The sequence below is a fragment of the Perna viridis genome, chromosome 4 (assembly GCF_037379345.1).
Source record: "Perna viridis isolate PV_CMFRI_1.1 ecotype Kerala chromosome 4, ASM3737934v1, whole genome shotgun sequence".
Classification (NCBI taxonomy): domain Eukaryota; kingdom Metazoa; phylum Mollusca; class Bivalvia; order Mytilida; family Mytilidae; genus Perna; species Perna viridis.
This window is the reverse complement of record NC_142448.1, coordinates 10,334,759-10,478,937: the sequence shown is the minus strand read 5'-3', so window position 1 is coordinate 10,478,937 and position 144,179 is coordinate 10,334,759. Positions and strand designations below refer to the sequence as shown.

The following is a 144,179-nucleotide window of genomic DNA, read 5'->3' as shown; positions in this document are numbered from 1 at the left end:
TAACAAGAAAAACAGAACTTTGAAGAAATTTAATTACAGGGCCTATCTACTTTTTCAAAATTTTATGAAAAACTACTATGTTTCTGCAGTTTTGATGAATATTTCTATGGCATTCGACTGTTCCCCCCACCCCCGCTGTAAAAAATTGCTTAATAACTTATCAGCATATGGAGTTTCCAAGCTTCCAGTATCCCTCCTTCATTCCTACTTAACTAACCGAAAGCAGTAAATCAAAATTAATAGTATTCTTAGTATTTGGGCTGACATCCGTTAGGGCGTGCCGCAAGGATCTATCCTTGACCCTCTACTTTTCAATGCATTTATCAATGATATGTTTTACTTCATCAAACATGGCACACTATATAACTATGCAGATGATAACACCTCATTTATTTGTTCACCTTATTATAATGTAATAATTTCCACATTAGGAATTGAGTCATTGAAGTTGATTGTGTGGTTTTAAATGAATAAATGCAGGCTAATCCTTACATATTTCAGGTCTTAGCAGTTGGTAAACAGACTTTTGAAAATCAACAATGTATGAATATTAATTCTGCAAATTTATTTTGTGAAAATACTGTGAAACTATTGGGTATTGAAATTGATTATAAACTTTATTTTGATATTCATATTGGTAATTTGTGTAGGAAGGCATCTCAGCAGCAAATATACTATAACGTTTGGGTAAATTTTTAATAGACTCACAAGTCCATTTTCCATACTTTCATTCTTAGCAGTTTTAATTTTAGCCCTTTGGCATGGCATTTCTTTTATGGAAAACATTTTAAAAGACTGAAAAACGTGCAAGAAAGAGCAATTCATTTGTGTATGATGACATGTATAGCTCATACGAAAAACTTTCGAACCGTGCCAGGATGCCTTCTCTGCATATAAGAACAATGGCTGCTGAAATCTTAAAAATCCTGAATGACTTATCACCTGTATGTCTACGTGACCTTGTCACTGTGAAGTATAAATATACTTTCATTTACAAAAATATATTACATACGCCACAGGACAAAACCAGTATTTTTTTCGTTCTGCTGCACTTCCGAACCATTTCTGAACAGAATCTTTCTTTTCATTTTAAGAGCTTAGTTCGGTCCTGGAATGGCATGAAGTATCGTTGTTCTGCATGCAAATAGCTTCTATCGCTTTATCTGTTTTATTTTTTTTGGTGCTCACTAGTGCTACATATATTTGTGCATGATTTTTTATATATTTTACTCAGTCTAATTGTGTTTTATTTTGTCCTTGCCTTGTAAAATGCGCTAGTTACTGAGGTTTTTGTATTATTGCCAATCTATGTTTTATGTTTTGTGTAGCTCATGTTTGTATATTTTTGTAATTTGTTGTTCTTTTCCTTTTAAGCGATTCATGCCTATTTGTATTTGCAGTCTCTAATATGCTTGGCATGTCTTATGTGTCTGATATATATATGTTCATTCGGTTAAAAGCTCACCAGAGATTTTGTCTGATATATATGTTCATTCGGTTGAAAGCTCACCAGAGCTTATGTTGTATGTTATCATTTGTACCGAATCTAAATAAAAATTTCGTATTCGTATAACAAATGATGTTTTCTTTCAAATTCAAATTCCTTGGCTAAACCGGAACAACAAAAATTACAATACATTTTCATCTAGCTTTAGTAAAATTGCAATATATTAATTACTAACCCATACCAAATTAAGACATTGCTAATGGTAGAAGTGGTTCATGGCGCAGAAAAGAAACATTGCTTAGAAAAGCTAAGTATTGGTATGTGGTCTGGTCTTTACTGTTTCTATATAAGAAATAAAAGTAGACTTTGGTAGGTTTTTGATATGCAAAAATCGCCTCGTGTCTTATTTTTCTTTTTAAGAGACTTTTTTTTTCAAGATGCAAAAATAACTGCCATTAATTATCATTCTACGACAGAGTGGTACTGAAATAAAGGGAAAAGAGAACTGCTGTGAGGGAATAGTCAAATACACCACTCAGTAAAATTAACACTTACCAACGTAGCAATTTTCTTCGATGAAACTTAGACATTATTTAAATGAACCATTTTAAAGTTTGTCTGAAATATTTCATTTATTTGTAAGGTATTTTGTAAGCAGAATTGGATATTTCAATTTGACAAGTATTAAGTTATAAAATATATTAAAGATACTTTAGCAGTCATTTTCGTAAATGTTTGTTTCTGATGAAATATATCTGACCTTTGCATTATTTCTACTAAATTGTACTTTTCCTGTATAATTTCGTCTGATATCCACAAATAAAAGGAAATAGGTGTCTTGCAAGACAAAAAGTCGACCTAGATAAATTTCGTATGCGTAAATTTCTGGTGAAAGTATTTTTAACCCAGGTGAATGTCCTGTCGGCAATCGTCGGAAGTAATGGCGAAAAATAATTAGATTGAGCTATCGATACCTTTGATTAAAATAATGTTGTTTTTTCACAATATACTGTAAATATTATTGATATTTATTGCTTAAATTGCATTTCTACAAACTTATCTCATTGAATCAGCAAAATTCGGTAGAATCAAAACTGAACAAATTTGACAGCTGTCTTTGAAAGGACACAGGTAGACTTATTTGAACACATAAATATTCCGGTTCAGTTACACTTTGTCATGTAGTTTCAATATAAGTAATGCACGTGATAACTTAGTATCATATCTGGAAATTGGATAATGCATTGTTCTTCTTTTTATAACATATAAGTAATGACTAAAGCGATTTATCAAGTTTGCTCAAACAATAATAATTGTTAATCAATTACCACAGCTTATTGATGTATAAATACAATTACAGTGATATGCTTTCAACTAATTGTAGAATTATACAAGAACGAATTTAAAACAATATACAAAATCCCTTCTCTGTCGGTGCGGACAAGATATAATGAATACGAACGGAGAATTTACTGAAACATACTCTGAACTTTTTTTCCAACCTTTAAGACTAACCACATAATGTAACGAAAGTTCCTTGTAATTTGAACTTATGACATAAAAAGTAAATACGTTGCTTGCCTCTTCATACTGTATATACATATCAGTTACTGATGTCATTATTTGTTATCTCATTTCAAATGTTTGCATATTTCTTTACAAAAAGAGCCGTTCAACATCGTAACTGACTTTGACGTAATATTGAAGACTTCCCTCAATTTTTTTTGTAATTATGACGCAGTAGTATAGTACCAGTAGAAATGGGAAATCAATGCTAGGAAACATCAAATCTGCATGGAAATTCAAAATATTGCAATTAACAAAAAGGTCAAATGGCCTAATGTTAGCCGGTCACGATCGTAATCTCAGGAACTACACTTTCTATCATTTCAGTTATAATTTCATTGATTTTCTGTTCGACATTCATTGTAGAAATTAAACGATTCCGTTGTGTCAGTAAACATCAGACTTACTGAAAAAGACATAGAAATATGACTAAATGTGATAATGGTATCAACATTTAGCTTTAAGTGTATTGGATAACTGTATTGGGTCAAAAGATTGTTGGTAATATCGTCACAATGATTTACCATCCAAAGCAAGCGGGACTTCAAAATGAAGATTATTCTTAGGTTCTATTTCTTATGATATGAAAAAAGCGATATATAATATATGCTAATTTTCTGCAGTAGGTACTGGACAAAATTATCGTTCTTGATTTGGATGGTTTCTGTTGGAGGTGATGGTATGGTTTTTGTGACAATATGCGGATCTGTATACAGATTAGACTATATAATCACTAAAATAGTTTGTCCAGGGGATTTTCTACTGTATAAATCACCTCTACCATTGGCAGTGTCATGATTTTGTATAGATTGCCACTTAAAAAAGCTTATTGGACACATGTTGCTTTTGTATTATTTTTTAACATTTCCCGTCATGAAGTCTCAAATTTCATGACATTATCGTTTCAGATATATAAAAGGGTAACATAAAAAACGGATGAGTGGTGTGAACAGTCTATAACTGATTGACTACTCAGATATAAAAGAGTAATCAAGGAAACCAAGGTTATAGCGGTAATCAAAAGAATGTAATCCACGGACAAAGATTAAACATGGAAAACACACACACACAACAAAGAACATAAAGTAACTAAAATCATACATACAAAGTAACAAAAACTCGGACTCCACTAAAAACTGGAAGCATAGACCAGGTGCACTGGTAGGGTAAGCGTCCTCTGTTTTTCTAGAAATACCCGCCGAGTTGCTCATAAAAAGTCAAGTCCGGGGTAGACAAACGAGGAAAGGAAAACTATGACCTGTTGAATAAATCAGTTTTCATGGTGCAGATGGATACACCGTAACAATCCAAGAGTTCATGATGACCATAAAACTTCTGTAGTGATGACTTCAATATTGTAGCAACATAACCCTGTTCTAGAAGTCTATTTGTTAGAGTTCTAGCGCGATACAAAAAGTCTGCGTAGTTCCGGCAAGCTCTGGCATAACGTATGAGTTGTGATATGAACACCATTTATTGATGAAGATTCCTGGTTTGGTTCTGTCCATTTCTCGGTGTAGGTTCCTGGTTTGTTTATGTCCATATCTCGGTTTATGTTCCTGGTTTGGTTCTGTCCATATCTCGGTGTTTAATTAACCTGTCCATTTATTGAAGGTTCCTGGTTTGATTCTGCTGCAATAAAATTTTTAAAAAAGTTTAAATAATGTATTGCTGTGGCGATTGTCCTCTTTCAGTATTATGACCAGGGATAATTCCCAAAATTTCTATTTGTTCCTAAGGTCACTTTACATGAAAATCTTTGATCATCAGAATCTGGAATACTACCATGTCTTCCAGTTTCGCTAACATACAAATTAATGTTACTTATATAAATGTTTGTCTGTGTGTCATGACATTTGTGTCTTAACATTGCTTTAATAATTATATTTGATGCTTTCTTTTTCTTTGAACATTTTATGCGGAGTATCATTATCATTTCTTATGCATAAATCTTGTTAAGTGATAAAGTCAATGCTAGCACCAAACTAATGCTCGCCCACTTTCTATCTTCGTCCTAAACATACTTTTTCAGTACTTGTGGTAGATTTTTTGTTCAAACATTTGGTTTATTTAATTATCTTTATATAGCGTGTTTCAGTGATTTACCATGTACAACAAACAAATTCCCTTGTGGAAGCTCTTGTAACAAATGATCATGCATCAGTAATTGTCTGTGCTTTTCACAGAGTTTGTAATTCCTACTAGACCTGATTTTTTGGACGATATATCAATGACAGGCTCTTGTATTTTAAATGAAGCTTTTCACCATTCGCTGTAGTGAAGTTTGAAAATGGGAAATAATTGTAAAAAGTTAGTAAGCATGTAACAGTTCCCCTGAGATGTGAAGCACAAAATGTAAATTAGCCTTTCAACAACACATGCAATAAATATCTCTTGATAATTGAAAAGAAGATAAGAATCTGAGAATGTTGGGAGATAATAACTTCAGAATAAGGGGATAAAATGATGAAAGTAACTGGTCGTTTGAAAATCCCATTCTATACATGGGAAAAGAAGATAAATCGTTTGTACCATGTGACATTTTCAATCACTACTGAACAAGAAACCGTAAACTTTCCTGATAATATAGCAATTAATAACCTGTTTCATATTGCTCCCTAGAATGACTGTAATAAAAAAAGGTTATGTTTTGAATATAAATTGCGCTTATAATAAGGATTTTAGTTTCGTAACTATTGATTTATATGAATATTTTTCCATTAGGTTTAATCTGCTAAAATGACTTTAAGCCGTACAATAATAATAAAATACAAAGTGTTTGTGAAGTGCGTTTAAATGTATACAAAAATTGTGTCTTAAACAAGTAACATTTTCGAAATATTTCATTCAGTAATGTTATAATATGACAACTGTCAGGACATGGCAATACCTCAATCGATCAACAACAAAATTTAAAAAAAACAAACAAACAAACAAACAAACAAATAAAATAATGTAAAATAGTTATGAGTGTATATTAATCTAAATATCTTTAAAACTCTAATCAACATTAAACATATATCACGCTATATCTGTTTTTTTTTTTTTTTCATTTGATTGGATTGATCTTAATAAGTTTTTCTGTTCATTAAAGACAGATCGACAATCGACAGGATATAGAAAAAATCTTGATGCTTAAGTACCATTCTGTATAAAAATCGGGTAATTGGTGGCACTTTTTTTCTCAGATTGGTCACTTTTGCCTCAAATATAAAAGAAAATTACCAATAAGCTATTTAAATTTATCACGTATGATTTGTGAAATAGTTATCTTTTGACTGCTTATACAGGTGGAAAGAGCGAGAAAGTTGTCCGCCTTTTTTTAAAGTGCATTTCAACTAAATTTGGGCAATCGATTTAAAAAAATGCTAAGTTTACAAATAATTTGATGGCTATTTCTTGAGTTCTGATACATAAATACTAGGACAATGCAATAAATCTCTGCGTTTGTTCTCTTTATGTGCCACACCTTATACACATTTTGCCTGATTATGTCAGAGAAGTAGTTAAAGGCAAATATCCGGTAGCAAAGATAAACAATAATTTCACTTATGCTTGATATGCATCTAATGTTTCCTGTTACGTAATACTTGTTTTATTTCAGAGAAAACAGAAAACTAGCATCTTCTAAGATTGCGGAAAGCTGTCCAAGCAGATACCTATCTTACGAGTCATGTCTTTTTTTTAATTCTTGCTTTAAAATGTGAATATAAAGTTTAAAGACATGTTAATGTCATAAAGAATTTTCTCCCATTTCCATTTTAAAGTGGTTTGTACAACAGTCTCAGTATCAAATGATTCAAAATCAGATATCTTCCAATTAAGTTCAGTTAATATTCTATGTAGGTGTTGCTGATATCGTGTTGGTTTTTTATAATGTACTCAAAAAAGTAATCAGTGGAACCAATACCCTAGCGGGAAATCAAACGAATATTATTCAGGGACGAAGACTAGACAGGGAAAACAGACACACACACAACAAAGAACAGAAAATAACCAAAATAATACATAAAAAGCAACAAAAGTAAACAAGCAAACTCGGACTCCACTAAAAGCTAGAAGCATGGACCAGTGTACCGGTAAGGTAAGCGTCATCTTTTCTCCTGAAACACCCGCCGAGTTGCTCATATAGATACATGATATGGTAGTTTAGAGAGAACCGGGTCTTTCGCAAATAACTTTAATTAATTTACATAGTTTCCTCAATTTTGAATTTTCTAATGTTACAAAAGAGAAATTCTAGTTAGCGTACCATTTTTAAGAATCAGGCAATAAGTGGCAAACCATTTTTCTCCGATTGGCCCTATTTGTCTCAAATATACTCAATACATCTACAAAACAGACAAAAAGTAATTCAAATTTATCAAAAAGCATCTTTGACGTAAATATTTTGGCATATTTTATAGGGGAAAGGTGCGGAAAAATTTCCCGCCTTTTTCACAAACTGCATTTCAAATAAAATTTGAACTTCCACAACAAAAAACTGAATGATATCAGGTACTCTGGAAGGCTAAGCACGTCTTACCTCTCCAGCTCTATCCGTCATGTTGCAAGTGAGTAATATACCATAAAATTCTAACAACAATAATGCAGCTCCCCGACACGAGTCACAAAAAGGTCAAAAATAATTCATGCTTAGGTGACGTCATTCAATTCAACAAAGTGTCATGATGTAAATGAAGTAAATAACGCGGAAAGGGTGGAAAGTTATCCAAAATAGACAAATTTAATGAAGAAAACTGAAAAATAATCAACACGGGACAATACCAACTATAAATGTATAAAGGCCAGAATATTTTTGAATTTGATTTAACAAGCAATAAATCATACGAAAAACTGACAAAGTCTTCAAAAGAAATGAAAACTATTTCAACACTCACACATTATGGCAGTGTGATTTAAATTTTTATTTTAGAAAATACTGTACTACTGTACGATTTTTCGTTGTATTGAACACTCGTGATTGGATAAAACCATTCGTCCATATAACCAAGCATTCACTTGAAGAAAAATCCATCCGCCATTGATGAAAATATTTGAATGAACAATATGCAAATTACCATAAAAGAAAATCCATCCACCAATGATAACAATAGTTACAGAATGACGTTGAGACTAATACAGGTCTATCAATGAAACGATGCACTTTGACCTAGACAGTTCAATCACGCCACCCGGCCAGTTTGTACGCTTGACCTAGACGCCAAGTAAAAAATAGATTCCACCTGGTAACCATGAATTATTTCCAAAAGCAAAAAAAACTTCGAAGAAATATAGTTCGACACAAAGATTAAATTCTTTCCCCATAATATAGATAAGCAAAATCGTACAAAATTGTTATAAGCTCCCGTAACCGTCTATGATTATTTACACAGGCAGTAGATCTATTAGAGGATTGTAACTTATATTATCTAGCTCTTTGACGTTCTCCGATTCACTTATGGAAAAGGAGTCACACCACTGCATCTAATAAGTCTCAAGTTCGGTAGGTTGTTAATCCAGTAAGGCATGGAATCTAACTGAAAATGTCTCATCTGTGAGATAAAAACTTCGGTCAATCAAGTTGTGATGACGACTGTAAAACTTCTGAAATGATGATATTAACAAATGCTGAGCGTACCCCAAATAAAGAATACAGATTAAAGACTCGACAGTAACGAATCAACTGCGAAATGTATATTTGTGGGTATATTTCATTTAGACAGGGGAAGTCAAATTATCACGCGTGTTATAAAGTTTCGATTCCAAACGTCCTGTATCATCTATGTGTAAGGTCTAGGTATGAGGCAGAAGAAAGTGTATCTTTTGTCTCTATTAATTCAAGTTTATTTGGATAGATAAGATGTAGGTAATAATTATAAATTGTGCGTACCGTTTTGAATAATATATCATGTTGTTCTCATTTCCATCACAAGTATCATGTCCTGCGTCTACCAAGCGTTGAATTAGCGTTTCTTCTCATCTTAGTTCTACATAAAATTTTGCACGATATAAAAGTATAAGTACGTAAATTCTTCTACAACATGGTTCAGACATTTTTGTGTAGGTCGAAGAAAAACATCTAATTTATCTCACATCTCCGACTGGCGTTGATATAATGGAATTATTTAAAAGAACTTTAAGATTTAAGCAAAATCGATTTCAATTATTTCTAGAAACTTGAAAAATGTCTACAAACTGTATCGCTAAGGTTTCATGAAATCATTAGACCTATCTAATAGGCATGAGTGTTTATGTTTGGCTAATACGGAAAAAAAACACACAACCGCACTTTTCTTAGATTCTAAAAACAAACGTCAAGAAATCAAATTTTCTGCAAACATGTTTCAGAACAGCGGATTGACATCTTGTGATCATTTGATTAAGAAGGGTAAGCTAATCCACAACAAGTTTTAAAGCGAAAATTTTGTTACGGAAAAACACAGTACTTCACATGGTTAATACCAATGTTACCGCTTTTAGTTATTACATTGGCACTTTAAATATTTGAAGATCTGATGTAACGACATGTTTTGTTAGTACTTCTGATTATTATATATAACAAATAAAACATTTGGTGTCAGTATCATGATTAATATATTGACGTTTTGTTAAGTTAAAAGTTTCAAAAATACAAAAACTTAGTTAAACAATATGTATAAGCACAAAAGAATACTGATTGAGGTATGCCATTACAGATAAAATAAAATTTGCAAAGAATATCAGGTAGAAAACTCGCTATTTTAAAAAAAAAACCAGGATAAAATTAAGCAGCAATACGTTGACGTGGAGAAGATTGATTGAACATACGATTTCTTAATTAAAGAATGGCGGACATACACAACACACCTGCTTTCTTTAAGGTAATGTGTTGAATGAGGGGTGATAAGAAAATTAAAATCTAGGCAGTAGTCAAAAGGAATACTCATAAAGAAAAGTACAAATAACAAATGGAAATATCAGGGCAGAAACCGAAAAGTTGGAAAACCACCGCAGTGATCATGAATTGGTAAAGGCATTTCAAGATTAAAGGTGAGTTAAATCAGGTCTTACAGAGCGCTAAACATCCCGCTTCCATTACGGTTCATTATTTCCGGTATATTTCAACACAAATGGGCGGCATCAAATTGCCACCACTAAAAATTGTTGAAACCAATATTCAAAACTTTACAGAAGATATGAACAATAAATAAGTAAAAAAAATACAATACACATTATGTAAATCCTATCCACAACTGAGGTGAGTCGAATTCAAGATGGAATGATAATAATATACAAGTAAAAACACTGAAAATTAATTTCTATATATTATGAAAATTCCTCGTCTATTATTTGTAGATATTTTATATTATAATTGTTTTCAAAAATCGTTAAAACAACTTACTTACTTTCAGTCCCTAGTACAACATAAACATTAGGTTTTATTTGCAGATATAAACTATATTTAATAAAAAAAATATTTGTTTTTTCTCGTCCTTAAAAATAAATGTAATACAGTCCTGAAGTATTTGAAAAAATACCTCTTAGGAATTATTAGGAAAGGCATTTTCGATTGTAACCTTAGTGTAACAACACTTAGACTTTTTGTTTGACTAAATTTCTACATTTACAGCTGAAATACAAACTAAATGAATATTCACGTCGCTTGTGCTTCCAGATAGTACAAACAAAAAGTTGCTCGCTGAAACTAATTATTTCTTGAGAATGGACTACAAGAAAAGATGCAATACTGAGGTACACATTGAGTTGTATTGGAAAGTGTTTTCTAGGTGCATCTTACAAAATATTTCCTGTTTAGGAACATTTTAAGCCAAGGACTTGATGATTTACATCATAATCATGTTTATATTCTAAAAATGTTAGTTTAAGCTTCATTTGTGGACGAGCAATAATTTTTTTTTTTTTAAATCCAAAACACTGTGGGCAAAGTACCCCTTTTTCCACTTCGAGTAGTTGTTGTCTCTTTGTTCGACGAATAACAGTTGGTCATTCGATTTGCTGGCGAATGATAAAGTTGTGTTTTTTGCATAAGAAAGGGCTTCTGATGTAAATGTAAAATATGAAATGCTCAAAGGCATACAATAAAAATAATGTATGAAATTGTGATTGAATTCCATACTGTGATTTTGAACGATTGAAACTGTAGATGAACGGGTAGTCAAATCATTACATACCTTCCGCTTATCGTAAAACCATACTCATAGTTGTCATATTTTCATGTTATTTCCCTTCTGAAACAAGACAACTATTGCACCATTTAATTTTTTGTCTAAAAAAATTGTCTAAAACAACTTCAACATTAAATTTCTGATTTGACTGATTTTTTAAAAAAAGATACAAACTTTACTCAAACCTTTCGAATTAAAAAACCAAAAAGTTATATTGCAAATTCTGATTTTTTTTTATTATATAGTAGTTATCGATGAACTGGTCAATATCGTGATATTTAGACTGCCCACAGGACAGTGGTATTGATTAAGACCGTGATAATGACCGAGCTGTAGGCGAGGTCATTATCGCTGTCGCAGTCAATACTACCGTCCTATGGGCAGACTAAATATCACGATATTGACCAGTTTATCAACAACTATTATGTTTATTTCATTGAAGAACCATATCCTCGATTTTTTCCAGCAAGCTATGCAATTCGTGTTTCTACAGATTTACATTGACAATTGTTTGGAAACGAATGCGTTTTAATTGGGGGATGTAACTCTAAATTCGTAACCGGTCATTATCACATTATGATATTGACTGGTGAAACTTTATACTGCAGGTTAATTAATACCACGTGTAAAGGTTATATCCAATTGAAATTACAGATTTTTTACGGATATGAAATCATATTGATATCAATCATATTGCAGACCGTGTTTACATTTATACAAATATTTCGGCTCTTTATGGATTTCAATTCAAGGAATTCACAGAATAATACAATGCCGCCTTGTATATGTTGATGGTATTGAAATATTTAAAGACACATTAATGACACAGCAATACATTTAATATTTTAACATCTTTTTAATGTCCGATGAATTAAGCTTTAATCGAGCAATTTTCGTTGAGTGGTTAAACAGTTTCTCAATGTTTTCTTTTCCTCATTACATATAAGGTCGTTCTCTCGGGTGTATATTTGATAATAAATATTTAATGTACCATTATTCCTACTTTCTATTCCCTTAGAAATGAATGAAATAGTGATACTTCTAAAGTAGTTTTTTTCTGCACAGAATCAATTTTTACATTTGTTAAAAAATCCTCATGAGGATACTAGATCTGAAAGATATGTTTAATGATGCAATGTACGGGGTAGAAAATTAATGATAACAATATGGCATATAGTAATGTACAATTCAATGGTAACTTAGCAGAACATAAAAGCCTCTGTTGAATAGTAAACTCTATATTAAATATTTAAATATAATCTGGTCTTGTGTGTATATATATACACACATGTATACTCTTTCATGTACATTTCAGTTTTTAAAGGAATGGTGGAATGTTTAGCGACATTTCAAAGTTGGGTTTTCTGTCCTCAAATTTTCTTTCCATTGAGAATCAGTGACAGACTTGTTAGTCATTTTACCAAAAAGTAAAGCCTTGTATATATTTTTTAATTATTACGTAACAAATAATATAAACTATATATTTCTCCAAAATGGTGAGTGTTTTAAAACGCCATTTTATTGATAGTAATGTACTGAATATAAACTATGATTAAATTGCATAAGCATGATCATTTAAGAGTGTACGATTCTAGATAAGCTTGCAATCGGTTTACCAACTCTCTGAATGAGATGTGATCCCAGGGGATATTTTTTCATTGATGCTTAAACCATCCAAGTCAGTATAATGCTATTTTTCAAAATGATTTATTGGTTTAAAGGGTAATGTTGATTCTGTAAAAACATAATACACTCCAAATTTATTGTATGCATTGATCTTCATTATTTAAGCTAATTCTAAATGTAATCTGTCAAAAGGAAAATACATGTCTTGTGCAGGATATAGCACTGCTTCTAGCTAGAACACTCATCAAATACAACACAGAACAGTAACCGGTAATAGCTGTGGCTTTCGTTTGAAGAAATTTTGTTGAATCCTACTTACTTAATGTGTGCTTACAATATCCACAATTTTAATACTTTGTCGTTTAGAACACTGTTGTCATATTCTATTACTTTGAGCAAAGTTATTTCGGAATGTTATGATAAAACATGTTTCTAATTATAACTTGAAGTATTTTATACGCCTAGTATATACTAATAAATATGTCCGTCCGCCGTCTTACTGGTTCTCGACTTAGTTTCTATCCTTAACTCTTCGGAAACCGTTGAATAGAATTCGATGAAACTTGAACACAATCTCAGTTTCCGCTACATAGTTGACGTATTATCTTTAAACAATCCTAATTTCGGGGATTTGATACATCACATCTACCCAAAAGAACTTGAGATAAAGGATACTACAGACACTGTGAAGTCAGCCTCATATCTTGACCTACACTTGGAAATCGATGGTAAAGGAAAACTATTGACCAAACTTTACGACAAACGTGATGACTTTTCATTCAGAATTGTCAACTTTCCTTTCATCTGTGGCAACATCCCTTCGGCTCCTGCGTATGGGGTGTTCATATCACAACTCATACGTTATGCCAAAGCTTGCCGAAACTACGCAGACTTTTCGTATCGCACTAGAACTCTAACAAATAGGCTTCTGGAACAGGGTCATTTTGCTACAAGATTGAAGTCATCACTACAGAAGTTTTATGGTCGTCATCATAAACTCGTGGATCGTTATGGTATATCCATCAGCACCATGAAAACTGATTTATTCAACGGGTCATAGTTTGCCTTTCCTCGTTTGTCTACCCCGGACTTGACTTTTTATGAGCAACTCGGCGGGTGTTTCTAGAAAAGCAGAGGACGCTTACCCTACCAGTGCACCTGGTTTATGCTCCAAGTTTTTAGTGGAGTCCGAGTTGCTCATTTACTTTTGTTACTTTGTATGTATGATTTTAGTTACTTTATGTTCTTTGTTGTGTGTGTCTGTTTTCCATGTCTGGTATTTTTCCCTGGATTACATTCTTTTGATTACCGCTATAGCCTTGGTTCTCTTGATTACCCTTTATCAGTTGATTCCATAGTGCATCTGCTATTTTGCATATTCATCTGAATGATATTTGGGGTGTCCTGGTCAGACATGTGGTAATCGTTAATAGTTATTGTAATCAGCTTGATTTAAACATATTTTATTCAATTAAGTAAATAAATGAAAGGGATTGGATAGCAGGCCTCAGGCCTAAAAATGTCCTCTGCCGAAAAGCTGTAATCGATGACATTTTTGTATGTAATTAGGCGTGATCTGTAATTATAAGAAATAGGATAACTTGTAATTTAATTTAATTAATTACAGGACCAAAATGGATAGTTATCACGTTACTATCCGGTTACTTTGGATTACTTTTATTTGATTACTTAACTTTTAGGGAACTTATCTAGTATTTCTCTGCCTGTTCTATCAACCAAAGGGGTACCATATGGACCTTTTCCCTTTTTTAATATGATTTAATAAAGTTCCACACAGGAGTTTATTCTAAATATGTTAAAATTCCTTTAATGCAACCTTTATTTGATAATGTATGCAGGCTGCATATAAAACTATAATAAAAAATGTCATTTCTGAATCATTACTTTTAGACACTTCATACAAAAACTGTCAATCAAATATTGAAAAAAGGAACTGAAATTAAAGCCATTTCAGTTACATGTACTAAACAAACAAATGATTGGTTGAAGTTTATATCTTAGCCTGGGGCTTCATTCTCTTGTAGCTTGATTATCATCGATTTTATAAGATGTTTTTACGGTTAATCAAATGGAAGTGGGGAGTTCTTGTCCAAACACATAAATAAACTTTATCAGTGTACACCATTCTGTCACTAGATCATGCCAAGGTCACCTCTTAGTTTCTTGGTTTTTTTTACCTGTGAAGGTCCGGATGTCCAAAGAATAGGCCTGCAGCAGCGCTAAGCTTGTCGTAAAAGGCGACTAAATAGTGCTCAGAACCGTGGCCGGGGGCTAGGGCGCTCGGCCCACAGAGCAACTACGTTGTGTGCCCCAGGTGGTGGAATGAGGTACCCCTGGCGTGTTACATGCTGAGGTTGTCAGGCTATAATACGGAAAACCTGACCGCAAACCATAGTGGTGCACCGTGTTGGGAAAGTTGCCACGTTCCTTGCACGTAAAAAAAACCCTACTGTGGTATTCTCCCGGAGTAGGAACCATGGGGCTCCGTCACAGGAGGCTAAATTGCCCGACCCTACCAACCTCTCCCTATTTCCAGTGGCAATCAAAATTTCTCTACCCCATTGTCCATGTGTCCCATCCCATTTTTCATTTCATGTTCATTTTATCATCCACTCCATGTTCATAGCCTGAATATAGCTGAAATATTGCTGCTCGGGCGTTAAACCCCGACAAACAAACAAACAAACAATAGTTTTAAACATGTTGTATTTATTATCTACCTAAAAATGCTCATATTTCTATAGCATATACCAATAAAGTTTGAATTTTTGGTATTCGTTATTATCTTTGAGAAGACGAATAAAATATTTCAAACTAATCATGATTATATTATGGTTACAGACCACCAATTCAACCAATGAGCATTTGGAACGTAGGCAAAAATAGTCCTACGCAGAAATTACCCCTGTTCCTCATAGTGCTGTGAAAAAAGTTCTCATCTTATTTAAAAAATTTAAACAGTTTCTGACAGGAAAAACATTTCTGTACATTTTATAGGTGCATTTTGCTTCTTGTGATGTGAAGCCTAATCTCCACAATGATTTTTAAATATACCCCTATCTTGTGAAAACACTGGGATTTCCCATGCTATTTATAGACCCTTCACTTCCGGTGACCAGTACTTCACTGCAAGTCTGCTAACCCCACATGCCATTCTGAGGATTGTGAGCTGACATATGTAGAATCATGCTGATATATAGTCCTCTGCAGGTTAAAGTTAAGGTAAAGTCCAGAGAAGCCATTGAATATTGTGAAATTAGCATAGAAGCCTATGGGAAGTGGAATTAGTGGTTTTTAGCCTAAAATTATGAAAGTAATTGTAATTTAATTTTATACATTTCAATGTAATGAACCACATGTCTGCTCCGGGTGCAAAATATGGACTTTTATCCGTTGATTAGTAGGGACCATCTTCTAACCCACAAGTCCTTTTGAGATGCACAAATGTAATTAAATGAAACTAACACACATTCTTCATCGGATAATGCAATTGAGCACCTGCCATTTTGCATTTACATCTGAAAGACTTTTTGGATTTCTTATTCGATGTCTTGGGAAAGAAGTGGAGCTGTCAGCTAGTGAGCTTTGCTATCAATTTTGTTAGTTTTTTTTTTTTTTTTTTTTTTTTTTTTTTTTTTTTTGTTTTTTGTTGTTTTTTGATTTATTTGTATAATTCATAAATCATTCATAGAAATACTAGCGAAATTCATGAAAAAAAGTGTTTATATCAACATATTATTTAGTAGTTTTGTATGTAACTTTTAAATTTTGGTATACATATGAAAGATTTATGCGCACAAAGTCAATATCCATAACAGTCTTAAACATATGTTACCATTTGTTTTACCAACAAATGAAATCATACGACTGCAATTTTAATATAAAATTATAAAGTACTAGTTAAAACAGAGTGCACTCGTTTTGAAATCAAACAATTCTTTCCCCTAAATCTACCTAGTAATTAGTATTATTAACATCTATGAATTCTGTATTTCAGCACAATATGTACAAACATGGATAATAGAAAATTAACGTTGAATGTAGGTAGATTGATCGGTGGGGACAATTCCATATCATTGCGACCTGTTTAAAGGAGGCGTATCCTCTGATGGTACTTTATCATATATTTTTATATATTTATAGTTTCCTACTTACATATTAATTTTCAAATATGTATTCAGTTTCAGTTATACCATTTAGATTGCAATGCACACATACAAATACACAATATGGGTCCTTAAATATTCGAATTAAGCTTGATAGAACTTACAGTTGTTTGTCTTAGTTATGTATATTATTCTCAGCGCGAAAATCGTTAATAATATAAAACTCCAACTTCCAACTTTACAAACTTCTTTCATGAAACATAGTCTTGGTGTTCTTCGACTTAATTCGATTATATTCAAACATTTATCATATGTCTGATAAAGTTTGTCAATAAAATACCCTTTCCATAATGTATTGTGGATTTTCTTATCTCGTGTAAATTTAAGTAAATGTAATCCTTTATACTTCCATTTATGTAGCCTTATTTCTCACTCCAGTGGCGGATCCAGATGGGGTGTAGGGGTTGGCACCCCACTGTTTATTGGAATATTTGTCATGTTCGTGTGTAAAATTGACAAAAAAAATAGCGAATAACGTCCCAGTACCCCCTTTTTTCTAAGGAACCAAGGCTGGTACCCCTCCTTTTGAAAGTGTCTGGATCCACTCCCGCACCCGGCATTCACATTATTTAACTTTGGGACTTGTAATTAGACTTTTGAATGCTAAAATCTAAGGGGTAATCAAGGGAACCAGTATTCGAACAGCAATAAAATAAAAAATAGTACAAGGATAAAAAAAAATAGACACACACAAAGAAAAAAAACACGACAAAGCATGCAAAGTAACACGTATATAAAACGAGAGTAACACATGCAAAATCTCTGTTAATTATGTAAACTTTGGAAACAGAATACAAAAGTTAATGTCAATAGTTCATGACTTGACTTTAGTTAAAATTGTTGAGAAAACGGAGAGTAATAAAGATACCATGCACTATTCCCTATTAAAATTCTACAAACAAAATTTTATGAATACAACGTGCTCATAATGAGGCGTAAAAAGGTCAATTACCATGCCTTTTGAAGAGAATGGTAATGGAAGGTCTTTACAGAACCTATTTTAAACCAGATTCATAACGTATGCAAAGCTTCAGAAATGTATTGTTTAGTATTAAAAATTCTTAATTAATGTGACACTGACATTGAAGAAAACGAATAAAAAATCAATGTTCAAATAGTGAATTAAATGTAGATGACAGGACTAGCAAAGAAGTATGGCATTCAATAATTTACTGGTAGGAAGAAAAATGTGTTATTCTATCCACCGTGTCTAAAAGCATCCGTCACTTGGATTCAGTGATTTCACACAAACAATTGATGGATCGCCATAGGACTAAATCAAGTTTATTAGCTTAGGAATACGATAGGTTTGAGAGGATAACATGTAAAAACCGTATTTGTTAAATCAGCGTATTTACTTAATTCTGAAACATGAAAGGTGAAGAATTGGTATTCAAAAGGAAATGAAAATAAACCTTGAACTTTGATCTCTGTATCTGCCATATAATTCAACACACTTTTAATTTATTGATTCCAAAGTAGAAACTAATTGTTTTACAGATCTGAATGCAATTGTCAGTCATACTACTTCATGTCATTCTTGGTTTAGTAATGCACATGTCTGCTTTGTCAACAACTTTGTTCTCCCTGTTCATGCGTCCCTGAATAAACTGTCAGAGAGCTCCAACAGCAAAACTTTGACTTACTAATTGAAAATCTTATTTTATTACAAGTAGAACAAGCACCATTGCATTAAATAAAAATGAAAATGATTATTGTACATCCATATAAGGTCCGTTATCGCCACCCCAGCAAATGATATTTGATATGGAAGACGCTGTGTAATTATCTTTTTTTTCATACACTTGCACGAGGGCCTTGGAATTGATATCAGAACCTTTTAGGTGGCACGCGAGACCTTGATGTTGATATCAAGTCCTGTTAGCTAATATTTCGGTAAGGGAATTATATGACATATTAGCTGAACTAACACCAAATGTGATTTGATATTTTATTTATATACCATCAATATTAATATATGTTCGGTTGTCTCGTGAAGTATATGGCAAAAGTAAAGAAAGTAATCGACGTAAATAAATCAGCTTTTATAGTGCACCATCCAACCGTGACAGACTTCTCATAGGGCACATTGAAACCTGGTGCAAACTTTTTAAAAAAATTTCAATACATCAGAAAACCCTGTGTTCCTTACAGTCAAACTCCCACAAGGTTAGAACTATGTGTTCTATTTAGAAGGTAAAACGACAATTGGGGAAAGCACGAAATTTTGGTATTTGATGATAGGGATTTTAATATTTGAAATAAAATCTCAAACAATTGATGTAAACATATCAACCGAGGGTTCTCGTATTAATTATATATCTGTCGTTTTGTCATTTAATGATAACGATAGTGGAGGCAACATACATTGGTCATAAGTCAAGAAAGAAAAACGAAAAATTACTAAACAATTAGACAAGTACCATAAAACAATCGAAACAACAAATATAGTGCAAATTAACGTTAAGTCGAAACCATGATGCCACATAAAAACAACTTTTTAACAGGTTGCTGCAAATTAATTTCATGTTTCAACCACTGACTGTCAGTTACCACATTTAATGGTAAAGCATTACAAGCCTATATTTAATCATTGTTGTGGTTCCATAACTGATGAAACAATCTGTTGTCATTAACGCAGAAACGGAAATACATCAAAAATACTTTAAACGTCATTGCAAATGTCTAGTTGAAATTAAGCTAAACACAAAACAACTTAGTACTGTTGAGAGAAAAAAACTAATTTCAAATGAATGTTGCAGAATTAATGAATATGAAAAGTTTTGATAGTAACACGATTTTCAGTATAATTGAAGAAAGTAGATCAAGCCATCATAGAAAGGTACTACGTAAAAGTTGCTAAAGTTTAAAACAAAAACGTAAAAATCTTAGACCAAGAAATAACTGGCACATATGCTTGATCAAATGTGGCTACAACACATTGAATGATTAGATGTGACCATTGATGCTGCAGAACGCGTACAGTAATACCAAGAGTACTCAACTTGGCTAGTTCCTAACATAGCAAAATCGGTGCGATAAGATATGGTGGTAGTGAGAGATAATTCAATTTTATCCAGACCAAGAAATTAACGACACTTTATGAAAGCATAAATACAAAGTTAAATTTCAACATCAACAATTCTATTGTGACTAATGGAATTTTTCGACACCAGTGCTTCGTGTCAGGGGTTTGTTATCCCTGTTTAAGAACTTTAGTGACATTTCCACTGAGAATCCACTTCTTGTTAACATCTATATTCCTTTCTTTGCATTAATTGGATTCCTATACCATTAATTTGGAGATTAGAAGTCAATCACATTTCAATAATTGGTTCTAGAATTAAAAACTCGTTAATCAACGAATGTATAATGCCACAAGAGAGCATCTCAATAAAGATCGGGACCTCTTAGAATAATGGGTTGAAGAAGTTGGTAATCACGTTTGTCGACCAAGATGTAAAGTAATGACCTTGTCGACCAGGATGTAAAGTAATGACCTTGATTTACTTTTGCATTAGCTTAAAGTAAATTGTTCTGTCAATGTCAACAGGATTGTGTAATACCCTTCGATGCCTATCACAAGTACGTAAATTAAATGTCCAAAATAGGCATTTTTTCTACATTTCATGCTTTCAGTAGGATTCCAGTAAGTAGATTGTTCTGCTGCTGTCATGAGAGATTAAAGAATGAAATGAAGGGATAACTGATTTGTTCTCAGTAGAAGATCCAATCAACAAAAAGTTTGTTGAATATTTATATAAAAATGTTCTTTTCACATATTTTAACAAAATTTAGCCAAACAAACAATCTTTACTAATTTTATAAAAATCTGCCCATATTTTCTTAGTTCATTTGAAGACCTTAAACCACTTACATTGTCTCATAAGGTAAAATTGGGAATCTACAGTACAAGTTAACACTTCCATTTGCAATCAGCTGATGACATATATAATCTGAGAGAGGCTGAAATAAGCTGTTTACCAAGATTCGTTTATTTCTCAATACGTCTGACTTCGTGTTTAAAGTAATATTTCTCAAGAACGAAGTCCATCTACTCATTTTCTTTTTACGTCAATCAGTATTTACCTTGAACTCACACGTTGGATTTAATACAAAATACAAATTGAATTACGCAAATGAAACATTATTCATCGTTCGTGTACATGTTGACAAGATTTTGACGCAAAAGTAATTCGGGTACTTCAAAAATGGCGCAAATATCACACGCCCAGGCTGTGGATAAAACAAGGTTAATATCGTCTAATTTTTTTTCCAGTTGCGTCATTATGTGTGGTGCATATCCCGGTCACTTTCGGTACCATAAAGATTTCTTTTTTTATTGAACTACTGTTTGAAATGTTGCGAATTCTTACTGCTATTTGTTTCACTTTGTAAGACTGATAAAACGAATTCATCAACAAGTTCAGGCCTTGACACAAAAAATGAGAATGTTCCTTCAACCAATCGTTTTACAACGTCTATATGAATCTCTGAGATACACCTGAAGGTGGCAGTCAATTAAGGATCAGTATGCTAAACTAAAAATATACATGTTACTAGGCCATAATATAATACTATTGCCTAAGGTTTTCCATATTGGCTAAGTTATTGGTCCGAGGCCTGAGGCGTAGCCGAAGTCCAATATTGCTAGCCGAGGACCAATAACTCAGTCTATATAGAAAACCTTCCGCAATTATACCTTTAAGGGTTTTAACCAGGCCAATATGATGTACTGGAGAAGACGGCTTGACCCGTACTGGCGCACTTTTGTATTTTGTACTGTATTCGCAATTTTGATCATATTTAAGCTAACATTTGAACGTCAGTCGACAAAAAAAATTTCTCTCTCTCTCTCTATCTATCTATCTATATATATATATATATATGTCAAATAAAGATCCAACACAACCAGAAGTTCCATATTTATAATTCACTGGTATTTTCACGTCTTCATAGACGATCTTCAGGTGAAAAACTACAATAGTATCTAAGTAACGTTTCAGTGACGTCACAGATATAGAACGAATTAGTAACGTTATAAATAGAGTTAAAACGAAACTTAAATTGTAAGCTAATACATATAATAAAAATTGAATTTAACATCCGTTTAAGATAGGTTTAAATTTTTCAATAAACTTTCGTTCTTTCAACTCCCTTAAAGTGTCTCTCGGAGATTTCATTTTATAAAATGGAAAAATAAAAAAATTTCCACCTCCACAAGTTTCAATGTGTGCACTCAGCGGTATTTGCCTATATGCGGAATCCCTGACTTGTTGACGGTGTACCCTCATTCGTTCCGTTAATGCATTTCCGGTCTGGCCGATGTATATCTCTTCGCAGTTCGGGCATTTAATACAATATATTAAATTGGCACTTTTGCAGTTCATGTTTGCATTCGTATAAATTCCCTCAGACTACAGACAAACCTGTGTGTCTAAACATTTTTTTAAGACATAGCATTCCCTATGAAAAAGATACATCAAGTTTATGTAAAATTAAATCAAAAACCGACCCAACTTTTGCAGGGTTATTTTTTCAATACTGTAGAGTGCAAAAATAAACAAACACCTGAAATTCACTTGATATGGTCCACTCATTTACAGTTTAAATTGCATATTGTGTGTACTTTCAATGTGAAGAGAGTTTACCTTATACATAGGGAACATCTAAAAACATTATCCAGACTTAGTTCATTTTCGCCCTCTCTGCAGAATTGACCAAATTAAAACAGCAAAGGCCAGTTTTTGATATAAATTTACATCAGATGCATGCAACTTTCTAATATCTAGGGGATGCTATGCCTTAAAATTCTTCTAGATACAGTTATGACTGTAAACAGGAGGAAATTAGTGGTGAAATTGAGGCCATATCAAAAGGTAATGATGAGCTTTAAGTATCTCATTATAACTGCCTTGATATAACTGCTACCTTTTTAAGTTTTATTATCAAGAAATATGTACTATTGATGAGAAAAGCAATGGAATGGAAATAATGATAACTTGATAGTTAACAGGATGGTTTAGTCAAGGAAGTTTATATAGGTCATTTTTTATATATCTAAAGATTTTCTCCTAAAATATTTGAATATTTAATGTTTCCTAGAGTAAAAAGCATTACACAATTTCTCTAAAATGTAATGACCAACTTCTCTACTATATTACAAAGTACTAATAATAATGATAGTTAATAGAGATTATTATTGATCAAAATCTTGTTTGCTAAGTTGTTGCTAAAAGGTCCTGCTAATCATTACCGTACTAAGATTCTACAAACAACAAGTTGAAAATATTTTAAACAGACATATGAAATCATTCTGCCCTTTTGATGCTGAGGTTATGGACTTGGGCAAGGTAACAATATAACAAATACAAAATTTATTATTTGAGCTGATACAACTGTCAAACTGTCATTTGTCAACTTCTGGGCTTTCTGTTCCCTTTGATGATGCCAATTGTGACCCAAACTCCATAGGATAGCATTCAAATGTCTTAAGGTTCATCAAAACACAAGAGGTTGTTTGATGGAACTTAGGCACACTGACCAGTAATACTTCTTGACCATTTGGACCTAAAAACACAAATATATATTTATAGACAAATCATCCATGGCATTTATATGAATAAAGGTGATTTATTCCCACCTAAATCTGACATGAATAACCAGATTAATAAAATCTTAGGCACCTAAGGAATAAATTGATGTGGGTGGATACGTCTACATATCATCACATTCATATTCAGGAAGTTTTTTTTTGTCAAAGATTGATTTTTTGAGATTATAAAGTTGTAGAATATGCTGCTAACTAAACCCAAAATGCAACATGATGTTCAAGAGTTCGTTATTTTGCAGTGTAATATTATTGCACTGTATTAAAAACACTAGTAAGGAATTAATTATTTAGGCTAAGTTGTGATGTCAAAAAATGATATATGGCAAGTAAAAGATACGGAAATATAAAGAGATAATCCAGCTACCTCAAGGCAGCCTGCACATTTAGCCACTAGCCCTGGCTATGAGATTAGTAATTGTTAATAAGAGCTGGTGGACATTTGATTAAAATTTGTTTAAAAAAATATATTGAAATCAATAGAAACCGATGGTTTGTACTAGTAGCTGAAATAGTGTTTTGAACAGACTGCCAAGGACCAGCAATTTCCAATAAAAATAATTTTAAAATAATGTGTTTCTTTCTTCTTGTTATAATTAGCATACAACTTTTTTTTGACAAGATTTAGTAACAATAATAATCTTTTCTCATGCAATGAAACATTTCATCATCTCATAAACCATGAAAATTAATATCTGCAAATTTGTTGTTTTGACATAATCTATGACAATAAATCACTAAAAATGATAGAATAGTAAGCTAAATTTAGATAATACAGCTTTGACCAAACCACATAAAGAATAAAGTTTGTATTCCTAAATAATAACATTCTCATGGTGCCTAAATGTCATACAATAAAATTCTGCTGTTGTTGCAATCAAAGCAAGATTGTAAATATTTTTTATTAGATAGTATTTATTTTCCAATTTGTTACCACATGCAGTTGTATTTTTGACACATCCAATCAAATATTGCATAATATATTATTACTATACAGAGATGCTAAATGAGCAGTTTTTGAACAGAAATCTGTAATTCAGATATTTTGTACAAATTTGATGTTGAAAACAATCACTCGGTCATTAAAATAAACAATGATGTAGTATATGTATTAACAAGCGTTCAATCTGAGTTCTCAGTACCTGATGTAAAGTTTCTCATTAGAGGTTCTCTTTGATATATTGAAGGACAAGACTATGCTAATGAAAGTCCTGGGTACTAAATAGAGTGTCCAGAACCTCCTACCTACATTATATTTTTTAGTTAATATTAATATTTGACTGTACATAAATAACTACTCAATAACTTCAAAAAAAGACCTAACTCTCTCAACATCAGAACTTAAGTTGCATATCTACAAAAAGGCACGACTAGACATAAGCCTGTACTAAAACTTGTCCATTACCCTGCCCAACTTGCTGCAGTGTTTAACAAGTAGATATCAACAATCAGTCCTTAACTTTTGTATGACTCATCCCAAAAGAGCAAATGACCTTAAACATTAGAATTAACGTGCTTCATATCAACTTTCAAAATTTACAGGAGACACACACAAATCTAAGTCTTTTTCTTTCAAATGTGAATCTCTACTAAAAAAAAAAAATTCCTTTGATATTATGATTAATCCTTTCATTTTAGTACCAAAACCCCCCCCCCCCAAAAAAATTAATTTTTTTTAAAAATGGTCTAATAAATTTTTACCGTTACATTTTGACAGCCTTCAAACAAATAACTATTGCAATACAATTTATATATATTTGATCAGCATACTACATCATGCACAAGTCACCTAATTCTACTTTACAAGACAGATAAATGTAAAAAATACATTAATTGGTAAAACTTCAGCCTACTGGGTCTTAAATATTGATAAATGATTGAAACTATCTCACAATAATGTCTGGTAATTCTCCTGTTGTTATGTAATAATGACAAATCAAGTTCTAAATCCAATAACTATAATACACAACAGGGAGTTCACTCTCCAAACATATCTGTAATGTCCTTATGTTAATTTCACTAATAAAAATACATTTTCATTAACCTTGTTCTATAATTTTCAATTCTAAATACATGACAATCAACAGCGGACTATCGGTATCACATGTGTCACGTGATTTTTGTCATACAATCATTTTTCAACATTTTGTTAAAGATATAAATCAATTCAAAATTTAAATAGTCTGAGGAAAAGTAGATTAATGAAGAAAGAGCACAAACCAATCAAAAACCCTGGGGTTTAACGCAGGTGCTCCAGTAGGGTGAGCAGTTCCGGCTTCATGCAAGTCACCAGCTGTGCTGTTTGCTGAAGGTCAAGTCCGGTGAAAAGATCTATGTTGTTGATGACTGTAGGAGGTTACTGACCCTAAAGGACACTACATTGGTCAGGGGTCACGGTGATGACAGTAGGAGGTTACTGACCCTAAAGGACACTACATTGGTCAGGGGTCACGGTGATGACAGTAGGAGGTTGCCGAACTTAAAGGACACTACATTGGTCAGGGGTCACGGTGATGACAGTAGGAGGTTGCCAAACCTAAAGGACACTACATTGGTCAGGGTCACGGTGATGACAGTAGGAGGTTGCCGAACCTAAAGGACACAACATTGGTCAGGGGTCACGGTGATGACAGTAGGAGGTTGCCAAACCTAAAGGACACTACATTGGTCAGGGGTCACAGTGATGACAGTAGGAGGTTGCCAAACCTAAAGGACACTACATTGGTCAGGGTCATGGTGATGACTGTAGGAGGTTGCTGACCCTCAAGGACACTACATTGGTATGGGGTCACGGTGATGAATGTAGAACTATGGAAGCTAATCTTTATCTTAGTAGTTACAGTGTCAGGCTTCTAGAAACCAACCGATTAACTAAATTTTTATGAAACTGAAGTGAACAAACCATTAAAACACTTTGAGTGTTTACTGACCTTAGGTTAGCAGGTTTGTGATAAATATTTTACGTGAGATGACATAGATAATAAAGATTCTAAATTTGTCTCAGGGATAAGGTGAGAAACTATTGGGCATTACACATTTCAAGTAACAAATATTTAGTTGTAACTTATCAGAAAAGATGTTTCTGGAACATTTATTCAAATTACAATAACAAAAAACTTAAAAAACTTATGTATTTACCTGCTGTTCCACCATGTTATATCTACCTGCTGTTCCACCATATTATATAAGTTTAATTCATGTCTTTTCTTTTATTATGAATACAATAGTACTAAATCAAACAGCACATTTTAGCAATTTAGACAGCAAAAACTTTAAATGTGAGAAAAATGGATTTAAGATACAAATGATGCAGAAGACTAAGTAATAATAATTTGAAGACCTTTCTTTAAAAAAAGTTGAAACGACATAAGATGACAGAAATCATTAAGCTTTATTTCAAACTGTAACAACATAAAACCATGTAGGATTAAAAAAAAAGAACTAGTATGTTAAAATTCACATCTCTTCAACTTATTACTTCACCTAATAAATACCTGATATCTGGAATAAAATATTTCAGCACTCCATATCATTTCCCAATCTCAAAGTTTCTTTCTATTTACTATGTTTTTTTAAGATATTTGATAAAAATGCACACAAAAAACTTTCACTTTTCCCCTTTCCAACACTTGAACCCTCACAAAGAGTCACAAGAAAAAATATGTCATAAGTATTGTTACAGTTTTTCAAATTTAAAAAAAAATGATTAGAGTGAGCTAAGAACTGATCATAGACCTATTCTTCATTTTTATAAAATAAGTGCTTGAAAAATATAGCTACTTTATTATTTCCTCCAAGAAAACACTAATGTCATGTGGGATCTTCTTATTATTCCATTGTCACATCATCGAAATTTTATTTATTAGTCTTTTAAAAAAATATGAACGATGCAAAGCTTTTTGATGAATTTCTACACTAAGTATCTTTATTAAATGTAAATTAGGAAATTGTATTTTAAGATTTCTAAGTTATCATCTGGAAACCATACGGGGAGGGACAGATGAATGGACACGCAACTTACCCGAGTGATACTTCCCAACTTTGTGAGGCAGGGTATAAAAATTTTTAAAATAAATTTGCCCATGTGTTAAAAATGTAGAATTGACATCCTAAAACTATTTTAAATACCTAATGAAATTACTCCTTACAACAAATGGTGCAATAGAATTTCTTCTTTTCAAAAATTGATTTATTTTTTTTTAATGACACCATTCTAGAAGCATTAGTGTTGACACATCCTCTGACTTATAACTTGTTTTCCTACGTCAATATATAAAACAGTATCACATCATTTTTTTTCTCATAGGTGATGGAGACATTTTTTTCTCATTGGTAATGGAGATATTTTTTCTCATTGGTAATGGAGACATTTTGCACATCGGATATCAATTATTATTAGCCACATTTTCAGTTACATTATAAGCTATTTAAAGGATTTGCATTTTAGTACAATAAAGGAAAAGTTTTAATAAAAAAACATTTCTTATTAATGTCTAACTGGTGTTACACATGTGTTGATGAAAACTTAGAGCATTCCAGAATGAGCAGAAGATTTAAAGCTTGTAAGATATTTTTTTTGTAAATTATACTTTTTGTAAAGGATGGTAAGAAATACTTTCAAAGTAAATTATCTGAAGAATAAATGAAACATATAACAAAGCTAAGTTTTATAGTTGTAATATTGAACTTTTAAACAATTATTAAATCCTCCAACATACTTGTATCAAATGATGTTATATAATCTTATTATTGAGTAGCTATACATCTAGATTTTATTCCCTGCCTGTAAAACATTTTGCTACCTTACACAGTTACTTGTCAACACAACCATGCTAACGCCTATCACTAAAGGAATTAGTATTACAATTAACAGGAGAGGGTCTATAATCATATTCCTGTAATTTTAATGTCATTATTTTTGTCCAGACTTTATATTCTTTCACAGTGAATGCTGGTACTACTTATTTATTAAAAACTAGAAATACACTGAGCTCAAAAAAAAAATAACACCCTCTTCAAATGAAATTAAAATATATAAACCCTTAGTTCAATTACCTCCCTTTAGAGTCCTCCAACAGTAACTTTATTCCTTCATGCACATCTACATATGATTCAAAACTTTTCAAAATCCCTTGAGCAGTTTAGGAGTTACGCTTACAAGAAATATGGACAGACAGATGGACAGATAGACAGCGTAATTCCTATTTACCCACACCCCAAAAAACTTAGTGGGGGTATAACTAATGCACCTTGGAAACCTCTTGAAGTATGGTCTTAATATCTTTGAAAAGTTCTGACAAGTTATCCCTCCTATAAGTTTTCTATTCATGCAGCTTCACCGTGTCTAAACCAATAACACGATATAGTATATAACCATAAGTTTTAATACAATTTAGTTAATTTTTTGTTGAATGTGTTGATTTTCAATATTACTATTTTTTTAAAATGAAAACTGAAGTACATATGCACTTATAAGTAAAACCCATCATAGATCTACATATTCATTCTTTACTTATTAAAAAGAGTCTTAAAGGGTTGATATCCAGTAAAACTATAAATATCAATAAATCATTATTTCTGCAATGTTTCGTAATAGTTAATTACTTCTGCTTGAGAAAGAAAACATACAACATCATTGATCAAGCATATACTCTTATTGTTTCCATTTTGGTCCACTTTACCATAAATACTGCTAAAACAAATCAAATTACACCAATTAAAGAGAAGGAAGAGTAGTTCATTTCCATGCATTGTACACCAATAATCTATTTATAGGCTATAAATATGACATGCAAGAATATTAAACACAAATTTACAACCTGCTGATGGCAGATTCTCTCTTAATAAATAACTACATAACACAGCTTACATCAATGGTTTCCATCCCTTGTATAGGAAGTATAAAGACATCTACCACAACTTCCGTCAATATACCAATTTTTGCGTCATTCAGATGCAAATCTTAAAATCCATTGAAACGAGGCGTTGAAATTAAAAAGAAATTAAAGATGGAAATCTGAGTTTAATTTTTTCTGTTGAAAATTTAGTACATTTACACAAGATTGCCTTTTATTTCCTACGATCAACTATCAAACGCTAGAAAATTCTTTAAAAACTTTTAAAAAAAACTTCAAGATTTAAATTCACATCATTGTTAAACAGAAATTGACATTATCACAAAATTCACTGAGGCTTCATTCCTTGAATTGCACATGGTAGAACCTCTTGGTGATGATTTGGTTTCCTATTTCAAGTTTTTGTTTTCAGTACTTCTTGTAAACAATTTTTTTTAGATCCTGATCTTTCATTGTGTTTGGTTCTAATACTGCTGATATAAGGTTACTCCTTGAAACATCTGTACAAGATGACTAAATTAGCAATATTTATAAAAAAAATTGGTATTTTTGTTTCAAGAAAACCTGAACTTTACATTCATCTGCACTACATTTCAGTAAAGAAAACCAACATTCATCTTTGTTTACCTAATAAAATTAAATACAGAAGGTTTGCTACTATTCCTGTTCTATACATCCTTCTTGGGTTGCTATGGTAATCTGCAATCAAAAGCTTTGCAGACTTGTCAAAAATGCTCAAGGGACTTACGTAGTACATCATTAACAAAGTATTCTCCTTTTAGTACTATTATAATTTATTTTACTTCAAAACAAATTCATTAAATCATTCATTAGACATTCTTTAGAAGATTTTGCTAGACAAACTATAAGTTTGTCTATTTTAATAGTATAAGAATGAATAGGTGGGCATTATTTTATACAAAGCTCTAAGAATAAAGTCTGATTCAGAATGGACTTCCGTGGAACATAAAGAGTATTATATGAATGAAAGCACTAGAGTAATTTGCTGGTATCACAAATTTCTAATTTTAACTATCACTGGTCATATATTAAATAAAATCTGTAGCTTTGAGTGGTAAAATGTGTAAAAGTTGTTAATACAACATAATTTAGGTATTTTCTGGATATAAACTTGATGAACCTAACCCCATAAGTTGCTATTCAGAAAGGAAATATAAAGTCCAACTTAAAATATGGTTTGTTGAAATATGTTCTCATTTTTAGTGAGAGATCACACTTAAATTTGATTGGTTAATTGAACAAATTTTAATAAAATTGAAGCTGTTCAAAACTACCAAGTCCATCTGCCAAGATGGAAAAATCTTTTTTTTTTTAATTGTAAATATTGTCACAAATAGAAATTAATTTTCAAAATGCTACAGATTACCTGTTTAAAAGATAGTTTAAAAGGAGATTTTTTTTTTAAATAAATGAAGAAGACAGCTGCAACAATTTCTGAATTGATTGTCAGGGTTCTACATATATTATGAAGAAATCACCTTGTTTCACTTCCTAGATCTCAATTTAAGTGATCCAGATGGTTGGAAAACCTATAATGATGCATATTGTAATGCCTCACTTATATTTAATATGCTTACAGCTTTAGAAATTTTTTTTTCACTTTAAAGTAAACATATTAAAGTAAAACAGAAAAGCTGCAGGTAGTAGACCGCTAACTTTTATCTTAATTTGATCTTTGTCAAATTATACATGTAAATACTGACTGGGGAACGGCATGATCTTAAGATATTTGATCCTCATTATTTTAATTTAGTCTCAAGTCTAGACCAATGTCTAAAGACCATACTAGCTGCAATACACCATAACAGAAATGTCACATTAGTCCTGGATTTTAAAGTTGTGCTAATAGTCAACAATTAAAGAAAGACAACTCTAAACTACATCTGGTTAACAGCTGGTAAATTAGCTAATGGGAAAAAAGCTACCCTGTTGTACCTATAAATAATGCCATTCTGATTCATTTCATACAGTTTTCTATAAATGTATACTTTTCCAAAACACAACCAGACCATTCCTGAGTTAGCAAAATAGATGTTTAATATGTCTTACCAAATGGCATATTTCAACTTTTTTCTCTTTATGGTCAACAAGAAAAATGTAAAAGTCTTATCCAGACTAAATGAAATTTTGTCAGACATTGCCTCGGTTAGACACATTTTACTATGAATGCAACACAAATTAATTTCTGTACACTTTTTGATATGTGTAACAAACAATTTCAATAATTTATTTACAAAAGATATAAGTATATAAGCCATCCAACCACCAAAACAAGGAAAAATATTTGCATGATACAATACTCAATAGCTTCCCAATTTCACACTAATTCGTGTATATAATGCACACAATCTACATGAAACAAGCACACTTTACACAAAACATGTAGCATTTTACCTATTACACAATAGAAACAAAACTCACTTAAACATTATGGCATTAAGTGATATATTAAGATAAGGAAATTAGAGGCTCTAAAGAGTTGAATCGCTCACCTGGTCTGATAAGCAACATTCTGTTTTAGTAAAAGCGACCATACTTTTTCTTGGATAAAAATTCCTAATGCTCATACCTTAGCAACAATCATATCAATTTTCATTAAAATCTGTCCAGTAGTTTCTGAGGAGAACATTTTTTAAAGAAATAACATTAAAATAGCATTAAAAAAAAATCGAAATAGGGCACTAACTCCAACATGGCTCAACAGATTAACAAGGAAATTTGACCACTGATAGATCTCATCATGTTGAATATGCTGAACAAATTAAAAAATCTCGACATCAGTTCTATGCAGAATACTCTAAGGAACATTCATACCAAGTCTGGTTCTAATTGGTCAAGTAGTTTCAGAGAAGAATGGTTATTAAACAAGAGGCTCCAGGAACCTGAATAGCTCACCTTGTTGAATTTTGCCTTTGAAAGGCAATAAATTAAACAAGTTGTCCAACAATTTTGACTCAGGAAGTCTTTGGTAGGACTACCACAAGATCTTTTCAACAATTGAAAGTTTCTTTTAATCTATCATAGTTTTCAAGATATTGACTGAAAACTATTAAAAAAAACCAAGTTTTCCCCTTTGAAGGGCAATAACTCTTACAAGGAGTCTGAAGACTTTTGTAGCCTAATACAATGTCATATGGATCATTTCAGCTATTGAAAGAATTTGGATAAACCTAACGGTTTTGGAGATATCTGTGAAAAACAACTGTCTGACCCCTATGTTCTATTTTTAGTAACGACGGCCATGTTTTTTGACGAATCAAAAATCCCCACATCAGTTCTATGCAGTATAACCCAAGGTACATTCATACCAAGTTTGGTTTCAATTGATCAAGTAGTGTCAGAAGAGAAGATTTTTGAAAGAAATAACACTAAAAATAGCAAAAATCGTTGAAAAAGGGCAATAACTCCAACATGGCTTAAAAACATTTTATGAATTTTTATGTTTTTCTTTTTTTTACATTTTATGAAAGCTTGTGGTATATCAAAATCAGAAATGGGACTACAAAGAAATTGGCATTTTTATATCATGCCCCTCTGTGATATTTTCCCTAAATTACTACAAAAATGACAATTTTAACTAACTTGTCACACCAAATTGATACCTATAGTAATTCAAGAAGTTGTAATAGTAAATATCATTTATTATTATGAAAAAAGAACAGATTTCAGCAATTTATATCATTCCTATTTTATTACTGTGTGATTCTAAGTCTGTGCTGTGTGACTATTTGAGTACTTTGAATATCCCAAGCAGTGATGTTGTGTATTTCATGGATGACGTCAAGTTGAGAGTCACAGTTACTGATAAAAATCTTGTTGCTATGTTGTTTTTTAAAATACCTTGCACAATGCACCTCTTAAAATATAGCCAGATTACCAATATCACTATACTGATTTTATGGGAAAATGGAAATAATGACCAGGAAAGGCAATTTTCCTCAAATTATGCATTTCTCTGAAATATGCCGTAATTTAATTTATGGTCTTACTAACCACTTCTAATGTTTCCATTACTTTACATGTTAAAATAGTAATTTTCAAAGTCTCACTGTGAATTCCCAGGACAAATGACATCTTAAAGTTGCATACCATTGTGAAGCTTGGAAAAAAAGGCTTCCAAAATCATTATGCTAATGGTACGATGATTGTTGAAATTCTTCAAAAAATTTACTTGAATATATAATACTGAAAATCCACATTTTTACCTGTTCTGCTAACTGACAGCATGGAGGCAAATTACTCACACATGTAAACAATATTCATACACTTTTGTAGTTAATTACATATATGATTTTAAAGTACACATTCTCAGCTTTATTTTGACTACTTTTAATCATAATACACACAAATAATGCACTTACAATGCATATGTCCAGGTTCAGTGTGTTTTTGGTACTACATAGAGGGGTGGCCATTTGACCCGGAAGTGGTGAGACCTGAACGGATTTAAACCAAAATTTGACCAGAGATAGATCTCATCATGCTGAACACTTTTACCCAGTCAAAATTCAGCTAAACCTAACGATTTAGGAGATATATGTGAAAAACTACTGTCTGACCCCTATGTTCTATTTTTAGTAACAGCAGCCATGTTTTTTGACGAATCAAAAATCCCCACATCAGTTCTATGCAGAATACCCCAAGGAACATTCATACCAAGTTTAATTCTAATTCGTCAAGTAGTTTCAGAGGAAAAGAGTCTTGTATAATTGTTAACAATGACGATGGACGACAATGACGGATGCCATGTGATGGCAATAGCTCACATGGCCTTTGGCCAGGTGAGCTGAATATTGTTAACAATGACAACAACAGATACAAAACAGACACTTGTAAAAAAATTTCAAAAAATTGTCATATACTGAGGATAGAGAATTTGCACATAACTATTGTGCATGACATTAACATAATACATTCATAATTTGCATAATAAATGTACTTAATAAGTATATGCTAAAATGGAAATATTGAGTGAAATTTATGGCGCTAGCTAGAAGCTGAAAAAGTGTTTAGGACAAACTGCACAAACATATCTTTAATACAATTCATATAAACAATTAACATCAGTCATGCACATAGAATACTGTATATATGTACCACTTCATGCAATAGTTGACATTTTTGTACAATTTACTCGAGTTGAGACCTTTTTTTAACATCTGGAAAATCATAGTTTTACTATGACTCTTTCTGGTCTCTGATTCCAGAGTTGTGTTGATGAGCAATGTTGACAGACAGGGGTTTTGTATATACTCCCAAAACAGTACAATAAAATCCTGATTAGCTAAAGCTTAAATCCAACAATCAGCCAGAAAATCAAAGAATACAATTTCATCTAAATCATTAAATTTTAATATCAAAATAAAAACAAAAATTACAATAAAAAATAAGTATTATTTGTAAGAATTTTTTAAGATACCATTTTCACTAATTTCAATTCCTTATGAAATGAAAAATTTCCATTGAAACCTGATAAGATAATCATAGAAAAACTAGCAGTGAAATTTAATGAAATGTCAAATACTAAAATCAGATACCAATCAGTGTAAAATAAAGCATTTTACAAGAATTAAGTAGCATAAAATGAAATACATGAAGCATAATAATAGTACATAAAATTAAGCAATATATTCACACATTACACATTTTGATGTTTGACTGTGCAGAAAGTGTAATTCCATTAAGACAATGATATCAGTAAAGTAAAGATGCAAAGAAATATACTACACAGGCAAATATTTTTCACGTGAAATTCATGTGAAATTCACTAAACACGAATTTCATGTGAAAATTTCGTGTGAATTTCACGTGAAGGCTCCATTCACCCGAATTTCATGTGAACTCTGTCATTTAGTTTATTTGCTCAATTCTGGTGAAAATCAAGTGAAATTCGTGTGAAAATGATGTGAAATAATTTTGCCTGTGTATAAAAGCTTGTGCCATTAGAAAAAGCTTTTTAATATTTACCTTTATATATTTTACTACTAAATGATGCCTGGTTACTGCAGAAAAATATGTGGGGACATTCTGTCACTATAAATGGATCTTCCTTGTAGAATGGATAGCAACCTACAATGGAAAGACTATTACATGTAATTGACCATCACGCCTCAAATGAGCAGCTCAGCTGAGAAGACAGGACCACTGTCCCTTCTGAAGTATCTGAGTTCACCTTCAATTTTAGTGGGCATTGTCTTGTTCATTCCAGAGCGTACTTTTTGGTTATTCATCTTTGAGGTGTTCCTGGTTTATTTGAAACACTGATATTTTGCCTTCTTCTTACTTGTTCATCTTAAAAAATAGCTAAACTTTTAGATGTTTATGTTAAGATTCAATGAACTCCTAAAACTGATGGTATCATCTTAAAAATGAGGAAGAATGTATGTATGCATACTTGTTTAGAACAATGACAGTAATAATGTACACTTGTTTAGAACAATGACAGTGTACAAACCTAATGAGTCTGGCGCTGTAGGTGCTATATGTCCCCACGTCAAACACTTTTCTAGTATTTCTGTAGAATCTTCTAACTCACTGTATCTAATAATATCACTGACAGACTGTCCTGATGTTCCTAATACTCTGCAATAAATACCAGGGGGATATTACATTAAATACATGCCATTTTAATTAAGTCTAGAACTTTCTCATTATTACATGCTCTATGATCTGAAAATGCCAAATAATAACAAATTATTTTAAAGTAGATTATCTGCTTTGTTCTTTAATAAGTGATAGCGTACTTTCAAATAAATCATCATACATTAAACTTGAAGGCTCCAATTTCATCAACTCCTTTAAAGCCCTCTATAGAAATGAATTAACTTCTAATTATGAAAACCATCTACTATGTGTACTAACCTCACTCCTTCCACACTACAATCATATGGGTTAGTTACTGTTCTGAAGGTGGGAAAACTTGAAGCTTGTTGGAACATACATTTGTGTAATGGTTGCTGTGGCATGGTGAAATTTGTAGGGTCATATTCTCCTGGCATAATGTCTACATCAACACACCCCTGAAAATTACACAGAAGTTTTTTTTATCTTCATATAACTAGCTTCTTGGTTAACATTATTATTTTACCGCTACTCAATGAGTCAGGGAACATGTAAATGTGATCCGAATGCTCATTATTCTGTACCCCAGACTTTTGATTTGAAATGATAATTACATAATCAATCTACCACCATCAGATTAACTTTCATAGTTTTCTGTATTTTTGTTTGTTATGCCATAATCTTATCATAATACTGGGTCAACATGAAATATATTTCAAGTATTTTATAATCTTTTCCTAAAAAATGCCTTACATAGACCTAAAATATACTTTGATAATTACATTATTTCTTTTATGCATCTATTGTTCTGATCTTTTTTTAATATACAGAAATTATGGCTAATATAATTTGCATTCAATTTTAATAGTCCAATTTGCATTGATAATGTTCTCAAGTATTTTGAATTTGCACCAATGTACATTTGAATTCCCTTTGCATTCACACACGTTAAAATGTTAAATTTGCATCGGATTTGTAACTTACTTATTTGAAGTATTCACTTTCACCGAAATTGTCCGTTCACCTTGCATTTGAATGCAAATTGAAAGCAAATTTTTAATTAGCATTATTGAAAACATACCCAGAAGTCAATTTCATATAATTAGGCATTATTTCAATTCACTTTGGAAACTTGTTTCATGCGTGTTATTTCAATTCGCATTAATAACTTTTTATGTGTGAACACAGAACTGGATTAGAATTACCATTGAATGCAAACTGAATGAAGTTTTTTTCTCCCACATAAACGCAGCATGAACCTACCAAATAATGATTTATACACTGCAAACAAGGAAATATTTGCACCATCTATTTCATTTTTAAACTAAATCTACTTTTGCATTCTAAAATTCACACATCATCAAATTGTATTTCTTCCTTGAAGAAAATATACATGAGTTTTATTCTTGTGATACATATCTTACAGTAAAAGCTAACAAAAACTTAACTAAGCTTACAGTATGAAAAATCAATTTGTAATATATGTTCCAAGTTATTTTCTGGTAATAATATACATGTAATAATATATAATTTGTTTCTATAATGATACTCATTTTGTGATTTTGTCATATTTAGTTTAATATTATTTTTCCTTTCCTACTTTACAAACATGCTTACAAAATATCAAACTTTGTTATCTATGGTGACTTGATTAGTGAAAACTTAACAAACTCACAGCTAACTGGAAAAAAACATCATCTAAAGTCTTAACAGCATTAACACTGGCTGCTTCTGATTTCTTTGTCAGGTATTTGGCCTTCTGTGAACTTTCTTTGTCTTGTGTGTCTTGACTGAGTGAGTTGCCAGCCACAATGACCCGTACAATACTGGATGATGACTCTTGTTGGTCCATGTCTCCAACAAGACCTATCACCATGTCAACAAATAACTGTAGAGCAAACAACTTATCCTCTTTTCCACCAATCTCAAGACCTGATATGATGGCTATGAACCTGGAAAATAAATATCGGTCATATGTAAAAAATAAACATGGTAAAAACAAGTCATTGATGTCAACAGCAGTATAACCACAGCTACTCAAAACACGTTGTTGATAGCAGTATAACCACAGCTACTCAAAACACGTTGTTGCAAGTTTTGTCTTAGTGAAACTCCAGCAATAACAGGACTTTGATGAGTAATCTTAAGTATTTTTGATAAGCAAATCTGCAATATGAGGTATCATTAATGCATTTCACATATTAATGACAAGACTGAGGATGAACTGCTATTATGGTGTGGTTTAGTGACAAGGTGTTGCCTTTTTTTACTGTGGTTTAGTTTATTTTTGTTGGTATCCATTTTTGTGGTTAGAGGAAAAAAGAGGCATTTTGTTGAATAATTAAATTTGTGGTGTGTGGGTCCAAAATGTCTTAAATCAACAAATTTGTCTGTTATTCTGGCAAAATTATTGCTAAAGCTTATTTATTTTTGCTCAAAATTTAGAATGCTAATTTTATAAACAATTTTTTCATGTGTGTATATATAACTTTGCTTTAATATAATTTTGTTTTTGAAACTGATTAGTTAAAATGTGCACTACTTTGTTGTAATATGCAACAAATTTGCAAAAATATAATAAAAATGTTACAAAATATGCACAATGTTAAAGATAAAATGGAATTAATAGTAGAAATTTTTATTTTTGTAATTAAGTATTTAGTTAGATTTTGTTCAAGTATAACTTAGCTTAGAGTTCAATTAATTTACCATTAGAATATCTTGAATATCAAACATATCAGAATTACAACTATAAACAGTTACAGATTAAGTTTACAAACATTAATAAATTTAACATAAATTGCATGTGAAAAGAAAACATAAATTATGAAAACAATTGTACATGTATTAAAATCAACCAAAATTAATGTGAATCAAGCTAAGATTGAAGTTTGCTTCTGAAAAATGGAAAAAGAAGGTTCTATTAGATTTCAAGTATCGAAAATGCGCAACTTCAAACACTTCAGTAGATTCAGAACAAGTATAGCAGAGAATTAGTGTACTTAATCAAATCAAATAATCTATCAGATAAGAAAACAATTATTTATACATGTGATGAGTAAAGTAAAAAGAAGCATATTAAATAAACATACATTGGAAAGGGTTTAGAGACATAAATAATAGAAGTTCTAATGTTGTTACATGTATATTTTAATTATGCTAAATAGTGCTTAAATAAGATTAAAATGTTTGTATTCAAGTTACATATTACTATCAATGTTGTTACATGTATTTAACACAGCAAAAGCAAAAATGGCATATGAATGTATAGAGAAACATACATGTATGACACCTATAAATTTGGAACAGACTTGGTCAGTGAACCCTTTGTCCTTTTTGTTTATATAACTGGTTGATAATCCAGGTAATTAAAAGTGGACAAACCAGGATTAAACCAATGTCAACTGCGTGATATGGCTTCTACCTCCTTGTCACTTGAGTGATACCAAATTTTAACATCTAAAATCATTATTCAATGTGAATTAACATTCATTCACTGAGATTATTGTATTCTTAATTTTGTTGTTCTACACTACTAACAAAAACACAAAAATTGGTGTCCCTCAAAAAAATTATACCACATTAGATTTTTCATCTGTGTTTTTTTGGGATTTTTTTTTTTCACTAAAGTAACATCATTATAAAAGTTATACTATTATAAAAAATCTTAATTATGAAAAAAGTTTTGTGGCAAAAACATTTAGACTCCACCTTTTCCCTGCATTGACAAACCTCATGCGAATCATAATGCATTAAAAAAGGTGTCAAAGCATCAAAATACATGTACACTTTCTACTGAAGTGGAGTGTCATTCAAACCTGCTTTACTACATAGGTGATGTAAGGTGCACAAATATGAATAGATAGAAAGTACATTGTATTACCAGACATATAATGTCTGGACAGAAAAAGTGCAGACATTAAAAGTAATACTTGTTATTTTCTGTCATTGGCCTTGGGATCTGCTCTGGTAACTCCTGGAAACAATAGTCCTCAACATGAAACTTCCCTCGACTGTCATCAGGCTCAACACCATACAATGCCACTATGACACCTTGCCAAAGATAAGGTATAAAGGTAAAAAAAAATAAGAAATACTGTAAGATCAAATAAAGAATGCATTACATCTTCATCAAAGTGCAACAAAAATTGCATTCTCAACACTTAAAGCATACATCAAGTTTAACAATAATTATGTATTTTGCTATAAATAAGTAAATCCCTATATGATACCAAATATCCATAAAAAACTTTAATCCATATTTGTTGATTTTGATTTTTACATTAACACTTTACATACAAGCTCCTCTTTTGTTGGATTTCCTACATTGTAAGCAATAATTATATCCACATTAGATGCTAAACTTTCAACATCAAGCTGCATCAGAATCCATTTTTACCTTTGTCTACCTTTGTCTACCTTTGTGGGATGTTCAGTGATGACCTTGACAACAATTATTGGAGAAAAGTAGATCCCTTACCACTTAAAGAAAGTTTCATGTAAAAAATTTCAGTAAAAAAGAATGTTTTTTTAATTCTGTTGACAATGCACTATTTCCATGCAATATTACATTCTGGGTGGTTTTTTTTTTCAACTTGAAAATTGTAGTTCCTGAAAGGAGCAATAGAGAAAGTTATTTTCAAATCTTTCTTAAAGTTAAAGCAACAGCCTTACATTATGTCTTTATGAAATGAAAACATTAATACTAAATTTCATTATCTACTTTTTACCTGTGACTGATTTCTGTACATCCAATGTCCCAACCAATAAAATTCTCTGTAACTCATCCTCAAGGATTAATTTATCATTTTCATCTGTGTATTTTGATTTGATTGGCTGTGGCATTAAATTATGCTGTAATACACACATAAACATACATGTATTGATAGAACTCCTTTTGAGAAAAAAACAAGATAAAACAAACAACTTTTCAGTCTGGAGTTCATTTAAAAAGTCTTGAGATTCCTTTATCTAATCAAGTAGAAGACTGCCTTAGTTTGAAAATCTTCAATATTTTAAAGTCTATTAAAGACTTAAATATTTTATATTTACAATCATGAAAATTCTTTTAGTTACATACATTCATATCTTTTAATTCACCTGCTGGCATGAAATTAGGCAATTGTTACACATAGTCAATTAAGCCTTAGTTTCTTTACCAATTTTTATATGTACCTCTTCACTTATTTCTTTAAGAATACTTGGTCTGAGTTCCATATGTTTAAACAATGTCCCAATGATAACACACTTTTCATCACTCTGTAATTCATGTAACTTCTTTATCTTAGTGTCCTTCCCTGTGTAATAGATTGATTGATTGACTGATTGATTGTTATCTTTTAATGCCGTTTCGGCGACTAGGGCCATATCATGGCAAGAACACTGAATGAAATCCTGTGTAATAGAAACCACTGTTTCAACTACATGTAGCTTTAACAATATAAAATCATCTATTAAATGTATGAATCTCAGTGACCTCAGTAACAAGAGTGAGTGTTATAAAAGAAACTGAACCACAACATCACATTTTCTTTTCAGTGGTCATTGTAGCTAGTCATTACTAGTAAACAAACTCAGTTAAATATCTATTAATGATAAATAAATAAATGTTGATGTTGCAAAAAATCAACTCAGTGAAGTAAGGCTGGTGTTTCACTGACTGGGGAAACAAAAAAAAATATTTTAGGCCAAAATGATCCTTACCCTGCCATGGGGACCATGAAGCATGCATTGGTTTCCAAGAACAGTATCAAGTACATGTATCATACAACAGTAATCAAGGGAACCAAGATTCTTTCAGACATTAAAAAAATGTATTCCAAGGATAAATAGTTTGTATTTTCACATGAAGTTTGTTCATTTCTATACAGTATAGAGCAAGGGTCCGGAAAGTTTGACAGCCCATGTCAGTCATTTTATCAAACTTCAGAAGACATTTGTGTCAGTCTTTTACATGCTCAGATCAAGAATAAGCTTAAATTTTGTTGTTATTTAAAGATAAATATTGGAATTTGTGTTATTTCATCATATACACTGTCTTTTACACAATATCTGAACAAGTGAACGAGTTCGGTTTCAACCACACGTTGACGTTCTAACATGTCAACAAAACATAGTACGCCTCGGACTTTTTCATCACATCAGCAAACAGCCAAAAATTTCCGAATGATGATGGAAAAAAATATTGATTATTTATTAAAAAAAAAAAAAAAAATCGTGAATACATTTTGTATATTGATTTAAATTAGTTGTTGACTTCTGTTTTAAAAAGATTCTATGGAAAAGAATAGTTACAAACTACGACTAATTCTAGTTACAGCACCATGTGCTTTCGTTACCACTGAAACCTAGTGAAAGATCAGCAGGAAAATAATGGATTTGTCAGTCTTTTTCATAATTAAATAAAGTAATAAACGTATGAAAATTCTCTGAGTCACTTCAATTAATTTGTATACACAATGATGCACACATCAGCTAATATTGACACACACCTGTCAATTAATTTCAAATAAACAATTAGGAGACAGGTAGACAGGATGTTTAAACAGTAATAAAACCATGCAGACTGTAATTTATAAGGGTTGACAATTTTTCATGTCTGATACAGTCGACTCCACTTAATCGCATATTGCTTAATTGCATATTTCGGTTATTAGCATAATTTTCTCCTGCACAAAACCATTTCCTATTATTCTATTAGGGAAAAAATCGCTTATTTGCATAGGCCTTGGAGGTGCATTTCGGTTTATTGCATAGAGAACTTTGCCTCGTCCAGGTAAAAACAGGTTTTCCCAAATTCTATTTTAAGCCTTCGGGTCATAAATATGTCAATCATATTTATTGTTGTAAAAACTAGATTATCATCAATCAGGAGGTGTTAATAATGGATTAAAAAATCATGGACATAAAAGACAATATAAATGATTTCTAATTACATTAAAATAAACAAGTACCTAGGTGAACAATGACTTCTGACGACATGCCGAACATCACCTTATGATGCGGCTTGAGGTTCGGCTTGGGGTCTTTTTTGTCCCTATTTAAATTCTTCCGACTACAAATGATTATCAATGTAAATTTAATTTTCTTTAATGAGCTGAACAGTTTTGAGTGAGCTTGGGTTACTAGGCATAAATATACGAAAATTAAAAGTCATTCATTCAGTACAATGTCTAATGAAATTCAACTACCCTAAGGTGCCCCATACTATCCACTCTTCATAGGAATATATCGAGGTCAATGACGCGTATAATACACAACTATCAGTGTACAATGAACAGAGGAATAAAAACACACAGACCATTTCAAAAGCCCAAAAACTGCTAACATTGATGATTATTACACTGAATCCTGCCTGAAATATGAAATTTGCTTTCGTAGAAAAGTCAGGAAATTACTTGACTATTTATAGATGAGAAACACGTGGTTTTACTTATAAATACACACAGCGTAAAGAAGGTCAATAAACAAGACAAACACAATATATATTATTATTTATTGATAAAAGAACAATACAATGAGAAGGTCTATAACAATTAAATACCAGATCAGAAATGTTGAACAGTGATATCCCTGGTTGATCCACAGTATCGTCGTCTTACCTGAACTCGCACTTCCGGTAAAATCGTAATTTCGGTTATAAGAATAGCCCGGTTATTTGCATAATTTTTACTGGCAAATAGGCTATGCAATTAAGCGGAATCTACTGTATTGGAAAATGGTCGTCGGTCATTTGCAAAATTTGTTGGTCAATGCCACATGCTGTTGGAAATGATCAACAACTGCATTGTCATCAATGTTTTTTAAGTTGTAGTTAATAATATGCAGTATTGTATTGAATCTTTGGTTTAGCAGTGCCTCAGTACTTTGATTTTGTTAGTAGCTTGAGCTACTGGTTACTATCTCATTAGTTAAGCTAATAATATGCAATCCTAGTTGAACTCTTTGAGCAGTATTGATTTTTATTGGGATCATTGGTCAGATGGAAATTCTAGTGCAATTTGTGAATTAGAATTCACTCTATTGGTTTTGAATTGGACACTTCCCTGATTTAGTCCTGTGATTTTCCCTGAGCTCTATATTTTTATTCTGTTTCTCTGGAGTTCTGTTATTCATTTCTAAAGTTTAGTGTGACTTTATTCCCTATACTAATATATTTAATTTAATTGTCGAACCTTAAATTTAGACTTAGACTGGAGACTGTGTGCTATTTTGCATGATTGAGACTGATTGAGCTCTGGATGATATTAAAACTATAAGCTATTTTAATAACCTACTAAAACTATTCAAAACTTAAAATTTCGTGGAGTCATTTTTATTATGCACATGACTTATCAGAACATTTTCTGGTATAGGTGTATAGTTAGGAGACACAGGATATAGACTACAAACCTTTGCACCAACCTGCCAGGTAAATAACTGAAAGTTATATTTTTATTGTTTTACTAATTACATTTGTAGTTAAGTTTGTTTCTTTTGTTATTTTTCATAATATGTTTTATTTTTCATTTTGATTTTGAGAGTTTAAAATGGGATACAGACATGATTGTTTATATATTACACTACTCACACAAGTTATGTTGAGATATGGAATATAGTTTAATCCAGATATTATTATGCTCCTGAAGGGAACGTTTATGGCTGTATTAATCAACTTGGTTCTGTATACTTATGGCATCAATATCTGGTTTGTACCTTCATTTTTCAGGAGCTGACAAACAGCATCATGGCAGCTTCATTTGCGTATACTTGTATATATGCGATTGAAAGCCAAACCAGTCTTGGAAAATATTTGATAGCTTCGAAAATTAAATTCAAATCAAATCATAGCTTTTCAAAGATAGGGTTGGCCATAATAGTCTGCAGTATGGCGCCCAGATGTTTATGAAAATTACGTAATCAATATTACCCACAACTCTCGGGTCATAAAAATTGCGAAACAAAAACAAAATGAAAATAATCGATAAAAGAAAGAATTGAAACGAGACAATTCAATAAAATGAATCAAATCGTAATAAAAACATAATTAAACGACACAAATCGAAACAGAATGAAGCGAAACTAAATTGAATAAAAGAAATCTCATAAGACTTTTCACAAATTATAAGAACCATTATGTTTACCAGCGCCAGACAATTCGACCCCAAGACATTTCGGACCATGACAACCAATAAAATAGGATTGAACAACTATTTTTGGTCGTTCATGCATGTATAAATGGATCTCAGAGCTCCAAAACTCAACGAAGGGCCACAGGCTGTTCATGTAATGTTTGGAGTGGAGAGATCCATTCATACATGCATGAACGACTGAAAATAGCAGTTCAATCCTCATAATTTTATCCAACAGTCAGTTACCCTTTGAGAGCCTGTCAGTTATATTGATACACTGTGCTTATGTTTACGCTTGAATACACAAACATTCCTTTGCACACGTATAGGAGCGCAGACGAATATTTACACATAATCGGCTGCACAATGACAGTGAGGGTGGCTAGTTGGCATTTAAAAATACAAGATGTAAACAATTCAACAGGAATATAATTATTAAGGAAATACAACAAGAAAGAAAGAAAATTACAACAAGGTGTTTTCAAGGGTTCAGTCAGACTCAGTTATAAGCTTCTTTCCCCGAGCTGAAAATTACTCTCTGTAAACAAACTTGACTGGTAAAATCAATGTGCGTAATAAACTATTTTTACAGCTATATTATGCCATTCAGTTCAATGCCACACTCTTTCGAACTACACACCCGCCATATTGGTTTCAAGTTTACTGGCGTTCATGCATGTATGAATGATCTGCCAAAGTTCACATGCATGTATGAACTTTCTGGCAATGATGTTCTCGACCAATCAAAAACAGCTATAAGCATGAATAATCTTATGCTTAGAATTACTTCCTTATGAATGCCGGACATTTCGGCCAATAAATATATCAGACCATGACAAGTAGTATAATGCTTTAGGACATGCATCATTACAAAATTTGCCATAAGGTTATAAGTATAATATATCAAATCAGAGTTGACAAAAATTATCAAAGTTGTTTTTAATTAGTGTTTCTTCAGGAGCTTTAAGAGGTTTAACCTTCATCCCTTCATCATATTAAGTTACATTTACTTGGTAAGAATCTCTATTTCGTAAGAAGTAAACCCTTTCACATTTTTCAAGTACGATGCTAATGTGAAAATGACTTGGAATTATCGCTCTTGGTATTACTTTATATTTGTTACAGGGTAGATGAAAAAGAAATAGAAAATTATGACAGGGTAAAAAAAAAATTAGTTCTCATGCAGACCTGGCAAAATCATTTTTCAACCTGTCGGACAATTGGTCCGGCAACCTAACAAAATCTGCTGGACCGAACAATTATCTGCCAGACCGAATTTAAATTTGCCTCGATTCAGACGCCACCTTTAAACCAGATGTTCTTGTTGAGGCGTGTCTAATAAAAAAAAACATACCAGACATCTGGTCCCAAAATCACATATTTTACCAGGCCGGCAGCTAGAAGTACCGGTCATGTCCGACAAATTTCGCCATGACTGCTCATGATGCAGATGGACTGATGGATATACCATTGCAATCTACCAGTTCATGACAATTACCATAAAACTTATGTAGTAAACTTCAAATTGTAGCAACTGTTACAGAAGCAGTACAGTTTAGTATAGTTCGTTCATCTACTTATTGAAGCTTTGAAATGTAGTCAAAACAACCCCTAAATGAAACATTTCAAAGACTCACATGTTATTTGATCGGTACTCTTCAGACATTATCAAAAAAACTTACTTCAGGTTGTGATTAAACAAGGCATTTTTCATCAAATAAGGAACTGTTTTAAAATTTTACAGATAAAATTACAAATATTTCAAATATCTTTTGCAGGTTTTCACTGATAAATCCTCAATCAAATTTTGCACAAATAGTACATGACATGAAATCCATTTTATTTAAAAGGGAACCTATTCAATGCTTCACTCGCAATTCAGGCAAATGCCTTCCTAGTAATAGTATTAAAGAGTAATCAAGGGAACCCAGGTTATAGCGGTAATCAAAAGAATGCAATCCAGGAACAAAGACCAGACATGGATAACAGACATAGTATATATAAACAAAGAACATAAAGTAACTAAAATCATACATACAAAGTAACAATAGCAAATGAGCAACTCAAACTCCACTAAAAACTGGAGCATGGGCTAGGTGCACCGGTAGGGTAAGTGTCCTCTGCTTTTCTAGAAACACCCGCCGAGTTGCTCACAAAACTAAATAAGTCAAGTCCAGGGTAGACAAACGAGGAAAGGAAAACTATGACCCATTGAATAAATCAGTTTTCACAGTGCAAATGGATACACTATAACGATCCACGAGTTCGTGATGATGACCATAAAACTTCTGTAGTGATGACTTCAATCTTGTAATATTAAGTTTTCCAAGTTGTAGGTCAAAAACTTAAATTGAAAAAAAAGAAATATATTGACTTTTACCCCATTTCTTCTTTGCTGCTGCGACTACTTTATTTCTCATTGTCCAGAGTCGCTCTGCATACAAATGGGCATACTGACGATGAAAGTTTCTACTTTTCACTCTGAATCGAGAAGAATGATCGTCATACGAGCAACTAAAACGCGTGTACTGCGTTGCACTCTCTTCGTTAGGTTCGCTCAACAATTTCCCAACATTTCTAGGAATCTGGTCTGTTGTCAACAACATTTTACAGCTTACAAGTTTCTTTTTTCTATTTCATTCCCGCCAGTAGAAGTTTCCGGTGAAGAAGGTAAATTGACAATATAAATTACCTAAACACCAAAAAGATCTTTTAAATCACATATCAAATTACAATTCGCAACGTACCACATCATATTTTCAAAATGGCTTTGTGAAGGATTAAAAACGTCTCCCACCCTTGATTCACCTGGTGCCAGCAATCTGGGTAATACATTATATTACAAAATAAAAGTTTAAAGCTTTTCATCTTGTTAAAGACCTTGATTACCTTTTTAAGTCACACAGAGTTGGTTTAAAGTGTTAGTAAATCAATCAAGGTTAAAGATGGAGGCCAGTCTATGGGATACCAGGTCAGAGTATGTCCTATTAGCATCCAGGCTGCAGCATTAATGCTTTTGCCTACTCCCTGACCTCTTGTGGGTCTGAGAGTGTTACTCACCTCTATGCATCTCAATCAAAGGCTTTAAATATTTGTGGAATTCACAACATCTTGGAATACTCCTATCAAATTGTAAAAATATTCAGTAATTCTATATCTACTTAGTTATGCTATTGAACATATTTGAAACAACTGAATGCTGAATACATTTTCAAATACTTAATTATTATGATTTCAATCGACTTATTTCTGTACAAAAAACACATGCAATTATGTACATGTTTATTTGTTTATCATGTTTAAATTTAGTAGTAGTAGTAGTATATGTACTTCAACTTAAAACAGCATATAACTCTATATAATTAAATCAAGGAAGTTGTAGCTGTATCATTGCTCTGTGTAGAAATAAATCAATGCATAAGTACTAATATAAAATCCTAATGCTAAAAGTATTGGATCAAGGTATTTAATTAATATAAAATTGTGTTACCTGCTGCAAAAAAAATCCAATTCCCTTCCAATGATGCAAAATCAACACGACTTAACATGAAAAGGAAGTGGTCACTTTTCTATGAATAAAAAAAAATGTTACACAACTGAAACAACAGTCAACAAACTGGAACTGGGAGAGAACACACAGAAAATAAAAAAGTACTGGAAAATGAACACCTCAAACTCCACCAAAATCCAGCATGAACAAGATAGATGTGTTAGTAGGGTTGGCATTCTTTCTTTATATAGAAACATTTGCCAAGTTACTTGGCCAGCACTCCACAGTATTGTAGAACTGCCTGATTTTGGTCTTGTAATCTGATGCTTTGTAACATTTATCACTTTAAAAAATTGTCAAGCATCTGTAAATCTATATATCTAGAAATAGCTCAAGCCAAGGCCTTCAGGATGCAGTAAAAATTTTCTGGAAAAAAATTACCCACAGCATATAGGGTTACCATAGAAACCATGCAAAAATATGCGAAAATTTGCAAAAAAGTTCATAAAATCAGGTTTAAAAATATCAAATTTCCCGCAAAATATCTGAAATTTTTATTTCAATCCCTCAAACTGTTCAAACTTTTCCCTTCAAAAACCCCTTCCTCATATGGGCATCGCCGGTTAGATTTTGAGCTAGTTCACTTTGCAATCCACTTATTAAATTTAGCATGGTAAAAAATTGACTTACTTTCACTTTCACAATGAAGTCAAATTGTCATTGAAAAAAAGCCCCTTCAACATTGAATATATATAAAACATTGCAAAATACTTTTAAAAGTCCCCTTTTTTCAGAAAATGTTTTATCAACAATAGATTCTTCATTTTTAATCACTATAGCAACTACCGGTTTCCATTCATGTCATTTTTCATCCCTAGCCAAAAGTGCGAAACTAAACTAAACTGTGGAGTGCTGGCTTAAGCAAAATGCAATATTAAATATTGTAATTTTCTAGTTATTTCTTGAAAGCTTACCTTCTTACGAGTAAAATGATACCAAATTTATCATAATTGGACAATTGATAACAATTTTAGAGGCATTCTCATACTAGGCTATCTCCTCTTCATTAGTGGAGAACTTTCCTTATACCTAAGTACAGATATGCATTTTACTGTATTTGCTATAATCATCGTTTAGATGAAAATTTCCACTTAAAACATACAAAATCACAACCCATATGTACTTATAAACCCTAAATTTGGGGTTTTGTAAGCTTTTAACACAGGTTTTATGCCAAAATAGTGCATTTGAAGCTCATCACATGAAAATCACAGAAATCTGAATGAACTGAAAACCAAATACTAAAACGCCCACTCCAGGTCTAAGGTTATTAAACCTTTGCTTATTGTGCACTTAAAAGTTGCCCGGTTAACTATTTTACATGTAACCTGCGCAAATATTTAGCTTTTAAAAATATATTTCATTCTTTGTGATGGCAAGAGCCATATTCACACATGAATTAGTTCAATGATTGTTCTGTTAACTTTGCAAAAAATCTGCATACTCGGTTGCTAGGGACTTATTAGCTAACAACAACATAGGTCCATACCATAAGTTACATTGTTTTAACCTTTGTATCAAAGCATAGCATAAAAACACTAGTTTCTAAGGTGTAAAGCAATTTTTTAAATGTGTAGGGGTATAGGCAGTTCCCTTTAAGCCAGCACTCCACAGTATTGTAGAACTGCCTGATTTCGGTCTTGTAATCTGATGCTTTGTAACATTTATCACTTTAAAAAATTGTCAAGCATCTGTAAATCTATATATCTAGAAATAGCTCAAGCCAAGGCCTTCAGGATGCAGTAAAAATTTTCTGGAAAAAAATTACCCACAGCATATAGGGTTACCATAGAAACCATGCAAAAATATGCGAAAATTTGCAAAAAAGTTCATAAAATCAGGTTTAAAAATATCAAATTTCCCGCAAAATATCTGAAATTTTTATTTCAATCCCTCAAACTGTTCAAACTTTTCCCTTCAAAAACCCCTTCCTCATATGGGCATCGCCGGTTAGATTTTGAGCTAGTTCACTTTGCAATCCACTTATTAAATTTAGCATGGTAAAAAATTGACTTACTTTCACTTTCACAATGAAGTCAAATTGTCATTGAAAAAAAGCCCCTTCAACATTGAATATATATAAAACATTGCAAAATACTTTTAAAAGTCCCCTTTTTTCAGAAAATGTTTTATCAACAATAGATTCTTCATTTTTAATCACTATAGCAACTACCGGTTTCCATTCATGTCATTTTTCATCCCTAGCCAAAAGTGCGAAACTAAACTAAACTGTGGAGTGCTGGCTTGTGTCACAGCCACAGATGAAAGAGTACTACAGATAAAGGGAAAATTAGCAATGCAGATTGTAAAATTAATATCTTGTTTAATACCAAATAGATTTGTCTACCCTACCGGTGCACCTGGTCCATGCTCCCAGTTTTTAGTGGAGTCCGAGTTGCTCATTTACTTTTTGTTACTTTCTATGTATTATTTTAGTTACTTTATGTTCTTTTTTATGTGTGTCTGTTTTCCATGTCGGGTCTTTGTCCCTGAATTACATTCTTTTGATTTCCGCTAGAATCTTGGTTCCCTTGATTACTCTTTTAACGGTTATTTAGTACAAATCAAGATTAGTACCATGAACATTTATTGAGGATGGTAAATGCAAAATGTATCATATGCACTTGAGAGAATAAAAGTACTTTTTGAAGCTGTTCATATTCATTCATTCATTAATTCATCTGAATGATATCCCCAAAACATAGCTAAAATTGTTTTACATATATTAGTGTCTTAAAGTTTCATTAAACAAATAACAAAATGCTCCACATGGCAAAGCTTAATAAGCGATATGTCATACATGAATAGTTGGGGCAAGTTTATTTATAACTACCGTTACAATTCTGGATTTCGATTGTAATTAAATATTTGACACATAACCACTTTCTGACACAAACTAGAACTATATAACTTTGAAATCAAACATATAATTATTATGACCCAAAAGCAAATATCTAAATCCAGTCATATAAAAAAACTCCAAGAAGTTAAGACTTTGGCCCTATTGAAATCAGTCAAGAAATAAGCAGTTTATAAAAAGTTACATAAAATGCCTTTTTTAATGCGTATGCAATAAGGGCTATAACACCCCCCCAAATTATCCCCAAGTTTGTTTTAATGGTATGGCACCTTGTGGTATTTTTTTTAAATACATCAAATCACATAAAACAAGTGTCTGCACGATTGCAACAGTTAGTATATAGAAAATGTTGATACCAGCACCTTATCATCACAGGATCTCAAGTTCTTGAGATTGACCCATAAAATTGTCATTAATTCTACTAAAATGTAGTTTCAACAATTTTCACATTTGACTATTCATGGTTATATACTAAAATTATCAATAATTCTACTTAGAATTATTGACAATTTTATTAATCAATCTCAAGAACTTAAGCCCCTGTGCTTGTCATTATATGAATGCAAAAATTTAAGAGTGGTATTAAATTTAATCTTTGGTCAAACTTTTTTTCAAAAATATTAGCCAGATTCCTTCTAGTGTAACATAATCCTAAGCAAAGGAAGTATTAGTACACTTTAAACTTCTCCATTACACAAAAGAGGTGTAAATTCTAAGTTTGGTGTCCTAATTTCAAAATAAACAACAACAAAATGTTGTATCTTGATTGTAGTCATTCATTCACATATAGTTAACTCATAACAGGACCAATCAAGTGTGTTTTGCTTGGAATTTTTTTATACAGAGCTAAAAAAAAAAAAAACAACTTAAGAACAAACAAACAAGGGCTTACATAAAATAAACAAATACAACATCATTATTCCATTTCTTTAATTTAGTGCTTTATCCAAGTCACAAATTTAAAATACTATTTATAGTCAAACTGGAGCAGATGAGCTGTTTATCATAAAATTCTACACAATATACAAAAGAAAGATCAAGTCCTATAATTTCACAGAAATAAAAACAGAAATAGTTTGTACTCATGTTCCAACAGATACATTCAGAATAGTTTTAACTTGTTACTCTATCATATTTCATGTACCTATATCTACAATTTATTTGTAATATATAAAATAATCAGAAAATAATAATCAGCAAGACATTCAGTAGCAAAATACAATTCCATGTCATTAAATGAAATACTGATAACATGAGCTTGGCAGTTTATCATTTCATGAAACAGGAATCAGACCTACATATTTAAATTGTGACAAGCAACAGTGAAAAAACAACACAGTGGAAGGTACTCAAATTAATTCCAGGATAATAGGCAAGACTGAAATACCTGTCTAATATTTAGCACATAACATTAGCAGACTCACAAATTTTGAAATTTTTTGGCATGAATTTGAAAAATCTGTAAATTTGGACAAACCTTCCAATTTTTTGAAATATTTTTTAACAGTGTAGATCTCCTAAAAAGATGTCAGGTTGAATTTTGATTCACCATCTAATTCTATTCAGCATTCATAATAGATCACTTATAAGAAAATGTCTTAGATAAATACATTTGTACATGCTTACTGTTACATCAAATTAAACTTTCAAATTGCTTTAATTTAAACACCCTAAAAAGAAGAAATATTTTTTTTCAAAAAACTACAAAATGTACTGCAAATCCAAACTCAAAGGTGCCAAGATTACAGGTTATGTGTTAAATTAAGGAAAAACCAACCAAAAATCAAAGTGACAGCATCATAATGTATATGACAATATTTACCAAAACCAATGCTTCACATGAAAAGAATGCAGACATTTTTTTGTGTATTGGAAAGGGGGAAAATCTAATTCATGGTATAAGGACATGAAACAATGCTTTCTAAGATTTATTTCAATTTTAACTAATTCCCATGAAAAAGCAAACAGACAATTGAAATGTGTATTCTCTTAATTAAAAAAAAAACCAACTTAACTATACTTAGATTCCACTTGTCCTGGTAGAAAGGAAATATAATTTCTAAAACATTGAAACAGCACTTTTTGTATTTCTATCCTACATCACTGACACATATTCCTTGCTTTACTACATGTATGTATAAATTGTCATATAGATTTTCCATAAGGCAGGTATAACCTGTTAAATAACAACGTTATAAGCTACAGAGGCCTTATCGATAGATATGACACCTTACCTCAGAGCTTGCTCAAGGACAATTATTGAATGTGATTTGAAAAAATGTTTCAACACTTGGACATATTTCATTCCAATATCAATTATACTCATATTGGCATGCCTTGCAAAAGGATGCATGAAGTTCGGCCTATAACACATTTGCAAAAAACTTATTACCCTACTTTTTTTAAGAGGGAGTAATCTGAATACTGTCAACCGTAGGTTTCTAATACAGTAAATAAATCAAATTCTACCTGGAAATATTATCTGGGGTCCAACATCCTTTGGAAAAAATCTGTTAAAACCTCTAATGAAAAAGGTACTAGTAAACTGTCAGTGAAATGAGTGTTTAGATATCTCAATATATAACAATAAAAGCCACACTTATCTTGAATAACAAATCAGAAAAGCCCTTATGATCCATACATTCATGTCTAAATTATTAGAATATCACAACCATATAAAACACATTTAGAAACTCCTAACAAATACTATTCATGACAAATAGATAAGTATACATGGTATAAAAAAGAAGGAAATATTGGCATTTCTTTTAGTTACAGTTAGATGATTTTAGAACATAGTTGGATATTCTATTAAGGACAGACATAATAAGTATTAAAGGACAACATCTAAGCCTATTCCAAAGTATTCAAAGAACTGTAGTATTGCAGCAATGGCAACATATATTTTCTTCATTAAAAACTTTATCAAATATAATTACAAAATGTCAGAATCTGATTAATGCAATGGGATTAATAAAAAGAAAAAAAACATGGAAATATATATAAAATTGTCTCAACACAGAGGATAGAAACTTAAATGTTCGAAAAGAGTTTAAGAACCTTTAAATACTACTGCATAGATAATGAAGGATGAAAACTGAGCACATATAAATGCAGAAAAATGTTTTAGATTTTTCAACAAAAAATAGAAGAGAAGACAGAGGGACTGAGAACCAAACAATTAAGTCCACAAAATGTGTTTCACTTATACTGGTGCTGTTGAAAATATATTTTCTCCTTAAAAAAAAGACATGCTCTAATTTTATCTATCAACTACAGACCTCTAACAGCACATCAACTTTTCTTTATGAACCAATATCTAAACATTCACAATCAATCCTGCCTTGGGAAATGAGCCTCTTAAATGAGTATTTAACATGATGTACAAATTCCGTTGAAGCCAATATATACGTATCAATGCACACAATTATACCATTTGCAGTTGCGGAGTTTGAACATGAAAAAAAAATTCATACTGTACTTTGTAAGTAACATAATTTTTATTTTAAAGGAGAATAAAACATTATAGATTTTGGAAGACAAAGCTATTTAAGGCAGAGTTAATTGCGAACACTTTCTACTTCTAAAAAATATATGTAACAAATAATCTGACCTAAGTGTATGTAACAACAACTGAGTATAACAATTTACATGAGGCAGCATAATTTTTCATATTGCATCAGTCTTATTATTAGTAACAAACATAACAAAAATAACAAAAACATACTACTTTTCTTCTAGTGATAAGCATTATAATACTTTAGAATAGAGACTGACAAAAGAAAACTTTTAAATGAAATCAAGATTTCATGGTTCTCAACAAACTATTATTTTTAAAAAAAGAAACAACAAGCATGCCTGATGAAATACTTAAATGTAACACAAAAGCAGCAGATAAAAGCGATCATTTCTGCATTGTTGAATGTTCATTAATTGTTGGTTTGTTTCTTAAAAAGGACAGCAATGTTCATGATTTGTAAAAAATTCTGATTAATATTGAAAAAAAGCCTCTAAATTAGAGTCTTTCCATCAGTTTTGAGTACTAACAGACATGTAAATTGATGTTTTATTGTCATAAAAGTTGTAAGCAGCACCATTTTAAGCTGCAACCTTGTTACCCCAAAATATGATAATCTTTAATAGTTACATAATAGATTAATGACAGTACAATGTAGTAATATGATGATGAATATAAATAACTGAAAATGGAAGAAATGGGATTGTAATGAAAAATCTGAGAATTAAGTCATTGGCAAGATACCATAAAAATGCCATAAATCAGAAAGGTCTCATTAGGCCATTACTGAAATCTATCATGAATATAAATCTGAATTTCCAAGTCAACTTAAAACAATGTTCAAGATATCACCCATTGTAGAGTACCATACACTAGTACTCGTTTAAATAAAAAAAATAAGTTGAAATTTTTCACAAAGATTTTTACTTACTCTTTTCCTTTAAAATAAATTGAAAAGTTTAAATTTAAGAAACTACAATTTCCTACTGTAAAGAATTTTTTTCCCACATATTTTGCCATATAAGTTATTTCACCCAATATTAGATGAACTTCTGATAATCCTGTACAGGTGAATGGTATTTATAAATTCTAACCCATAACCTTACACATTATAAACCAACAAAATTAAAACAAGCATCACATATAATCAATAGCATAATTACAATGACACAAATAATATCATAATAAATGTCAACAGATCATAACACAGGTATGAAAGCCATGTAGTCTAGCAACATCCTATACCAGACTGACCACTAAAACAAAAGCCATTTTGCTTGTATTCTTTACCCATAATTTATTGTTGACTGCAAGATATTTCACTTCTTAGTTTCTTTAACATAATTTCTGATGAATGGAAGGCAATTCCTATACAGCTGTACTATACACAAATTCATTACATCTTCGTGGATACACTTATGCCTTATTCATTCAATCAATGCAGAGTGATTGTATACAGCCAAAAACATTTTTGTCTCTTTGAACTACAATATAAATTTCCTTTGGTCATGATCCATGTAAAACCCAGAGTTTAATCACATAAAAGAAGTTTGAGGTCACCAATCATTACACTGGTATCTTTGCTCCTTGTTGGGGAGGCAGAGATGTTCCTCTGTTGATTCTCTTAGCCCTACTGAAATAAAAAGTACTACTGAAATTATTAAAAATTAGAACTGGTACTTCAGATAGGAATCAACAACAAAAAATGCACTTTCTAAAATTTGTAGTAATCCATTATTCCTAAGATTGCCAGATACTGCTTCCAAAAAAGCTAGTCCAAATAAAATAAAATAATGCCCTGCTTAATTCTACAACAATGGCCTTAGGTAAAACAATCGAGATATAAAATAAGTATGAATGACACAATGTATATCATCATATACATCCACAATGGCTTTTCATTTTTTTATAAAGACAAATAAGTACTATTGAGAAAAAAAAACTTTAAGAAAATTTCCTACTTGATCTAAGGATATGAAATCTAATTTGACACAATGTAATCATATTTGCTGGATATTTTTATAATAATGTACCTTCTGATCAGTGAAGGTGTCGTGTAAGGCAGTTATATGCAAATTTCATAACATGATAAAAGCAATGGAAAGTAAAGCCTATTGCATTATGTGCCAGGGTAAACATTTCTTATCACATAGCAGTTACTAAACTCTACTGACATAAGAATTACTTGAATTAATGAAATATTGACAATTCAATCAATCAGCTGCTGTGAGTCACTAGTATCTATTTTTTACGGTTTAATAGCTATAGTTTGATATTGAAATTAAATTAATCTTAATTTAAAAAAACACTGCAAAACTTGTGCAATTTGTAGATTGTGCTATGGTATAATCATGCTTTGCATAGCTATGAATTGTTCTAAGAAAGGGAGATAACCATGTAAATACCCTAACATCCAAACAGACCATGATATCAAAATCACACCAAGTATAAACAGCCTGGAAAGGAACTGTAATAAACACACTCTTGTTACTTAAACTTTTGTCTTTTTAAGCTTAACTGTGAACCTAGGATGTGTTCTGAATTTATTTTTTTCTTAGTATTTAACATTATGCAAACTGACCCTAGTCGGTCGTATTAACAGCAGTTTGTTGTCCACAAACTGATACAATAACTTTTTCTGGATATAAAAAATTAAAAACCTCTCAAGGACACATTCAGATGGAAACAACAGCTTGCTAGACTAATATGTATATATATAACTGATAAATTAAAATCAATATTGTATTTTCCTATATATATTAATCAAACGATTTGAAATCATTAAAATGCTTATACATTTTTATCTTCAACATATTTTTTGTAAACAATACTTAAACATTTATATTCTATGTGAAAACATAATGACAACAGTAAATGAAAGAAGGATAAGGTACAATAATCACCTTGAACGCCCTCCAAGAAAATCTGACCTACAGAGAACCAAAGAGTGATGAATACATTAGTAATGGGTCATGAAAATGAAGCAACAAAAAGATCAAAATTTGCAAGCAGGATGATCTAATAAACTATTACACTTGTGATAAAATGACATTCAACATTTTAAACAAGATTTAAAATGATATAGTGATACTGTAGTGTTGAGGAAGACAATGTTCCTTGTCACAGAAATCTAATACAGGTACACCAAACTAGGAACAATATCCTACGGTATATAGCAAAAATGAACAACAACCCAAGTAATTGGGTCATATTTAATCCAGTAATGGGAACTTCTGCAGGAAATAAACCTCATGCAGGACAATAAAAATTTGTTGGATTGAAGAATTTAATTTGGCGTAAAAAACATCAGTAAGCTTCATGCACAAGTAGATCATTCAAATGAAACAATATGCAGGGAATTACCAAAAATTATTTTTATGCACATTTTCTTTTTGAACTACCATGCTTGCATTAACTTCAACTTTCCTTGATAATTACTGAAACATTCACAAGTAAAAGGGTGGATACATTCACTCTACTACTGTGGCAGGATATAGATATGATTAAAGAAGATAAGATTTTCCCATTTTATTGATACATGTAATTCAGACAAGTGCCTATTTCATTGAACATTCATTGAAGTTAGTTCATGCTGTACATAAAATACAACCTTTGTCAGAACTAACTGCTGCTACAACCTTTAACACTGGAAAATTTATTCATTAAACCATCAAGTCCGTGTTAAAAGCTTTATACTAACCTAAACAATAAGTTTCCATTTTTTTCCTACACAAACCAATAAAATGCAACAGTTATCACTTCTCTAAATCAATTTTTACTAAACTCTGGCTTCAGACCAGTTGTGTAAATGTAATACATATATTTTTTCTTGATTTTAGTTGGGGGGAATGAATGGAATGGATTCAAAACAGCTCCTAACTAGAAATATAGTAAGCAAACTCAAAGGGAAAATATCCCCTACTTCAAATGAACTTAAATCATGTGATATGATTTCCCCTTGCAGGTGTCTCACTAATTATTTTTTCTTCACATACTTCTTCCCCTAAACATTGAAGTATAATTAAACATACATATAGGTTTTTTTCAAACAGTAAAATTAAATGTATAATGAAATGCTGGCCAGAGTAGCTTATAGTGATAAGGATTAGAGAAGACCTTAGAAATCTATACAAAGAATGTTAAAGGACCAATCAAATTCTGAACATTATTATAAATGGTACATTGTTAAAATTTTAATCACCAAGTCCGTAAATCAAAATGAAATACATGTATCATATAATGATGATTTCTCTAGTTTTTGAGTGCAATTTCTATATTTCACAAGCACAATTTTTTTCTTCCCATTACTCTCTGATTTCACCTAGATGTTTTCTGATTTCACTGATGATGGAAAATGTTAATGAATACTTTAATACATAACTTGTAAAAAGCAAACTTTTTAAAATAACAATATATAACTTTATATAAAAGAATATTATAAAATCCCTGAGTTCTTTGGTACTTGCAATTAAATTAGATGTATTCATTTACAATTTATCATCCTATTCATTGTTACCAGATTAAGATTTATACTTCAAACAGTACAAGACAATATTGATGGATCATCAAAACATTTAGTTATGTATACTAACTTGGGTGAGTTAGCTCCCCCTGATTTCTTCTCTCTGGGTTGGTCTTTCACAAAATTTCTACATGATGCTAATTTGGTCTCTAGAGCCTGTATAATACACATTCATACTATGTGATAAAATTGAATGTATCAAAATTCATTCATTGAATACTTTTAATCAAAGATACCTAAATTTGAATTTAAATACTTGTTTTTAATGTCTGTTTATATTTAAATATTCATAGTAACTGATGTTGAAAATAACTAAAATAAGTTGATATTTTGCAATACTTAATTTTCATAAGTTATTAAGCCTTCTTTTTTTTGGCATCCTCCATGACAAAACTTTTAGTGATTTTCTGTCAATGATGTCACAAATGTTGTTACCAGAGTACAACAAAAGAGCTTTCGTTAAAATTTAATACACAATTGCCACAATAACACAACAACCAATCACAACAGTGATGGTGATGTGATTTTTTTTATATCAAAATCGGGTCTAGGCATAAGCCCCTTGGACAAAAGCCCCCTGGCTTTTGTCCTGATCCCAACCCATCAAATTCTCCTTTGTGTGATGTCATAATAATCTAGCTGTCTAAAAAGTAGATGAAACAACCAAACCATAGAGAATTCATAGCTATATCTTAAAGAATCATTTATTTTAACTTTTTGTATCTTAAGGTTTTATGCTTGTTCGTTTTGATACTTGCTTTGTTATTTTGAGTTTCTGATGTTTTTTTGTAATTCTTTTTAAAGGACAGGTAGATCTGAACCAAGAATATGTAAGACCAATTTCTTCTTTTATTGGTTATCAAATGAATACCAATAATTAAATCATACATGCAGTAAATATAATTTCCTACCCCAACTTTGCGTAATAAATCTCCCACTATATTTAAAGCTGAGATTCTAGCAGAGGGTGTTAAAGGTGTACTACCATTATTAGTTGGAGGAAGACCTACAAAATAAAACACTTTTACATTTCAGAATCAGAAAAAAATATCATTGACCAAAAAAATAAAACAATACCATCATTTCTAAATACTATAAAAATAAAACAATACCATCATTTCTAAATACTATAAGTCATACATGCCAAGCAGTATTTTATAAGAGTGACTATGGTCAAAATAAGAAGATAGCAATGTGAAGTTAAAAAGGAGGGTATTTTGGAATGATTATCTAAAAGTTTTTTTTGTAAAACTCTTAATGTTTCAATTTAATCATCTAAATATCAAGTGCATTTATACTTGTCATTGGAAAATGTAATTCTTTCTTAAAATGAAAAAAGTTTTATCTATACCACAAAACACCTGTTCCTCCGTATTTAATCAATAAATACTAAGTCCATAGATAGACTTAAACCACCTGTTCATTATCTTTCCTTTGAACAAACAACTGTCAGATAGGGAAATTTGCTTGATAGTAAATGCATATGTACAATGAAGCCTATATGAACCAGACTCTTGTTGGATAAAAGATTTAGTACAGGTACCCGTTTACGTATGGGTAAATAGAAATCAATACAAAGATTTAGTACAGGTACCAGTACACATATGCGTAGATAAAAATCAATACAAAGATTAAGTACAGGTACCAGTACATGTATGGGTAGATAGAAATCAATACAAAGAAGGATAAGTGCATGTAGTTTTAACAGATTTCCATGATTTAATTCTGTTTAGACAGAGTTCATCATACAATTACCTTTCATTGGAGGAGTTTTAAAAGCTTGTGAGCTAATCAAACCATTGTCTGCTAATTTATTAGAATCTATAGGTTGACTAGGTGTTGATTTCTCATCACCTTCTGTGTTTTCACCTCCAAAAGCATTATTGACATGTAATTCTTGCTTTAAATCTGTAATTTAATCACATTAAAATTATATTAAGATATAATGGTCATTCTGCCAACAAAAAATAACAAAAAAAGATACGATGTAGTAACCACATTTTTACAAAGTCATTGCTGAATAGCATGAGTCATCTTCTTCTGAGAACTAAACCAAAGTTACAAAGAGTAATCCATGGACAAAACAATTGGCTTCAAAAAGAAAAAATCAAGAATGAATTGTGAAAGTTTCCATGTACTTTTTTATATAGGAAATGGTTACAAAGAGTAATCCATGGACAAAACAATTGGCTTCAAAAAGAAAAAATCAAGAATGAATTGTGAAAGTTTCCATGTACTTTTTTATATAGGAAATGGTAAATAGAAATCTTCTATTTGGCAAAAGATCAAACTGAATGTACCTATTGTAAAAAAATAAATCACTGCAGTTGTTTTGTTTCCAACTTAGAAATACATGTAAATGCTATTTGAAAGATTACTGAATTTTTCAAACAACTATATTAACATGTGTTTACGATGTTTGTAAATGAATAAAACTACACAAATGGCTTAATCTATTGTAGGATACAATACTTTCAAAGGCATAAACTATCAGACTAACCCCTAGTTTCATCTTTTAATCGCTGAACAGTTTCTGCCAGCACTTCTTTTTCGTCAACTTCACTTTGTAGAAAAGCATTCAGTTCAATTGCCTGTAAATGAAAAAAAATAATATCAGGATCATTGTTTCTGAAGGCAGAGTGTTTCCCAGTAAACATATGTAAACTTTCATTGGTAAGTGATATGACCTACAATTTAGAATCTATTTACTATCAGCAATTTTATTTAGACCAAGTATGAAACAGTAAATGAATCAACTTTTGTATTCAATGAAGTAAAACATGGAAAAAAAGCTCTGATATCACCAGTCAACTTAAATAAATTGCTGATATCTTGCACTTTATCCTTGAAAGAATAATCAAGGGAACCAAGGTTATAGCGGTAATCAAAAGAACGTAATACAGGGACAAAGACCAGACATGGAAAATGGACATACACAACAAAGAACATTAAGTTACTAAAATCATACATACAAAGTAACAAAAGCAAGAGAGCAACTCAGACTCCACTAAAAACTGGGAGCATAGCCCAGGTGCAACCATAGGGTAAGGGTCCTCTGCTTTTCTAGAATCACCACAGTTGCTTATAAAAAGTCAAGTCCGGCGTAGACAAAAGAGGAAAGGAAAACTATGACATGTTGAACAAATCAGTTTTCATGGCACAGATGGATACACCGTAGCGATCCACGAGTTCATGATGACGACCATAAAACTTCTGTAGTGATGACTTCAATCTTGTATTCTTCTTTTGCAGTAATTATAACTTTAATACCATTTTGTATTTTTCCTTTTTAAATTAACAAAAAAATTTAAGATATTCTCTCATGCTTTTGGCCAGGGTGGAGTGAATTTTCACCATAGTCAGTTTTGATTGGTTCAGTATCAGATATTAATATCTGATTGACACCTTCATTAAAATTAATTTGTGGCCAGGTGGGGTGACTGATAAAGAATCTTGTCGGCAATGTCCTAGGATTCAGACACCTACAGTATGGTCACTTGGTGATCAACTGACCATAGTGTGTTTACTGCTAATTACAAATGTACCTTGTAGGATGCCGTAAAAGACCTCGATGCACACACGTTTCCTGTCATAATTGATTTTTAATCCTCAAATTTAAGTTTACAGCACAGTGCTGGTAGCAAGATAGCACAGTGCCAATCTCCATAGTGCTGTAAAGTGCAGTGCTTTAAGGGCCTGGGGAGAACACTGGAGACCAAAAGAGGATTGCACAGATTTATCATTTTCCACAATCTCTTCTTTAGAGAGTGTGGTAGCAGTATAGGTCTTATCACTGCTACTATTTTCTACATCTACCTCTGATGATAAACATTGGATGTAAAAAGTTTTGCAGACAAAAACAATGTTGTTTTGAGCTTTGTCTGCTGGTGCGACAACATATTTGTCATGTATAGTAGACAATATCAGGGTCTTTGAAAACTGATGCAGAATTGGCACTCACTGACCTACTTAATAATTTCATTCATTTCAAAATTAAAAACCTCACGGCCTGAAATTAATAGGGTCAGGTTTTTCTCAGCGCCAAGCATGTACAAAGCATGGTAGGAAACAATTCATGATTTTCAGTCAAAAATGATTGCAAGGAAGAAATAGTATAATAGACACACAGATTCTGGAAGTCTCACTTCCTGATATTAGCCCAGGGAAGTTAAATTTTGTATGATTTGCATATTGGTTTCTAGAATCATAAGAGTAGCAAAGAAAATCACTTCTTGCAAATCAGTCATTCATTTAAAGTACATGTACAAACCTGATTAAGTCTGCCCTCAAAATCTTCTAATGACACAACAGTAGCTCTGAAATAATACAATAGTTAGCATATAAAATCACCTTTAATTCACCTCATTTAATCTAAAGACGACAATCATTAGGATTGCATTAAAATATTTTTTTTAAATTGACACATGTTTAACAATGCAGCAAAATGTATCTTTTTGAAAAAACAGATTTTCATAAAAGTTCATGTGTACATGTATACTACATGTACATGTGTACATGTATACTACATGTACATGTGTACATGTATATTAAATCTTACATAATCTAAAACTTCACAATATATATGGCTGTTAATATTTCTTAGACCACCAACATAACGTTACATTTGATTTTCATTGTTTATTAAAAGATGAAAACTATTTTCCCTACTTACATCAGGGCAAGGTCATAAATAGGGAAACAAGTTTCAAGGTCGGACATTTTTATTTAAGATTTTTCATACCATCATGTCTCCCCTTTAATTATTCAATATAACACTTTTAGTGGTTGAATTATACTAATCATGTACTTTGTAGATATATGTAATATTGCTTTTTACAACAGCCCTAAAGGTAGAATATACTTCTATTATTATGACCTTTTAGCTCTTTCTAAATCATCATTTGTCTGTTCCAGTTCTCTGATATATTTTTGTAACTCCTCTTTGAATGCCCTGACTTCTGCTAATTCATCTTCTAATTCTGTGATACGTTTATAACTACTAGATTGTAATTGGCTTAATTTTTCCTGGAAATATGATAAAATGTCAACGAAATTATCTAGTTTAATCTTATATGTACAATTTCACAAATGTACCACTACATGTATTGCAGTTTGAGTAAAGTAATCAAATAGGCTTTACATTGACACATAATATAGACGCTAGTATGATAAGATGACAAGCTATTAGTACACAGTACTTTTAACTCTCCACAGATAATGAATCATGAAACCATGGGTAAAATATTTTTATAGACCTCAAACCTTTCTCAAAGGTACCGCAGTTAGCAATACAGCCTCCTACTCCCTACAGAACTAAAATAAATAAAATTCTTTGCTGATGGAGCCTGATACAACTGCAAAGGTTGGATCCTAGTAGGGACAGCTCAGTACTAAATATTTGACACAGGATAAGAATTTTACCAGAATAAAAGTGGTCCTTTTTTTGGTCCTTATTTATAATATAAATCAATAATAGTTCCAGTAATATTACCCCTAAAATCAATCCTAGTCTTTCTTTTTTGGTATGGCACAAAGATCCATTTTACATTTGTATTGTCTGGAAATAATGAAAATGCTTGAGCCTGGTCCCTTTTTAGACCCTAATTACCAAACATTTCAGGGGTCACAACCCCAAAAGTCAATGCAAGTCTTACTTTTGTGACATGGCACATAACATAATAAAATTTCAATTAAGGATCTTCTCATATATGAGGTGTTTTATAAATTACACAGTACATTGTATAACATTCATTGTCATGTATGCAATTCAAAAACACTCAAATGTTATCAATTTGAAATATTTTAAATGATAAATATATGACATGTAGGTCTAAAGTACATGTAAAATGCATGTATACATGTTTAAGTAACAACCAACATGTTTCTTGTTCTATTCATTTTTATAGTTAATGTAATTTGACCCAATTTTTGTAATGATTTTCAATTAAACCAACCAGGTTAGGTATCAGAATTCATTACATGTTAATCAATAATTGCCCATTAAGTGTTTATAGAATGGTAAATAAACTTTCTATAGATCAATGGCCATCTGTTACAGTGGTATCCTGACTGTTAGTCATCCAAAATCTGTCCTTCATATGAGATTAACAGTTAACTTATTTGACCAGATTTCAGTATACAGCTATAATCAGACCAGTTCAAAACTTAAGAACAAGCCCACATAGGCACATACAATAATAATATCAATTATGATCAGGCTTTCCAAATTTGTCAACAATTTTTGTTGGCTTGTTAGGCCAACATGTTCTTAAATGAAGATTGCATGAGACCACAGAGAGTTTTGAGTCAATAGGTTGGTGTAAAATTGAACATATAAGTGTATATGGTAACAAATATTTTTAGCTGAACATTTTGGTAACTAGTTTCAATCACACCAATACATGAAATCTTAAATCAACAGATAAAGTTTTACAGAATGACAGAATTAATGTAAATACTTTTGCCCCACCTAATTCCCATGTAAATAAAGTTTACCCTTAAACCATCATTATCTGTCTGAAGTTTATTAATTTGGCTATCGTTGTCCTTGTTTTTACTTTCTAGTTGTTCTAACTGTGCTTCAAGTTCTAGTTCTAATTCTCTACTACTGATCTGAAATTCTTCCAATTCTTCTTTGGTCTCTTCCAAACTGAAAAGAGAAAAAAAACTGTTACAATATCTAACACCATGGCATATATAATGTATTTCAATTTTACATGAAGAAAAAAAATTACAGAAAACAGGATTTGGAAACTTCAATTTTCATACAAAGAAACAACACAAGGTTGAGCAGGAACATTCATACCCTGAACCCACAAATGATTGTTTAATTATAAAAAATATCTGGAAACTAATGTATTTATTTTCAATATTTAAAGTGTTTCTATTTCAGGTTTTGTATGTGTTTCTTGGTCTATGAGTGTTCTATATTGAAACACTTTTCATAAGTCTATAGCACACTGTGAACTGTTAGCACGTTCTTGACCATTAATTTAATCATACAAAATGGTGTTGTAAATTATTTAGTTGTAAAGCAGTTATTTAGTTGTAAAGCAGTTATTTAGTTGTAAAGCAATACCACCAGTACAATGGTTTTCAGTGTTTTCCTTAGGAAGTTGGTTCAAAAGAGGAACTGATCCATAAGTCCTCTTTTTTAAACATGTAAAGAAACAAGTATTGTAGCTACATTATTTGTAAACCAAAATTTATAGGTTTTTACAGGGGAAAACAGCTCTGCATAAAACATTGAGAATGGGAAAACTTTATCAAGTTTTTGTTTATCACAGTTCCATTCTCATTAGTACAGAACATTCTTACATGTACATGTATCAATTACATTTTTGTACCTGAACAAATTTGTATAACATGTGACAATGTCATTATATAGAAAATAACAATGTAAGAATTTATTTACATAAAGAAAGTAATTAATGTAGTTGATCCAATGGTTTAATACTTACAATGTCTAACATGTTTTGGATAATTAGCTAAGGGGGTCAGATAACATCAGGTGGGCTTTAATCAAGACAACATTGTCAAAAGTCACAACAATGACATGCCCCATAGTATTATTATAACTTGTGTATTAAAGGATATTTAAAATATTACTAACATAATATTTAATATTCCGACAAGGTTAACATCGAGATGATAAGATATACATGTACCTTTAATAATAAATAGTCTATATTGACAAGACTGAAATTCATTTGGGACTAACAATTCATGACATGCATACTATTTATATCATATACTTGTGACTTATCTAACTTAAAAGATTTACACTCATACATGTACATGTATATGTAGGACATAGACCAAATAAACAAGGAGGATGCAAAACATGACATCCATTATGGTGTAAAAATTAGACTATCAGTTAGACCTTAAAACTTTACAATAAATGGGTTCTAGATACAAGTACATGTACATGTACAACTGTCAAATAACATCAGTGATGCAAGTGCCAAGCCTAATATGAAATCATTGAAGGACGTTGAATCTAGAGTAGGGTATATAAAGCAGGATTCCCTTCACATCTTTGTTAGCAAGAGAACATTCAAAGGTCCATCTAAGAAAAGCACTATGTAGATTGTTTATCCACTTCCAATGCAAACAAATTACATATGTACATGTATTTGTAAGGCCAAAAATAAATGGTTGCCATTCTCTGGCATAGCTTGTACATGTAAATGTACATCAGGGTGTACAAGGATACACACTGTGCTACAATCAATTGAATGCACTTATTTCTAATTATTGAGCTGAAATGTACCATTCATGAAAACAGTAAAAGTGTGTAATACAATTTAGAAGCCTGCTACATAGTGTATGAATGATCGGGTGTTATTCAAAATTTTTGCAATAATTTTTGCTCTTAATGATTGGAACCATTTCCTTTAATGACCACCTACACATAATTTTGTAGCTGAATGATAAAAGTGTTTACAAATGCAAAATTGAAACTAAATATTTATTTTTTATAGTTTAAGCTAGCAAAAAATAATGGCCGATATGACTTTTTTAAAAAGTCAAAAAAATGTCGATAAATTAACAGACTTGATTTCACCTCTGTTTTGTCCCCGTTGACTTCAATGTTTATAAATAGTAGCAGGAAGTGTTCAATTGTAGCACAGTGCATATGCTTGTACACCCTGGTACATGTACAAGAAACAATATATAAACAGATGCATATTGTACATGTTCATACAGATATTTAATTATGTACATACTCATGAAAATGTACTATGTACTACAATGTAGCATGTGGATTTCACCTCCTACATCTACCCTTAGTGCATTTTTCTATATTTAATTTTTTTTATAACAGATTTCTTTTGCTAAAATGTACATGTACATGTACTTAGCATTTCAGTCTATTTACAATGTGTACATGTACAAAATGTACAATAATGTACTTAAAAAGTTCACAACATAATCCAATATTTAAGGTCCTGAAGTGAAGTATCTGGGAATGTTTGTTACATGTAGTTACAGTAATTGGCATTATTATTCAGCTATATTTAAATGCAGGAAGGGAAAAACATTATACAGTCCTAGTTTATTATCCTACAAGGGTAACAAATCTTTCAAACTTAATTATCATGACTAGACAAAAATAATCTACTTGTTTTTAATGAAGTTCCACAAATGAAACTAAAGCAAAATAAATCTAGAAAAAGAAAAACATAGACCTAAAAGTAAAGAACATCAACACTGTACACTGTACATATAGAATGAAAAACCATAAACAATAATTATTGTAAGAATAAAACATGATCAACAATTAATCTGTGAGCGATGGCTCACTAGTGATAGCCGTGCATTCAATTACAATAAGAGGAAAATAAATATACTTTATTAAACATGAAGTTAATGTCAAATTTTTCGGAAATCCTTTCATATGGCATACCTACTACAAGAATGTGTTAAAATTTCAAGGCACTGTGATGACTACATGTAATTGAGAGAGTAATCAAGGGAACCAAGGTTATAGCAGTAATCAAAAGAATGTTATACAGGGATAAAGATCAGAGATGGAAAACAGACATACACAACAAAGAAGATAGAGTAACTAAAATCATACATACAAAGTAACAAAAGCAAATGAGCAACTCCAACTCCACTAAAAACTGGGAGCATGGACCAGGTGCACCAGTAGGGTAAGCGTCCTCTATTTTTCTAGAAACACCCACCGAGTTGCTCATAAAAAGTCGAGTCCGAGGTAGACAAACAAGGATAGGAAAAGTATGACCCATTGAATAAATGAGTTTTCATGGTGCAGATAACGATCCACGAGTTCATGATGACGACCATAAAACTTCTGTAGTGATGACTTCAATCTTGAAGCAAACATAACCCTGTTCAAGATGCCTATTTGTTAGAGTTCTAGCGCAATACAAAAAGTCAGTTTCGGCAAGCTGAGAAAAGTAAAGTATGACGAAAACAAATATTAAGTATAAAAATAAACAAAGTCCTTGGTATACAGGAAGTTGTTGTCATTTTTTTCTGAAAATACATCCCACCATCAACTACTGTTTAAATGTTACTGCTATGAAACTTACTCTTGTTTGAACTTTTCTGCCGTTTTCCTCCAATAATCCCTTTCATCCTCTACACTAGCAAACCGTTTGCTATCATCCATTTTTTTTAATTGTAAAGACTGATTTAAACAGTATTATATGTACATATAACAGTGAATTATTTCCCTAGTTTTCACATTGTACAGCCTAAACAGATATTATTGATATAAACATTATCCAAGTTCATTGAAATTATGTGGGTTTCTGTAGGAGGAGTGACTGGGTGTTTCCTGTTATAGTGGAAACAATTCTGTAATAAATGCACTATAATGTAATATGTATTCAAGAATAGCTTAAATAGAACACAAATAAATCCGAAATAGATGTTTTAAAGGGCGAATCTTCTCTTGAGTCAATTTTAACTTTCGTAGATGGTTGTCGTTCAAAAACCGGAAGCTGCCTTCGTATGCACAAAGGTATCTATAGTCGTACCTTGATGATTTCGATCATTTACCACTTCGCCCCTACATCGAATAACCAAGTAAATTCTTATAAGCTTTACTTAGATAATCATCGTGGTGATGAAATATTTCACTAGTGTGCTGAATTAGTACAACCAAGGTTTTTTTTTATACATTAGACTTCTATGCCTGTTGTAAAATCTTCAAATGGTTTATCTTTGATGTATAAGCTGAGATTAAATAATACTATTTATTAGTTTTTTAAGTGCCATTATTATATTTTTATTATCCTTCGATTTTACATCGGTATGCACCAAAATTTGGACTTTCTTTGAATTAAGTAAACCAAGAGCTCCGGAATATGATGATATTTGCTGCAGTGCATAAATAGAATATCAGACCCATCGAAAATCATTCTCGGGTCACCGAACCGAATCCCTAATTTTGCAATTTTGTCATTTTTGTTGATTGTTTTTATGGGAGCTCTAATTTTGTAATTTTGTCATTTTGAATTAATTTTTATGGGAGCTCTTGATATTTATTTCAAAGAATGTCACATTTTGGCTGCATATCGATGTTTAACCGAATGATCATTAAAATAAAACAATAAATTATTTTGTGTATTACCCTAAAACATAGAGATATATATTACGAGATCAGAAATGTTGTTAATTATCCAATTTATTGATAAAATCGTCGCATTATGTAATTAATGTACTCAATCACTGAATCAATTTACATCGATTGATAATTTTTTTTACGCCTCAAATAATCGTCAAATTTCAAAAAAGGGATAGGATAAAAAGAAACGTGAACCCTCTTATCAAAATTTACCATTCTGATAACGAATGACATTAATTTCTCTAAAATATCACAAAAACAAATTCATGCGATATCGTAGCAGTGCACCGGTTTGCTTGAGATTCAGGTTCGTTGTCTGTTTACATGGAGCACCAAGATGATAAACATAAAGTGTATGTGGCCTTCAATAATAGAAGGTAAACTTTCAGCATATCGATGTAATTCAAATAACGGCTCAATTTATACAAATCTGAAATGTTCGAAACACTGACGGATACATCAGGATGATTTCGATGGTTGAGTCACTCTTGTTTATAAGTCTGCTATATCACTTCTGATCTTCGATTTAAATTGAGAACAAAGTGTTCTTGACCAATGAAATTGCAATACAATGTATATTAATTGTTTACTAGGCTCCGAGTACACAAATTGTGTACGTGGAGATACTGCCTACAAAAATACTAGAAGGTTGCAGGAACAGTGGGCCAGAGGAAATATTTTGACTACAAAAGTAGCATACGCAGTACTAAATGGAAAGTTGGCGATACGAAAGCAAAAGTCATTGCGATTGACAGAGAGTGCAGTAATGACATGGTCATCGACAATATAGACGAAACATTTGGATTTTGTTTGTCATGAAGTCACCCTCATATATTTAAAGAAAATGATTGACAAAATTGCAAAGCAATTATTTCCCGAAAGACATGAAATAAGTCGATTCGTCTTATGTAAGGAGCTCAATATTTTTTTTCAGTTTTGTGGTACAGCGTGTGATCTTTTTTTTTTTCAAGAGATTTTTTATACAATTACATGTAATACAGGAAAATAAACCAGTGTAAGGTAGGGAAAAGGTTTATTCTGTGAAAAACCACTCTGATTAGAAAGAAGCACCCTGACTCCTGATCGACAATATTATTGTCGAGTTATAAGAACATGTGTTCCAGCTGACCATCAGAATACCCATTGGGAAAATTGTGCACCTTTCTTGATCAAACTGAAGCGATTGGCCTTGTCATTCAATCTCCAGTTTTCGTAAATGGGATTTATATAATTATATAAATAATGATTCCAATTTTAACAATTAGTTACATTTGGTATCTCCAGATGAGAGACAGCTAAAACACCTCCTGCTTCATACAATTATACCTTAACTTATGCATAGATGATACATGACGTTTGAAATCAAACCTTTATGACAAAAGTGATGATTTTTATTTTCCAATTATTAACTTTCTCTATCAATACATAACTGCTTCATCCTATAGAGTATACATTTCACAGATGATCCATGCATTACTGTCATGCATTTTCATGTGACTAGTAGAATGACATTCTTAGCACTTTTTTCTCAAAGGGGATGGGTCTGGCTTTTTTGTTGAATGATGCTTTTTGAACATCTTCATTGTGATTGGGGAATATCGAATCAATTTTTGTTCTGTCCATGGCTCTGATATTTTTATAAGATGTGGAATCGTTTAAAAACAAACCTGCCCTTATAAATTGGTTGGTGCCTTACCCAAATACAAATAAAACAAATAGTATCTATGTTCATTAAGTTGATATATCTATCCTCCCACCTCCATGTCATACCAGCATTTCTCAAAGATTTTCATACCCTGCGTGGTTGAGATGAATATTGTGATGCTGATGTTTGTCTGTCTGTTACACTCTTGGGTTTCAAGTGTTTATTTGGTAACTGCTTAACCACATCTGTCTAAATTTTGACCATAATTTAATGCCCTATATACCCATTGGCTTTAGTAGTATTGTTCTTGTGTTTTTTATACGACCGCCAAAAAAAAAAAAAAAATGCGGTCGTATAATGCTAAAGCGCAGTCGTCGCCGTGGTTGACCAATTGTTCTGAAATCTTTATATGATTTCATTAACCAGTAAAGGAAGGTTCCTATTTAATTTGGACTTTGTGGCCCCTATTGTTTTTCGAAAAATCGGCCAAAAAGGGTAAAAATATGTGTTTTATTTAAACCCAAATAGAATGGTTTTTTTTTCGATTTTAATTATTCTTTTTTATTGTGTTCCTCATTTAATTCTGGTTAATACATGTAGAGAAGATTTTATGCGCTTTGGATCGTTTTCAAGATCGCGTCAAAGTTAGGCAATCCTAAAAGAATTAAGCTTTTTGTATCTTTGGTCATATTTCGGTGTTTTTATTGGATTCCTCATAAAAATCCTTGCTGGGGTTTTTCAATCAGATTTCAGATATCTCTTACGGTTTTCGAGTTATAAGAGGTCAAAGGGGCCAGACCAAAAAAAATGTTTAAAAAAATCGACTTTTATATTTTCAGCACCTGCATATGGAGTTTATCTATCACAACCCATATGTCATGCCAGAGCGTGATGTAACTTTGAAGACTTTTTGTACCGCGCTAGACTTCTACAATTCTACAATTAGGCTTATGGAACAAGGTTATGCTGCTGCAAGTTTGAAGTCATCGCTATAGAAGTTTTGTGGTCGTCATCATGAACTCTTACCTGACTGGTGTACCTGGTCCATGCTCCTAGTTTTTAGTGGAGTCCGAGTTGCTAATGTACTTTAGTAACTTTGTATGTATTATTGTGGTTATTTTATGTTTTTTGTTGTGTGTCTGCTAGCCATATCTGGTCTTTGTCCCTGGATTACATTATTTTGATTTCAGCAAGAACCTTGGTCCTCTTCATTACCCTTTCGATCAGATTTCCGATATTTCTTACGGTTTTCGAGTTATAGGGGGTCAAAGGGGCCACACCTGAAAAAAAATGAACTTCTTTATTTTTGGTCTGATTTTGAAAATTTTTTTAATTGAATTCAAAGTTTTGTGCAATATAGCTAATGTCCAAACCATATGTTGTGTCCACAATAAATTGCAAGTCCTTATGCTTCAGTGTGTCAAAAACTAATATTGGGTCAACACTTGCCCCAACTGTTCAGGGTTCAACCACACAGTCGTATTATGTTGCGCTGATGTTGTTTGATGTTACCAGATGTGTTTGAAGTAGTTATCTGAAGACAGTGTGCTTAGTAACATCATATTATTCTACAGTATGTTGTACAGTGTTGCTGTCCACAGTAAGCTTGGACTATAGTCTTGTCAATTGTTTCAGTAAACATGTGTTCATTGATTAGTAATTAGGTGCTTATCAATTGATGACTGTAAAAAAATATTAGCTGTTGCATCAAAGCTAATTAAAGCTTCTGTTTTGTACAAGTCAAGAAATTATACAAAATAACATGGACTTCCAGAGGATTTGAAATTCATTTTGATTGCTGAACAGTGGCATGTTGATTTTATTAATGGAACATTGCTGCTTAGGTAATTATTATATGAGTATTTTCACTGCTTTAATTCTAATCTCATTATTTTGTACACCTTTGCATTTGAGACACATATCAAGATTATAATATAATTTTTATTAATAAAACATTTACAAGAACACTTTAACAAGACACAGTTTAAACAATATTCAAATGTAAACATATAACATTAAATCACTACAACAATTATCACATGAAGTTATTGCACTTGTGACTCCATAGTATATTCAATCATAGTAAAAACAAAACAAACACTAACTGATCAAATATTCTTAAAATTCTGGAAAATGATTGTATACAAAGTTATTTTTAGTATTAATTGTGTTGGACATCAAAAACAAGGGCTGCCCAACTAAGTTTCTACAGCTCTATCATTTTTTAAATTACAAACACAATACTGGTTTTGGACTTTAAAAACAGCCACATTATTTTATTTTCAAACATGGTCAACAAGCAAAGATCACAATACAACATGTATACATTGCAAGGAATTTCAATCAAAGAACCCAATCAAATGCAAGGAATTTACTAAATTGTAATATATACCTATCAGATCTTTGGTTTGCTCCATCCATTGTGAAGGAGGAAGTCATACACAAGTTTTACAGGTTGTATATATCTCATACAAGTATTGTAACTTTCCTAAAAAAAATCCTAAAAAACTTTTTCCACAAATAAATTGGTCATTATTTGTATTGAGGAAGTAAGAAAACTGATGTTTCAGGTTTAACATCACCTTCAGATTACTAGTATTATTATAGATAAACAATTTTGATGTGAACATGTATAAGGCCTTAACCACAGAAAGCATATAATAAACTGGTTTAGCTGAAGACCATCAGACATCAAGACAACAAAATACAACAAAAACACACAATTTAGTTATTAATGTAGCTGAAAGATCCTTCAACAATTGCAAATATGTACAAATTCATCTTATAGTAAGTTATCATAGTACAAAAACATCAGGTATATAACATTCATTTTTTATTTGATAAAAACCAAAAAAAAAACAAAAAAAAACACAAAAAAAACCAACACATTCTATCTATAAGCAAAACAATGTTCTACAATTTGCAATTTTTTTTCACTGGCATAAAGTATACTGAAATATTTTCATTTTACATGAAAGCTATCTGAAGTACAAGTCCATGTAAGAGTCTGGTTTGTGGAGATACAACTAAAAGGTTGGTCAGAATTGCTAAAATAGATTCAACTGACTTATACACACAGAGGATGTATTTTTCAATAATACCCTAATGTTGTTTTAATCCTTATTGAAAAAGTGATATAATTGACGTTGAATATCGAAAGAAGTTTTTAGTCGTAATTTATCCCTGAATCAATTTCACAGAAAATTTTTGTCATGGCCTTAAAATATAGGCAACTAGATATCTTTGAGATGGGAGCCATCTCTGTGGGGCCCCGCTGTCAATAACATGTGGTAAATAAGCTGATATGAAGCATTATTTGAAGTTATTACATAGTCTCCTTATGTGCGATTTTATTCTTAGATTTTTAGTGAAAACTGGTAAATATCCTGAACTTACTTTCAAAGGGATATACCTGCATGGTGTGAATTCATTGTTGACCACAAGGTAACTTCTGGATATATGGGTTGATGTTGAATAATATGTTTTAAAGGTGCTGCCCAATAGCTATTTGCCACATATTTAGAATTATGTCTTCAATCAATTATGGCTCACCAAAAAAAGGATGCTAATTAAATGTTAAAAACATGAAAATTTGCTGAGGGCTGCAACTTTTTGAAAAAGGATGTATGGGTTTTACTTTAAATAAGAAAAAAATATAACATAAAGAAGCGAATTATTTGTATCGGGAAAATTGTGGATAAATTTATAAAAAAGAACAGTTTACAATTAAAGATCTTCAACACAGGACATGAGGTTGTCAACTGAAACCAAAGTTTTTGACTTTGACCTTTGACCTAGGAAGTTGTACATATATTATGATACACCTTATGGTGTTATGAATATACATGTCAAGTATAAACTTTGAAATCATAACAGTTCTCAAGATATAGAGCGGACACGATCTTTACCACAGGACATGGGGTTGTCAACTGAAACCAAAGTTTTTGACCTTGACCTTTGACCTAGGAAGTAGTACATACATTATGACACACCCTCTGGTGTTGGTTAATATATGTGTCAAGCATAAACTTTGAAATCATAACAGTTCTCTAGATATAGAAAGGACACGAATTTATTACGGATGGACAGACTGATCACTATAGGGCAACCCGCCTAAGACAGGGCCCTAAAAATCCTACATGTACAGTAAAACTTTAGCATAGGTGTATTTCAACCTTGTATTTGTATATAAAGACAATGATTGCAGGACAAAATACTATAAATCTTAGATACCATGGTGAAACAAACTAATATTTGATAGTAAACTGCTTCAAATTCTAACAGTGTCTTATAATCAATTTAAAATAATAGATGTTGTTCTTAATGATATTAAATGTTTACAACAAAGAGTACATGTAGAAGGACTGCAATTTAAGTGTATCAAACAAATTCATCAAACCGAAGATCTGCAAAACCTGATGTATCCCTGGTTCTATTGAAACATAATCCTAACATGGACATTAAGTTACAATGAAGACAAATTTTAAACTTCAAGAGAAATTAAATGACCTATTTAACAAAGTTATGAAAGTCTGACTAGTGCTATAACTACAAGAGTGACGATTTCTGTGCTATAATATAACTACAAGAGTGACGATTTCTGAATATAACCAAATTACATATGGATATTTATGTAACTGTTCATAGAAGCGTAACATCCACAGACTACATGATTCAACAGACTAAATTCATACTTGACTACTCTAAGCATAGATACACCAAACAATAAGGCTGTTCTTTAAACATTTAACTACTAATTAAACTATGCTCGTAGAAGCAGGAGTAATACAAAAATTTGAAATAACCTTTTTTCAAGGGATGCCCAACAGAAAAGTTAACGCTATTTTCAACTTGTTCTGATTTAAGGAAACCTGTTTACACCAATAAGAACATTATGACTGATCCAAATTCTCTACAGATCTAGATGACTCTAGTAATTTAAACTTAGCAGGCAAGTTGGCATGCATTTGTTTAAATCATGAACTTACAATACAGAATATCATATAAACTATTTTGTATCCATAACATGTGACCTCATAATGGTGGGAAATGTTTATGGATGGATTAAAACAAGCAGTATATGTACACTGACACAAATAAAAAATATATGTTTTGTTATAAACAAATACACTGCTGCCTGTTTTCAAATAAGCAAATTTCATCAATCAATGTCTTTTATACATCATGTTGTATCTATGGGCTTTCTGAAAAACAAACAACAGAAATTGCATTAACTCTGATTGTCAAAATTGTAGTATAAATGTATTTTGTAGTGTTCCTCTTTATCATACCAGTAAGCTAACCCAAACGCTTTTGTGAAAGAAGTGTTGACTAATTTGGCAGTAAAATACTTACCAAGGCATTTGAAGAATCCAGTACATTTCAGTTTACCACAAATTGACCAGTCTTTTCTTATTAAATAGTGTGTATTTTAGTAAGACAAAGGTCCTGTTAAACTATAACTTAAAAACATGTGAATATTTCATTAACTGAATTCTACTAACCTCAAATTTAATAATAAAATCAGCAAAGATACCAAAAAATTCTGTAGTAGAAATATTTTTGGGGTCTTCACCAAAATACTGAACAACATTATGGAAATCTTCCATGGCATTGGCCTGTAGTCTGAAAAGGGTTTGTACTTCATCTGATGCTTGTGATATAAAATGCTGATAATTGTTAAGGAAATCAGATACAGTGTGAAAGTTCTATCCTGTAATAAACATAATCCCTTGATGATTTCAAGAATTAATTCATTTTCTAAGATTCATATATACACAGATAAAAACCCTTATCAGCAAAAATAGAAGAACTGCAATATCTCTATGAAATGTTGATAAAATATAAAAATGTTTAAATAAAAGTACTGTTCTCCAATGACATCAGTTTATTTCAATATAAACTATTTGATTGAATTTTTAAAATATTTTTCATCATACATGACAATTCAAAATGACAGTGTAAATGACACTGGAGCTTACAATCTGAATAGAAGGACAACAGAATATCAATTTAGCTTTGTAGCCTGGTACAAAAATAGATGGCTTCCTCATTATTACACCAAAAAACAAAAACTCACATTGTGTTTTTTTCTTTACTGAAAATCCATTTTAGGGCTTGTTCAAGTATTAGTCCAATACTTCCCTTAATCAATGATTTAATTAAAAACCACACATTTTGTATCAAAAAATTTATCTTTTGACAGACAGCAGCACATCGTTCTTTATATAAACAATACAGTAGTACAGATTACAAAGGATACACCCATGACATCCTGGAATCTATCATTTATTCCTATTCTGTTTTTCTGGGATCCATACTTCTCCAATGTATTGGAAATCTCCTGATAAATAAACGTATATTTTGAATATAAGTCCTTTATCTTTTCTCATAATTAAATTTTTTTATTCAATTTTTTATATTATAATAATGGATTTGTAGTCAATGCTGCTAACTCAAATTTTATGATGTAAGTTTCTCAAATTAAAAATTATTATTCATTGGATGTATCAGAATGGAATATCAGTGTATCAATACATGTACATTGTATACCAAAAATCAGAAAATACGAAAAATGTACCCCTAACTTACATGTACTTTTATTCACCAATTATTAATTATCAGTACAACATAAAATTAAACATTTCACAAATTGAGACACACTCAAATCAGACCTGTAAAACCTTCCTTAATTCCTGAATTTCTTGGTTGACCATCACATCTGACACTACAAGTAAAAATATGATGTAGGTTATAGTTCCATCAAGCCAAGAAATAAAGTTATCAATGATTTCAGGGAATATCTTTATATAATATTGACTGCATGATAAAGGATTGAAATAAAACATTGAAATGCAAAATAATTACGACACATTAAAGAATTCCACCAAAAAAGAATAAAAGATTGATTTTACCTTTTGAAGATTCTGGTATACTTGACAACTCCTCTCCTACAGCTAAAACATCTGGGAACTTAACATACACAGCATTGGCCAGTACATGGAGAAAGGTGGTTTTGTTGTCACTTGTCTTGGTTATCTCTAACTGCAATGAGTTATAAAAGTAATAAATATTTTACTATAACACATGATACACCCACCACGTTTCCCAAGAACTCAGAAATGAAACAAGAGGCTCTCAGGAGCCTGAATTGCTCACCTGGTTAAATTTTTGCCTTTTAAGGGCTATAACTCTAACAAGGAGTTGTCAGACAATTTTGATTCAGTGGACACATTTGTAAGTCTAATAATAAGGATCATTTCAGCAATTGAAAGCTATTGACTAAACCTAACAGATTTGGAGATGTATGCAAAAATCTGCTGTCTGACCTCATTGTTTTATTTTAAGAAACTGCAGCCATGTTTTTTCAGCAATCAAAAATCAGTCATTTCGTTAAGGATACCCTATAAAACAAAAAATGTAAACTTTCATTGAATTTTGCAGAATAGTTTCTCAGGAGCAGATATTTTAAAGTAATAACATCATAAACAGAAAAAAAACGTACAAAAAGGGCAATAACTTCAACATGGGTCAACAAATTTTCACAAAATTTTAACCACAGATAGATCTCATCATGCTAAATACTTTCATTAAGTCAGAATTTGGTTAAACATAACTGTTTCGAAGATATATGCAAAAATCTGCAGTCTGACCCCCCCCCCCCCATGTTCTATTTTTTGTAACAGCAGCCATGTTTTTTTACTGATCAAAATTCCAAATGGTCATTTTGTTAAGGATACCCTATAAAACAAAAATGCCAACTTTCATTGAATTCTGTAGAGCAGTTTCTGAGGAGAAGATTTTATTTAAAGTAATAACATCATAAACAGAAAAAAACGTCCAAAAAGGGCAATAACTCCAACATGGATCAACAAATTTTCACCAAAATTTGACAACAGATAGATCTCTTCATGCTAAATAATTTTACCCCAATATCAGATTATGGTTAAACCTAACCGCTTTGGAGATATATGAAAAAATCTGCTGCCTGACCCCAATGTTCAATTTTTAGTTACAGAGGCCATGCTTTATAACAGATAAAAAATCCAAACGGTCCTTTTGTTAAGGATACCCTTTAACACAAAAATACCAACTTTCATTGAATTCTGTAAAGTAGTTTCTGAGGAGAAGATTTTTTAAAATACACATGTAATAACATTAAAATGGCAAAAAAACGGCAAAAAAGGGCAATAACTCCAACATGGGTTAACAGATTTTCAAGTTTGACCACAAATACATCTCGTCATGCTGAACACTTTTACCCCTATCAGATTTTGGCTAAACCTAACAGTGTTTGGAGATAAATGCGAAAAACTACTGTCTGACCCCTATGTTCTATTTTTAGTAACGGCAACCATGTTTTTCAAGGGATAAAAAATCCTCACACCAGTTCTATGCACGATACCTTAAGAAACATTCATACAAAGTTTGGTTCCAATTGGTCAGGTGGTGTTAGAGGAGAATATTTTTGAAAGAAATAACATTCAAAATAGCAAAAAAAAACGTCGAAAAGGGCAATAACTCCAACATGGCTTAACATAACAAAATGAAAATTTGACCACAGATAGATCTCATCATGCTGAACACTTAATACTTTTATCCTACGTCAGAATTTGGTAAAATCTTACGGTTTAGGAGATATATGTGAAAAACTACTGTCTGACCCCTATGTTCTATTTTTAGTTACAGCGGCCATGTTTTTTGACAGATCAAAAATCCCCACATCAGTTCGATGCAAAAATACCCAAAGGAACATTCAAAGTAAGTTTGGTTCCAATTAGTCAAGTGGTGTCAGAGTAGAAGAGTTTGAAAGAAATAACATTAAAAATAGCAAAAAACATTGAGAAGGGCAATAACTCCAAAATGGCTTAATAGAATAAAATGAAAATTTGATAGATCTCATCATGCTGAACACTTTTACCCCATGTCAGAATTTGCCTAATGGTTTAGGAGATATATGCGAAAAAACTACTGTCTGACTCCTATGTTCTATTTTTATTAACAGCGGCCATGTTTTTCGACTGATCAAAAATCCCCACATCAGTTCTATGCAGGATACCCCAAGGAACATACATAACAAGTTTGGTTCCAATTGGTCAAGTAGTGTCAGAGGAGAAGACTTTTGAAAAATTGTTAACGACGATGATGGACGATGACGGACGCCAAGTGATGGCAATAGCTCAGATGGCCTTTGGCCAGGTGAGCTAAAAAATCAGATATCAACAAGTGTTGGAGAGTAATGCTTGGTAATACACAGAACTGTTCTGAGAGAAAAATCTGTTCAAGAGAACAGAATGCAAACTTCATGCATAATTTGTTAACAGGAAAAGTTCCAGGGTCAAAACTCAGTAAAAAATCAAAGACTGGAATAAAATTCTAACTTGATCTGTAACTTGTCACAATAACGTAACATGTATACCAAAGATCAAATGTATACCTGCAAGCTTGATAAAAAAGTAAAGAAACTGAGTTTTAGCATGAATTTTCCATGTCAGAGGGACAAAACTAAGCAAAAATTCAACAGACCAGAACAAAATTTGAATTTGATCTGTTACTTGTCACGATAAAGCAATTAACTAAATATCAAATGTATATCTGCAAGCATGATGAATAAAAGGGTGGAAAACTGAGTTTTTGCATGAATTTACTAAGTTCAAGGGTCATAATTCTGCAGAACTTCAGCACACCAGAATGAAATTTGAACTTTGGACGGTAACTTGTCATGGTAAAGAAATTTACTAAATGTATATCTGATAGCATGACAAATGAAAGGGTAGAAAACTGAGTTTTTGCATAACTTTACTAAGTTGAAAAGCCATAATTCAGCAAAAGTTCAACAGACTAGAATAAAATTTGAACTTTGATCTATGATTTCTCATGATAAAGCAATGTGCCAAATATCAAATGTACTGATATATCTACAAGCATGATGATGAAAGTGAGGAAAACAGATTTGTTATCATAACAAAAATGGACCAACACAATCTAATGACAACAACCACAATATATCTGTCTAAAGATGGGCATATAAAAATTTCTTTTACACTTCTAATATTGCTTCTGTCACCTAAATGCAATAACCTTACAATATCACACTAAATCTTAATGATTATAAATAATGTCAATATATATTTTATTCAAAATGAGATAAGTCTAGTAATTCAGAATGATCATCTCCATTTTATACTGTTTAGGGTTAAATAAATTGAAACATTTCGATTTAAGATATTACCAATTTTATCATGAAGGCAGCAAAAATCAAATAAAATGACTTGATTTAGCACAAACTCCTAATCATGTCTATCGGGAGGTTGGATTCAAACCTGTGATATAAAGAATATAACTTCATGTTGATGGTGAGAGGCTGGATAGGAACCTGTGACATACCTTCATGTCAATGGGGAGAGTTTGGATATGAACTTGTGATATAAAGGATATAGCTTCATGTCGATAAAAAGAGGTTGAATACAAACCTGTGATATAAACAGACCTGATTTAACAAGGTCAACAAACAAAGCAGAAATTGGCAAAATCCGATGTAAAAATATACAGTAAACAAAAGAACCATATCGTAAAATCAAGATTTGAAAAAGCGAAATTCCGCTTTAAAGAGGAAGAAAATCAGGTTTGTATACAGGATATACTTTCACATCAATGGTAAGAGGTTGGATACAAACCTGTGATATAAAGGATACACCTTCATGTGGATGGTTAGAGGTTGGATACAAACCTGTGATACAAAGGATATACCTTCACGTCAATGGTTAGCAGTGGGATACAAACCTGTGATATAAAGGATATTTTAAATCCAGCAGCTTCACCAACCCTCTGATTGCCTTTATTCATGTAATTACCCATTGCAAGAATCATCTACAAAAATGAGAAAACCTTTATCAACAAAGTCAATACATTAGGCATATGTTTTGAAAAGGAAATTATACTTTGTCATATCCAAATGAAAGTGTCATGGCTGAATTATAGCCCAATTTTTCCTTAGGTTTAACAAATGTCAATCAGTTATTGAACAAAAACCAAGTATCTACAGACAATTAGGACAACAGGAACTACCACACCATAGTACTACTATGATACGACCACACATTTTTTGCAGTTGTATAAAAATCAATAAGCAACCTTAGAAAATTGATGTTAAACTTTTGTTTTGCACATTCTACATTTCATATCCTTTCAAAGCAAATATGACACAGAACCTTGCAGCACTTGTATGTCTTGCCTCTCTTACATGTGAACATACCTCTAAAATTTTGGCCAATTTTCTGCTGTGTTTTAACTGTAATGCTGACTTCCTTATGCAAAGCAAGTTCTATAATAGAAAGCAAGATGATAAGCTCAACATTTTAAACTACTGCAAAAAAATGTAAATAATACAAAAACCAACTGACAACAAAAACAAGCAATTACATGAAATATATCTAAATCACACTTTCCAAGTAAAAATCGCAAATCCTATGATATGGGTGACACCAGATAAAATTTTTCCATTGAATTTTTGGTTCTGATGTAATACTTATATTATACAAAAGATATGTATAACAATGATTTTTTTAATTGATAATTGATGGCCCAGAAAATGATTTTAAAGTTCCCTAAGAAGCAATCAAAGTTTGCTCAAAATAAAGAATTATCTCCCTTTTATAATGGATTTCAATGTTTTCTATGTAACTTATTTCTCTTTATTTGTTGCAGTTCATCAAATACCAACATCCAATTTTGAGAAAGGATGCAGTTTGGAAATGAAATGAAACTTTTTTAAAACAAAATTTGTCATGTGCCCAAATAGCCTGGATTTTTGTATTGGACCCTTTTAAAATGATTCATAAGGTATTGACTAATTAAAGATATTTTAATCTTAAAAGCTGTAGATAACTATAAATTATTTGGTTGATCATAAAAGCAATCTCATCTTGCTATTCACTCAATATGTTAGAAATACATGTAATAAAAAAAATAACAAACAAACAAACAAAAACAATTATGTTAAAGGAAAATTACCTCTCTCATTTCATCAATTTTCTCATGGAAGTTTGCCTTAAACAATATTGACTTGAGTCTTTGTTCATATCCCGGTACTCGACTCATCTGGAAAAGGTTAAATACATACACTGCCTCATACATAGAGTAATTTTTTTCAGTAGGATGTAAGTTCCATTCTAGCCTTAAAAATGTTTAGTTTAAACCTTGCAGTGTTCATTGTGTCTGTTTCATTTTTGGATTCACAGTAAAATGTTCATATACTGCAATATTTCATTATAAAGCCTTGTAGTGTGGAAATATAGAGAAAATTAGAAAACAAATCCCATTATACAGCATTTTTTCCTATATATGTAACATACAGAAATCTAACAAATATTACTATGGCAGGAATAAGTACTGCTCACCTCAAAAGCAAATTTATCAGGAAGACTGAGATCTTCTATATCTCCATTGTAACCATCATATTTCTCCATCTTCAAATAAAGGGACGAAACAATTAACAAAAACATTATCAATTATTGTAAATGCAAGAGCTAGGAAGCAAACACACATTGTCGTCAATGAAAATAAAAATCCATTTTCTGCATCAAGGGCAATAACCTCGAACAGGGAAATCCTGAGGGCATTGCAAAACACTGAAATCACCATTTTTTTCAGACTTTGTCAATTAAATTCAAGTGCTTTAGAAATGTTGACAGGATGTTGATACTGGACAGCAACCAAAATGTCTTACAACATATGCCCCATCTATATATTGCCACATACCAAATTTGAAATCAATCCATCCATTTTGAGTGAAGACAATTGTGAGGAAATTAAGAAAGATTGAAAAGGTGATTCCCATATATAATAAACTAGGGGGTATTAGTGATCTTATAAAGCATTTACCTTCAAATCAAATACTGGAATAGTTGATTTCTGGTTATTTATTTATTTTACAATTTATCCAAGATTTTGCCTTTACAATACTACTGTACCTCCTGTTTATTTGGAGTATAAGCTAATAACTGTTTGAGTAGCTCAGGAGTAAGAATTTCCTCATCCATTAGATAGAGTGCCTGTTTCATCTGGTCAATTGACATCCTCAAATGACCCAGCAGTATTGCTAAAATGTAAACAGATTACAATAATGTAACAACTGAATATAAATAGTATTAACAGAACTAAATGATGAACTAGTATGATTATATATTAACTTTTTAAATATTACCTTCCTAATTCATAGATCAATCTTTGTCTTCCCTTACCATTAAAAAAAATCAAGTAAATTGTATTATAACACATTTTTATTAGTTAACCCAAAATAAGGTACATAATTCTTAATTGCAAATGTCAAAAACAAATAAAAATAAAGTTATCAGGAAAGAATAAATGAGGGCTTAAGCTAATTGCTATTTATCATATCTTCATTTTAGCATTTATTTCCAATGAGGATAACATTAGGATTTAAGCAGAATTGCCCTAAAATCTTTCAGATAATTTACTATAAGTTTGTAAGTCTGTTCTATTAATCCAGTATTTCTTTTTTAAATGTTTGTTTCAAATGAAATGCAGAGAAGATGTACTTACATATATTATATGCCTTCTTTGGACTAAGAATGTACACTTCATTTCTCTTCTCAACAAATACTGAAATGTATAATCCAACCTTATAAGCAATACTACCATACATGTTACTCAATCTCAATACTGGTATATACATATACTCCTAGACAGATTTGTTGAGAGACAAATTGTCATGAAAAGTTCATCAATGTGTTTCTAGATGACAGAAGAAAATATTTACCTAAACATTGCATTGAAGGCTCATTTATTGTGTGGTTTGATACGAGTGGTCCCCCTTGACTAATGTAAATTCATACCTATGGTGAAAACCTCTACATAAGAAACCTGTATAAACCTGACTTAATCTAATAGTCTCCAGTTCAACAGTCTTCATTAATTACTCCTGTATTATGCTTAAAGTCAAAATCATCAAGTTAAAGAATCACCTTATTGATTACCAAAATAAAATGAATGTCATATTTATCCCTGAGAGTACAAACTCTTGAAAAATATAATGTGAATGAAAATGGTGAATATGTCAAAGAGACAACATCCCCACTGGGATAAAAATGTCAGCTCAAGGCCATCAATGGATCTTCAATGAACAATTCAGAAACCCTCACACCACAGGACAGGCTGCAGCTGGCCCCATAACAACATTATACACAGATACAGTGAAATAGTCACCCCTATATACTCCAGAATGGATTTGAATTCAAACAAATAATTATTATTGTACTTTCTCTCTTTTCTCCACTTACCAGAATGTCTTCTCTGATTTCTGCTTGATACTGCAAAATTAACACACTTGTATTCAGTAACATTGATGATATATGGAAAACAAATTCATTTTATATATAAATGACAGAAGAAATATTTGTAGATCCTAGTTTATTAGCTTATCTTGAAGAATGGATTTAAAGTTATTTAGAGCTATTTGCAATCCTTTCATCTTCTGTTCTTGCATCAAAAACATATCATTTGATAAACAATTCAGATTTAAAATATTCTAAATTTGACAACAACGAATTTTTTTTTTGTAACTTTCAACAGAAAAAAAAAAACATAAAGCATTTTGAATCAAACAAATGAAGTATCAAATGTACTAATGCAGAGAAAGTAGGCTATATTCTGCTTCAGGTAGATTAAATTGCTTTGAAGTTGGAAAACTCAAATATATGATACCAAAAAAGCATTCCAGGTATTTAAGGTGCCAAAGCAGGTTTTTTTTATAATTAGATCCAGTTGTTAAGGACATAAGTTAAAACAATAAAAAAAGTCATGCATAGCTTATAGAAGCATTCATCTTCCTTACTGTAAATGTTAAATTCAACTATCAGTTAGTTGTTACAAAGATCTAAGTGTTACAAAAGCAGACTTTGACTTTCTGAAAGCCTAGGGGGGGGGGCAGCAGATGCAGTATTTACCCCTCCTTCTAGAAAGCTTAGGTGACCAGTCTGGGTCAGAGAATAAGGACCGAAATTTGTGGCTACGTGGAAGGGATGAAAACTCTACAAATAATTTAGTTCATAGAATAAAATGAAAATGAAATAAATTGTTCAAATTTACAAAATGCCTGATATGAACTAAAATTTACAAATATTAATGGTAAAGGTTTGACAGCTACCTTATGCTGTGTTTTCGATCAGATACTTACTGTTGGTAGTGCTGTTTTTGATTAGATTCTTGCAGTTGGTAGTGCTGTTTTTGATCAGTTACTAACTGTTGGTAGTGCTGTTTTTGATTAGATTCTTGCAGTTGGTAGTGCTGTTTTTGATCAGTTACTAACTGTTGGTAGTGCTGTTTTTGATCAGTTACTAACTGTTGGTAGTGCTGTTTTTTAATCAGTTACTTGCTGTTGGTAGTGCTGGTTTTTAATCAGATACTTGCTGTTGGTAGTGCTGTATTTGATCAGTTACTAACTGTTGGTAGTGCTGTTTTTGATCAATTACTAACTGTTGGTAGTGCTGTTTTTGATCAGTTACTTACTGTTGGTAGTGCTGTTTTTGATCAGATACTTGCTGTTGGTAGTGCTGTTTTTGATCAGATACTTGCTGTTGGTAGAAATGTTTTTGATCAGTAACTTGCTGTTGGTAATGCTGTTTTTGATCAGTTACTTGCTGTTAGTAGTGCTGTTTTGCTGTTGGTAGTGATATTTTAATCAGTTACTTGCTGTTGGTAGTTCTGTTTTCTAATCAGTTACTTGCTGTTGGTAGTGCTTTTTTTAATCAGTTACTTACTGTTGGTAGTGCTGTTTTGATCAGATACTTGCTGTTGGTAGTGCTGTTTTTAATCAATTACTTGCTGTTGGTAGTGCTGTTTTTTAATCAGATACTTGCTGTTGGTAGTGCTGTTTTTAATCAGTTACTTACTGTTGGTAGTGCTGTTTTTTAATCAGATACTTGCTGTTGGTAGTGCTGTTTTTTAATCAGTTACCTGCTGTTGGTAGTGCTGTTTTAAATCAGTTACTTGCTGTTGGTAGTGCTGTTTTTTAATCAGATACTTACTGTTGGTAGTGCTGTTTTAAATCAGTTATTTGCTGTTGGTAGTGCTGTTTTCGATCAGTTATTTGCTGTTGGTAGTGCTGTTTTTAATCAGATACTTGCTGTTGGTAGTGCTGTTTTTTAATCAGTTACTTGCTGTTGGTAGTGCTGTTTTTAATCAGTTACTTGCTGTTGGTAGTGCTGTTTTTTAATCAGTTACTTAGTTTTGGAAGTGCTGTTTTTAATCAGTTACTTGCTGTTGGTAGTGCTGTTTTTTAATCAGTTACTTACTGTTGGTAGTGCTGTTTTTGATCAGTTACTTACTGTTGGTAGTGCTGTTTTTAATCAGTTACTTGCTGTTGGTAGTGCTGTTTTCGATCAGTTATTTGCTGTTGGTAGTGCTGTTTTAGATCAGTTATTTGCTGTTGGTAGTGCTGTTTTTAATCAGTTACTTTCTGTTGGTAGTGCTGTTTTTTAATCAGTTACTTCCTGTTGGTAGTGCTGTTTTCTGATTAGTACCTTGCTGTTGGTAGTGCTGTTTTTGATCAGATACTTGCTGTTGATAGTGCTGTTTTTAATCAGTTACTTACTGTTGGTAGTGCTGTTTTTGATGAGATACTTGCTTTGGTAGTGCTGTTTTTAATCAGTTACTTGCTCTGGTAGTGCTGTTTTTTAATCAGTTACTTACTGTTGGTAGTGCTGTTTTTAATCAGTTACTTGCTGTTGGTAGTGCTGTTTTCGATCAGTTATTTGCTGTTGGTAGTGCTGTTTTTGATCACACTTGCTGTTGGTAGTGCCGTTTTTAATCAGATACTTGCTGTTGGTAGCACTGTTTTTTTAATCAGTTACTTTCTTTTGGTGGTGCTGTTTTTACACAATTTTGTTGTTATTTATCTTTATTGCTTTTCTAATATTTTATTGTTAAACGTCTTTTTTTAAGTTGATTTGTAACCCATGAAAATACTATTCCATGTACTTGTCATCCTATAAAAGTCAGAGGAAATTGCAAGTGTGCAGTATTTTGTATTACTTACTTTAGAACTTCTTGGGACCTTAAGCTGGCCCAACCCAGTCGTAAATATCCATCTATCCTCAAATCTTAATTTTCAAACAGTTCCATTGGATTCAAATTTGAGTTGAGGAAGGATTTGAGGAACATCTAAAGTTGAGATTTTTTATAAAACCAGGCCCTGAAGAAAATAGCATTGACTTTGAAAACCCTAAAGCATAGTTATTTTGGTTATCAATATCGTAGTGTGAAGTAGTAATCTAAGTTCTACTTACTTTTGCCAGGACTAGTGCTGAAATGTTGTTCCAGTTCTAAGTATCTTAAAACATCATCTAAATCTTCTTCATCTCCTATCTATATCAGAAGAAATTTTATGTTGTATGTATGACAAAAGGAAACTAAAAATACTGTGAATAATTTTGCAAAGAGAAACCCCTTCTTCCAATGAAGTTAAATTTAAATATTAAATGTGAACCCTGCAGTTGGATTAACTCCATTTGGAATTCTTCCACAATAAATATATTCAATCATGCACATCTACCAACAATGCCTAACCTTCCTATAAAATTTTATCAAAATTACTTCAGCCATTTAAAGTGTAGTTGTACTTACAAGAAATTTAAACAGAAGAATGGACAGACAGACAGACAGACAAATAGGGTGATTTCTATATACATATATCTTGCCAGGTGTTGTATAAATAGTTTGAGTTAGGTGCATGCACTTTAAAACTCCTGATAACATGTTGAAATAAGCTGTTTTTGGCTAAATTTCAATTAGATTATGTATATCTTCATCTTATTATTAAAATTCCATGCAAGATAAATGATAAACCAACCTGTTCCCATATTGTGTTGCCAACTTTCTCAACATCAATCTTCTCCCAATTAATTCTCTTCACATTCATCTTCCCAAGAGATTCTGAATTCTCATCAGAACTTGATGGGGGTGGCGGTGGTGGTGGGGGTGGGGCTGATAATTAACATATATTTAACATAAACCACAATTACAATTTATCCACAAGTACCTTTAATTAATCATTTAGGCCCCTCACTAGTGATTCATAATGGTTGGAACTCATGTTCATATAGAATACATATAAAAAATACACTATTTATATGCTGAATTCGGATTTGCAAATCACAAATAAAAACGGTTTTTACAAAATATTCATGGAAATTTAACAAAATTGAATAGACACATCTTCAAATGGCTCAATCAGTTAATCAAGAATGCATATTAAAAGAAAATTGTGATGGTGAGACTGATGCCCTGTTCAGCACTTTTCAGTTGGAAACAGACACATAAAATAAAATACATATCAGAAATTTATCCCATAATACATGTGCGTCAAGTACTTACAGTGATGGAACCATAACTTACATAAAAAGAAACATCAATTTCTTAACTTGAGGCATTAGCCACATCACTAACAGAGTGACCAATGTAAAAACCATAACTCTATACATCTCAAACTTTGCTAAGAAATGATTAAAATACAAAAACCTTAGTTCATTATTTGCTGGCAAGACTTACGAGGAGGAGCAGGTGGAGCATGAACCATCACTTCCTCTGTAAATGATATTGTCTTGTGTTTCATCTTGGGTGAATTTTTAGGGCTTGGAGGCTTCTGTTTAGTACCCTGTCCACTGGAACCCACATCTATGTCTGATACCTCAGCAGCCATTACTGCATCTAATTCCTTTAAAGCTGTCAAAGCTCGCTGGTTAAATGAATCACCGGAAACCATGGAAAAATTAGATCTTGTATTGTCTAGATCACTATCAATGTCAGATTCTGATTCTGTTATCACAATGTCAGGTGGATTATGCAATCCTGTTAAAAGTCTTGGAGGTCCACCATTTTGTTTATGGAATGGGATGGAGTTTTTTAAGCTACTTTTTAGTCTATGACTACCAGTAGGTGATCGGTCTTTACTCTCCATCTCTCCAAAACCCACTGGTATTACTGTTACATACTTGTTAGAAGGGTCATCAGAGTCAGGATCTAAAATATAAGAAACCATTATTTATTATTCTTTGTAGAAATTACAAACTTTGAAAAGAGAATTAACCCATTTAAAAACAATGTCAGTTTTACTCAATTTATGTCATCTTGGAAATATATTATATTTAAAATTTTCTACTAACATCAATTCTATCTACTAACATTGTGCAAGATTTGAAGTAATTCTATTTTCAGCATTGATTGAAGGACATTCTTTAGTTCTTACCACAGTTAATTTTGATAAATATTTACTCTGGAACTTCTCCCAAACCTTAAAGTTTTTAAACAGCTCTTAGGACTAATTTCTTTTGAGGGTATACCTTACTATTTGATAGAAATCTTTTATACAGAAGTGTACATAGATATACTTATACATCAACCTACCATCAGAATCAGGATTATCTCCCTTGTTGGCCCCTAGAAACATTCTCTTAGCTTCCTGTACAGCCCTTCTAGTCTGCTCTAACTCTTTCAGCAGAGCAATATCAAATACTTTATTGGAATCTGATAGATTACAAATGAAAGAATTTATGCAGACTCATAAAACTATACTGAACATGCTGAGAGAAAAAATTATTTTAGGTAATTAAATTAAAATCAATACATGTTTACGAGTTAAATTAAGCATTTTTAATCTACAAGTGATTCCATGAAGTTATCTGCATGTTATCTAGTCTGTAAAATCAAATTTTCAAACATGGGGATTTGAAGAGCCACATCTTTATGATACCTCAACACAGCCTTGTAGAGGATGTTCATACCTCTAGCATCCATGTCATCATAGGAGTACATGTACCCAGGATGCATTGTTTTCCATAGTCTACCACGTGACCTACGGACACCAGACTTCAAGGTACGGTGTTGAATATCATCTTCGGAAGATGACTGAAACAGATTTATATAGATGTTTTACCAAAAAACTTAATGATTGTGGCTTTCTATAGATAAGTCTACAGAGTTTCACAAAAGCAAAACAACTTTTTAACATTGAAGGCAAATTAATTTAGCATATTGAAGATTTTCTCTTTTAAACACATTTTTTGTATCTTGAAGTGTTAATCTATAGTGGCAATATAAAATGATAAGTGTACCATACCAGATTTTCATAACTTCTCCTCCAATCATCAATCTTTTTGGCACTACCTTAAAATTAAATAAAAGTTTCAAAGAAGTGACATCACCTCAATCTTTGACCTAAACTTTAGACTATAAATATATAGAGACCCTTGTCTAAACCAAACCTGTTGCAGACTGAAAGTTTTCTTCAGTTTTGGCAGGTATATGGTTTACAACAGGTTCAAAATGCTTTGATACTATCAATTGACTTTAGTCTGGTATTGACGGGTGTCTCATTATTCAGGGTTCTGTTTAAAAAACGTCAGTGATCTTTATCTAAATCCATCATAGGTTAGATACCAGTAAACAACTGTAAGTCAACTGACCAATTAATCAAAATTGTTATTTGATTGCAATTGTGTGGCCAGATACACACTGCAATATTCTTATTTTTCTACTAAGAACAGGTTTATGTAACAGAAGAGTTACTTGATGGAATCACTTGTGATCTTCAGTGTTGGAGATGTAAATAGAGGCTAGATTCACAAACATATTTATAATAAACTACTTATTATGCTACATTAGGACTTGATTAATGAGGGGTCCTGAGTTCTGGTGGTATAGTGAGTTAGGATTAATGATGGGTCCTGACTCCTGGTGGTATAGTGAGTTAGGATTAACGAGGGGTCCTGAGTCCTAATGGTATAGTGAGTTAGGACTTGATGAGGGGTCCTGAGTCCTGGTGGTATATTGAGTTAGGATTAATGAGGGTCCTGAGTCCTGGTGGTATAGTGAGTTAGGATTGATGAGGGGTCCTGAGTCCTGGTGGTATAGTGAGTTAGGATTAGTAAAGGGTCCTGAGTCCTGGTGGTATAGTGAGTTAGGATTAGTGAGGGGTCCTGAGTCCTGGCGGTATAGTGAGTTGGAACTTGATGAGGGGTCCTGAGTCCTGGTGGTATTGTGAGTTAGGATTAATGAGAGGTCCTTATAGTAAGTTAAAAGGAATACAATAACAAACAGAAAAAAAATCTTAACTTTTGATATCATTTTTTATTTATATAGATAGCAGTGTTTTATCGAATGTTCCCAGAGTAAAAAAATTTGATAATTCACACTGTGAAATAAATTTGGTAAATTCACTCTCGTGCTTTCTCCCGCCAAAACATCACAACTTATGCAAATCTATATAATAAATAGGATAATCTATTGGTTATCATGAATAACAAAAATATTGCCAAGAACGCTTGAGGATTTAACTCCTGTGCAGGACAAGTTCCGCAGACTCATTAAATCTAGGCGTTCTTTGGCACTCATGATAATATTTTGGTTATTCACGCTTACCAATTAATTATCCTATTATTATTCAGACAATTGAAAAATGCATGAGAAGACAAAATTAAGTATTAACTATTACCTACTGTGATTGTGAAATATTAACTTTGCAGTTTTTGTTGTTCAGTCAGTTTTTGTGTTACATGTACTCTATTGAAAACTAAATTGGTATGAACTAGCATATTATGACATAATGTGGTCATACATATTCCCAAAAAAAAATCTTAACTTTTGACATCATTTTTAATTCAGACAACTGAAAAATGCAAAAGAAGACAGAATAAAGTATTAACTGTTAGCTACTGTAATTGTGAAATATCAACTTTGCAGTTTTCGTCGTTCAGTTTTTCTGTGAAATGTACTCTATTGAAAACTAAATTGCTCTAACAAAATAAAACAATTAAAAAATCTACAAATTTATGAAATACAAAGGTTCTAACACTTCAGGATATCATATTATGACATAATGTGGTCATACAAACTATTCTACATGAATTAACTATTCCAGAAACTTACAAGCATTTTTAATGAGACAAAGAACAGAACACACTTTCATGTACCTGGTCTGTATCAAACAAAATGGTAAAGAAAAGGTATAAACACTTACTAAGTCTGTATCCATTAGTGTTATCAAGGAAGGTATTTTTCCTGGGTAATCTTGGACTAACTTCTGTTGATGATAAGAAGTCTGTAAAATGTACACTAGACTGGTCTGATGCTACAGAAAAAATAAAACTTGAAATGAAGCTTATTGGAACATGAATGAGTGACAAACTTGAAGCATGAAAAAAAAAATACAGCCCAGAGAAAGGAATCAGAAAGTTTATATATATTTGTTTTAAGTCAGAAATGAATTGAACCGTTAATTTTTTTATCATATAATGATGAACATGAATAAAAGAGAATGTTACTTATATTAATTCATTACCCTAACAGCTATAAGTGACTTTTACTACAGAAGATGATGTGGTTAAGAAGGCTTCAAATAGACAGCAATATAAATGTAAAACACAGTGGAAATGGTAAAACAAAACAAATACACCACATACAACTTAATCAATAAAAAGCTTCGTGGAGCTCTGCATGAAGCAACTGCAATGGTTGAACCCTTAACAGATGGGGGAAATGTGGACACAATATTAGTTTATGACATACTTAAGTGTAGTGACTTATAGTGCATTATGGACACAACAACTGGTCTGGACACAATATAGCACAAAATTTGAAAATTAATTAAAAATTTTCATAATCCTACCAAAAATAAAAAGTGGATTTTTGTTAGGGTGTATCCAGATTTTGTACCCCTTTAACTCCAAAACAGTTACAGATAAGCCTACCCTGTAAAAATTTTCAAGCCAGAATTTCAAAAAAAACAGATTGGCATCTGAATCATAAAAATCTGATTAACAATAAGCTTCTATCAATTCTAATGATACCACCTATTTTCCACCTTTCAGCCCCCTATTTTCAAAAGGATTGGGGCAAAAAAACTCAAAAAAACTATAGGGCTCTCTGCCATGTTCCTAGCAACAATGTGTTAAAATTTCAAAAAGATTGGTTAGGTTTTACTCGTTTCATAAATAAAGTTAATGGATGCCAACAATGACAGCGTGATACCTATATACGACCAAAAAAATCTGAGCGGTCATATACAAACTGCAAAGACCTTCAGAGCTCATCTTAACCAACAACCGACAATTGAAGATTTAGAATTCGAGCATTAGCAGAATGGAAGTTGTTTACATAGTTGTGTTATTTTGAAAGGCTAATGGATTTTAATTTTTTCTAGTAAACATAGTCAGGAAAAAAACCACAAAACCTCATTTTTACATACCTTTTGAAGAAGGACTAAGATTTAATTTCCTCCTGGCATACTCCTGATGCGCTGATGACAGAAACTGAACAATATAGTTCCACAAAGTCTGTTTAGAAGGTGTATCTAATATAACATTTAGATCTAATATCAAATTGTCTATTTTCCTGTAAATAATCATGCTACTGTTAATGTAAGGATCTTTGAATGTAGGTTGAGAGTCTATGTGTAGTGCTGGTAAATGAGAACCTATAGAAAAATGTCATTAGCCCTTTCATGATTTGAGCCAGAATAAACTAGATGGTATGCATCTCCTAGTAATATGAATACCTGTGTAAATAGGAATTTTCATGATAAAAAAACAGAGAAACTAGACAATATTTGAATGTTGGAAACACCTGAATAATATTTTCATATGTTCTTATACCACAGCAAGTCAATTCTATAATTTATGCATGCTATTTGTTCTGATTTACCTAAGAACTGTCTTTAATTGACCTATCTAGCATCCGTCATATTTTTACAATGGCTAACACAAGACAGTAAAAATATCAATGGGATAGCATAATATATATTAGATTCTTAGAAAGACAACCTTAGTACATGTAGTATTTAGTAATAGTTGCCTTTTTCCAATCAAATGTTTTTTTTTTTTTTTCAAATTCTGATATAATACCATAATTAAAGATCTATGGATGGAATTTCCAAATGCTTAAAAAGAATTGTTTAACCCTACATGCTTAATGACTAGCATAGAACAGTAAATACTACTTTATTATATGATAAAGGCCATCAATAGAACATCATTAGTGATCAAACCTATTTCTTGTGTATATCTGAAGAGCTTTCTTTAACTGCATCCTCTCCCGAGATGTCAGCAAATATTCCATCTGTTTCTTAAATGAGGAGATATGAGGTCCATTGGTAGGGGTGGGAGGTGATGAGAAATCTGTATCATGGTTCACTAATGTACTGCTACTAGCTGTAATAGTCATTTTTGTATTGTTTCTAATGAAAATACACCATCTGATGCAATCTTATACTTAAATTCAGAAACTCATTTCATCAATTTGGTCATTTTAGATGAAAATGTGACTTGAACTTTTGGCAAACCTGAAAAAATCCTTAAGTAATGTTTTAATAGGATATTGCATGTTAGATTATTGTAAATACAACCTAGTAACATTCTCTGTACAATTAGGTATTCACAATTTATTTAATAATTTTAATACAATTTTATAGTGGCTTTGGTAATTTTTCATCAGTACTGCAGTAACGATCAGGCAGAACTTATGATTTTCATTTCTTGGCCTCACAATAACAATAATTATGTTAGTTTGGCCTACCTTTCGATGACCATGTATTGTGACGACTGTCATAACTACATGTTGAACTTTTGTCATGACTTCTTTTCCCTCCTCCTTTAATCTTCATGTCTGCAATGTTAAATGTGAAAGGTATATACCGCTAATCAGGTATTATCTTTGGAGAATTTTTGCATTTTTAGCAGAAAATCCAAAAAGAGGTTAAATTAGTAATTACATATTTTTTTATACAATAAAGCATCTTTTCTAAAACAACAGAGATTGAATTGAAATTGAATTTGTATGTTTTGAAAGAATATGTAAAAAAAAATGAGCAAACACACATTTACACTTCATTATAATGTAATAGTGAAGAAGAAAAAAATTTGCTTTCATTCTCCTAAACTACATGTCTAGGACATGAATAAGAGGGTAAGGGAAATGGTTACATTTATAATAAACAGCAAAACCTATCTAAACTAGATATCCTCTGTAGTCCATATCAGCCTTGATGTCAAATCAATATCAGCCTTGATGAACAAATGTCAACTGAATACCTGCCTGATCTGAATAAAACTCAGCTTGAAAGGAGTATGATTCTGACTGGCCTCATTTGTATCAGTCAGGAATGTCAAACAACAGTGGGACAGGAATACCATAACCTCATACACTAAACCTTGTATAAGGGTCCCTGGTAGTCTACTGACATTTGTACCCTTACCTTGTATTATACTTCTAGGTAGTCCTCCTTTACTGACACAGTAGTCCATATGTTCTGAAGGTAGGATGGGTAATATATATTTCCACAGAGACTTCTTAGAATGGGTATCCAGAATCTGGGACAGTCTCTTGAAAAGGTCTACAACATTTCTGCAAAATAAATATGATTTTTTTGTGAAAATATTGATAGATTTTACAAACATCAGAAGAAATCTATGATAAATATACTGTAGCTGCTTACACAGATTCTAGTTTTTGTTTGATGGAATACTGTAAACTGGTTTATTTTCACATGAGATTTATTTTTGCTATACATCTGCAAAAAAAAGTAGTGGAAATAAATGGCTGTAAATGAGGTTCTTTATGGAATACATGTTTTACAGAGTGTTGATGGTGGAAATAAACAGTAGTGAAATTGAATTGATAACCAGAAATGTAAAAATTTTAGAGTATCCATGAAAAGTTGGTTTACAGTGCATCAGCAGGTATGATTAGATGTTCTGTCTTACTGCAAACATTATTTCAAGGTAAATCAATAATCAAAGCTCTTTTATTACCTGAAAACAGTTCAGACCTACAAAAATAGACCAAAAGTTGTGTTTATCTTTTATCACAAGAATTGGTATTTTGCAAGAAAAAATTAAGGAAGAAAAATAAGTATTTATTGAGTATTGCAGTACATCAATTAAATTTTACGAGCCTGGAAATATTTCTATATCAAAACTGTACTTCAAAATAGGCATGCTCATACTTTCTACTATCATATTCCAGCATAGCTTTCTTCAGCTGAGATCTTTCTTTAGTTGTCAGCAAGTAATAGGCCTGAAACAGATATGTAGAATTGAAAATAGGACATAAATGGAATTGGAATATTAAGTGATACTGCATGCCAGTGAAAAAAGGGGGACTGTATAATGTTCAAATGACCTTACTCAAAAACTGCATTTTTGATTTAACTGAAAATTGATCTTAATCTGCATTTTATGATACTAAATAATATGCAAAGTTATAAAAAAAAAGTTTCATTGATTCATTCTCAAGTTATCATCTGGAAACAATCATGGGACTGACTGAGGGATTGATGGACCAACACAATTTTTTTATGGGTGTCACATAATATCTTGCCCCTTTGTGTGGTGGATATAAAAACTGGTTTTGTGCACACACTGTTAGGTTTCTCATTTTTGTAACATAAACTGTATATAGTTGGATCTTTATTTTTTTCCTCAGCGGATAGTCTGAAACCCTTTTTATAAAGACAATCAGAATTTCAAAAAATAAAACAGTGAATTCTACACATCAATTAAAAAAATTTCGCAGTAAAATCGGGGACAAAGACACTTTTAACATATAAAACAGATACAGATCATTATGAGGAGTTGACTAATTACTACCGTATAATAATAGTTCCTATTACATAATCATACAGACTAGCATTAGATAGACATGTACAAAATTATATAATACAAATTTTCATTCGGAATGGACTTCTAACAATATAATGACAGACAGGGCATCGTATCAGTTTCTAATATTTACTCAATGGAGACACGAAATCACAATGAGAGACTATTTACATTATATTATTGCAATCTCATCATACTAGACTGCAATGCTAAAAGCTCCAACAAGCAAGCATTTCCGTCTCAGGATATGATTGAGCTAGTTTCGTGTTGTTATCAGATATTGTAAATGTTTTGTAAGAGTAAATTAATTAAATAACTAACTCAATAGAGGGATATTGATGAGTTCTCATGTCCTTCAATGCTGTGATGGCAATGTAATAATGTTTGTTTATAAACTATTTAACAATTCATCGAGTTCAATGTCCAATGAAATACATATGGAATATGACAAATATTTTTGTTCGAAGATAATTTACACATTAGTTTCCTACAAGTGAGAAATAAAAATCAACAGAGAAAAAGCTACAGTCATATCAGTTTAGAAAAAAGCATTTAAAACATTAATAATAATAAAGATATTTTATAATGTCTGCAGCACATTAATTACAAACATTTATTACTACAACTATCTCTATCATAGAGTTAATTGAGACTAATCTACAACAAAAACCGAACTCCATGTAAAGTTATATCAAAATCCATTGAGCAGTTTAGGAGGAGTTACACTTACAAGAAGTGAACATTCAAAACCTTGAAGGAATTAAAATATAATTACCTTCTCTCTTGTAATATGATGCATAACCATTCTATATAACTTCATCAGAATCTTTTTAAATTGTGTAGGAGGATTTAAGATTTGAAATTGTAAAATCCATGAATTGGATTATTTCCCCTTGTAAACATCAAATAATAACTGCCTTCTTTCATGCACATCTACATACGGTGACGAACCTCCCTATAAAGTTCATGTTAAAACATCAAGGGATTGCACTTACTAGGTATGTAGACAGAAAGATAGACAAACTAGATGTTTACTCTTACTCTCCTATAAAGTTTGTTATTTCATCAAGGGCTTTAGGAGAAATTATACTTATAAGGAGCGAAAACAGACTAACTAGCTGTTTACTATACATCCTAATCTCTGTTGGCATGGGTAGGTCATACCTGTGAGTCTAAGATGATTTGTTTTCAGTTTTAGCCGACTTAAAATTACACAAGATAAGAACCCTAAATTCTACCAGACATCCATACATACATTAACACAGCTAAATATCACAAACATGGATCAACATTTCATGCCACAGTTTAATACCAAATTTCTTAACATTCTAATGATTTCACATGTACTAGTTGACTAAATTTAAATAATACAGTGAAACTAGTGCCATAGTGTTAAAGGCAGGTTTAAATTCTGAAAGACATTATTTACCACTTGAAAGTTATTACTTACACTTTGTTTGAATGTCTTGCCATCTTTCTTTACATCAGGACCTTGCCAATCTGATGAAGCATGACTGGTTGCTGAGGAAGCCACGGATAAAGATGATGAAGTCCGAGTACACATACTACCATTCAATCGCACACCTACATACAATTCATTTTAATCCATAGTAAGGTGAAATGCTTTTAAAAAGGGCTTTCAATCACACTAATTTACAATTTATAATATTACAAGTTGTATCTTAAAGAGGTGCATATATGCGCATGATAATTGTGAATCAACGAACTAGTTAAAATCATCCCACTGCATTCAATACACACATTTTAAAAAAGATGTTTGTCATGTTTGTTCAGTATATCTAGGGTCATTGTTAAAGAATATTTTTTCACTCATGCAGTAAATGATGCTTCAAGATAACAACTGTCTCTGCCTAACAAAAATATATTTAAGTAACAATATCAATGACCTTTGGCTTACTGTCCTAGTCACCAAAGCCTCACTCTGAGAAAATTCATCAAAGGAAACTAAAGAAATTCTTTTGGAACCTATTTTTGTGTAAAATCATTCTTTTATATTGTGGCCATAACTTGTACCCTTTTAATCCCAAAATTTATAAAAAAGTATTCCCTGTTACATCCAAACCCCTCAATTTAATTTTAAGAAGTGCATTTGAAATCAACTTGGAGAGAAAGTTAGAGAGAAGGATAGACTGGAAACAGAATTCCAGGTAATGCCAATCACTTGATTCCCAATTAAAATGTTCATGATGGTCATACCAATCCATATCTCTTTGGGGAGATGGATGATCTTTAAACTGAATGGAAATATAAACACAGGGCAAGCAAGATCATCTGTTAAAAAACATACAGCTGTCCTGACCAATCTAACAACCAAAAAAGCTACAAAAGGGGCAAGTATCAGCTGTTTCTTAATCCAGATCAGTAAATCAATTTCTCTAAATCAGGTAACTTACTGCTGTTATCATTACAAGTCCTGAGAATGTCTACTTGTGGTGCTGTATCACTGTTCTGTAATAACTGTACCAAATTAGCATGACTGTAACCCCTGTAAAACATACCTTAATGAAGTTGAACATGTTTTGGTGCCAGGTATACCCCCACTCACACATGATAAAAAAAGTTAATATCAGATGGCCTCAAAATAACTTACAACCCATGCCTTACCTATATAAGGCCACACATAAAATGTGAAATCTATAGGAGCCCAGATTTTTGTGACAAAAATTTTCTATACCATTTCATATAGTAAAAAATGGCAAAGTCCTGGTAAATGCATCCAAAACTGCTTACAAAGGGGCATTAATTCCTAATGTGGGTCAAGTCACAATCCAAAAAATAAATCCCACTGTTCCTTCATTGGTATTACACCTTGTGGTACAGTTTCAAAGAGATTCATTTACTTAAGTCAATCAATGTCTAGAATTTACAAAAAATGCTTGTTTTTGGTCCCTCACTGCTACACAGTTCAATTCTATTAAAAAAAAAAATCAATCCCAATATGATATTTGTGGTATAGAATATTGAAGAACCATATCATTTATACCCAAATAGCTGGGGTTATATATATGTTGAAATTCTAGGAAATTCTTGTTCTGGTCCTTTTAGGACCCTAATTTGGGGCCATAACCCCCAAAATCAATACCAACCTTCCCTTTGTGGCTTGGAACTTTGTAATAAAAATCTGAATAAATAAAGATCAATCAACTAATACTTAAGTTATCAAAAGAAACCAACGACAACGAAAATGTCAGTTGTCACTGGGTAGCAATGTATGATGTACCCTTTTAATTGTCATCAATTGGTATATAACAATACAATATGTAGTTGATTGGAAGAATTTTAACCAAATAAAGAAGAGTTACTTAGGGTTAAGTAAGATATGTTTCTACAAATCAAAAATATCTAGGAATTCAACAGTTCGTGAGTTATGCTTTGATGTATGGGGACTAACCTATATCATAAAAAACAAATAGAAGATATCGGTAAAGTAATTTCTTGGGAGAAATATATTCTCTTTAAAGTGCATTTAATTATTTCCTACATGAGCTGCTCAGCACAATCATTGACTTACAACCTTTATACTTAATCCATTTGACGAACAACACTTCTTGAGATACAGATGGTTCTAACCACACATTACATCACAAAAAATTTTTAATTAATTTTCCTCTTCAAAAATGCACTTAATATAACCAACGCAATTCCAAAGGATATCAACATTATTAAATGAAACTAATTATGATTGTTTCTTTCACCAAAGTTTCTTTGGAGCATGTTTTACAAAAAAAACCTTTACCATTCAATCATCATCAATTGTTTTTTATGATATATTTTGACAATTGTTTGTATACTTGTGAGAACTTTTTGTTAAGGAGCTTAATACATGAAAAAAAAAATCAAAGTTTTGGCATCTAAAATTTCTTACATTTCTAACTAATTAGAGTAATGGCTTTACAAATTCAAGCAATCACTTTCCACAAACTGCATACACAAGAAACGAAAAATAAAGTACTGTTACAAAACTCATAAATATACAAATAAATGTTCTGCTAACAACTGCTTTTTTTGTGTGAATTCTTGTATTCCTTTTAATTGATGTTCTAAAAAAAATTCAGACAGGGCCACCACCATAAAATAATTATTCTTCAAATGGTACAAGATTTATGCATGGAACATCAAAGCATGTTTAAGCACATTATTTTCACATATTAATTTGACTAGCAACAATCTATAACTCCTTCATTTGTGATAACTCTTTTATGTCTAACATTTATACCAGCCAATAAAACAATATAAGTCTGAATGTACTTGACCTTTTGTTCTTTATACAGTTAAACCTATCTAAACCAAACCTAAGTGAACCAGATTACTAAAGTGGTCATGGGAAGATTCTCTCTGTCAGAACATGTTTAAACCAAACACCTGCCACACTGTCAATCCCAGAATTATTTGGCTCAGACAATTTTCAATTATAAATAAGACCCTCTAACCTCCAAATGCACATGTAAATATAAAATTTTGAACATGCTGGTCATACTTATGTAGAATAATTAGGGAAGGGGGCACTGACTGACCTATGGGGGAGAAGTAGGTAGCTAGGTTGAGTGCTCTAGTGATTTCCATTTTGTTTCTATTACAATCATCTAATTTTTTAGCATCAAGGGGAGGGGGATTCCCCTATGTATGTGTATAATGTAAATGTTGGTCTATAAAATAAACCTTGCTATTTTTCACTGTTAGATCAACACAAAAGGGTGATCCATGCATTTAAAAAAAAGCCATCAAATTAACTTTTATTTCTTACTCAGAAACATTTAGAGACCACCTAACCAGTCTAAGTTTGCCATTAAGTTGTTACACTTTTGAGATGAAAATTATGTAGACTCTGTATGAAATTGGCACCTTGCAAAAGTTACTGTTCGTGATTTGGTTTGATTTGGTTGATTTTAGTAGGAGTTGAATGTATAGTTTTCTCAAAAATACAGATCTATGTAAATATTGTTCTGTGTGTTTTTCTACACCATGAATCACCTCTACCATTGGCTGTGTTTGAATTTTATATGGATTGGTACTTATTATGCCATTGTCCCTTTCTAATTAAGGAATAACATTATTCCTCATCTTCCTTAGCCAACTGTTTCACTCACCTGACATCTATCTTGTTAACGTTGATTATGTTGTCCCCTCCCTGTAGTCCTGCTCGGTCAGCTGAGCCCCCTGGTTCTACTGACTCAACATATACAGGGTTGTTACCAGCTAGAACAAACCCATAACTCCCGTTATCTCTGTAAATTGTTGCTGATCTGAAAAATAACATTTTAAAATAACTAAGGTAACTACCAGTATATTTCAATAATTTTACAAAACTTGTTGAAGTTAATTACAAGATCTGGATTTACAACAAAACTGTCAATATTTTAACTAAAAAGGGATAAGAGGAAAACTCAACCTGAAAAAATATGTTTTGTGATATAAGGCCTAGACACTAAATTTCTATATAGTTTGTTCATGTACAATATAGTAATACAGGTAGTACATATTGTTATGGGGTCAGCTGCAGCCTGCCCTGTAGTGTGGGGGTTTCCTTGTCATTCACTGAAGACCAATGGGTGGCCTTGAGCTGACATTTTTCATCCTGGTGGAGTTGCTGTCTCTTTAACATATTCACAATATCCATTCTTGTTATGTAATATTTGCCAGTCAACTTTGGCAATAGAGACAGAGGTGTTTCACTAAGTTGTACTGAACACAGACCAGCTCTACACATGAATTAAAGTGATAAAATCTTGTTATCACATCATACATTTTTCTCAGTACCTATTCATTATTTTTAATTACTTAATTATACTACCTGAATGAATCACTACAATTTAAGTGGGAAAAAAACTGATTAAAGGCTGAAAGCATAAAAAAGAAAGGAGTTGATCATGTTTTCTAAACCTACAATACCTACAGAACAGATAATACATGTATTTTTCCCCTGTATCAACCGAGATATGAGCACATAGTTCAAGTCTTTTATGATAAAATCACTTTAAAGACTGTTATGTAAAGCATGATTCTCAATATGCTAAGCTTTGAACATTCATTAATCACTTTGAAAAAGGCAAACCTTTACTGAGAGTCTAATGAACTGAATATGTCATGGTAAACAACTGCACTTTAGGATTTGATATGTTTGCACCATTATTTTTTCGTATTTCATTTCTAATAACTGAAATACACAAAAAAAAACACACACACAAAAACTTGCAAATGGAGTTTAATATAAAACCATTAAGTTGGAGTACCACCTTTTTAAGTCCTCTAGGTAACAATTATTAAGTTTTTTCATTCACACTAAAAAAAAATCCCATACAATTTCATGAAATTGAGCAGTTAAAGAGGAGTTACACTTGCAAGGTTTCAACACTTAAAAGTTGGATTATATCCCTTTAGAGTCACCCAACAATACAATTATATTCCTCATGCACATGTGCATATGACAAAAAGCCTTCTTAAAAAATCATCAAAATATGTTGAGCCTATAAGGAGGAGTTGCACTGACATGAAATGTGGACAGGCAGACAGACTGATTTCTATAAACCCCTCAAAACATTGATTTGAAAGGTATAACAATGAAAAATGAAAGGGATCTTCCTTCTTTGATACCACACACTGAACTAAAAACATTTTTCTGACCACCATTTTGTATCTGGTCAACAATCATGGATGTAACTTACATTTTAATTTCGTTTTTCTGTCCACCATTTGATGTTTGGTCATCGTTCAGGGACGTAACATTATTCTCTCTTACAAAGTCATCAAAACGATGCCTCTGTCGGGGAGGTATAAAAGGCCTGAAAAATAGTTCAGTAAAAATAGATCTAACCTGTCTTAGAAGACTAATATTTAAAGTCCATAATAAGTAGTGAAATCTATATAAAGTTAACCTGTATATTAAGACCACCTGTCTAATGTAACCACAATTCTACTCTCCTTTGGAAGGTAATTAAAGTCAGGTTTGAATGTATAGAATAAATAAATAGACATATGTAGCTAAATAACTACAAAGAAAATTAAACAAAAATAAAATTGTTAGCTCTCCACACACTACATGTACAAAGTTAGCTGGACAGGCCAAGTTGCAGTGTTCCCCTGCAGAGTATTGAAACTGCTATGTTCATTCATCTCATTTCATGAAATTCAAAATCCTTAGACCCAGCACATCAATTTCAAAGATAAAGCTCAAAATCGTAGGGAAGCGTTGGCATGCTCAAAATCTTTGGGAAGTGTTAGACAAACCATGTTTCCATTATATAGTCAGACAGAAGTAAATTAATATACAACCCCCTTCCACTCCCAACTTAACAGTTAGACTTTTTTAAATATCTCTGCAAATTTTTACGAGTCACTAAATTCCTTCAATCAAAATACAACTTATTCAAGCAATGAAAAATAGAAAGAACTGCAATAAAAATAAAACAAAATACATAATAAATGAGAAAATAAGATGACAATATCTGTCAGTAAACCTAATATTTTCGTGGAGAGGAATGATGTTAAAGATTCCAGTCATTAAGTGTTGTACTCAGTACAAGTGTAATGACTGATAATACATCATCATTAGTTCTATATCAGTCATGTTGTTATAATGGATTTTAGATGATATGTAATTAACAAGATGCTTTTTCATTCATTAAGTGAAAATTCTACTGCTTTTCTACATAAACATTTTGACTATGTCACAAATCTATATGATTGATAGACTGATTACAGTGTTATTGGCCTAGAACAACTTGACAAGTAGACAAAGTTGACTTAAATCATGGAGTAGACTATTGACTACAGATACAAGTACCACTGAGTAACAAATGATGGAGTACATTATTGACTACAGATACATGTACCACTGAGTAACAAATGATTGTACTTCATGTACTAAGTACATCAAATCCTATCAGCCCTTATAACATTTTTGAAGTTATTCAATTAAGAATTGAATGCTTCATTTTCATCAACATGTAGAAACGTTAATCCTTGCACAATTTCAATGAAGCACACAAGTGTTTAATGTCCAAAATGTGCGCTCAGTTAATGCTTTAAGATGCTGATGAAACATCTAAAATGAAACATTCCATTTCATACATTTTTCTTATTTCATTTCTATTATATATTTAGATATACATAGAAATAGGCAATACCCAGTGATCAATAACAATAGTCCATTTGATTGTTGGTGCAGCCTAAATAAATAGTTCAAAGGTTGGTGCGGCCTAAATAAATAGTTCAAAGATGTGTTTCATCGATTCATGAAACATCACATGTAATGGCTAATATTCTTTGAGAATGTTTTATTCATGAATTCTAAGTCCACAAAAATAGGGCTACCTGTGTGTGATCAGAAAGACTACGTAATTTTGTAAAAAAAAAAAAAAAAAAAAACACTGTTCAATATATATAATACTTACTTTAAAAAATACCAGTGATCGATTTCATAACAAATCATAAGTGAAAAATTTATTATAAGTTATGATGTCACAATACTTTTTTGACAATATGATATAGGAACAAGTTTATACTTTTTGTGAAATCCACCACAGAGATCTTACAGAAATTCACATTACATTTTCATTATGAATGTGTATGTAAAATGTTTGCCCATCATGTGTATGCAAGGTGTCAATTGTGAAAACTGTTTTCACTGTGGATCTTGTGCTGACAACCTTAAGGTTTACTAGAATTTTTTTCTGCATTTTATGAAATGTTATTTTTTAATTAATAATCCAAACTACAAAATTTTGAATTTCATCAGTAAGTGATTGTTTTATGTCACTTTTTTGTGGACATCACATTTGTACATCACTAGCATTGTGTTAATTATGAATCATGTGCATACATCATGTCATTCTTGTGTACACATCTCAGGACTCAGGTGGGCCATAAAACCATAAAATTTTGCTTTTCATATTGTCTTTAATACAAGCCCTAGAGTCTGAAAATATTCTTAACTCTTTGTGGCTTCATAAACTGAAAGAATTTGATTGGACTGGGTTAACATGAAAGTTAAGAATATTCTCAGACTAAAGGCAAGTCTTTCTTATTTTTTTTTGAGGCACCAGGGCCTACTAATATGTTCTTCAAAAGGATATCCTTAACAAAAGGGAATAAGGTACATTGTGTTAGATAAATTATCTCCCCTTCTGAATATATATTATTTTTGCAAACAAATGCTCATCTTCAGGTGGTACACAAAAACTTATATTTGAGATTTCCTAACTGTCTGTGAGTTTTTTTTCCTTTGTCATGGAAGTAAGATATTCTCAGATAAGTTTTGTGGTGCAGGGGCCTAGCTGTTATTACCCCTCAAAGGGATATTCATATTAACTTAAACAGAAGATAAATTAATCCCACTTCCAAATATATATTATATAAACAAATTATATTCTTTAGGTGATACAATTACTGTAATCTATCTTAACCTACAATTTCACAAATTATGTATCTATCAAAGGTCACTGACTTGACAGCAAGGTACATTTGTAAGGTAATAAAAATATCTGAACCAAGTGATGACAGTGCAAATAAATATCAATATCAAAGAAAATATCCCATCCAAGAGTTCACATAGGACAATATAATATCATTAATTCCACAAGATCATCCAGATTCTCTTTACATCTTTAGGAAAAAGTAGGAATTAATACTGTAGACAATGTCAGAAAAAAAATTGTAGTCTGTATATAGAATACCATAAGTTTTGAAGACCTCAACAGAATATCCCATGTGTCCCTATGTGGCTTGCAGCAAAATTTTCGTAATTCGGTTCATCAAAAATTAGCTCATAACAATTTTAAGAGTTTTTTTTTTTAATTTTCAGTCCAAATCTCATCAATGGACTTGATTAATTACTTCCTGTTATACTAAGTACCCTGGGGCCAGTTCTTAGATTGTCTTTCCTTAAGGGGGGGAATTTCATCATCAACCAATTAAGGAATATGTCAAGCTTTTTATTTTGTGTTAGTTTACATAAGAGGTGGTGTTTTAGTACTGAGTATGACACTGATGTGAAAGCTTTAAAATACAGAATAATACTTTGCACATGGGGAAAAAGCCTTTCTTGATTCAAACAGATATTTTATTTTAAGTGAATTAGCAGGTAAAAAATTTCTCAGTGTCTAAGTAGTTTTAATTAAAATATTTGTTTTATTCTTTTTTCTTGTTTCCATACAATTTGGATTGATAGATGGGAATATGTATGTTAACCTGAAATAAAGGGTAATGAGAGCAAAATTCACTCACCTGTTAAAAAAAATAACCTGTATAAAAAAATCATCCTACAACTTGAACTCTTAGGGTCTTTATTTGGCCATGCAACAAGGATAATTTCATTAATTGAAAGTTTATTTCTATATTAACTAATTTCAAAAGTATCATGCTTTCTGAATGGATAAAAACTTTTGTCCATCATCTCACAGAACAAATTTTGTAATGTAACTGTGACATCAACCTTTCCTAATGATAAACTTGCTGAATTTTGATACTTAAATTAAATTACAAGGGATGACTGCTATATTTTTTTGGTCTATTTAAAATAACTTCAATATCTGTGGTTCACACTTGAAAATAGCCTGTTTATATTTAATGTGCACCACATGACTGAGGTTATTTCTTCAAAAGCTGAATACCACAAGTTCATCATTTTTGGTCTTTCAAGGCAATAACTCTATTTAAAGGGTCACCATATAACTCGGACCCTAATAAACTTTAGTACGCATTGTCATAAGGATTATTTCAACAATTGAAAGTTTCTTCCTATCTCTTGCTTTATTTCAAGTTAAAAACCCACAAAAATTTTCTTTTTTTTACCTTCTGAGAACAAAAACTCATATAAGGAGTCATTACACAACCTGGACCCTATAAAGATTTTATGAGCCTTATCATGAAGATCATTTGAACGGTTAAATCTTTCTTACTATCTATAACAATTTTCAAGTTATCAGTTGAATTCACAAAAATCATAATTTTTACCTTTAAATGGCAATAACTTCAATAAAGAGTTGTCATATAAGTTAGACTTAATGGATACAGTTGAAGAGCTCTCCAAGCTGAAGGGGATTCACATTTAATTTCCAGTATCTCTCCCAGTTTTTGAAATAACTTTATATTGGCAACTTGACCCCTGTGGTCTAAAAATAACAATCAAGGCCATATTTTTTGGTTTGGTCAACATAATATACACAATTTTTCGAAGTAGATACCCAAGATGCTGGTGATTCAATTTGGTAAATTCACCATGTGGTTTCAGAGAAAAAGATTTTTAAAGAAAAGTTACTGACCAAACTCCATTTTACAGATAGTAATACCTTGTTTTATAATGTAACAAAAACTTTCTACAGACTTTAATAAAGCACTTCATCAATAGAATACAATGCTAATTGGCAAAAAAGTCTGAGCAACATCAAAGGAAGCCGATTACTGTTTATTGTTCAGAAAAGCCAAGCACTGTCAATTGTCTACTAAAATGTGGTTGTCATCTTTCCAACTAAATAATATTAATCTGGTTAAGCTTCAGTAATCAGGGGATATGGAGGATTCTAAACCAACTATACTGACTCCTCTTTTAATGTCAATAAGTGTACTGTCTACTGTCACTAACTTTATTATAAATCTAGAAATGCTCAACATTGAATAGGCTACACTGTTTACATTGAGGACAATTTAATTGACTCAGTTGTCCTGTTATACAAAATATTTACATTGTTACAATTTCTATCTTGGCCCCAAGCATATAAAGCAAGTACAGTGCAAAACTGTAGCCAATAAATCTTAACTTTCAAAACAGTATTGCCAGTTCTACAGCTGGACTGTAAATTATTGTTGTTCAGGAGTTTATTTTAACAGGAGATGAAAAGAATTTTTGAACATTGAACTAAACATATCTGTATGGTAAATCAAACATTCATTATATTTTCTTGCTGTCTTTTAAATTCTTCTAAAATTTTAAAACTTAGCCAAAAACTCATTAAAAGTTTGGCACTTAATATTCTGTTAAATCTTTATTAAAGATAAGGATAGTGTACATAACTGGCCTTTATTTTGCAAATAAAAAATCAGTCTGTGCCTTAAGCATTAAGCTACATGCCTGAATCATGGAAAAAACTGATTTGGGATGAAGAAACACTGAAATCTAGAGTGAATCTATAAGAAAACTAGATGTTGGGGTCTGTAGCTGAAATGATGTCCTTTTGAAAGAGTTTGTATCTTACCTGATTTGTTTCATAATTTTCTTCTGTTGAGGTGTTTTAAGAATAGCTTTTAATGCTCTTCCAAGCATATCAATGTCACGATCCTCTGCATACTGCTTCAACACACTGACAGTGGCCATTTTTTTTTCAAAATCATCACCAAGAATGTCATTCATCTGTGAAAATTGTGTACATAAAAAATCAAAATGTTCATTATAAATTGGCAAGTATATATCCTTTTCAATAAATGGCAATAGTGCCATTCTAACAAACACAACAGGAATATTAATTAATTTCATCAAGTCATGTAAAAATTATTGCCAGAAAGAAAACAAGCCATAGTGACTGTTCAGATGAACTTAGATTCTCATTCAATAGAAATGAATAATGCTGTATGTACATTCCATGATTATCAATGCAACATGCAGAATCAGGTATTATAGAACACAAAATAAGCTATCCCAATCATAGCAAAAATCCAATTTCAAAGTTGATAGCATTTTCAAAGCTGGAAGAAAGGAATTATCCGTTCTGAATTCGCATTTGACGTTTTCATACCTAATACCTAGCTCAACATGAGCACTTACATGATTAAGTTCCTTTTGAATAACATTCCTGATTTGTCCTCTGGAGAAATTAATCAACCATCAGCAAAAAGTTACTAATATTTACATTATAAAGATGAAATACCAAGAAATTATCTAAATTAATCATCTCAGATTGATTTACTATTATACTTTAATTTAGATTTGCACATTTTTTCATAAGTAAATATTTCCTTCCAAACTAGCTTTTTGGACTTTGATGCGGAAAAACAATCATTTATGTGATCGTTAAACAGATTGTGTTTCAGAACACAGAACATCAGCAATAAGTAATTTACATTAAATGCATTTCATACAAACAACTCCTAGGATCCTAGGTCAATTTAACTTGCCAATAAACCATAATCATCAACATAAAACTAATTTGATTGAGAAAAAAACTAAATAAATAAAATACTTCATTTAATAATATGACTCCACTGTGTCTTCTCCATAATATTAGAAGAATAAAAATTAACTACCATAAATACAATTTTAAGGAAAAAAGTGGGATTTATATGAATATTAATTCTAATGCTTCATACAGCTTTTTATATACAGTTTATGCATAATTGATTTATGTAAAAGGAGAATAATGTTACATCTCATTTCAAATCTTCAGCCTTTTCTCTGAAAAGAAAGACTATTCAGAAAAACAATAATATGGGTAATTAAAAGACAAATGAATTTGAAACATATACATCTTGTACATATTCTATAGACAAATTACAGAGTTCATTTGAAGATTTTACATGGCTAATTATGGCAACTTAAAAAACAATTATTCAAACCTTTATTGTTAAAATAATTCAGTTTATAAATAGAAGAAATATTTAAAATATTATACATCAAAATTTGTACTGAAATTTCTATTTGCAACTGTGGATTGGTAAAGAAAATCATAATAAGAAGCTAGAAGACATGTTTGGCAGGGATTTAAAAATTTCCAGGAGTAGCAGAGTGTAAATTCAAAAAGGTATTCCATTTACATGTTTTCTTCCATGCAAAATGTGATAAAGTAGATGACTAATATTGAGATGTAACAAAAAATTGCTATCTACCTCTTTAGTTTTAAGTACTGGTTTGGTGTTCTATATAGGAACTAGTTGGCAACTTACACACTTGTTCTGTTGGAGGAGAAAGGCTGAGTAGTTCTCATTGCTAAAGGGTGTTATCTGTTTATAAGTTGTAGTCAATATTGTAAACAAGTTCAGAGAATTTTCAGAAAAAAAAAAAAAAAAAACGAACAAATTTCGGACATTTACCTGAAGCACATTATTGTCAGCAAAGGTAACTTTATTCAAAATCCCAGAAACAGTAACCATGACAAAATGTTTTGTGGGATATGTCAGTTGTTATAGCAATTCTTCAATAAAGCATAGCAATAATCTGATCATCATGTTGCATTTGTTTTCATCAATCTACGCAAGATTCATTATTCAACTCACACTAACTTCAACCAAAAAAATTTTTCTTTGCTTTAAAATGAAAGAAAATTAATGAGACTGAAGTTCACATACACATCATCCATGAATTATGTTCAATATGTCTGACAGATGATGCTGAACTAATTAACAGAAAGATAGGCCTAAAACTTTCTTTAAAAAGTTAAACTACATGACTAAAAAACAAAACATAAAGAACTGTCTCTTATACTTAAATAAAGTGTTATGTTCAATAATAAAGAATAAGCCTCTATCAAAACTTTAAAGCCTTGTTCTTGTCGAAATGTACACTGTCTGTAACAATATCATACTGTATCATGCTAGACTTCTGATAGTTAGGGTTCTGTTGCTACAAGATTGAAGTCATCACTACAGAAGTTTTATGGTCGTCATTATGAACTCATGGATCGTCACGGTGTATCCATCTACACCATGAAAACTGATTTGTTAAACATGTCATAGTTTTCCTTTTCTGTTTTATCAACCCTGGACTTGACCTTTTATGAAGAACTCAGCGGGTGTTTCTAGAAAAGCAGAGGACGCTTACCCTACAGGAGCACCTGGTCCATGCTCCCTGTTTCCAGTGGAGTCTGAGTTGCTCATTTACTTTTGTTACTTTTTATGTATTATTTTAGTTACTTTATGTTCTTTGTTGTATTTGTCTCTTTTCCATGTATGGTCTTTGTCCCTGGAATACATTCTTTTGATTTCTGCTAGAATCGTGGTTCCCTTGATTACTCTTTATTAATATGATGTGCTTTAAAGCTCTTTAGACCACAGCCATGGTAAAAAAGTAATAAACACATGACCAACATTTCATGCAAGACATAGGCTGCATCTATTCAAAAATATGAAGAAACTAGAATTGAAATAAATCACAGTAACTCCATTTTATCATTGTTTTAACACAGGCTGACCATTCATGTCGTTATTCAAATAAAAAAAATGCATAAACATAAATTACCAGCCCATGGTAAAACAATGATAAAATGGAGTTTCCTTGATTTATTTCTTAATCAAACAAATGTTCTGCCTAAAAATTCATATAGTGACATCAACTTTGGATCTTGATACTAACCAAATTGAAAATCTTGCCCCAAAATCTAAAACCCTAATATTTCAGTTCCATTAACATTAACATTACATTACAATACCTGTACAATGTCAACTTCATTCATAATACATTTATAAATCTATTACCGAATAACTGAAAATGAGATTCAGTAGAATCATAGGGAGTTGTGATAATGAGAGCTGCCTCAGTTGCATATTTTGAGAAAATTCTAAGTTCAAGGGGTATCATCCTATCAAAATATGCCACCTTTATATGGTGTTCTTGCTTTCTGCCAAGTTTCATGAGATTCTGTTTTGTAGTTTTAGAGGAGTTGCCATTACAATCTCCTTCAAACACTAGCAACAAAGTTCCATGAAATTCAGTGTAGTAGTTTTCAAGGAGTACATTTACAAAAGTGTGATGGATAGACAGACCAACAGGACACAAAAATGTCCCTCCATCATCATTTTGTTTTGTTTGCGAGGAAAGAAATATGTTCCATTGTAATCTTCACCAAGCTCTTGTTGTAAGCAACAGACCATGACTCATATAAGTCTTAAGACAGTTCTATTGTAGATCAAAAGCATATGGTGTGAACAGACACACAAACAGACAGACTAAAACATATTTGCCCTAAGCTTTGTTGGCCATTAAGATTAAGAAACTGAATCAAATCAATGTCCCCACTAAACCAAATAATCCCACTAATAAATAATTAAACTATCTAAGATGCCATGACCATTAGGTTTTTTTTCTAATCGATAATTTACACACAATATAATTATGCTAGATTATCCAGATGTAATTAAACCTGTACAAACTTAATAATTCATTACCTGTTTCCTAAACAACATGCAAATCAAAGAAATACCTGTAGCTTTCTTGTTTAACACTTGTAAGAAGGAGTTATGGGAAAGTTAAGGACCAATTAACAAGTTTAAGAAAAGAAAATAAATACTTGTGCTTTTTACTATATTTCTTTTGTTTATAAAACATAAATTTCAGGATTTCATAACTAAGAATTTATGCACAAAACCCAATTTTCCAAGAAATTAACTTAGTCACATTCTATTCATTTTTAATTGTATTTTTAAATGAGAGCTGAAACACTACATGTACCTTGTATTGAGTTTACGTTTACAAACCTAGAATACAACACAAATTGCATCCCTATGGATCTTCCTTGATTAAAAATATCATGATATGGATAAGATTGTATTTAAACAACCTCACACCCCTCAGTTTGGTCCATATGAAATGAAACACTATACCTATACAGGCTTATCACTCAGAAAACATGGACCAAAAGAAACAGTAAAGAAGCATTTACCATCACAGGCCTATCAGTTTGTGCCTAAGAACAAAATAAAAAATGAAGGAGCCTTAACCTATGCATGCCTATCAGCCAGTCCAAAGGAAGGAAGGAAGGAGATCCCTATCACTACATATCCCCAATCAAATAAACAATGCAGCCTTTACCTACGCATGCCTATCAGTCAGTCCAAAGGAAGGAAGGAAGGAAGGAGATCCCTATCACTATATACCCCCAATCAAATAAACAATGCATCCTTTACCTACGCATGCCTATCAGTCAGTCCAAAGGAAGGAAGGAAGGAAGGAGATCCCTATCACTACATATCCCCAATCAAGTAAACAATGCAGCCTTTACCTACGCATGCCTATCAGTCAGTCCAAAGGAAGGAAGGAAGGAAGGAGATCCCTATCACTATATATCCCCAATCAAATAAACAATGCAGCCTTTACCTACACATGCCTATCAGTCAGTCCAAAGGAAGGAAGGAAGGAGATCCCTATCACTACATATCCCCAATCAAATAAACAATGCAGCCTTTACCTACGCATGCCTATCAGTCAGTCCAAAGGAAGGAAGGAAGGAAGGAGATCCCTATCACTACATATCCCCAATCAAGTAAACAATGCAGCCTTTACCTACGCATGCCTATCAGTCAGTCCAAAGGAAGGAAGGAAGGAAGGAGATCCCTATCACTATATATCCCCAATCAAATAAACAATGCAGCCTTTACCTACGCATGCCTATCAGTCAGTCCAAAGGAAGGAAGGAAGGAGATCCCTATCACTACATATCCCCAATCAAATAAACAATGCAGCCTTTACCTACGCATGCCTATCAGTCAGTCCAAAGGAAGGAAGGAAGGAAGGAGATCCCTATCACTACATATCCCCAATCAAATAAACAATGCAGCCTTTACCTACGCATGCCTATCAGTCAGTCCAAAGGAAGGAAGGAAGGAAGGAAGGAGATCCCTATCACTACATATCCCCAATCAAATAAACAATGCATCCTTTACCTACGCATGCCTATCAGTCAGTCCAAAGGAAGGAAGGAAGGAAGGAAGGAAGGAAGGAAGGAAGGAAGGAGATCCCTATCACTATATACCCCCAATCAAATAAACAATGCATCCTTTACCTACGCATGCCTATCAGTCAGTCCAAAGGAAGGAAGGAAGGAAGGAAGGAAGGAAGGAGATCCCTATCACTACATATCCCCAATCAAATAAACAATGCAGCCTTTACCTACGCATGCCTATCAGTCAGTCCAAAGGAAGGAAGGAAGGAGATCCCTATCACTACATATCCCCAATCAAATAAACAATGCAGCCTTTACCTACGCATGCCTATCAGTCAGTCCAAAGGAAGGAAGGAAGGAAGGAGATCCCTATCACTATATATCCCCAATCAAATAAACCATAAAGGAGCTTTTACATATTTTACCTATAAATCACTCAGTTACTATGGACAATAATAAACCATAAAGTAACTTAAATGCCTATCACTTGAATAATATTAAACACATTATTTCTATGTTAAGTAACAAACTACCAATCACTTAAGAGAGATAAACAAACAAAGGGTCAGCCATGATGAACTAATAGTCCTATTTTATATTCTTGACTGGAAAAAAGTTAAAGTTTCAAAATGTTTAATGTTTTTCTTTGCCCAATGAGACTGCCAATCATATTGTCATGTGTTGGTGGGTTGCTTAGAAAAACTTGCTAAAATGGATTGCATTCCTTAAGTATGAAAATGGACTGTTAGTGTTTAGAAAATATTGAACGAAATTTTTTATACAAAAGGTTTTAACATACAGAAGAAAGTCCCTAAACTGTTCAATCCAACAATTTTTAGGCTTTATACTTTTACATTATTGTCTAATGACTGCTTTAGTTTTCCTTGTTTTGAATTTATCTTAAAAATAGCATATCAAATTAGGTAAGTATAATTCTTGTATTTTTTATATATTTACAAATCAGGTTTTTACCCAGGAGTAACAGAACTGACAATCAAATAACATTTGTTAGATAGACCAACTAATAATTGAGTCTTTATCCAATTCAATCCAGATAAATTTCAGGGACAATACAAGTCTTCAGTTAGTAAAATTTTTATTTTATTGCCCAGCAAGGAAATTTTGAAACCACCACTGTTATCTCATTAAAAATTTCTATTCTCAGTAAAACAGAACAACAATTTCAAGAAAAAAGAATTAATTGATCATACCCTTCTAGGATTTATAGCACCATCGGTTTTTCCTATTCATGACCAATTGGTGAATAACCAATGACAAATGTAAGACCACAAAGACAGATGCAGGGATTGGTTAAAATGACCTTCTTCTTACCTTTTTATGAAGGATTCTGGCTTGTGTAATTCTACTTCTCCCAGTAATAGGCGTACTATGACACAGCATGCCATTGTCTGGAATACTGATTTTCTCTGACCTCCCAGAGGTTGATGGTCTGTTTGACCTCAAAGTTGAATTTGACCTATTTGACCTTTCTGACTTATCTGACCTTTCAGACCTCCCTGACTCTCGTCTTTCCAATGAAATGTCACCTCTTGTTCCTCTAGATGTTATTTCTGTCTGTTTAGTAGCACTTATATTTCTAATTGGCACAAGAGAAAGTGTCATTCGACGTAATTTACCAGATAAAATATTCTTCATTTCCTCTGCCTTTTTCACTGTTTGCCCATTCACCTCTAATATTATGTCTCCTGTACAAATACAAAATGACAGAGTATTGCTCAAGGATCAAAGCAATTAACTTCATTTTATAAAAAGGCCAGGCATTTACAATGTTAAATGGATTTGGTTGATCTTATGATCACATACACCCCGCATTTCAAAATTTTAAATTGAAAAATGGTCATGATTATGAAAGGGTAAATTCAGTATTAACCATATTAGATCTCAACTTGCATTACCATTTTCCTAAGCATTTTGATACATTTGAGAAAATTTTGATGAGCCTGTCTTTAAATATCTCATCGAAACCAACACACAAAGGGGTGATGAACAAATAGATGGAAGAACAGATAGATCAACATATGAATAATTATATACCCCAATTATATGAGCAAGGTATACTCGACCAAATTTGACACAAAGTCTCTATATATTGTGGGAAGACAATCTTTTAAACCATGGTTATCCCAAGGGATACCCTTCATTGATTGTACATCAGTGAAACCCAAAAATAATATAAGACAAGGGCCTAAAAGCCTATACATACTTGCTTTTGTAAGATTGTCACATCCCAAAAAAAGCCAAACCTATGGCAAATTTCCTTTGAATAAAAATTGATCAAACCATCAAACTATGTAATATTTCCTTTAGTATAATACAATAACAGCAACTTATTAGTCTCCTTCAGAAGATAAGGCACTTCTGGTCCCGTAATTGTCTAACATGGTAATATAATCTTACCAATCAACATAACTATTGAAGACTTGACATTCTTTTTGTAGTACAAAAATATAATGAGAGTACATAAGGTGTAGAAGAGACAACACCACCAAATGGCAGCCCAAGGCCACCCATTGGTCTTTAATGACCAATGATGAGGAAACCCTCATACCACATGGCAGACTGCAGCTGGCCCCAAAACATCATAATACACAGCTACAGCGAAAAAGTTGCCCTATATACTCAAGTAACATAAAAATAAACTAAAGGTGAAAGCAAAACAAGATATACAGAGGACAGAAATTCCTGATATGGGACAAGTGCAAAAAAAACACTACCATATATTTTAATTTTTTAGTGGCTTCTTGCCAAGAGATGTTAAGTCAAACGTATGACAAATCTGTACTATTTTTTGAACCTATAGATTATCAACTCCAAACTTGTCATTTGGAGCCTTGCATCCAGAAGTTTAGATGGTGCTCTTTTTATATTTTGGTAAGGTTGTTGTTCCTTTGACATTTTTCTAAATTTCCACTTTACTCCCTTAAAAAAATGTTTAAATAGCACACTTATTTAAGTACAAAGTATATATGAATAACTTTTCTTTAGATTACCTGGCTTCAGACCAGCTTGAAATGCAGGACTTTCAACTTCAACTGATTCCACTGTGACAGGTTTATCCCCTGAGACTTTAAATCCATAACCTGAAGTTCGACTACCTACAAGATCAACTTGATGGTACCTAGCAACTACACCAACTGGTGGAGGCTGTGTGGGGCTGTTTTTAGCCAATTTTTTTAACGTTTCCAGCGACAAACTTGACACATCCTGACCATCTATCTCTATAACTTGATCTCCGGGTTTCAATCCAGCATTGTAAGCCACACTACCATGCACAACATAGGCAACAAAGCATGGTCCTTCACCAACAATATCAAATCCATAGTGCTTTGGCCATTTGTTACTCGAAAAGTTTTTAAGTGGCATTTTATACTGTATGTATCACAATGTCAAAGATGTCACTGTTAGAATACACTACCAGTGATTAGACCTGAAAAATTCAAAGTACTTTCATGTAAAGTGGTTTTTTTTTCATAACTTAAGCAATAGATAAAGCGAGCTTTGTACAATTAAAATAGAAGAAAAAATACAAAGCTGTCCTTTCTTAAGAATATTACAGGCCTGCCCTATTAATTTATTTTGGAAAAAAACATAACTTGCACAGTGTAAATATAATTAAGAATTTCCAAAGTGTTTCTACTGAAAAATACTTTTAAGCTGTATTCTTTGAACTATATAGAATATGCTTAAATAATATTATGTAATATATCCATAAATTATATACTAACCTACATTTGTAACACTAAATTAAGAAAAAACAGAAATTTCTTTAAAAATTATACACATATTATTTTTAAATCAGTATACAAGTTTCAAGCATATATAAATATACATTTAATGTAAAAAGTCAATGGAGAACTACAAGGAACATAAAGTAACTAAAAATATTCAAAACTGTTAACATGTTAAATATTCTTCTGTAAAATCATTAAAAGTTACCTCATATATCTAAACAAGTTGCATCCAGAACATATAATCTTTATCCTGCATATACTGTTAAGATTAACAAAATCATATTTAAAAAAACTTGAAAACAGCAATCCAATAGAATTAAATTACACTACGCTATACAATAGACAACTCATCAAACTCCTATTTGGGCATCATGGCATCATTCTAATCAACTAATGGTAACAAAATCAATTTTTGTAGAGTGTTTACGATTGGCTTTTGTAAATATAGGTAGAATGATTAGCTGGGTATCATTGATTGATTATACTTTCTTTAGTGGGGTTTTCTTCAGGTGAAAGTCTGTATGGTAATCAATTATTCATGGTCTTCATCTGTCGTTTATTTGGAAAAAAAGTCCGCGAAATAGTGGAACTCTCTTGCTTCCAAGGTACGTTTAGACTACGAACTTCATTCGGAACTTCTCTGGAAAACAGACGATTAATGTAAATCAAATATTTCATATTTTAAAAAATCCGCCGTTTTAGCAACGCCATATTTCATGTATATACTACAGTTTTAATGTTTAAGTGCTAGTACCCGTTGACTTGTTGAGAGTGGAACATGATGATTTTTTTTTACTATTTATTGATGCATTTACTGGAATTTACTTAGCTGTACCCCTCAAAGACAAAGTCAAACAACATGTAAATATAAGAGAATAGATCCTGCACTTTACACATTGATGTACTCCCAAAGAGAGTCTGAGTGGGGAAACGCTCTCGGACCACTGGCATTTGTATCATATTAAAAAAATGGTGGTCACCTTCTCTTCCTTACCTAGATGTTCAATAAATATTTAAACAAAGTCAAAGGTAAAAATGTACTGCTGTTATTTTGTAACACTTATGGAGCAGGCACTTCTTTCTTCCCGACGTTCACCAAGGCATTTTTTTTAAACTGATGATTATGCCTCAATCACAAAGGGAGCAACAAGCATAATAAAAATGAGTTTCCTCCCAAGATGGCATAATTATTTGGATTAGCCCGTATATAATTCATATTTCCTCAGACCTTACACAGAAGTCTAACTCTTGTCAACAAACTCAAACAGGGGTACCCTATCATATGGAATTTCCATCTTAAAAAAAGTCGACAAAATTTCAGACTCCTGTGGACCCTGCAACCCTCCTCTTTTATAAGGAAATTGTCTTGATGTGACAGACATTTATACTCTGTCACAAAATCAAGAGTCCCACTGTATCACAGTATTGCTAGAACAAGTGCATGGAATGTTGCACATTTTCAATATTTGTTATGCTCGTATTATGGACTTAAGACTGACCACCTCAGCAACCTTGACTAGAGTCCATTATATCATGAATTGGATCCCTGGCCATGTCACACAAAAGAGTCACTGCTTCTTCATGAAGCAGCCAGTAATTAGAGGATTGTGTAACAACCAGTTGGCATAGAGTCAAAATAATGGGTTGGCATGCCTAAATGTTCTTGTGGGTTGTTGCTTCTGTGGGTTAGTACTATAAAAATTCAATGGGCTCAGCATGTCAGACTAGTACAAAGTAGTGTTTGTTTGATTGGTAAAAAGTTCTGGTCCTGAAATGGATGAAATATCCAAAATCAATCAATTGTTTAGGTTCGGACATTTATGGTTTATGATTACAAGATACAAGATTCAATATTTCATTATAGTCTCAACACATACAAACATACATCTTTAAAATCTATAAAGAACAAATAAAACAATAGCATTGTATGTACCGATCTAAAAAGATTTATGAAAGACTGTTGAAAGACATGCATGTAATATACATCACCTAGACATACATCTTAGTATTCATATGGATAATGGTAAACTTGATACTAAAATTTTGGATAAAAGGGATGATTTTTCATTCTCTGTTGTCAACTATCTGTTTTTAGATGGTGTTCCCTTTTCACCATCTTATGGTGTTTACATACCACAGTTGGTTTGATTTGCTCATATTTGTAACAATGTTTTGGATTTTAACACAGGGAATCTATATAACCGAGACTGATATCACAAGCTCATAAAAACATTCACAAAATTTTTCAGCCATTACAAGGAACTCACTCTCGAATATAGATGTAAAGGATTGATATGTGCGGGTATCCTCCTTAGTTTTCTGGTAATATTCTTCACCGAGCACAGAAAACTTGATACTCACTCGATAAGTTAACAAAACTGTTGAATAGGCTTATTCATAAGGGATATAGTTATGATTATCAGATATTGTTGTCAAAACATTAAGGGTAGCAGTTTTTGTTGTTAACATTAATTTGCTCATAGGGTCTTTACATAGAAATTAAAACACTATATTTAATAGCAATTTTTGGTATGACATTGGTTGTGTCCTTATTGTAAGACTTATGATGTACTATTTATTCTCAACCCAGCATGGGAAGAATTGGGATGGATTTTACATATGATGGGGACATAACTTTTTGTAGGTTTAAATTGATCAGCTGGCATGTCAATTAAGTGCTAGTAGTCCTTTTTTGGTACATTTGTGTAATTTATATTTGGTTTATTTGCGGGAGTCCAACCTTTTTGACCATCAAATCATGCTTTCTTGATATAAGGTATGCAACCTCAGTGAAGGGTCCTAAACAGTGCTTTATGATTTCAGACCTATCACTTATCTTTTCCTCTTACACTACGTAGTGCATTTTTTCTTTTGTGGAGCCTCTAAGGGGAGAAAAGGGGTACTGGTATATTTTGTGTGCAGAAAAGTATATTTTCTTTTTACTGTTTTATGTAATATTATTGCTGAGAATACTTTGGATATTAACTGAATGAGTGCTATTATTTCTCAATTTACTACATTTCAGGGTATTGCAGAATCAACTGACTGAATGCCAATGGAGTTCCTTCAGTTAGTAATCATTTATGTTACCCTTTTCTTCACATCAGTTGGGATCTATTTCTATAGAGATGCGAGAATTTTCAAAAATGGATTGTTGGGAAAGCTGTGTGCCTTTACAAGACTGGTATTTGTTAATCTTTCATATTATAATCATATGGTCCCTTTATCAATTACTATGGATGAATCAAAAGCTAGCCAATGTCTTACTTAAGAAAATTATTATGCAAGTTTTTGTTGAAGTCACTGGATCAAATACAACAAACAGAGAATTAATTTATTGCTGTTTTCATGTTACAAATGTGATAGAGCTTTTTAGTTGTGAGTTTTGCTGTAAAGGAAAATCAAAGCTTGCTATATAAATTGTGCATGCAAAAATTTCCTTTTTGATTACGCTTAAAATTGTTTGCATAAATCAAAGCTGAGAGAAATCTTCAATGATTGTGCAAGTTATTTTGCTTCAAATAACATATTTTTTTAGGTTATAGACTTTTTTATTTTTTTGTCAGTCTTTATTAAAATTTCTAAGTGATCTCTTATTGGTGTCACTATATTGAATCAGTCTGAAATTTTGATTTCTTTTTAGCCACATATGATATGTATTGATATAAAATGTATTTCAAACTGTCAATTAATGACTGTTATTGATGCTTACGGTATCTGTACTTTTACCTCATGGCTACTCTTGTACTTATCATCCAAAATTAGGTGATTACAACAGTCATAACACAGAATGTGCAAGATAGTATATTCAATGGCATGCACTATTTGTTCTATACAAGGTAAGATTAGGTCTATACTACTTTCTTATCCTCTTCATGCCCAGAGGCACAAAAGGCTGTAACATCTTTTGCAATTTTATGGAGTCGAACTCACACCACTGTGACATTTATGGCAACACTGCCTGCACAAAAAGTCCAGAAGAGGAGTGACCCAGCCAGTGAAAGCTGTATTTTTAATATAGCCTAGCTGGCCGAGTGGTCTGGGGTGCTGGACTTTGTGCAGGTGGTGTTGCCCTAGATGTCACAGCGGTGCAAGTTATTTTTTCCCATAAATTTGTGAGGAAAAAATATTACATAGAATATTTATGCAAATTTAACAACTACCGGTATGCATTCTAACCAACTACAGGGTATAGACATAAAAACTATTGCAGTGATTGTAAACCCTCTTTAAAATATAAATAAAATATATATGACTCAACAGTATACCAATATATGTACAAGAGAATTATAATAAGAGTTCAGAAAAAGTTAGCCCCATATGATTGATGAAAATCAGGTAAGATATCTGAATATTTCATATTTGTATGCTCTTTTAATAATCTCCCCTGGAACCAGACTGTGATCTGTTTAATTTCTTAGAGAATTCAAGTCTTATTTAGAAATCAAGGGAAAATTTGTTTGATGAATTTACTACATATTTCACTTTTTTCAGTATATATAGTCAGTGTAAATAATAGTGTTGTATCAAGTTTGACTTCTTTTTTCAGGAACCAATGTTTAAAGGTTTTATTTGGAGTTCTGGTATTCTCTGGTAATATTATTTGTATCATGGACTTGTTACCATTACTGTATAAATACCTACCAGACCAGAATCACACCCTAATACCAATCGTCAATGCTTTCCTTAGTCTGTATTTCTTCCATAAATGTTGTAATGATGACCCAGGGGAGATAACTCCGCAGAACCTGGAGAGATATAAAGCTGTGTACCCATATGATGGTATAATGTATGTACCCAATAAGAAGTGTCGAACCTGTTGTTTCATTAAGCCTGCAAGATCAAAACATTGCAGTAAGTACAAGGTATTATACTGACTTCACATTCTAAAGTTCTTTTATTTAATGAATCTATGGATGAGTTGTTTCATTTGTGGAATTAAAAATCCTTATATTTTTTTTATTTCTAACTTAATAGCATTTTTTTTTATCAGTGCAAAGATTTTTTTTAATAAAATTTCAATCATAATTTGCTGAGATTTGTTTTAAAATACCCAAAAGTAATTTGAGATCATGTAACATGATGCTGCAAACTGTAAAGAAAATCTGCAAATGTGAAAAGTTACCATACACACAAAAAGAGTTTAGGTAACATATCTTTTGATTTTAGGGCCAAAAATAGATATGCTACAATTCCCTCTCTTTGAAAGCTAATCTACTAATTAAATTATGAGCAGTTATCAGTAGTGTTGTCAGAGTTGTTAATTACCTGGATTCTCTGTGTCATATATAATATAGAGGAACTAGTAGCAAGTTTAGCCAAAAATTTTAAAGTACCGTATCACCTTTCTCATATATTAAGTTTCAAAAACTCTCTTTGACTTCTCACTTTTCAGATGATATACAACGAATCTCATAGTTTTCCTTTCCACTTTTGTCCACCCTGGACTTGACTTTTTATGAGCAACTCTGCGGGGTGTTTCTAGAAAAGCAGAGGATGCTTACACTACCAGTCCACCTAGTTCATGCTCCCAGTTTTTAGTGGAGTCAGAGTTGCTCTTTTACTTCTGTTGCTTTGTATGTATTATTTTTGTTGCTTTGTATGTATTATTTAAATTACTTTATTTTCTTTGTTTTCCATGTCTGGTCTTTGTCCCTGGATTGCATTCTTTTGGATTCTCTAGAGTTTTGGTTCTCTTGATTGTTCTATCAGATCACCAGGTTTATACTATAGAGATATATGCCATTTTGTGTTTCTTAAATGGCTATTACATTATTTTGTGTTGGAAGGCAATTTTTTTATGGGAATTAACTGTATCTGCTTTGTAATATGATTAAAATGAATTATCTACCTTTCCATCTATTACACATAGCTCTGTTATTTATAGATGAAAGAACTGGATTTTTGTTGGTTTTAAAATAGACTGAAAATTTTCAAGCAAGTGGTATGATATGGACTGCCCTTATGAATATTCAAGTGTTCTCTTAACAATAACAAACTAGGGTGTGCAAAGTTGTGGTCATATCAAATACTATACTGAACTAATCATTAAGTTAAAGGGAAAATATTTCCTGTATGATATGGTTTTAAATGTTGTTAGGAATTTAGTGTTTTCAATTTTGTGATCTTATTTTGGTATGGTGCTGTATGGCCCATAGGCACTTTGTTTTTGTGCCATAACTTGAATGTCAGATTGTTGCTCTTTAAATAATTTTTTTAACAAGATTACAAACCACAAAAGGAAGGTTTGTTTCAATTTTGGGGATTATAGACTCAAACTGTTTTAGAATTAGAGGCCAAAAAGCATTTCATAGAATTCAATTCCATTAAAAGCATAGGAATGTCTATGATATTGTTCCACAATATTCTATACCACAAAGGTCAGACGGATTGAGTTTTGGGAACTATAGAAATTAGGGGTCAAAAACATGCATTTTCCTGATGTGCTGACAATATCTTAACTATTATTTATTTTTGGTCCAGTTTTTGAATTTTTTTTTATTGGATTTTTTATGAAAATCCCTGGCTGTGTTTTTCAATCAGATTTCAGATACCTCTTACAGTTTTTGAGTCTGATTTTGAACATTATAAATTGAGAAATTTCAAGTTTTGTTCTCTATTGTCTCCAAACCACTTATTGTGTCCATAAGGAATTGTAAGTACATATGTTGAAGTGTGTCAAAAACTAGCAGTGTCCACACTTGCCCCAACTGTTCAGGGTTTGACCACTGGTCGTTTCATGCTGCATTCCACAATTTTTTTATTTTATGATAAGTTAAGGTAAAATTACATTGTTAATGTATTTAAACATGTCTATTTGGAATATAAAAGATATTTACTTGGTCTTGAATTCAGGCCAAGTGGAGGAATGTTATTAAAGACATTTTTTAAATGACTTGAATAGTTCTACTACAACAGTAGCTTCAGATCCTTGTCATTTATTTTTTTATTTCTTGGGATTTTTTTTTTTTTTTTTTTTTCAGATTTGCCCCAATTAAATTTCTATATGCCATATTACAATTTGTAGGTATATGTTTAATATTCACAAAAAACTGTTCTCAAGAGTATTGCAAGTAGTCTTTCAACAATAAAAATGAAAAGGCAATGGAAACTCAAATATTTTTTTACACCTTTGAAAAAAAGTAGGGTAGATGGGTAGGTTTTTCTTTCACTTTGAGTCTACAGAAAAAACATTCTAACTTTAACAGTGCTTATTATACCCCACGCAACAAAGTTGCGAAGGGTATAATGTTTTTGACCCATCCTTCCGTCCGTCAGTCCATCATCAGTTTTCCAGACTTTTTTTCTAAACGCTTACAGATATTGACATGATTTTTGGTATATAAGTTCACCATGATAAGTTACGGGTCATATTTAACTTTGGTTCCGCTCCAATGATTTTTACAGAAATTACGGGCCTTGAACTTAGCAAAATTCACAGAATAAATGTTTTCCAGACTTTTTTCCTAAATGCTTGCAGATATTGACATGATTTTTAGTACAGAAATTCAACATGATAAGTTACAGGACAAGTTCGTAGTTGGTTTTGCTCCAATGATTTTTACCAAAAATTACGGGCCTTGAACTTAGCAAAATTCACAGAAATAACCATTTTTCTGACTTTTTTTTCTAAATGCTTGCAGATTATTACTTGATTTTTGGTATATAAGTTCACCATGATAAGTTAGAGGTCAAGTGTACGTTTTGTTCAGTTACGATATTTATTTTGGATTAACTAAAACTCAAAGAAATCACAGTCTGGAGTTTGAAACTACCATTCTGAGTAACAGAATTTAGTTAAAAGAAAAAGGTTTGAAGCCTAAAAAACACTCTTATTCCTTTTTTATCGGGGTTCTCTATATGTATTTCTCTTACAAACAAATTTAATTGAGGATCCAACATGGGGACGTGTGGGGTATGTAAGCACGCTCACTAAGGTTCTTTAATTGAAAAATGATTAAAAAACTTAAAGGTATACTTTTTTAGCTGAAAAAAATAGGGTGGGTCTGGTGATAAGAACACACCTCTTTTTTTAATTTGGCCTACAAATCAATTCTAGATAGAAAGTGAATAATCAAGGCCATATCTCTGACTGCTTCCAAAAAAAAGACTGGACGACTGAGTAATTCATAAAAAGAACAAAGTCTAAAGAACATATGTTCACATATAATTAAACTGTAATTTAGATTAAGCAGAAACATGGATAACTCCTTAGATATGACTACAAACAGTTTCAAGTTACCAGTATAATTACCACTTTAGAAAACATGTCTGAATATTTTAATGATGAGGATAGACACACTCTATTAATCATGTAAATATGCCAGTAGGAGTATAAAACATATAAATTTATGCTTTTTTATTGTTGTGAGAAGAAGAAAAAACTAGACATTGCTCCTAACAGGACCTATATCCACACAGACTGTTAAACCATGTACATTTGATGACCAATATGGACACAATTCTTATTGAACAAGTTTTTATGGGGGATAAACTAAGCATTTTTGACACACATATTTGCTACCATTTCTAAAACACCAAACTCCAAGCTGCAATCCGTTCTATTTTTTTTTGTTAACAAATAAGGACAGTCTATACCTGCAAATTTACTCTATTTACTTTAAACATGAATTTCTAACAATATGCACATCCCAATATAGTAATTTAACAGCCCATCAAGTTTCATAATAATATTGCTAGTTGTTAAGGTTTGTTTGTTTGTTTGTTGGGGTATAACGTCCGAGCAGCAATATTTCATCTATATTCAGACGATGAACATGAAATTGATGATAAAATGAACATGAAATGATGATGAAATGAAAAAAAGGATGGGACACAAGGACAATGGGATCAACAAATTTTGATTGCCACTGGAAATAGGGAGAGGTGGGTAGGGTCGGGCAATTTATCCTCCTGTGGCGGAGCCCTATGGTTCCTACTCCGGGAGAATACCACAGTAGGGTTCTTTAACGTGCGAGGAACGTGGCATTTTTCCCAACACAGTGCACCACTATGGTTTGCGGTCAGGTTTTCCGTATTATAGCCTGACAACCCCAGCATGTAACACGCCAGGGGTACCCATTCCACCACCTGGGACACACAGTTGCTCTGTGGGCAGAGCGCCCTAGTCCCTGGATAGGGTTCTGAGCACTATTTAGTCGCCTTTTACGACAAGCTTAGCACTGCTTCAGGCCTATTCTTTTAACACCTGGACCTGCACGGGGTGCTAGTTGTTAAGGAGAGTTGTGGATAATGCATCAGACCAAAATTTGCTGAAGAAACACTTTAGTTTAAACTGCTATCTCTTCTATAATTTGTACCCAAACATATATTCCTGACAATATGCACATCCAAATATGGTCATATCTAACACCCCATTAAGTTTCATAACAATCCTGCAAGTTGTGGAGGAGGGATTGCAGACAACGCACAAGACCAAGTTCAACAGCTGTCATTTCTACAATTCTTGTCCAAACATAAATTCCTTGAAATATGCTCATCTCCATGTGGTTATATTACATCCGATTAAGTTTCATATCTATGCTGCAATCTGCGGAAACACAGATGGACAGACAGAATTGGTGAAACCTTTAAACCCTCCTTCGATAAAAAAAACTTGCCTCCAGGGTTTGCCTATGCTTTTTATAACATTCTTACAACTAAACCCAAAAATTCGCATCAAAATGATGTTAGGGCTTATCAGTATCATTTGATTACGAAAACCCTGTGACCAATTAAATTCTCAAGTCAATTATAATTTCTGCTGAGAATGTATTCTATGTGTTAGCATTTTGTAATGCCTCTTTCAAGCTTTATATATACTTCATATTATTACAAAAAAGGGAATATGATGATTTTTAAAAGAAATTGAGAAGTGATAAAAAATATTGAAAATTTATCAGGTTTGGAAAATAGTCGTGGATTTATGAGGATGAAAGACATACTTTCTAAATTTTGCCCCCAATTTAGACCTATGAATTTTTTAAAGGAAAATTTAGTTCATAAAGTATAAGTTTTATATACCAAACATTAATTAATAAATGTTGTTGAACTAGTTTGTCCTCTGCATTTTAATGATCAAATAGAAAAGATTGCAATTAATATTCTCTTGTGTGTTCTTGAACTTGAAAGTCTCATACACAGGGCCAATACAGACATATTTAAAGGGAGGGGGGAGGGGGGGTCTGATCCAGAATTAGTGAAAGATTTAGGCTATCATGTCATTTTTGCCAGCATTTTTCTCAAGTAAAAAAAATTTCCACAAAAGGGCCTGGTTTGCAGAGTTGGGACCATCCCAGGGATCCACCGCTGAAACTTGTACATAGAGGAAAAATAGTTGTGTTCAAATAATTTATTGAAACTAAAATTTAAAAATGTTCAAGTGTGTAGAATGATAAAATCTGGTATGTGTCACAGGCAGAATTATAATTGACTTGACAGTTTAACTGGTCATACAGCTTATGAAAACACATGACACTGATAAGCCTCAACATCATTTTGATGCTAATTTTTTGGTTAAGTTGTAAGACTGTATAATGTAATAGTTTGTCCTTTTAACTTCCTTGCATTATTCAAATACCAGATAATAATTCACAAAGCTCTTGCACTTAGCTTTCTATTTTTAGAAAACTATATGTGATTTCATTGGTCTTAGAAACAATAGTTTTTCATGTCTGAAGATTTAAAGTTGGTTCATGATTGTACCACTTATCCATTAATGAATTCAGTATTAGGAAGCCTTGTATCAGAAATAGTAACACTAGAAGACCAATATTGCTATAAATAGATTTGAGATAAAGAGCAATATAATGTTAGTAGATCAGTGTTATGATGTCATTCCATGACATTTTGCTAGTGTAGAAGCTTACTAAAGGATAGACCATTGTAAATTTTAAATAAAAAAAGAAAGATTGTTAAGACAAGTGTTATTATGGTGTGGGATGGCTGTTTATTATGTTCCATTAGTTTCTGAAAACTTCAAAAGATTTATTGAGTACGGAAAGTACACTTCATTAGTGGGAATGGTAAAATTCTTTTGGAGTTTTATTGTGGGAAACTTAAAAAATCCTATAAAACTGAAATTTGTTAATAAATATTTGATAGGTTCTATTATAGTGTTTACCCCTCACAAAGTTAAGGGGCTATATAGGTTTCACCCGGTCTGTCCGTCTGCACATCTGTCTGTCGGAACTATTTTCTGGGCATCTTTCAGCACTCTTATGAAACTTTGTTTGATGTAATATAACCACATGGAGATGTGCATACTGTCAGGAATTTATGTGCGGACAGAAAATTGTAGAGGAGGCTGTTGAACTTATACCACTTTGTTTGATGTAATATAACCATATTGAGAAGTGCATAGTGTCAAGAATTTATGTTTGGGCAAAAATTGTAGAAATGACAGGTGTTTGAACTAGGCATTTTTCAGCAAAACTTGGTCTGATGCATTATCCACAACTCCTTCTCAATGACTTGCAGGTATGTTATGAAACTCATTGGATTGTTAAATTACCATATTTGGATGTGCATATTGTCAGAAATTTATGTTTGGACAAAAAATTGTAGAAATGATGGCTTTTGGACTGAGGTGTATTTCAGCAAAACTTGGTCTTATGTGTTGTCCATAACTCCTCGACAACTTGAAGGATTTTCTGAAACTTAATGGAGTTTAAATTACTATATTGGGTTGCATATTGTCAGGAATTTATGTTAAAAGTAAATTTGCAGTCATTTCTGTTATTGTGTTGTCAACAACAAAACATAGTACTGATTGTGGTTTAGAAATAGCAGCAAAATTGTGGATCAAAAGTGCTTAGTCTATCTGAATGCACAGGGTTTAAATGCTTCATGGGGTATTAGTTATGTTAGGGGCAATGTCTATATATATACCTTGTACACCACTAAAGGTCTCAGATGGTTTTGTCTGTTTGTTACGTATGGAAGCCAACTTTAAAAGGATATATACAAGATTAGAAGTTCAAACCTTGATCTTCTGTACTCTGTAAAGATGCTATTAATTTTGCTCTTGAAAGTAACAGTCAGGATAGGTTAATTCACTTTATTCTACTGTTTGCAGGTCCATCTCCTTTTCCTTTCAGGTATTGGGTACATGGCTTCTCTGTCTATTTTCAATCCCAATTTATACTCTATATCACGGCAGAATTTTATAAATTTTTCTGGTCTGACTTAAAGTTCTTTATAATTAGATCATTCAATCAAGCATATGCTAGAGGTGGTCTCTCTGTGTCCCAACAACAAGGAGTAATTACATGCCTCCCAAAAGAAGGCAAATCTAAATTTTATTTAAAAAATTGGCATCCAATCTCATTATTAAATGTAGACTACAAGATTTGTGCCTCAACTATTGCATTTAGAATAAAAAAAGTCTTACCTAAGATTATTTCTGACACTCAGATGGGGTTTATGAAAGGTAGATATATTGGGGAGTGCACCAGGCTGATATGTGATATTATTGAAAAATGTGAGGAAAATGAAATTCCAGGTCTTTTAATGCTCTTAGATTTTGAAAAGGCTTTTGACTCTGTAGAATGGAACTTTATAGAAAAATCCTTGGAGTTTCAAGGCTTTGGTCCATCTATTATCCACTGGTTTAAAACATTTTACAAAAATTCAGAAAGCTGTATCCTTAATAATGGACACCTCTCAGAACGTTTTAAAATTGAAAGAGGCGTACGACAAGGAGATCCGCTATCACCTTATCTTTTTATTTTGTCTGTTGAGTTACTCAGTGCTGCCATTAAATTTGATCCGCAAATTAAAGGGATAAGTGTAAACAATTCAGAATTTTTAATCAGTCAATACGCCGACGACTCGTCTTTGATTCTTGATGATGATTTACAGTCTGTTAATAAGGCATTAGATTTAATTGAGCTTTACTCTACTTGTTCTGGGTTGAGAGCTAACTTTGATAAAACACAAGCTGTATGGATAGGGGCTCGAAGGGGCTGTGGAATTGAGCTTCCGACAAAAACTACTGTAAAATGGAATCACTCCGGTTGTTTTAAGTTACTTGGGATTCAGTATTCTCTTTCAAAACAAGAGAAATATATTGATAACTTCACTCAAAATATCACTAAGATAAAGAAACTTTTAAAAGATTGGTCATTAAGAAATATATCACTAGTAGGAAAAATTACAGTCATAAAATCCATGGCTTTACCCATTTTAGTGCAATCATTTACAGTTCTTCCTGATCCACCGGGGCACATTATTAAGGAAATTCAAGACATATTCTTTAACTTTCTTTGGAATAGTCAAGTTGATAAAGTTAAGCGAACCACGGTTGTGGGAGCTTACGATGAGGGAGGGCTAAAGATGCCTCATATCCTGTCTTTCATGCATGCTTTAAAAATTTCTTGGATTAAGAAAATCTTGGATCCAAATAATGCTGCCCCATGGAAAGTCCTACTGGCTGATATTTTAAACAATCATGGCCAAGAAAAGTTTTGGTTTTATACTAAAAGTGCACTAAACAATTTTTCAAATAGATTAAATCCATTCTGGAGAGATGATGTTAATATATGGGCATCTATTAAAGAAGATCCATCCACAGCCCTTGAGCATATAATTTTTCAACCACTTTGGAATAATAGTAATATTAAGATTGGTGGACGACCCATACCTTTTTCTCGCTTTGCTAAACCAGAACTATTTTTTGTAAATGATATGATAAAAGAAGCTGGAATGTTTCTAACCCCACAAGAATTACAAGAAAAATATGATATAGCGCTTAACTTTTTAGAATATCACAGTTTGGTGCATGCTATCCCACAAAGGTGGAGAAATTATTTAATTGATAATAGAGTCGAAAGACTTGAAAATATCACAAATAAATATATATCTCTGATTCGTGACAACCAGAAAGTTGTGAGACCTTTTTATAATATTCTTTTGGAAAGATGTTTTGAATCACCTAAAAAATCTCAAAACAAATGGATTAGAGATCTGGGACTAGTGGAGGATGAAAACTTTGAAATTTACTATGACATTCCATTTAAAACCCTACTTAGCACAAAACTGCAATCATTTCAATATAAAATAAATTTAAGAATTTTATATACAAATAGTCTTCTTTTGAAATGCAAACTCTCTGAGACAGAGCTATGTAGCTACTGTTTTGAGACAAAAGAATCCTTAATTCATTTATTCTTTGAATGTAATTTAGTGCGCACTCTTTGGCTCCAGCTTAGGGATGAACTGAGATCAAAATGTAATATTACAATGGATATCACTCCAATATCATGCACATTAGGTTATCCCCCTTTTTATGAAAATTGTGAAATATTGAATACGTGCCTCATAATCATCAGATATTACATTTATGTTTGTAGAATCAAAAAAGAAATACTGAATTGGACAAAATGTTTGGAGACCTTAAAATATTTTAGAGATACTGATCTAAAATCATTATATCTATGTTCAAACCGACAGTCTCTATTCACCAAGTTAAAATGGCAATCTATAGACAATCTTTTTCAGTCCGATGAGTGAATTTTTACAAGTCATATGTTGTTGAATGAAAAAAATAGTATAAAACCAGTTTACCATATATATACTTTATGTAACATATATGTTTTTTCTCATACACTTTTTTTTTTTTGTGTTAATACCATAAAATGTCACTTTTGATCATAATAAAATATATTTGACAAAAAAAAATTTATACTATATATCTTTGAAAATATGTATGATGTTAAAACACATAATAAAGTCACAGGATTTTGATTTTCACAAGTAGTTTTCAAAATAAGAGATGTTGTACTGTGCAATTTCAATATTCGATGGATGGTACATGGGTTGCTTGGTTATCTTTTACAATTTTTGAGTTACAGCCTTGATATTTTTTGTAATATTTTTATACATGTCATTGGAGATGTGTAAGATCATACTTAATATTTCTACCATGTAGATTTTTCTAGTCTTCTCAAAGACGACTCTGATTAAAATTATTTTTTTAAATGAAGAAAGCATAGGTCACTGAACATGATTTCGAGATAATTGAGGCTTAAAAAAGGCATTGTTTAACACATTTTTTATTAATTCTGTATGGAATTTTCACGTTTTTTGCAAACTATTAAAAAACTAATACACATGTATATAAAATTTTTTTTTACAAAATTTAGTATAAAGAACATTTTACTGCCAATTATCTGGACTTTAAAAGAATTTTCCCACCAATTATCTCCACTTAAAAGAGGCTTTTCATAGTAAATGTTTAATAGTTTACCATACATTTTTTTAAATTTTTTTATACCAAATACTACTTCAAGGTAATTTAAAAATTTTTTTTAAATCATTTCAAACAGAATTGAAAGTATGTATTTCTATATGATATTGCAAAGGTATGAGAAAATAATGCTCAATGTAATAATTACTAGGAAATAATAATAATAATAATAGTAAAATCTTTATTTCAAGAGGGTTACACAGTTAGTTTACAAGCTAATCTTCCCTGAGGCCCTCACACACAAAAACTGTAACTACTAAAAGAACAACACACAAACAAAAGCTGATTTGTCAATATCAAAGCAATTTAAGATAATACAAGTATGATCTGCCTGATTATTTTCCACATAGACATGTTTCTTGTTTTACATATATCTGTTCATCTTAAATCCATACCTGGTCTATTTTTGACAAAGAATATTATACTATATTGAGGATTCATCATCTTTGTCACCCAGACACACAAGCCACTAAATATTTTCTAAGGCAGGCATTCTACAAGTTTTTTTTTGTAAAATGTGTGCTTCCATAAGGGATGAGGGAGGTCCTTACTTTGTTTGGTCTTAAGCCTTATCTTCATTTTAGGTATTTGTAACAGGTGTGTACACCGCTTTGACCACCATTGTCTGTGGACCAATAATGATGTTGGTGGACTGAATCATGGCTACTTTGTCTTATTTCTCATCACAATGATGTTCAAATGTATATGGGGCTTCTATGTTGGATTGAAGGCTTTACTATTGTACACACAACACCAGAAGTTATTTGAAGCCACTGTGATGACATCAACTGGAGAATTGAAACCGGTAACCTTTAATATTGTAATACAGGTATGATTGTAATTATAGGATGGAACACAGTACCAACGCAAAACACTGATTCATTATATGCTGATTTCCATTTGGGAGAAAAAATTTTGGATTTTTTTTAGTCTATGGGTACATGTTCCTGCATGTTCTATTACCTGGAAACATACAAAATTTAATGGTTTGCATGTTCATCTGAATGTCTGTGACTGCAAAATGCTACAGAGGTTAGATAACTAAGTCTATTAATGATTTTTACACTTGCATAGTTTGACTGACATCATTGAAATTTACCTTGTCTTTGGATTTTAAAATCATAACTGTGTATATAGCAGCAAGTCATCTTGGAAAAATATGATACCCAGTAATTCAATACATGTGTATTATTTGTTAAGAACTAAAAAAATTATATCCTCAAACTGTAATTTGGTAATTGAAAATCAAATATGCTTTGCATGAAAACAGAGCTGTCGTAAAACTAAAAAAATAGCATTCATAAGATGACAAACAAATTTAACCCTGTATGAAGTTTCCCTTCTTGTAATTCTTATCATCAAAGCTAAATTAAGGTGTGGGTAAAATACTGATGGGATGACAAGTGCAGCATTCAATATCTGAACAACAAGCATCATATGGCAGACACCCATTTACACAAATACACAAATAAAGACAAGAGAACCACCAAACATATACCCATCTTTGATCAGGTAAAGAATGTGCAATTTCAAGTAACTTCTTCCATTGTGGTTTTGTCCCTCCGTTTTGTTCTTTTATGTTCCATTTTTTGTACTGACTTAAGCAGAGGTCTTGAATTCCTTTTCCTGTCACCCAAGAATTGTTAAAATTAGTCAGAAAAAAATTCATTTGTAAGATTTGCTTTTTGATTTCTATTCTTGGAAAGTTTACTTAAATTTTGAAGCACAACTTTTGAATGAAAAGCAGAAAATTTCGAAATGCTCTAGAGCTTTGCTTTTATTACTCAAAGTTGTTGATTTTGTACAACTTCTTCAACTTTATATAAGAGGCATATAAGAGCTTATTGTTTTGCATTGCAATTTGATGGCTAGACACTGCCCTATTGTTTTTTTAGCTCACCAGGCATTCACACTCGTCGTTAACAATTTCTTCAAACATCATTTTCTCTGAAACTACTGAATGGATTGGATGAAACTTTAGGTGATTGTACCTTAAAGCATCCTGCACGAAATGACTATTTGGATTTTTGATCTGTTAAAAAACATGGCTGCCGTTATTAAAAATAGAGCATAGGGGTCAGACAACAAAAATTTGCGTATACCTTCAGAACCTTTAAATTTAACCAAATTCTGAAAATCTGTTGACCCATTTTGGAGTTATTGCCCTTTTTGTACGTTTTTTGCAGTTTTGATGTGATTATTTCTAAAAATCTTCTAAGAAACTACAGAATTAAATGAAAACTGGTTTTTATGCTTTTTAGGGTATCCTGAACAAAATTATTGTTTGGATTTTTGATCTGTTAAAAAACATGGCCACCATTACTAAAAAATAGAACTTAAGGGTCAGATAGCATATTTTTTCATATATCTCCAAAACTGTTTGGTTTAACCAAATTCTGATGGAATAGAAGTATTCAGCATGATGAGATCTATCTGTGGTCAAATTTTGGCGAAAATCTGTTAACCCATATTGGAGTTATTGTCCTTTTTGGACGCTTTTTTGCTGTTTTTAATGTTAATACTTTTTAAAATCTTCTCCTCAGAAACTACTATACAGAATTAAAAGAAAGTTAGTATTTTTGTTTTTTATTGTATTTTAAACAAAATTCTTGTTTGGACTTTTCTTCTGTTAAAAAACATGGCCACCGTTCCTAAAAATAGAACATAGGGGTCAGACATTAGTTTTTTGTATACATCTCCAAAACCATTAGGTTAAGCTAATATCTTTCAATTGCTAAAATGATCCTTATTATTAGGTCTACAAAAGTCTCCAAGGATCAAAATTGTCAGACATCTCCTTGTTAGAATTATTGCCCTTGAAAAGCAAAAGTTCAACAAGGTGAGCGATTCAGGCTTCTGGGAGCCTCTTGTTTTTATTCAGTATGATTGCTATTGTGATTGTCTAATGAACATTTCCCTCTTTTGTTTGCTATCATATTATATTAACAAACACATGATGGTGGTGCAGTCCAGACACATAGTCTTGTTTTATTTGTTTATGATTGCTGTTTCAGTTGTAACATTTCTTTTACATCTTTGCTTAGCTATTGTATTATATTGATTTGATAAGCTTCTTTTATTTTTATTTCAGCATCTTTTCATGCATTTTCCAAGGGTGGTTTTTATAGTGACATCATTGTTTTTCTTAATAATTTTACTTGGAGTATTTACAATATATCATATAAATATAGTGTTAACAAATAGAACTACTAATGAAAGATACAAAACAGCTGAGCTGGACCAACCACATGATCAAAGAAGTGGGTCTACTGGACAAAAAGTCCAATCAGATAATAAGGCTTCTTATTTGTATGACAAAGGTATTCTTGTAAATATATATGAAACATTTAGACATAGAAGTATAGTTAGAAAAATAAAGTTAAAGTAACAACTTATCTTATTGTACTGTAGTTAAAAAAAAAATATCAGCCGAGTTTGGACATTGTTTTATTGCACAGGAACTATGTACAGTTATGCTGCAAGTTTGACTCCCTTGTGCTAACCTCTAGGAAATTGAATAAAATGTTTGAAAATCAAAATCTTGGAATTATTTTCACCTCTGACATTTATGCATGAAAAGCAGGCATCTTCAAGATGTAAGCAATGCTAAGCAAAAGAAAACATTTATCCATAATCGAAGACAATGAGTAGACCAACACTATAAATAGAACTAATTAACTAAAAGAATACACTCAGAAACTAAGAATAAATGAGCTGTCTGAATGTCATTAAAGCCAGATGCACTGGTAGAGTAAGCATCCTTTGCTTCTCTAGTAATGTAATATTCAGGTTGAAATGAAAGGTGAAAATTACAATATTATGAATGAATCTGTTCCCATAACAGAGATTTGGCCACACAGTTATGATCAATGAATTTAAGATGTTGACTGTTACTTTTGGTGACTTTTGTTCCAATTACTTATTTGTAAGACATTTATCATCATACAAACAGTCCCTGTAGCAATTTCAAATTAGAAGTCATCGTGTAAGTTGTATATTCTAGTCTGAAATCTCTAAAGTCATTTCTCTAGGTCTGTATTGTCCTTTATCTCAAGTTTATTTGGGAGAGGTCAATGAATATGGATTTTCAGCGGAAGCTGAGGTTTAAGATTTTGGCAAAATGCTGTTCTTTCTGTTGAACCAGATTTACTATGAAGTCGTACTCATTAGAGTGAAGGACAGATCAGCTGTGCAAGGGGCACAATTTGTTCCTATTGTCAACTGTCTGTTAAACCAGATCTTCTATACAGGCTGCCTCATGAGAGTGAAGGACAGATCGACTATGAGATGGGCACAATATACAAATGTATTTCTCATTGTCAACTGTCAATTATAAAAATTGTCCATCACACTAAACAAATGTTGTCAGTTATATATGTACAGAACAATACCCGAGTTCTTCCAGTTTGTCACTAATACATAGAACTGTAATGTTACATAGTCAGTATTATGTTCACATTCTTAATTGTAAAGATTAAGCAGGACCAATGACTTTTCATTCAAAAATATGAAAGCAAATATATAGGATAGAACTTTCTTTAATTTACAACTTATGGAAAAAAATACTTTTCTTGATTGGCTGCATTGACATGATGAGCCATCCTATTTATCTCATACTGAAAGGTAGGATATTTTAACCAGATGATAAATCATTTTTTGTATTATTTTATTTTATTTCCATTTTCGATGCTGAAACTGCAAATAGAAATATGGCAAGCTCTTGTGGACATTATTCCCTATTTATTGATATTAATAAACATTTAATAACATGTTAATATTTATCAACATGTGCATAAAAGATTTATTGATATCAATAGATAGATAGATGAATTAGTGACATGTTGATAAATCATTTATCTATATCAATAAATGAAATAAATTATTAACATGTTAATAAATATTAATTAACATGTTATTAAATCTTTTTTGGGATGATGCAAGGAATATCCAATAAAATAAGCATTTAAAAACACTTTAATGACCACGATTAAAACACCTATAGTGGCAGTCTCTTTATCAATATATAATAATTCATCTATTTATTGATATTAATAAATGATTTAATAACATGGTAGTAAATATTTGTTTACATGTTGAAAATATGTACAATTTATTGACATCAATAATTATTTATTAACGTTGATATATCGTACAATTTATTGATATCAATAATTATTTATTAACATGTTGTTAACTATTAAGTAAAGTGTATAAATATGTTATATTTATTTTGATATCAATATCCTTACTATCAATAATTCATTTATGGATATCAATAAACATGTAATTAATTCCACAACAGCTAACCACATAGCACATACAAGTGTTGAAAGGGATTTCTTTAAACTATCTGATATCGACTCCGTATCTTGAAACGCACCAAAAGCCCAATGTAGCTACCTAATACAAGGCAGTCACCAATTGATTTTTTGCAAGGCTATGGATTTTGTTTTGGAAAAAAAAATGATTTGTCGCCAAGAATGTCAAAAATGTGTTTTACTCAACTTTTAAGAGCTTTTCCGTACATGTACATGTCCAAGAAAGCATACTTTCGAATTGTCACGAAAAAAAAATTGTTTGCACCAAATGTGACCACACCTAACCAAACCACCACTTTCCCTGAAAATCAAATAGCAATTACCTTAAGTTTACGCATTTAATACTTTTATACTGTGATCATGATTTGTGTTTAAATGAAATCTACATGTAATTTAAAAATAGTCTTTTGAAATAAATATTGAGTAGAAATTTGAGATTAGGAGAAAGGACGAACGGGCTTATTGTTTTTCAGAACCCCACATTCTTCAATAATTCGGTATTGGGATAATCTTCTTTTCTTCCTTGTTCGGCATTGTGAAAATTTTCGTGTCGAAATTATTTATAGAGCTAGGTGTTTTCCATCTCGATAATCTCAACTGCCGAAACGAAACTCGGAAAATCCGCAGTTGTATACTGTGGTGGACTTAAGTGACAATGGAAAAATACCTTTGTTTCAAAAGTTGTCACGGTAATTATATAGATGTACAAATAACTATTTTACTAATCCAAAAAAGGAAATTAAATGCGAGTTGTAATAAATTGTATCAATAGCATAAAAGTGTATCCGTTGTATTTTGGGCGACTTCTCAAAAAGATCCTGTTGTCAAGTGTTTTCACGAGATTATCGTGAACTGTAAATTAGTAATTGTAAACACGTGGAATATTTAATAAATATATGGTTAAATACATGAATATGTTTAATTATCATTGATCTATTTGATAGATAAGTTGTCATTATAATGCTTGACATACCTCCAGTATCTGACGACGTTGTTCAAACTGCTATTGACAACAACAGTATTACACCAATAGTTAAACATAACTTGGCAGCCAAAGTCAGACTAACAAGACAACGAAACGGAAAAGGAGAAATCAACATCTTATTTGAAGAACCTAAAAAATACGAGGTGATTTTTGTGTAAGAAGGGGAGCCATTGATGATTACTTGTTGAATAAAGTTAGAATCTGCATGTATTGTATTTCAACTTTTCTTAATTAGAGATGTGAAGCCAACTACAGATATTTTGTAAACTTCCAAGACACTTAATTTTTGTTTATAATTCTGTATTAATGCTTATATCAAATTCGTTGTAAACTGTTCTGGATAAAAAAAATGTCTTTAACAATTACATTTCGTTGTAGTTGACAGCAGAGGAACAAAGTAAAATTCTACGAAGAAAACTGCGAAACCGAGCGTCGGCAGAAAAGGCAAGGATAAAAAGAAAAGAAAAGGAGGAAATGTTAGATAAGGTAGGTTCTTATTATATCATATAAAACCTCCTTAATACTGCCAGTTTAAGTTTGAGGCAGCAGAACTGATAAGTACCCCATTGAAATTGGAAATGAAATATATTTTCGCATAAAATGTTTTTTTTTAACAAATTATTCTTATACTTTGAAATTCGCGCAAATCAATTTATTAACACATTCTCGATCTGGTCCAGTACGCTGCATACCTAGGGCTATTTGTATTTTTTCTTGTGGTTACGTTTTAGATGCTTGGTAGAAGAAAAAGGGGGGAACATTTGTCTTTATTTCGATTGCATTTGTGAGCACACTTTCGCAAATTAAGGCATAGTAGTTTGCTTTCTGTTGAAGTGATCGCTTAAATTTAGAACTGAATTGATATTTTACATGTATTTTGTTCAGGAGGTTCGAGATCTTGAGGATGAACAGAGAACATTTAACCAGGAGATCAGATCATTAAACAGTGAACTGAGGAAGTACCGACAGATTTTGTACTCGCACATTTTACTTGGGAAGTACAAGTCATCTCCATGTCGCCTTCCCAAGTATCAACAAGTACATGTACAAGTGCCAACTAAGAACCATCTTGTGCAAGGACTCGCTGGTAATTCAAGCATATCTAGAGTCACTGAAAGTTCTTCACAGGAATTTGGCGCAGGTTCTTATTTAACGGAATCACTGGAATCTCTTGGGAATCTCTTAATGCAGGAATGGCAAGTCCCGTGACGTGTTCATGACGGAGTGCAGTCTTTTATTTGCTATGCATGTTATATTCCTCGGTGAAATGTATCACATCTTGTTTAGTTATTTCACAAATAACCTGCTGTCTCATCCACTCTAACAGATACCATACAATACAAATTTTCTCAATTTCTCAAGTATTGAAATTTTGGTTGCAGTAGATATAATCATGCTTTGAAACCTGGGCATCAAACAACGGCTTTTGTCATTTTGATGAAAGCTGGTGAAATTTATAAAATTGATATATTGTTTTAAAGTATTAAAACTGGCATAACCAACAGGAAAATGTTTGAGACGGACTGTATCTCCATAGTCAATGGAAGCGTACGGGAAATATATACTACAATATAATTGTATAAAATTACCATGACTATTTGTTTGGCTTATTTTGTACATTCTTTGATATGTTCATTATCATATTTTCTGTGATGTCATATACAGCTACCTCTATGTATTGTACAATCAAATGTATCTTGTATCAATACTGTATTTGTACATTTCCTATAGCTACATATTTAACGTAGCTTACACGTAATTGTACATTAATGTTGAAGACTTGTTCATTTTACAATAAATATGTCTTTTTTTACGTCGTTTCTGTCTCACAAAAGGCCATTTAGACTGAGTGTTGATGTCTATTTAGAGTGATATGACTGTCCCTCTCAAATTGTGACACCCGTCCTTTAAAAACAATGACTTTAAGTGACACTAGGGACTACAAAAAGTACATTTCAAAGGACCAAAGGTTTCTTTTGCTTCCTCAGAAACACTTTGGTATTCAGAAATGTTCACACGGGAGGCCAATCTCCTGTGCATGTAGGGGTTGTTTCAGTTTCAAATGTTTTACAACAACCTAACGGGTATACACTAACAGGTCTCTGTTATTATGACTGCCGAGGACATTAACGGGGTATACTTATTAACTGGTCTCTGTTATTAGGACTGCCGAGGACATTAACGGGGTATACACATTAACAGGTCTTTGTTATTATGACTGCCGAGGAAATTGGTGAGTAAAAAAGTGAATAAAAGGGCAAAAGTACCAATTATGGATAT

At 31.9% G+C, this 144,179-nt stretch overlaps 5 protein-coding genes across 15 annotated transcripts; 2 read left to right on the top strand and 3 right to left on the bottom strand.

Moving 5' to 3' along the window:
* Window positions 1-23,337: 23,337 nt before the first annotated feature.
* Window positions 23,338-47,813, bottom strand: LOC148618808 (DNA polymerase delta subunit 2-like). Its single transcript, XM_088578045.1, has 9 exons — window positions 47,511-47,813; window positions 41,196-41,317; window positions 40,751-40,874; window positions 39,953-40,073; window positions 37,696-37,972; window positions 36,321-36,478; window positions 35,914-36,041; window positions 35,427-35,528; window positions 23,338-23,543 (listed from the first exon to the last, which is right to left on the bottom strand). Exons 1-9 carry the CDS (start codon window positions 47,734-47,736, stop codon window positions 23,383-23,385), a joined length of 1,419 nt encoding a protein of 472 aa, XP_088434171.1. The 5' UTR covers window positions 47,737-47,813; the 3' UTR covers window positions 23,338-23,382.
* A 4,640-nt stretch (window positions 47,814-52,453) lies between these two features.
* Window positions 52,454-70,085, bottom strand: LOC148618807 (nuclear distribution protein nudE homolog 1-like). Of its 7 annotated transcripts, none has more exons than XM_088578052.1 (11): window positions 69,644-70,075; window positions 66,075-66,228; window positions 64,456-64,604; window positions 63,850-63,895; window positions 62,080-62,170; window positions 61,335-61,487; window positions 60,491-60,585; window positions 59,650-59,735; window positions 57,961-57,987; window positions 57,463-57,524; window positions 52,454-56,690 (listed from the first exon to the last, which is right to left on the bottom strand). In XM_088578052.1, the coding sequence occupies exons 1-10, from the start codon at window positions 69,721-69,723 to the stop codon at window positions 57,494-57,496; spliced, it is 912 nt and encodes a 303-aa protein (XP_088434178.1). In that variant the 5' UTR covers window positions 69,724-70,075; the 3' UTR covers window positions 52,454-56,690; window positions 57,463-57,493. The 7 variants fall into 7 exon arrangements, with proteins under 7 accessions (XP_088434178.1, XP_088434172.1, XP_088434173.1 ...); XM_088578046.1 differs by having other exon boundaries at window positions 57,463-57,513; XM_088578047.1 differs by lacking the exons at window positions 57,463-57,524; window positions 57,961-57,987 and adding an exon at window positions 58,758-58,783.
* Window positions 70,086-74,251: 4,166 nt separating this feature from the next.
* LOC148618806 (delphilin-like) lies at window positions 74,252-121,018 on the bottom strand. Its single transcript, XM_088578037.1, has 32 exons — window positions 120,555-121,018; window positions 119,609-120,045; window positions 117,930-118,303; window positions 111,207-111,361; window positions 105,681-105,797; window positions 104,106-104,261; window positions 101,412-101,503; window positions 100,448-100,581; window positions 98,343-98,413; window positions 97,593-97,741; window positions 96,914-97,003; window positions 96,387-96,549; window positions 95,589-95,734; window positions 94,362-94,472; window positions 92,463-92,509; window positions 92,128-92,251; window positions 91,751-91,870; window positions 90,896-91,366; window positions 90,198-90,331; window positions 89,635-89,713; window positions 86,629-86,658; window positions 85,892-85,951; window positions 85,300-85,427; window positions 84,727-84,795; window positions 84,341-84,427; window positions 83,583-83,651; window positions 83,111-83,197; window positions 79,243-79,372; window positions 79,003-79,055; window positions 78,591-78,671; window positions 77,833-77,997; window positions 74,252-77,532 (listed from the first exon to the last, which is right to left on the bottom strand). The coding sequence occupies exons 2-32, from the start codon at window positions 119,979-119,981 to the stop codon at window positions 77,494-77,496; spliced, it is 4,104 nt and encodes a 1,367-aa protein (XP_088434163.1). The 5' UTR covers window positions 119,982-120,045; window positions 120,555-121,018; the 3' UTR covers window positions 74,252-77,493.
* LOC148618805 (palmitoyltransferase ZDHHC4-like) lies at window positions 120,969-139,135 on the top strand. 5 transcript variants are annotated; one of them, XM_088578042.1, is made up of 6 exons: window positions 120,969-121,009; window positions 123,375-123,418; window positions 124,115-124,188; window positions 124,899-125,203; window positions 136,181-136,425; window positions 138,688-139,135. In XM_088578042.1, exons 3-6 carry the CDS (start codon window positions 124,166-124,168, stop codon window positions 138,982-138,984), a joined length of 870 nt encoding a protein of 289 aa, XP_088434168.1. In that variant the 5' UTR covers window positions 120,969-121,009; window positions 123,375-123,418; window positions 124,115-124,165; the 3' UTR covers window positions 138,985-139,135. The 5 variants fall into 5 exon arrangements, with proteins under 5 accessions (XP_088434168.1, XP_088434164.1, XP_088434169.1 ...); XM_088578038.1 differs by having other exon boundaries at window positions 120,973-121,009; window positions 123,375-123,533; XM_088578043.1 differs by lacking the exon at window positions 120,969-121,009 and adding an exon at window positions 121,065-121,210.
* Window positions 139,136-141,444: 2,309 nt separating this feature from the next.
* LOC148618804 (uncharacterized) lies at window positions 141,445-143,712 on the top strand. The gene is made up of 4 exons (XM_088578044.1): window positions 141,445-141,603; window positions 141,859-142,042; window positions 142,278-142,385; window positions 142,785-143,712. The coding sequence occupies exons 2-4, from the start codon at window positions 141,875-141,877 to the stop codon at window positions 143,106-143,108; spliced, it is 600 nt and encodes a 199-aa protein (XP_088434170.1). The 5' UTR covers window positions 141,445-141,603; window positions 141,859-141,874; the 3' UTR covers window positions 143,109-143,712.
* Window positions 143,713-144,179: the final 467 nt, after the last annotated feature.

Coding starts and splice junctions, on each gene's coding strand:
- LOC148618804 (XM_088578044.1), top strand. CDS start 141,875: ATGCTTGACATACCTCCAGTATCTGACGACGTTGTTCAAACTGCTATT. Junction 142,043..142,277: donor AAGAACCTAAAAAATACGAG/GTGATTTTTGTG, acceptor ATTTCGTTGTAG/TTGACAGCAGAGGAACAAAG. Junction 142,386..142,784: donor AGGAGGAAATGTTAGATAAG/GTAGGTTCTTAT, acceptor TATTTTGTTCAG/GAGGTTCGAGATCTTGAGGA.
- LOC148618806 (XM_088578037.1), bottom strand. CDS start 119,981: ATGCCACTTAAAAACTTTTCGAGTAACAAATGGCCAAAGCACTATGGA. Junction 104,262..105,680: donor CAGAAAAACGAAATTAAAAT/GTAAGTTACATC, acceptor GTTATTTTTCAG/ATCAGCAACAATTTACAGAG. Junction 91,367..91,750: donor AGATAATCCTGATTCTGATG/GTAGGTTGATGT, acceptor CTTATATTTTAG/ATCCTGACTCTGATGACCCT.
- LOC148618808 (XM_088578045.1), bottom strand. CDS start 47,736: ATGTTGTTGACAACAGACCAGATTCCTAGAAATGTTGGGAAATTGTTG. Junction 40,074..40,750: donor TGTACAGAAATCAGTCACAG/GTAAAAAGTAGA, acceptor ATCTTTGGCAAG/GTGTCATAGTGGCATTGTAT. Junction 35,529..35,913: donor TACAGCGCCAGACTCATTAG/GTTTGTACACTG, acceptor TTTCCATTGTAG/GTTGCTATCCATTCTACAAG.
- LOC148618805 (XM_088578038.1), top strand. CDS start 123,399: ATGCCAATGGAGTTCCTTCAGTTAGTAATCATTTATGTTACCCTTTTC. Junction 124,189..124,898: donor CACTATTTGTTCTATACAAG/GTAAGATTAGGT, acceptor TTCTTTTTTCAG/GAACCAATGTTTAAAGGTTT. Junction 125,204..136,180: donor TGCAAGATCAAAACATTGCA/GTAAGTACAAGG, acceptor TCTTCATTTTAG/GTATTTGTAACAGGTGTGTA.
- LOC148618807 (XM_088578046.1), bottom strand. CDS start 69,723: ATGGATGATAGCAAACGGTTTGCTAGTGTAGAGGATGAAAGGGATTAT. Junction 63,896..64,455: donor GATTTAGAAAGAGCTAAAAG/GTCATAATAATA, acceptor GTATTATTTCAG/AGCTACTGTTGTGTCATTAG. Junction 56,691..57,462: donor TGGTCTGTTTGGATGTTAGG/GTATTTACATGG, acceptor TTTTTATTTCAG/TAGGGCTAAGAGAATCAACA.